Here is a 120,505-nt window from a genome sequence, read left to right on the forward strand (position 1 = left end):
GTGGCCAGCACAGAGAGCCCTTCAGCTTCATGTGCATACATTTTCTTGGTTAGAATGTATTCTTGTAAGAACACGTTTGCAGAGTCAAAAAGCAAACACTTTCAAAGGTTAGAGGCTGGTTAGTCTGTTCAGAGGGATCTCCAACCTTGGTCCTCCAATGCGGACCTGCCTCCGAATCCCCTGAGGAACATGTTGGAACTTCAACGCCCAGACCTCCTGAAGGAGAACGCAGAATACACCTTTCCTAGAATGCCAGTAAGAGGAGCCTGCCCCTGGAAACACGAGTAAATAAAGCAATCTGCACACACTCTGTCAGCCCGCAGGTTTGAGCCAGAGTGTGTGGAAACGGCTCCCAGGAGCAGGGCCTGTCCTGGGGGGGTAGGCAGGAAGCAGAGCTCTCTCCTGATGAATCTGGAAAAGCTTACAGAGAGGGTGGAATGCAAGGAAGTAACTGCTGAAACATCAGGAACCTCCCAGACCACAGGGTGGACCCCGAGTCCCCCAAAGACCTCATTCCTCCGCCTCCCGATGCTCACTCGAGCCCCACTCAAGAGCAAACCCCCGCTCCATGGCAGAGCTGAGCCAAGGGCTGGGGGCTTCTGGCCCCGGGGCACCTCGACCAGGCCCTGCATGCTCTGCGTCTCCCTAGGACCTTCTGAACAGCCCAGTCCTGACACGTCTGCTGTAGGGGCCCAGCCCCGGTGGCTACAGGCTGACTGCAGGGCTGGGCCTAGCTCACTCCCTGCCCCACAGAGGAGGAAGCAACTCCCAGGTTCCTGCAGTAACGGCATTCACAGAGACAGGTCAGAAACCACAAGAGCCACCCTGCCTGCCAGCCTCTCACTCGCTGCTTCTTTTGTCCTGCTGTCGTGCCCCGTCCTGGCGGGAGTCTGAAAATGCCACTTTTAGCACCAGTCTTACATGCCAGCCACTCAATACCCTGGTCAATACCTACCTTCTTCCCAGCTCTGAGTTCATGGTAACTTAATTTACCTACTCGAAGGACCTGCTTCAAAGGCAAGGCTTTCTCCCCAAATAAAATGTCAGAGTCTAGAAAGCAAGGAACAGGTGTCTTGGCATGATCCCTTATGTCCTAAGAGAATAGGGCTCCTGGGTTCCTGTCCCCTGCTTCAACCAGGGTGGTCCCGCTTTGCCCTGTGTTGTTTCTAGCTGTCATTTAAATAAAGGGTTCCTCGCCTTTAAAAAGGCTTGAAAACTGCATATCAGATCCAGTGCTATTACTTGAAAGATAAAGAAAACTGAGCTCCTATTTGGTTCATCATTCATTTAATAATCACTCATTATTTGTTATTTACACATGTGCCAGGCACTGTGTTAGGTGCTGGGGACATTCCAGAAAGACTCAGTGCCTTCCCACAAGGAGACTGAAGCCAAGGAGAAGACAGAAGGAAGCAGGAGCTGGAGAGCAGAGTGAGGGGCACCTGAGAGCAGGTGCTGAGAGACGGGGGTGCAGATACTGGTCAGAGAAGGTCTCAGAAGGAGGCCACCTTCCTGCCCACGTCTGCCTTCAGGACTCTGCCTGTTCTACGACAACTTTCTCAGTCTCAGGACTGGGTGTCTGGTCTGCCCTCTGCCACTCCCCCAAGCTCCCAGGGCATCTCAGGCCGCAGTGACATGTGTGCAGGAGGTGGCACAGGCGCTCCCTGGGCACCAGAACGCCTGGGCTGCCCTACCCGTCAGCTGCGTGACATCGTGCAGCTCATCCCACTCTCCTCTCCCTGTTTCTCCAGAAACATGGACCCCTGACACCAGGCTGCCCTCAGCAGGCAAGGGTGGGCGGCGGCCAGGCTCCGAGGGCCTCCCCTCCCATCTCCGCAGCTCAGGCTTGGTGGCGGCACAGTCTATGAGAGAGGAAAACAGGCCCGTTTGCCATAAGCGAGGTGGCGAGGTGACGGGGCTCAGCTCTGCAAGCCTGGAAGGGAGAGGGCGCCCCAGCCAGGGGTCTGGAGCAGGATCTGCCCCTCTTCCTGATGTGCGGGGGAGAGCGCCGCGTCTGAGGCAGAGCAGAAGTGCTCCCGGGCTCCCCGGGCCCGCAGTGCAGGTAACGAGGCTGGGAGGCACATCCTGCTGCCCTCACAAGGGAAGAAGTGGAATCCAAGAGAGACAGGAGGAGCCCAAAGTCACAGCCCAGCCACCTCACTCGACAGACGGGGAAACAGGTCCGGGAGGGGGAGGCAGGCCGGCCTGGAAGTCAGCTCTCAGCTGGGTGCACCGTCCACTCTGCAGGCCTCCCTTCCGCATCCTCCCCGCCTCCCCTGAGGCCACATCCTCCCCCTCCCCATGGCCTCACAGCATGCTGGACGCCCTGCTGGAAGAGGAACCTTGGCGGCCAGGTGAAGGCAAGTAAGTCATTTGTTCTGGGCCTCAGCCCCCTTAGGAGGGGAGAGTGGACAAAAGCCAGCTGCTTACCTGCTCAAAGCAGTGGGAGAAGCCGGGTGTGCAAGCTGGGACGGAATGGGGGCGGGGTAGCTTCAAAAACTTAGATCTAATTGTGTCTTACACAAGCACGCGTGCTCATGCACACTTATTCTTAATCCACAGCCTGAAGAACTTAATATTCCAGGGCTGAACCTCCTTTTTTGGGCCTGGGGCCCACAAAAAATCCTTCATTCAGGAGTTGTTCTGGAGTACTCACAGTGTGCAGAGTACAGCCCGGTGAGCCCGAGGGCTGCAAATACAGATAACGAGAGGCCCTAGCTCACCAGCAAGTGAGAAGATGCGTGTGTAAGAGCTGCCTCTGGTGCTACCCGAAGGGCAGAACAGTGAGGAGCAGAGGCCAGTTCATATTTAGTCTCCATGAGCCCTCGGGGAAGACAGCTAACCTCCCTGCGTTTCATTTCATAAAACCTAAAAACGAGAATCAAGGATACCTTCTACCTGCCTGAAGACAGAGGGCCAGTCACATTATCTCAAAGTGCTTCCAGCTCTCAGATCCTAGAGGCTCATTTGATTCAGTAAAGGATTTTATTCCAAGGACTTCAGGCTTGGAAGTCACCCGGGCTGGCCCCTTACCCGGGCTCACCTTCACGACGTGCTTGCAGAGCTCCTCTGCCTGTCTCCCAGGCTGCCCCACTCCGACTCTAAGAAGCTCATGGCCCCATCTTCTGCAGTCGCCCACACCTGGAAGTACAGGTCACCTGCGCCACCGTGAGTCACCGGCCATTTCAGAGAACAGCTAAAACCAGCTCCAGTCTCCTCTCTTCTCGCCCCAAACCACAGGGCATCACTGGCCAAACCAGCCAAACCACTGGGCAAATGCAAAAGCATCTCCATCATGTTTACTTCAGATAAAGGGCAGAGGCCAGTGGCTAAAAGGACTCAAGACCAGGGCTCCTAGGTTCTCATCCCCTCTCCTAAGTGCACGCACATGTCCTGTGAGTTCCCCTACTTGAGTCCATGCTCAGAGGTCTTTCTGGAGTAGCAGGCACGCCACTGCTGCACAGCCACGCCCTCCCCAACCAACTCCACGCCACCCGCCACAGCAGACATCTCTGCTGTGTCACACCTTCCTCCTGACGGTTTTCAAGCCCTTTAAAGTCAACTGGTGACTAGCATTAGGCACCAAGAGGTCAGGCTTTGGCAGCCACCGGGCTTCCCTCCACTATGAGTCTGAGGACCCCACTGAGTCCAAGCAGGCCCTCTCCACCCACACCCAATTCCTGTACCTTGCGGGGCTCCCCTTGCTGCCTGTTCCTCAGAGACCCTCCATGTTCTCCAGGCACCTCTGCAGCAGCCCGTGCTCCTGCAGCAGGGCCCCAACTTGCCCTCCAGCTGGTTCTTTATCTCCACAGCCATCTTCTCACAGTTGGCTAGCTTCTTCTCGGCTGTCTCTGTTCACCTCTCCAGGCTCTGAAGTCGGATGGCCCGGCGTTCCACCTTCCCCACAGTCTGAATGGCAGCCAAGATGGCCAGAAGGGAAATCTCTGCAGACTGGATCTGGGCCTCTCGTTGGAGGTCAGTCCCCATGTGCCATTCCTGCAACTAGACACAGGGAGGTGCGTCAGCCACCAGGAAAGGGGCCCAGAGCCATTCCCAGCTACGGAAAGGTCAGGATCCCCTGGAATAGGGGGAAACTTCTTCCAGGTGCTAGAAGGCCTCACTGGTCAGACCTCCAAACAGACCCCACCCGGCAGACTGTCAAAGACAGCAGACACCGACCCCATAGAGCTCCTGTGGGAAGAATCTTGAACCAAAACCCAGGAGTAATGGTAAACGGTATGACAAAGCATTACTATCATAAATGGAAAGTCAGTATAAGGAATTTGAATCCCAGCCCTACCACATAATAGTGGTATAAGCTTAGTCAGTTATTTAACCAACCACTTCTTCACCCAAGAACACAGCCCAGCAGGAGAAAGGAAGTGAGTGAGACCCAGAAAACTTCTCAGGGGACCAATGTACACAGAGATTGCTATTTCAGTTCCTGGGTGTTCTAGAGCAAACCTACTGCCCGCATTCCTGGGCACAGAGGTGAGCGAGGCCCTGTTGTTCTGGCCTTGGTGACTTCTACGGCACTTCCACCCTGACATTTACTAGAACGTGACCTCCTAACCTGCCTGAGATATCAGGTCCCCGTGACCCAGGTGCCCTGTCAACCAGCTTCAGGGTTGTCTCCACACTAGGAGGCCAGGTCCTAGCTGCCAGGAGATGGAGCCAGAGAAAGTCAAAAGCCAGCATTTAAGCGTAGTCAGAAGAAAGAAATACTTCAAAGAATATCCTGCCACGGGAGGTGGAAAATGTACCATGTATTACTAGAAGTAATAAAATAAGAAATTCATGAATGCCTCAGTGGGGACAGCTGACATTTAATGGAAACATTCCTGGAAATGGAACTCTGCTAGAACTTGACTCAACACCTATCCTGCCACTTGAATCCTGTGCATTTTGCGAGGATGAAATGCACTGTAGGTACGGGAAAGCACTCAGGGAGCATTATATTGGCACGTATTACATCACTAAAACAAATATAAAGGCTGTGGACCAAGGATCATAACGTTTATAAACCAAAGACTGTGATTAATCCAATTCTGTGCACCTGAGGTCCCCCCAACACCTCCTCCATAAAAGCACTTAGCCAAGTGTCCCACACGTGCTAGGGACTGGTCACCACACACTTGTCCCTTCCTTCCTTCACAGCATAACTGTGCCACCTCTGAGTCTGGTCTCTGACCGGTATAAGGTGTAGCCTAGAGGAGGCAGACCCCACTTCTACAGATGAGGGACAAAACAGCTTATCTCCCCACAGTGCCCTGTCACAAATCTGGCATCCAGGAATGTATCTAAAACCATCTCAAAGTTATGTCCACCAGGAGATGACTCCTCTGCCTTCAGAGACATAGAAAAATCTCATCTTGATAGTTCTTGTCACACAGGCCAGGGATGGCCTCAAACTTGAGCCTGAGACACTAACCAGAAGTCCTCTATGACGCAGACCCCCTCTTAGCGGCAATAGGAGGGACACCCTGCGGAATTTCAGAAGAGAGTGAGCAGGCACCCAAATACATTCTGATAGGAATCAGAGTTCAGACCTAGAAGAGCTTTACACGACCCTCACAGCCAGAGGCAAGACTGCTGACAGGAGGAAGCCAAGGGTCTAGACTGGAGTGGAAATAAGGTCACGAGACAATAGCACTGATCTTAGCTGGGGAAAGGGATGAGAATGGGGTCATGGTCTCCCTGAGATGATCATTTCAGGGGATGGGGGCTGGAAGACAGGTCCAGGAGGGGGGCCCTGGAGTGTCTCTGGAGTGAGGATGGTCACGGTCCATCCGCCCCACACACCCACCCTGAGCCCCTGAGCCGGGTCACAGAACGTCAGGCTGGCGGAAACCTCGGAAACATTGTGGTTTAGTCTATAGGCGAGCAAACCGGGGCCAAGAAAGGAGAAGGGATTTTATCGTGTGACCTCAGACAGCTCCCCTCAGGCCCTTCGGCCTCAAGCGTCTTTTTTCCTAGACCCTCTACCCAGGTTGAGCCTCCCCAATTCCAGGAGGGGCGGGGTGAGGGCAGGACATCCTCTGTGAGTGTCGCCCTCACCTGAGACGGGCCGCCTCGGCCATGGCCGGGCCGGGGAGTCGCCGCCGCCGCCGCCGGGCGGCCCACGCAGGCCAGCCCCCGGCCTCTCTGCAAGCTCTCCCGTGCTCTCGCGGCCGTCGGGCCGGGTTGCTCCAGACGCGCGGGAACTAAAGGACCCGGACGAGCAGCAGCAACGGAACCACGCGGGCGCGGGGCACGCTGCCTCAGGACACGAGCTGGGCCCCACCCCGCCACCCGGAGGCGGCTCCCCATTGGCCAGACCGGGAAGCTCCGCCCCTGCCCCTTGCGCGGGCGACCCCGGCAGCCCGGAGCCTGCGCCCCATTGGCCGGCCCGGAGACCCCGCCCCCGCGGCGAGCGCCAGGGCTCTGTGGGCGCGGGGCAGGGGTGGGCGCCACTTCCGTGGGAGCGCCCGGCGCGAGGGCCGCTTTCAAGCGCGAATGCGGACTCGAGCTCGTGCCGAGCAGCCCACCCACGTGGTGGGCGGGGACTTTCCGCACCGCCGCGGATTCCCAGACAGCAGGAACCAGGTCACGTGCACGTATAGAGTACAACATATTTATTGAGCACTGATGGGGCCACCAAGGTTCCACCACCCTCACAGTTCTTAAGGGCCTTTAACACCAGAACCCCAACTTTGCTTTACAAATGAGGAACCCGAGACCCAGAGCTGGGAGTGAGTCTGGGGTCAAACCAGGCTCCATCCTCCCAGGTCACGCAGCCTCCATTGACTCATTTTAGTGTAAAGAATGTGCTTTGAACACCTATTGAGTGCCAGGCAAACTCACAGGGCCTAGCCGGGAGCCTGGCACATTGAATGCTTTGGAAGAAGAGGAGCACCACTGCACAGTGATTGCTGCTTCTGTTACAGTTTGTGTATTTACACAGGGCATTAAGCATTAGAAAAGCCTGGAAACTCTGAGCCCTGAGGCCTTCCAAGGAAACACCTGAGACTAGCTCTTGCAGCTGAGGGCTAAGCTCTCAGCAGCTTCACTAGCACCACATCCTGTCTGAGCACTTGCTGACAGCCCAGCCCTGACTGTGGGGCCCTGGCAAGGGCTGGGGGATACCAGAGCAGACAAACACAATCTATGGCAGGGAAGGGTGGCACCTCTCCCAAGCCCAGAGGAGCTTGGCTGAGGGGTCACTGACGTGTATACTCTTGCCCCAGAGATGACAGCAATGTTTCCATCTGCCCCCAACCCTGTTCAGGACTTTAGGAGAGGTACGAGGGTCAGAGGGGGGCAAGATGAAGTGGCACAGCCAGGGACCCAGGCACCTGGAAGCAGGCCTGAACACTGGACACTTCACATAGTGCCAGATAAATAAGACAACAATCAGAAGTGCTGAGGACCCATCACTCCAGCTTCAAAATCACCCAGACCAAGGGCTGGTCTATAGGGAGCACCCAAAGTGGTGTGATTTAAGAGGCACAAGAAGCTAGCTGCCATCAGGACTTCTCCATGGGGCCCAATGCTATTGCCCGAACCTCCACAGTTTGAACCTCATTGCTTTGGTGAGAATTTGTTCCACTGAGGTACAAAAGGCTCCTGGGGGATATAGCCCAAAGGGAAAGTCTTACCTCACTCTGCACCCATGGGACCTTCCACTCACTCCAGAAAATAAAGGTCCTTCTTGAGTGATTCTGACTGGGAAGAGGGCTGGAGATCAACATGAAAGAGAAAGGGGGGCCCTGAACTTGAAAGGAAGGTCGAAATCAGGCTTCCTATTTGTCCGGCTGCCTCTAAATCTATTATGACCCTGACAACTCTAAGGTGAGGTAGGATGCACTGGGGTCATTACCACCTTCGACAGACAAGTAACACGAGGATGGAGGTGGTTAAAAGATTCACCTAGATCTCCTGGCCTAACTCTGCCATGAGCCCCAGGTTCTAGAAGACAACCCCCTCCTTTAATGTGACAAATCAGGCCTGGCAACCCCACAGTCCATGTGGGCTGACCAGCCTCACTCAGACCAGGATCTTCCTCTCCGGAGGCACTTCCTGGGCCCGCTCTGCACCTGACCTCCCCCACGCCCCCAGGTGTCGGGGTGGGGTCCAGTGCATGGAGCGCGCACACCCATGAACACTGAGACCCTGAGGGAAATGTCATCCACTCCAGGCTGCAGTTCCCCGCTCTCCGCTGATTACCAAAGTCAATCATGGATGTGAACACGCACTGCGGAAAGGACCAGGAATACTGGGAATCAGCCTAGGCCAAGGAACACACACCTGGGAAGACACCTGGTTTCCAGGGCAGCAGCCGAGGCATCCCCATCAACAGGCATTCCCAGGCTGGTCTGGACAGTCCCTCTGCCATCCCCACACACAAGGAGGTGGCAGAATAATCCCTGCCCCTCAGGAGTTCTTGGTCCCCTTTACAACCACACACAATACTTACAGAAGCACTTAGAAAATCTCCATAGAAAAAAGTTTCAAAATAACAGTAGAAAACTCAAATTTCCAGTGCCTATTCTTCAGGCTGTCCACTCTGCTGTTTCTCGTGTTGACAGAAGGCCAAGACCTCTGTGTATAAAGTCAAACCCCAGGCTCTCCGTGTCTCGAACACCACCTACTAGAAAGGCCATGGCCTCTGGTCCTGTTGCCTGTCCATGGTACCCGTCAAAGGCCCCCACCAAAGCTTGGCATCCCCTAAGCCTTAGTAGCTCCTGTATAAGTCAGGAATGTAGAAAAGGCAGCAGAGTGACAAACTTAGGAAACTGAGGCATCTGGCACGCATACACTCTGTCATCAAAAAGGCCACTGCTTCCCATTTGAATGAAGGGAAAAAAGATCTCCAAAGCCATCCCAGAAGGAGGAACCAGCATCAGGCACAAGTGGAAAGGCTCCGCCGGTGGAGAGGTGGTCCTGCAGGGGGTGCCCCGCAGGCTGCTGCCCGGTCAGCCCTCCTCGGAGTGGCTGGGCCGTGCCAGCAGCGGGCTGCCCAGGCGGGCGGGGGTGACCGGAACGTGCGGGCCGCCCTGGTCGCGCGCGTGCGTCTGCATGTGGACCGCCAGGTGGTGGTTGCGGTTGAAGGCGCGGCCGCACTCCGGGCACGGGTAGGGCCGCTCGCCCGTGTGGATGCGCTGGTGCCGGAAGAGGTCCGAGGGCCTCCGGAAGGCCTTGCCGCAGTAGGGGCAGGCGGGCCAGCCCTGGCTGTCGCCTGTGTGCAGGCGCTGGTGCAGCAGCAGGCTCTTCCGCTGCTGGAAGAAACGCAGGCACTCGCTGCAGTGGTACACCTTGGCGGTCGCCGGCCTCCGCCCCACGAAGCAGCGGCGGCCCTCGGGCCCCTCTGGGAGCCAGCGGATGACGGGGCCGGGCACCACCACCTCCCCCGGCTCCAGAGCGGGGTGGGCACGTGCCCCGGCCCCGGAGGCCGAGCCGCCCCGGGCCTCGCCGCGCTGCTGCTCCTCCTCCGCGTGGGTCCGCTGGTGAATGGTCAGGTTGATCTTCAAGCGGAAGCTCTGTCCGCAGTCAGGGCAGGGGAAGGCCCGCTCTCGCCGGCGGGGGAGGATGCGAGGCGGCTCGCCCCCCGGCCCCGGTGCCCCCGGTGGCAGCGGGTCCCCTGTCCGCGCCCTGGGCACTGCCCCCGAGTGAGGCCGGCCGGAAGCCCCGGTCCTGCTCCTGGGCCCTTTGGGGAGTCTACACTCTGGCTGGCTCGGGGACTCCCCCAGGTACAGCTGCTCAGGCATCATCTCGTCCTCAGATTGTGCTTCCGTCTTGATGACCATGCCGCCACCACCTGGCAAATGGAGTCTGCGTTGATTTCAAGCGGGCCACACCGGCCCGGCCCCCACCCGGGCCACAGACCCAGTCCGGGCCTCCCGGCGCGGCTCCAGCCACACCAGCCCCGCCCGCCCCCAACTTCCCTGGGCCCCTCCTCCCCCCAGTGCTCCCGGCCAGAGCAGGGAAACACTGCTGCAAAACCAGGACTGGGGTCAGGGGTCAGACCGGGGAGGCAGATGGGGGGGAAATGAAAGGCAGACAAAGGGAGGCCTATGTCCTGGGCCCTGAGGCATGCTGACCATGCGGGAGCCCCGAAGTTCTGACGACTTGAGTTCTGATCTATGGAGGACGATGAGCCCTGCGGGCCATGACTGCCCCCAGACTAGTAAGAGGCTTCGGGCCTGGAGGTGGTGGGTGACTTAGCCCCCCTCAGAGCTACGCAGCCAAGTAACAAATCCACACCGAGCGTCCACCACCTGCCCGGTACCATGCTCGCAGGTGACGCAAAGCAGGCACGAGTCCTGGGCTTCCCGGCTGGGCCTCGGTGTGGGTCACACTTGACTCTGAGGCGGGGCTGAGGCAGCGACAGGTGGTCTCAGCAGCAGCTCCGGGGGTCCCTGTCGCTGAGGAGGCCAGTCCTGGCCTCAGAGCCCTGCCTGGAACCCGGCATTCTCCCACACCCTCCAGCTGCCACTCACCTCTGGTCTCCTCTGGAGCCAGCCCCCCACCATCCCCCAGGATCCGGCAGCCTCACAGTCACACAGTCTGCTAGTCACACAGTCTGCTCAACGGTGACAGAGAACCGTGCCCGCTGCTTATTAGAATGAAAACCTTCAGCCCTCATTAGGCAACCTCCAAGGTCCAAGACAAGAGTGATTTCTATTCTTGCTGAAGCCTGAGCTTAAACCGCAAGCCAGGAGGCCACTGAGGAAGACAGCCCTTAACTGGTGAACCTCCAGGGCAGCACCCGACAGCAAGACCTTGGGTTCTCTGCTCACCGCTCACCCAGTAATCCTCACAAATTAACTCATGGCAGAACTTTATTTCTATGTCAGAAATGACCCACTGTTTTTAATTCAGTCCTCCAGCTACAGAATCGTTAAGAGTCTAAGAATCATGTAAACTTTGAGGTAAAACCTTGTTGCATTGAAGAGGCCCCCATGGTGGTCCTGGCTTAGAAATCAGTGAGGGTCTCAGGCCCTCTCCTCTGTGAAGGTCAAGGCTCCCAGATCTCTCCATCTGCAGCCCATCTGCAGCCACACCACAACCCCAAGGCGGGCCCGGATCTCATGCTTGCCTCCCACCGAAGCAGGTACCAGGATGGAATGGGAGGAGAGCTGGATCCCTTTCTATTGGGCCAAAATAGGCAATAATCGCTTTCTTTTTTCCTGCTTATCAGGATGTAAGCCCGGTTTATAGAAAACACACAGACTCTAAGCAGGAAGAGCTAAATTTAAATCACAGGCCTCCACCCTCCAGCTGCAAGACGTGAGAGGCTGTGAGGCTGGGCCACTTCACAGGGTGGCTGTGAGGAGACCACGCCTGGTGGCACACAGCTTGTTTTAAGCGGCACCTTTCCAGCCAGACCAGACCACGATGGGGGGAGAACAGGACCATAGGTGATCTGGGTCCCCAGAGCCCCAGGGAAGTAATACTTGGGAGTGAGGGAGGGAGCCCTCAGGAGGAAACCCCTCACCAGGTCCATCATGCAACCCCTACCCACTCCCAAAGGGCCCCCGAGTTCCTCTGGGGCTCCGCTGTGGCCACGGGGCCTCTTCCCTTCACTCACCTGGCCCCATGCCGGGCAGGATGTCCCTGGGAGGGGAGGTGGGTGACTCCCTATCTGAAGATTCTTCCTCCCGTTTAACCGAGGACAAAACGCTAGTGCTGGCTGGCGGTCCTGTGAGAGAGAGTCCCATGAGGGCCTTTCCCAACAGCAGGCTCCCACAGGGAGACCCAGCCATTCCCTAGCAGGCCCAGGACACGCTCAAGCGCCTGCGGCCCAGGAAGAGGGAGCGCCGGGTTCTGTCCCAAGGGTGGCAGGTGCCCCACCCCGCAGCCTCTGCTCAGAGGTGGGCGGAGACCAGGGAAGGCCACACCCCCAATTCCCATGCAGGTGGTGCTAACAACTGGCCCCTCTGCATCTGGGGGTCACCCTGATGGGCCTCAAAAGGACAGAGGGTTTGGGCACAGCACCAGGTTTGCCACAGAGCAAGGACAATGAGAAGGTCCTAGTCCTCTCACACACCGGCTGGGAAGGATGGACACAGGGAAGCGGGGATGGGGGTGTCACCTCCAACTGCAGGGGCCCATATTCAGTGGGGAAGATGCACAGAAGTAACTGGATAGAAAGCAACCCAGAGACTGAACAGTCGGGCCGGCAGGAGGGGGACACCACGCCAGCACAGAGCAGTCTGGAGACAGAAAACAAGGCTCTGGGTTACCTGCCAAGTGCTATGCTAAATGCCCCCTGAATATACTCCATTTTTGTGACAGGATGGGCAAGAATTTCCTTTAAACAAAAGCAGAGAACACTGGAAGCGGGGACTGGAGCTTCACCGGTCTTCAGAAGAGGACACTCGCCGAGGAACACACATGCTGGCACTCTGCTAGGCATACGACACGTACTGCCCCATTAACGGGACTGTCTTAAGAACCCTGAAGAGACCCAATGTCCCCCTCCTGTGCCCTTCCCCTCACTCCAGCCCGATCAGTGTGCCTGGCCCCCAACATACCTAAGTAACCCATACCTTTGCTTAGACTGTTTTCTCCTGCTGAAAATACCCTATGTTCCCAGCAAAATCTACCTCTAAGGCCTGTCTCAGGGGCCCCTTTTCCAGGAAGTCTGTCCAGCCTTGCCCGGCCCGGCCCAGCCCCCAGCCATCTCTCCCCGCCTCGAGCTGCAGCACTTATGCTCAGTACCACCTGTCTGGTCCTGTCCACACGGCTGACCAGGGCTCACTCACCGGTGCTCGTTTCAGGTGGGGTTACTCTTGTTTCTGAGTCTTGCTGGTGCTTGGAGGCCTGACCTTCTTTTGGCTCCTTCTGGGCAGGGCTGACTGGGCTGGAGATGTGCTCTGGGTATGGAGGAAGGCCTGGGGAATGCAAATCAGTGACACTACGGACAACGCAGAGGTCACCCAGGAGCCTCTGGGGAGTGGCTAAATGCAGTCACCTGGAGCATCAGGTCAAACACAGGGTATGATAATTAAGTGAACTTTACTGATCCTCTAGTAACTAGATTCTAGACTAAAGCCTCCATGTCTGAGAAAAGGAAATGGTATATGTAGCATGTTAAGTTATCCGATAGTACCACACAGGTCATGACACAGCAGGACCAAAGATCTGGCTTTTTAAGGACTCCTGGCTCAGAACATTTCAACGGTAGTTCCCAATCCCAAGTCCTCCACCAGGCTGGTATATAAAGATCCCCTGGGAAGCACCCCCCAAGATTCTTATCAGTTAGTTCGGGGTGGGCCTAGGAAGTATGCATTTTTAAAAAGCTTCCTAGGGGAGGGGGCTTCCCTGGTGGTGCAGTGGTTGAGAGTCCGCCTACCAATGCAGGGGACGCGGATTCGAGGATTCAAGCCCTGGTCCGGGAGGATCCCACATGCCGCGGAGCAACTGGGCCCGTGCGCCACAACTACTGAGCCTGCACTCCAGAGCCCACATGCCAAGAGCCCGTGCTTGGCAACGAGAGAAGCCACTGCGATGAGAGGCCTGCACACCACAATGAAGAGTAGCCCCACTTGCCGCAACTGGAGAAGGCCCGCATACAGCAATGAAGACCCAACGCAGCCAAAAATAAATAAATAAAATAAATAAATGTATTAAAAAAAAAAGCTTCCTACGGGAAAAGACATGAATATTGTACAGAATAAAAAATTAAAATGGCCATAAACAAAGCTACACTGTTACCATGGCCAGACAGACACTACAAGAAAACTACAGACCAATATCCCAATATGAACAAAATGCTAGCAAACCGAATTCACCAGCATATTAAAAGGATTAAATATCATAACCAAGTGGAGTTTATTCCTGGAATGCAAGGATGGTTCTACATGTGAAACTGGATCAATGGAATACACCACATTAAGAGAATGAAGCGGGGGGAAAAAAAACACATGATCGTCTCAGCTGATGCACAAAAAACATTTGACAAAATTCAACACCTTTTTATGAAAAAACTACTCAGAAAACTAAGAGTAGAAGGAAACTACCTCAATATAATAAAAGCCTTAATAAGAAAGGAAATTCTGACATATGCTACAACATAGATGAACCTTGATGATACTGTGCTAAGTGAAATAAGCCAGTCACAAAAAGACAAACAGTGTATGATTCCACTTATATGAAGTACTTAGAGTACTCAAATTCATAGAGACAGAAAGTAGAACTGTGGTTGCCGGGGACTGAGAAAGGGGGGGAGTGATATTGTTTGATGGGTACAGAATTTCAGTAAAAGAATAAAAGAGGGCTTCCCTGGTGGCGCAGTGGTTGAGAATCTGCCTGCTAATGCGGGGGACACGGGTTCGAGCCCTGGTCTGGGAAGATCCCACATGCCACGGAGCAGCTGGGCCCGTGAGCCACAATTGCTGAGCCTGCGCGTCTGGAGCCTGTACCCCGCGACGGGAGGGGCCGCAGCTGGGCCCGTGAGCCACAATTGCTGAGCCTGCGCGTCTGGAGCCTGTGCCCCGCGACGGGAGGGGCCGCGATAGAGAAAGGCCCGCGCACCGCGATGAAGAGCGGTCCCCGCACCGCGATGAAGAGTGGCCCCCGCTTGCCGCAACTGGAGAAAGCCCTCGCACGAACCGAAGACCCAACACAGCCAAAAATAAATAAATAAATAAATAAATAAATAAATAAATAAATAAATAAGAAAATCCTTTAAAAAAAAAAAAACAGGTTTTAAAATAGAGAAGAAATTCAAAAAAAAAAAAAAAAAAAAAAAAAAAAAAAGAATAAAAGAGATGAATGGTGGTGATGGTTGCACAACATGGTGAATGTATTTAATATCACTGAACTGTATACTTATAAACAGTTAAAATGGTAAATTTTATGTTATATGTATTTGACTAAAATAAGAAAAAAAAAAGTGCTAATACACAGCACAATATAGATGAACCTTGAATACATTATGCTAAGTGAAAGAAGACAGACACAAAAGACCACATACTATATGATTCCGTTTACGTGACATGTCCAGAATAGGCAAATCTACAGAGTCAGAAAGCAGATTTGTTGTTGCTTATGGCTGGGGGGCTGTGAAGGGGTTCAGGGTGATAGCCGAAATATACAGAGCTTGTTTTTGAGGTGACAAAAATGTTATAAAATTGACTGTGGTGTTGGCTGCACTTATCTATGAATATGATAGAAAGCACTGAATTGTATACTTTAAATGAGTGAATTGTATGGTCTGTGAATTATTTCTAATAAATCTATTTTTTTTTAACTACACTGAAGTACTTCTTACCTATTATGCAGACAAAAATCCTACAAGTCTGACCACATTCTCTAGTGGCAAGGCTGTGGGGAAAGAGGCCCTCTTTCACAATGCTGATGGGAATGTAAATGATACAACCCCTATGGAGGGGGATTTGGTGATAAATTCTTTAAAAATTGCATATTTATTTACCTTTGACCCAGCAGTCCAGCTTCTGGGATCCTATCCCAAAGATACACTGACAAAAATATGAACTGATTTATGCACAAGATATTCCCTACAACATTATTTATATCAGCAATATACTGGCTATTCCCCAAATAATCCATCAGTGAAGACTGGTTAAATAAACTATGGTATATCACACCATGGAACATTCCATATTCACACGAAAAATGAGGAAGATCTCTACATACTGCTATGAAGTATTTCGAAGACAAATAGTATGGGGGAATACAAAGGTATCTATGTATTACTGATATTTTCAAGAGGAAACACTGGAGTATAAACAAGAAGTTAATAAAAATGGTTATCTATAGGGAGAAGGAGGGGACAAGGGTGGAAATGAGACCTCCCTGAGTGTATCCTGTTAAATCATTTTGACTTTGCAACCATGTCTTACATGTTCAAAAAGTTAAACTAAATCAAAAGTAAAAAGAGCCATCGCTAAAAATCTAAAATTAAGCAGGGGCTTTCCTGGTGGCGCAGTGGTTAAGAATCTGCCTGCAGGGGACACGGGTTCGAGCCCTGGTCTGGGAAGATCCCACATGCCGCGGAGCAACTAAACCTGTGTGCCACAACTACTGAAGCCCGTGTGCCTAGAGCCCGTGCTCCGCAACAAGAGAAGCCACCGCAATGAGAAGCCCCCTCAATGAGAAGCCCGCGCACCGCAATGAAGAGTAGTCCTTGCTCGTTGCAACTAGAGAAAGCCCGCACGCAGCAACGAAGACCCAACGCAGCCAAAAATAAATAAATTAAATAAATAAATAAATAAAAATAAATAAATAAAATTAAGCAGAAACAAAAAAAACTTAACTGTTTATCAAGTTGCTGGCATAACCACATAGAGAAAATAATTATTTCAAGTGACTTTAAAAGGCATTATTTTGTCTATTAAGTCCTATATGAAATATGCATTCAGATGACAAAAAGAGCTGCAAAGAAATCTCAAATTTCAATTAGAAGTGTAATTGTTAGTAGTAATATTGACTCAATTATTTGAAATTATTTCCAAATTGTTATTATTCCAAATAAGATATTATAGGATAATGAAATGTTAAGATTTGGATATAAGATAATACAAATAAGTAATTATGCTAATATAGTGAGGAATTTAAGATGTCCATGTAAAAGTGACATACAAGTATAAAATCAAAGGACATTAAATTTGAATTAGAAATATCATTACGAACTCATGATTTTTTTCTTCTCAAAAATACATATTTTCTGAGAAGGCTTAGAAGTAATGCCAAAAATTAGCAACTACTGGCACTCATACTGCAGTCTCTGAATACCATTCCTTATTAAAAGAAATAAAACTTCTTGGAGAAACTCTTATTCCAGGTCTGGGGAAGGAAATATACAAGATGAAACTAGAACATCTTATGGTGTCTGAACGCCATCAAAGTTACATCAAAATGACCTATAGGTCAACTTGAAGGGGCTCCCAAGAGCTAAAAATGGGACAACTTAAGCATGAAAATAATGGCTGCAAAGGACTGCATGTATAAAATACTCAACAATCTATGAAGTCATAATAATAACAAAAAAAAAAAAAAAGAAAGAAAAGCCCAAGTATTGGTCACCTTTGGAGGCATCTAAGGAAGCAACTCTTCATTCTAAAAACTGATGAAGGGAAAGAATTAAGCACCTATCCTGCCTTTTCTGTACAGACTATATTTCAAGGTAACTAAAAGAGTTAGTTAGGGAAATTCTTTATAAAAGAATTTCAGCTATTAGGTGCAAAAGTAATGACCAAATTTCACCATTTTGCAACCCCTAATAAAATAATGAATCCAGGCAACAATCTTCAATGGCTAATAAAATCATTAGATGAAAAGTTGATGGGGAACTTTGTAACAGAAGGATAAGGCTCACAATCAGAAAAAGAAAGGCAACTGGGTAAGACCTGAAGCCGTAAGACTCCTAGTAGAAAACATAGGCGCTAAAATAAGCTCTTTGACATCAGTCTTGGCAACAATTTTTTGGATTTGACGCCAAAAGCAAATATAAACAAGAGAGAATACATCAAACTAAAAAGCTTCTGCACAGCAAGGGAAACCATCAACAAAATGAAAATGCAACCTACTGAATGGGAGAAAATATCTGCAAGTCATACATCTGATAAGGGGTTAACATCCAAAATATATAAAGAACTCACACAACTCAACAGCAAAAAAAATCCAATTAAAAAATGGACATTAGATCTGAATGGACATTCTTCCAAAGAAGACATACAGACGGACAACCGGCATATGAAAAGATGCTCAACATCACTAACCATCAGGGAAATGCAAATCAAAACCACAATGAGATATCACCTCACATCTGTTAGAATGGCTATTATCAAAAAGACAAGAAATGACAAGGATGTGGAGAAAAGGGAACCCTTGTACCCTGTTGGTGGGAATGTAATTTGGTGCAGCCACTATGGAAAACAGTATAGGGGTTCCTCAAAAAACTAAAAATAGAACTACCATATGATCCAGCAATCCCACTTCTAGGTATTCTTTCAAAGAAAACAGAAACACTAACTCAGAAAGATATCTGCACCCTGATGCTCACAGCAGCACTATTTATACAATAGCCAAGATATGGAAACAACTGAAGTGTCCACTGATTGATGAATAGATAAAGAAAATATCACATATACATACAATGGAATATTATTCAGCCACAAAAAAGAATGAAATCTTGTCATTGACGACATTATGCTAAGTGAAATAAGTGAGAGAAAGACAAGCATTGTATGATCTCACTCATATGTGGAATCTATTAAAAACGAACAAAGAAACAAAAACGAGGTCATAGCTACAGAGAACAGATTGGCGGTTGCCAGAGGTGAGGGGTGGAGGTAGGTGAAACGGGTGAAGGGGGTTAGGGCGCAGCCCACCCTGGGTTAAGGGCCTGCGCTCCGTCCTGGCCTCACGGCTCGGAAGCGCGAGAGGCTGGGGACACGGATGGACTGTCCCCAGCCACGCCCCCATCTTGCCCCCACTCACCAGCGCCCAGCCTCCTTGGGCATGCGTCCTCTCTGTCACTCGCCTCCTCCTGGCCCCTCGGGCCTTCCGGGCAAGGCTCCTCTCCCCTCTCCATCCGGGTGAGGATGTCTGGTTTGGAGATGGCATAATCTGCACACAGAACAGAGGCAGCTGGGTCAGGACTGCACATCCGCCACTCAGTTGCCCACGGAGATGCAGAGACCCCCAGAGGAACAGAAGCCAAAGCCAAGACCCAGACTGCAGGAGGCCCATCTGTGGACCGAGGCCCAGAGCGCCACCTACACAGCCTTACCCAGGGAGACCAGCGTCTCGTAGTTGCCCCGCATCACGTGCTTATACAGCTCCTTCTGCCACTCATCCAGCTTGCCCCACTCCGGCTCAGAGAAATACACGGCCACATCATCAAAGGTCACGGGCACCTGGAACCACAGTGTCACGCACGCTCACCCGCACGCTGACGGGCACGGGCTGTCCCACCCCCCGCGCCCAGGGCTAACCTTGGGGGCCTCGCCCTTGCTGCCCGGCGGCAGCCGCAGGATCCAGAAGTTCCTGTTCCTCAGCAGGTTCTCCACGTTCTCCAGCCGCCTCTGCAGCAGCCCGTACTCCTGCAGCAGGGTCCCCAGCACGGCCCACTTGCCCTCCAGCTGGTTCCCCAGCTCCACGGCCGTCTTCTCGCAGTCGGCCAGCTTCTTCTCGGCCATCCCCGTCCGGCCCTCCAGAGTCAGCAGGCGGGCCAGGCAGGAATCCACCTTCTTCTCCAAGGCCTGGATGGCGGCCACCACCGTCCACAGCGTGATCTCCGTGGAGTAGAGGTATGAGCTCTTCTCAGCAGCCAGCTGGGGTGATGGAGAAGGCGTCGAAGGCCTTTCATCCCCTGTTTGCTTGTCCCTCTCTGGAGCCTGTCCACAAGAGAAAAGAGAGATGTTATCAGAATTATCCAGTCACAATGTCCATCTCTAAAAGAAACCTCAGAATGGCACCTGCCCAGGTGAAGCCCCATCTGGGATCCTGAGGACCAGTCAGGCAGCCGGGGATGGGGAGGGGGGACATCCGGCCTCTAGGACAGGAAACACTGGCTGGACCAGGGTGTTAGCAAGTGGGAAACAGGAGGAAAGGCATGGCCCAAGCGGGAAAGCAGCTGTGGCCTCACACAGGTGACTTCCTTCCGGGTCTCAGTCTCCTCCTCCGAAACTCAGAAGCTCTGCAGGCAAACAACCCGAGTGCAGCTGGCAGCTCCACTACTCACGAGCTGGCTGACTTTGGCAAGGTTTGTTAAGCATTTCAACTTCAATCCCACATCTATAAAACGGGGGTAATAACAGTGCCTACGTGATAGGATTGTGAGAATTACTGGTACAATCTTTGTAAAAAGCACTTAACAATGTCCAGCACATGGCAAATACTCCATAAATGTGAGCCCTGTGTTGTTGATCATGTGGAAGATGTTGATGACGATGGTGGTTCTGGCTCAGGGATGCAGCAGTTCATATGGCCTTTTTCCTCCACCTCTTTCATTACAATGTCCTTCAGCATCTCGGGAAAGAGCTCCTGCAGTGCCTCAGCTTACCTTGGTGCGTGAAGACAAGGTCTCAGTCCCAGTTCATCTCGCTAAAAGCCTTGTTGGAAAGGTGAATTGACACTTCATCCCTTCACTGCACTCATCCTCATGGTCAAATCACCATCAAGTCCTATCCGTGTAACTGCTGAAACTATCTCAAATCCATCCTCTTTTCTCCTTCTCTGACGTGACTAGTCCAAGTCCCAACCATCTTTCCCCCAAACCACTGCAATCCTGCCCAGCTGGTTTCCCCAGTTCGCCCTTCTCCCCCCACAATACACTTTCCACAGGGTGATCAGTAATCTTTTAAATACACAGACTAGATCATTTTAGTCCCCGATCAACAGCTTCCCAGTGTACCCAGAATAAAACCTAAACTTCTTTTTTTTTTTTAATTTTTTTTTTAAATTTATGTATTTATTTATGTATTTTTGGCTGTGTTGGGTCTTCGTTTCCGTGCGAGGGCTTCCTCTAGTTGCGGCGAGCGGGGGCCACTCTTCATCGCGGTGCGCGGGCCTCTGTCGCGGCCTCTCTTGTTGCAGAGCACGGGCTCCAGACGCACAGGCTCAGTAGTTGTGGCTCACAGGCCCAGTTGCTCTGCGGCATGTGGGATCTTCCCAGACCAGGGCTCGAACCCGTGTCCCCTGCATTGGCAGGCGGATTCTCAACCACTGCGCCACCAGGGAAGCCCAAACCTAAACTTCTTATCGTATCCCAGCCTACCTCCCTGACCTTATATCCTCCTGGGTATCAACTACACTCCAGCTACCCCGGTCTCCTTGGATTCCTGTGATGCACCCAGCTCTCTCCTCCACCTTTGTGTTAGCTCTTCCCACACCTCTCTGTACGCCTGGCTCCCTCTCGTATAAGGCTCCAGCTTAAACACTGCCTCAAAGAGACCTTCACCGACTCACACATCTAACATAGGCCCCCTGCTAGTCCCCTCCTTCACAGCATTAATAATCTATGATCGGGCTTCCCTGGTGGTGCGGTGGTTGAGGGTCCGCCTGCCAATGCAGGGGACACGGGTTCGAGCTCTGGTCTGGGGGGATCCCACATGCCGCGGAGCGGCTGGGCCCGTGAGCCACAACTACTGAGCCTGCGCGTCTGGAGCCTGTGCTCCGCAACAAGGGAGGCCGCGGTGGTGGGAGGTCCGCGCACCGCGATGAGGAGTGGCCCCCGCTCACCGCAACTGGGGAGGGCCCTGGCGCGGAGGCGAGGACCCAACACAGCCAAAAATAAATTAATAAATTAATTAATTTAAAAAAAAAACTATGATCGTGCCATGTGTATGCCTGTGTTATGGTTTGCTTCCCCCATGAGAACATAAGCTCCATGATGACGTAAGCTTCTAAAAGACTGCCTCATTCATAGAAGACGCTCAATAAATACCTACTGAATGAGCGATTGACTAAACAATTAAACAACACATTCATTCAATATCAATTACTGAACATCTGTCATAGTAAAGGTGCAATGGGGATGCAGAAAAAAATATGTGCTTCTTCCTTCTCCTGGAGAAAAGTTTTGTACAAAAATAGTCATAATAAATTAAATAACAGTGTGATACCATGGGTTAACGAAAGTTGAGGGCAAATCTGTCCTGTTTGAGGAGTTTCTTGGGATCTCAGGTGCTACAAGACAGCAGAGGAAAAGGGGCGGGTGGATAAGAATGGTCAGAAAGAGTACTGAGAAAGTGGCCCTGGGCTAAGTGGGAGCTGAAGAGGTCACTTGTCCCCCTACAGAAAGGCCTTCCTGGGGGCCATAAACCCCAAGAACTCCCATCCTCTTCTCCCTTGCACTCAGAGGACCCTTAAAAAAGCACACACCAAACTCACTAGTTAAAGAGGAAAGTTCCTCCTTAAAAATCTTCCACAATAATCAGCATCCAGAAAAATCACGGCTTCAAAAACTTTATTAAGATGTATTAATAATAGTAGATACCATTTACTGAGCTCTTTACAAATGTTTTTGGAGTATGTCAAAAAAGGACAGAAGATTATTTTCTCCGAATTGGACACACTGCAGCCAACATTGTAACATCTGCTAAACTAATCTTTAAAAAAAAACAAACAACAACAAAAGCACCACACCTACAATCCCGCCAGTAAACAGCACTCAACACCTCTTAGGTGTCAGAAGAACACTTGGGCACCTTAAGGGGGGTGTAACTCCGGAGTCCCAGGTGGGCGTCAGGCTCTGGCCTCTACTAGGTGGGCGACTTCGGACCGCTCCCCGCCCAGAGCCCCAGACTTCGGTTATCAGAACCGAATGGGGCCGGCGCCCCTGCCCCCCTGCCTGCCTCCGGGGCCGCCTTACCTCCAGTGAGACAATGGACGGGGCGGGGAAACAGCCATTCGGTTCAAAGACAAGGGCTTGTCATCTTAAGTGTAACTAGAAAGCCCGGCCTGTCCCCCGACGTCGGGGCCGTCCGCCCGCCGCGCCCGGCCTCGCGTTTGGGCCGCCCGGCCGCTCGGCCTCAAAGCCCAGCCCGGACGAGGGCGGCCAGGCGGCACGAGCGGGCCCGAAGCGCGGGCCTGGGCGGAGGCGGCGTGCGGGCCGCTCGGGCCGCCCGGCCGAGACCCTCGCGGGCCCACGCGGCGGCGGAGTCGGCGGCCTGGCCGGACTGGGCGTCCGCGCGGGGGCGCTTACCGGGGCAGGCGCCGCTTCGGCCATGGCTGCCCGCGTCCTTCTCTCGGCGGTTCTCCTCAGGCCCGGCCTGTCGGGCCCGGCGCGGCGCTGCGCGGCGCGGCGGCGGAGGCGGAGCTGAGCCGCCCAGCCTCGGAGCTCCCGCCGGGCGGCCGCGAGCTGCGTCCGAGCCACGTGCCCCGCCGGCCCTTTAAACAAGAGCTGCGCTCGCGGCCCGGCCCGAGGGCGCGCACAGCGCCCCCTGCAGCCGGAAGGACCGCACGCCCGCGGCCCACGGCCTTCCGCGCCCACCCGCCCCGGCGGCCGCGGGGGTGTCCCGGGGGGAGCGGGGTGCCCGCCCTCTCCTGGGCCGCGGGAGTCGACGCCGGGCCTCACGCGCCGCGGGGCCCTCCAGACGGGCTCCCGTCGGGCGGTGGCGACCCTCGGGCCTGGGCCGGGCGGCGCGGGCCACGCGCAGGGCCGGCACGGTGGGACCCTAACCCCTCTCCGGGGTGCTGGGGGAATCCAGCCACAGAGCTAATAAAGGAAACGCGCAGGAAACTTCGAAGCTCTGGGGGAAGGAGGTCAGTCATTGCCGGGTAATCTCAAGTGTATGCACTTGATTTGTCGTTTGAACACCTCTAATGGACCCAAAGTGACTATACATTTTGCCCGGGAAAAGCCAGGGGGGTGGGAGGGATCGATAAGGGTTTTTAAACTTTATTAGTTTTCCAGAACAAATAGAAAGACCTCAGGAAAATTTTATTTCCTTAAAAAAAAAAAAAGCCCCGCCTCCCTCCGCAAACCTCCCTTTGGGGACCCTGGGTCTCCTCCTCCTTCCCTGGGGCCCACCTTCCCAGCAGACACGCGGCTCAAGCATCCTCCGCAGAGTGCTCGGAAGCCCTCTTTGCCACGCCCGGTCTTCACTTGCCCGTCAGCCACCAGCTGGGGATCCTCTGCAGCAAGAGTAAATGCATCACTAATTCAGGCTCTGAGGCATCTTGAATAAACGACTCAATCTAGGACCTATTTTCCTCATCTGCAACCCATGAGCCTTGCTCTGGAAAACCAGTTAATCACTGAATATAAAGTAAAATATGCTGCATGCAATTTAACTTTTATTTTCTGTCTTTTCTGCATTTCCCAATCATCTCACTCTTTGTCCAACAAGCCCGGAAATTCTTCCCACTAGAAATTACTCTGCAGTTTTCTTTGTGTGTATGCTTTGTTTTTGTTTCTTTTCTTAGTATTTTCCTCTTGGGAGGGAGGGAGAAAATGATTTGCCCATGTATTTGATCCAAGCAAAAGTGTGGTCAATCAATATAATAAGAACATAAATAAATTGATACCTTCTCCAAGTAAGGTGCACCTGTAGCATCTGGGGCAAGGTTAGGAAATGTTACTTTAAGGTAACAAGAAGTCAAATCAATATATGGCGTTGTTTATTGTGGAAATCCTTGTTGAAGTAACCTGACCTTAAGACAGTTTGCAAACTTGTGCTGAAGACAGGAAGAGCATCCCTCGGTTCTCAGCAGGCGTTAGTAAGACCAATATATTAAGGATTATAAATTTCTTATAAATTTATAAGTTGTGATCTCCTAAAGTAAGAGTTAATGTCCAAGGCAAACAGAAAGAGTCTGGAAAATGGATTGGAGAGGAAGATGTTAGTATTAAACAAGCTTTGTTCAGGGAAGAGTGCTCTAATTTTTGACAGCTGGTCTGAGTTGTTTAGAAGAGTTTCTGTAAGTCAGTATTCAAACTTTAGTGGGCATAATGCTCTCCTGGAGTGCTTGTTAAAATTCAGACTGCTGGGCACCGGTCTCAGAGTTTCTAGGCCTGAGGCTGGAGTGGGTAGGAGTCCAGAATTTCATTTCTAACTAGTTGCCATGAAATGCTGATTCTACTGGTTGAATGATCACACTGCCCTGTGCATTAGCTCCCAAAGCTGCCTCTCATTCCCATGCTCTGATTTTATAAATATATTGAACAAAAAATACAAAAACTTGACACCATAATGTGGTTTCCACAGCAGACCAGCCTGGGTGTCAGGCCAGGTGTAGCTCTAATATAAATTAAAATTACTTGCATCCTTCGTTATTAATCTGTCTCCTGTGGATTTGCTCTTTTTTGGATCAGGTCTCCAGGGCCTGAATACCTCTGGGTGAGTTGACAACACTGGATTTCCAAAGTAGAGGCACAGACCTTGCAGGGACAAGGGTGACTCCACCCAGGTGCAGCCCACTCTGACACAGTTGGCCATCGGCCTGTGCTGCAGAAGGTAGGCTGGTCAGAAGGTGAGGGCCACTAAAACAACACCTTAGGGTCACGTAGGGTTGGGGGGTGGTCAAGATACTCAAGTGCTAGTGCCCTCAGCCAGGAGATGGGGCAGCTCAGAGAGAGAATTCCTGTGGCCCCTCACCCTACCTTTAGATTAGAAAGTGGACCCACCCAGAATTGTAAAGTGGTAGGAGGGAAAGTATTAGCAGAGGGAGACCAGAAGTATAACCAAGTCCTCCTTCCTCCATGAAGCCCTCCCTAGTTCAGACAGCACTGAGCTCCCTATCCTGTGAATTCCTGTTACACCTGTTCATTCAGTAAACGTGCGGTGACCATCTATGTGGGAAGCCCCCATGCTCAGAGCTGTGGAATCTGGATACAATTAAGACCTGGTCCCTGCCTTCAAAGAGCATCGCCTCCTGTTGACTCTACCTCAGTGATCTTGTCCATCACTCTCTTCCCGCTGAAGCTGCACCCAGTTAGATCCTCATTGGCTCTTGCTGTTCTCACTCAAAAACCTTCTAACATATCCCCCACCCCGGCAACAACAAAAGCATGCTGTACCTCTTCTTAGGTTAATAGTCCCAAATCACAGCTAGATTCAGATCACCCTTTTGCTCAAAACTCTCAGCTCCCCATTACTAACTCAATACAATCCAAACTCCTTAGTCTGACCCCAACCTCTCTTTCCAACCACGTCCTCCACTACTCCCCTCCGCCCACCCCACCCTCCAGCCAAGTCGAATGAATTGGTGTTTATTGGTACATGCCCCATAAGGTCGTTTGGTCATGTCTCTCCTTTTTAGAATGTCCTTCATCTCATCCTTAAAGGTCCAGCTCAAATGTCATCTCTCATAAAGCCTTTCCCAATGTCCTGCAACTTGAAAGTAATTGTTCTCTTACAGAACTTTAGCTTCACTTTCTATCTTCTATTAAAGTCCCTTGGCAGCCTGTGAGCCCAAGAACAAAATCTGATTTAACCTTTTATCCCTCCCTCTGTAGACTCTGCACATGGAGGCTACTCAGATATTCACGAGTGAACAAAATCTAAGGCTATGCAAAGGTACAAAGAAGGGAACAGATTTCCACCCCACTGTTCACAGCAGCATTATTTACAGTTGTCAAGATATGGAAGCAACCTAAGCATCCATCAACAGATGAATGGATAAAGATGTGGTACATATATACAATGGAATACTACTCGGCCATAAAAAAGAATGGAATTTTGCCATTTGCAACAACATGGATGGACGTGGAGAGTATTAGGCAAGTGAAATAAGTCAGACAGAGAAAGACAAATACTGTATGATATCACTTATATGTGGAATCTAAAAAATACAACAAACTAGTGAATATAACAAAAAAGAAATAGACCCACAGATATAGAGAACAAACTAGTGGTTACCAATGGGGACAGGGAAGGGGGCAGGGACAGCATAGGGGTAGGGGATTGAGAGGTACAAACTATTACGCATAAAATAAGCTACAAGGATATATTGTACAGCACAGGGAATATAGCCAGTATTTTATAACTATAAATGGAGTATAACCTTTAAAAATTGTGAATCACCTGTAACTTACTTGTACATCAACTATACTTCAACTAAAAAAAAATTTTTTAAAGGAAATGTTATTTTGATAGAATGTAAACTCAACTAGGGCAAAGACTGTTGTTCTGTACACTGACATACCCCAAATATTTAAAACAGTACCTAAATAATAGGTGCTCAACATATATTTGTTGAATAAAAGAAATAAACAAGGGAAGCTTTCACAAAAGGGGGCCTACGAACTGAGTAGTGAAAAATAAATAGTCCTCGGTTCACAGAGAAGGGCATTCCCCGGAGAGGGAAAGCCTGAGCTGAATTCGGTCGTGGGAAAGTACGGCTTATTGACTAAATGACGGGAATCCCACTGTGGCAGCAGCATAGAGAATTTAGTGTGAAAAGTGAACCAACCCAGAGTAGGTTAGGTTGTCCAAGTCCTGAGCTCTACACTTAAAGCTTGCTGTTTATCAGTAGCCAGTGAGTGCGCAGCAAGGCTCTGAGGAAAGCCCATGTCCAATCTGTGTTCCAGGACAACAACCCTGGTAGCAAAAAGGACGTGATTAAGGGTAGGAGCCTGGTTAGGTTACTGAGTGAAAACCAGGTGGGCGATGATGAGGCCCTTACCTGGCGGAATAGGAAGAAGATTGGACAGATCAGTCTCTGATGTTTGGCATTTCACTCTTCACTGTATGTTGATTTAATCTCACTTGATCATTCCTGTCCTTCAGGCAGCTGCACAGTCTGTTTCCTTCTCATCACCCAGCAGAGCAGACTTTCAATGAAGGACAGTTGAAGCAGGCAAGATTTTTTGTATCACTTGAAACAGTGTATTGCGTGTGCAGAGCATGACCTGGAGATCCTGTTAAAAATGCAGATTCTGATTCAGTGAGTCTCAGAGCCTGCCTTTCTACCAAGCTCCCAGGGGGTGCCAATGCTGCTGGTGCAGAGACCACACTTTGGGTAACAAGGACTTATAATCCAACCCAGACACGAGGTACTTAATCGTGGTCAACCAGAAGCAACAGAGCCCGTGGTGCAGTGTGCGTGAGCACTGAGGCAAGATAGCCTGGTTCACAGCCAGCTCTGCTTCTACGTCACCTCTGCTTCTACATCACCTCTGCTTCTATGTCACCTCTGCTTCTACGTCACCTCTGCTTCTACGTCACCTCTGCTTCTACATCACCTCTCAGGTCTCTTCCCGCACCTCACGTGTTAAACGGGGTAATAATCATACCCACCACATAGGGTCTTGTGAGGATTAAGTTCATTTTTATGTGAAGAACTTAAAAACAGTGACTAGCACATGAGTGCTCAGTAAACATTAGCCATTATGACACTAGTCTGATGGATTAAGACAATCATTTCCCTGCCTCAAGAAGAACCTAACTTTGCTGGAGAAACAGGACCCTATCTTGTACTTTTTCTCCCCATGATGCGAGGCAAAGGCTGGTCACGTTAAAGCACTCACTGGGAGGTAAGAATAGTCAAGGATGGGATAGGGGGTATCTCTAATGCAAAAACTCGCAGGCAGGAGACTGGAGAAGCGATTTAGGAGAGATGCTCCAGACGTTTTCCTCCGTACAATGAAGCTGAGCACCTCTCACGGCGCTGCCCTACGACAGCTTCCCTCCACGTTCCGTTTCTACACCGAGATAATCCCTCACCTTACAGCGACCAAGCTCATTTTTATCTATTTATTTAATTTGTTTCTTCTCAACCCGATATCCCACTCACTCCTCCCATGGGCAACTGTAATGCCTGTATGTAACTCTTCGCTTCTGTGTTCTTACAAAGTGATTTGTTTTGTGTACATGTTTTTAATTTACAGAAATGGTATTGTGTTATAGATCTCATTCAACTTCTTACATTCGCCACTCAGCACCATGTTTAAGATGGACCCATACGGCCACATGTGTAGCTAAGCCAAGACCCCTAACTGCTCCCCAGGACTCCTGGTGCACCCACCGTGTCTCACCTGCCCTCTCTACCTCCCAACGTTCAGAGGCTCAGACTGCCTGCAGCCCTCGACTACCGCAGGTGTTGGTGAGTATTCCCATACACGCCTCTTCTCATCTCCCTAGGTTTAAGGAAGGATGCAGGTCAGGCTACGCCATCAGGCCTCTGGCACTGCTCCAGGTCAGGCACCGCCTCCATCTTGGCCCCAGGAGGGTATTCTTGACAAATGGAGAAAAACATCAAAGAGGAGTTTTGTGGGTTTTTTTTTTTTTTTTTTTTTTGCTAGTAGTAAGTTTTATTCTAGGCAACTGCAAACATCAAAGGGGACATTCACATAGGACCCAGGAGCCCACTCTCATCTCCCCAAACAACAGTGGGGCAGGCATTCAACACTCCTGAGAGATGGGCATCTGTGTGCTTTTTTTCCATCATCTCAGGAATAGTCAATCCCAGAACTACTGTGGAAAGCGTGTGATCTGAACAACCTCAAGAAACAACTGGTATAATAAAAACCAACTCAAGTAACCACTGGTATAAGCTGAACAACCTTAAGTAAAAAGTAGTCTTCTACACTGGGAGGCTGCAGAACCGCAGCAAGGATGGGATGGAAGAGCAGAGAGAAACCCAAACTCAGAGAAGCAGGACCGTATCTCAGCTCCTTTACAGGACCCTTCATTCCCAGCAGGGGCTCTGGGGTCTAACCCTACTACTCTCCTCCTCTCGGTCAGGTAGCCCTATTCCGAGTGCCAAGGACCCACACAAGAGGGAGCCCAGCACTACGGCCCTGATCTCTGGCCTAACTGAAAGCGGGTGGGCTAAACGAGCCCCATAAATGATCCCCTCCCAGAGGGCAGGCCCAGTCCCCATGTTAGGAACAACTTCTACAACTCTGGAAATTTAAAAATTGTCAGACTTTTTTTTTTTAACCAACTAAAATCTAATTCCAAGAAAAAAGGTTCTTCAGAGCAGGGTAAGCAGTTCATTTAAATTATTTCTTCTACTTGTTATTAACAAGGAGATGACAAAAGAAGAGCAACGAGAGGGCTATGCTTCCACACGTCTCCTCGCTCCTTTGGCCCGACTCAACCCTCGGGAAGACCTGAATGCCGGGACGGGCCCTGGAACAGGCCACCAGCCCTGCGGGCTCAGAGAGCCAACCCCAGCCCACGACTATCAGCTCGGATGGGAAAAGCAGAGACTTGACAGTGCCACAGAGATGGCAAGCTCGGCAGCAGGGTAAAGGCAGCAGGAGAGGCCTGGACCCGACTCTTCCTCTTCCGCGGTTTTCAGGACAGCCTTTGGGCTCGGCCTGGCGCCTGGTCAAGGGAAAGCCAATCAAAGTGACTCCCCGCAGAAAGAAGTCAGTCCCTGATGCTACACTGTCTCTTCGGGGGGACAGTGCCAGCCCCCTCCGCCTCCCCCAGTCGGGCGAGGGGCTGGCACCCCTAAAGCAGGCCGTTGGGCCGTCCGGGCTCCAGGGCTGGCCCGCCCCGCTCCCGCTGGTGGATCTTCTGGTGCTGCAGGAGGTGCTGCTTCTGGACAAAGCTCTTCTCACACTCCGGGCAGCTGTAGGGCCGCTCGCCCGTGTGGATGCGCTGGTGCCGCACCAGGTCGGACGGGTGGCTGAAGCTCTTGCCGCAGTAACCACAGATGAGGGCGCTCCGGCTTTTCCTCCAAGGGATGTGGCCGGGCAGGGCGACCAGGCTGTTGGGTGAGAAGCGCTCCTGGACGCGGTGGCCGGCCCCGGGCCCCTCCTGCAGGTGGCAGCGCTGGTGGGTCAGCAGGCTCACCCTGCAGCTGAAGCTCCTCGTGCACACATCACACTGGTGCAGCTTCGCCTTCCGGGGCTGGGGCTTAAGCCGGGGCCGGGGCCGGGGCCGGGGCCGAAGGCTCTCCTCTGGCTCCGAGGCCGTGTAAGGCTCCCATCCTGAGTGGGTCCGCAGATGTGCGGCCAGCTGCTGCTTACAGCGGAAGATGGCCTCGCACTCGGAACATCCGTAGGGGCCAGCAGTGTCCCTTTTCAGCTTCAGGCCCTGCCCACACTGCTGACCCAGCTGCAGCTGCCTGTTAGACTTCTGCTTCGGGGGGCAGCCCAGAGTTCTGCCACCGCTAGGGTCTCTACTGCCCTCCATGGGCTCCTCTGGATTAGTGTCCCCGGGACCTGATTCCAAGAGGACAGAACGTCCCTGACCATCCCAGAGCTCAGGCTGCTCCGGGCTCAGGAAAGCGTGCTCTTCGGCAATGCCCGAGAACTCTCCAGGAAGATCCGCAGAGCCGTCCTGCGTGTACTGTATCTCCTGCTTGATCATAACCCCTTCCACTGCCAAGAGAAAGAAGAGCCACAAAAAAGATCACATTCTAGCACCTTCGGTTTTTTCAGAGCTGAACAAACATCTGTGAATTTCAGAAGGGCTCAAATCAAAGTACCCCAGGATCAAGGGAGTCAGGATAATTTGGAAGAGGATGAGACAGACTGGGCTGCAAGACCTGAAAGAGTAACCTATACTCAGGTAGAGACATACTGATCGGAAATCCGAACATGTCATTCTTACAGAACAGTCTTATAAATTCTCCAAGCTTGTCCACAAATTTGTATTCAACTCTGTGGAAAATGGTAAAATATACATAGGTAACACCTAAACTAATTTAAGTGTTACAGAGTGTTAAAATAATAAATGTGAATAATTTTAAAAAACCAAACAACTAAACCTATAGCTTAAAAATTCATGTATCCAGCTCTGTTCTTCCTGCATATTCCCCCCAAATTACCTGGTTTACAACGGTTTCTCCTGCCCCTTACCCAGTGAGCTTCACTCCTGAAGATCTGACCAACCCTATTCTCAATCTCCAGCGGGTTTTGACTAAGGCCTGTTAGACACTCTACACTGTCTGCAGGGCATACAGAAGTATGACACGGCCGTGAACCTCAGGGGCTCCACACAGCAGTTAAGGAGGTAAGATACACGTATAACAGGTGAACTGATGATAGTCATAAAGGACTTTAGAACAAATAAATGCCAGATGAGGTTACTGACCATCAGCGTTTGGCAGTTTAGCAGTGGGGCAGCTCCCTGCGGGCTGCAGGGAGCGGGCACGGGGTGGAGGATTCTGGAGCCACTCACCTGGGTGGACACCACGAGAGTCCTCCTCCTCCAAGTCACCCAGCATCTCCGTACCCAACTCCGCTTCTCCTTCTGTCTGGCCAAGCACCTCTGGGTTGGAAACGGCACAGTGTGAGCCCAGGAGAGAGTACTGGTCATTTGCCGATGAACAAGGTGACCAATGTCAAGGAGCTGATATTAAAACTTCAAAAGATTCAAAGTCACTTTCCCTTAGCAGTTTGGGACAATTAGAAAATTATGGCCAATTCGAGTGATCCATTCAGCTAACTGCTGCCTTCAACGCCCCTTCTCAGCCGCTTGAGGCGCAGGTGGTCAGGCTTCAGAGCCCACTGCTTTCCTTCCAACACCACCATTGCCACCCACAGACGTGGGCTCCTCTCCGGGTATCTAACTTCATCTGGGCTACAGCACTGCAAGGTAAGGTCAGCACCGCTATCCCCCACTATGACAGACAAGGAAACAGCCACGAGCAGAACACGTGACCCAGTCGAGGTCACAAAGTCCCATCTCTGACCCATTTGCTACTTCCCTCCCCCTCACTTCGCACCAGGCACGCTGGCCTTCTTGACAAGCCTCCACGGACCTAGGTTCTAAAAGATTTTGTCAACCAAACAAAATGCATTTATTATGTAATAGCCTATATTTTACATATAAAGATGTACATCTATCAATCGGCACTTCTCATCAACACAAAATGAACACTGGGACCACAAGGACCGTCTGTAATTCCAGGTAAACGCCAAGAAACAGTGTTTGGTGAGCCCATGCTGTCTGCCCATCCCAGGTAACAAAGGATTTCTTGTCAAGCAGTCCTAAGTATTAAAAGCAGCATGAGGAACCCTAGCCGTGTTATACTCTAAGGCACACGATGACATCTTATCTATTAGTAAATATTATCAAGAACTGACTGGGACTTCCCTGGTGGCGCAGTGGTTAAGACTCCAAGCTCCCAGTGCAGGGGGCCTGGGTTTGATCCCCGGTCAGGGAACTAGATCCCACATGCATGCTGCAACTAAGAGTTCACATGCCACAACTAAGGAGCCCGCCTGCCGCAACTAAGACCCGGTGCAACCAAATTAATTAACTAATTAATTAATTAAAAAAAAAAAAAGAACTGACTGCATGAACACAGAGAAGAAATACAAAATGAACAACACCAAGACCTTTCCAAAAGTCTTCATAAATTGAGGGCCTGGAGACTCCCATTTCTCAACCTGGCTGAGGCCAAGAGAGGATGCACAGCCCACTAGAATCACAGGTGCAGCCTGGCTCACAAGCTACTTGGCCAAGAATTGCAGGATGCCTGAGAGCGAGTTCTAGGGAGAAAACCGCTACTTACTTAGAGAGACCAGAGTCTCATAGTTGCTTTTCATCACGTTCGTGTACAGCTCCTTCTGCCAGTCCTCCAGGTTCTCCCACTCCTGCTCTGAAAAACAGACTCCATCATTTTCAAGTGACCTGGACACCTGAAATCACAAACGTCACACAGTGAGTGTCCCCTATCAAAGCCACGAAGGAAAAGCCAGCCACTGAGAATCTTCACTAACAAAGGGCTGGGCCCACCCCATCTGGTCTGACTCTCAAGCCTCGAGGCTAACCTTGGGGGCCTCGCCCTTGCTGCCCGGGGGGAGCCGCAGGACCCAGAAGTTCCTGTTCCTCAGCAGGTTCTCCACGTTCTCCAGCCGCCTCTGCAGCAGCCCGTACTCCTGCAGCAGGGTCCCCAGCACCGCCCACTTGCCCTCCAGCTGGTTCCCCAACTCCACGGCCGTCTTCTCGCAGTCGGCCAGCTTCTTCTCGGCCGTCCCCGTCCGGCCCTCCAGGCTCTGCAGCCGGGCGGCCTGGGACTCCATCTTCTTCTCCACAGCTTGAATAGCGGCCACCACTGTCCAGAGTGAGATATCTGTGGTCTGCAAATAGGAGCTTTTCTCTGGTGCTTGTGGGGGCAGCGTGGAGGAAGTCAAAGGGGTGGAGCGGCGCTTCCTCCTGTGCTGAAGAACCAGATACGGGGTCAGGCAGTCAGTGTCACTTCCAAACAACAGGTGAAAAAACACAATGGGTCCAGTGGGTCCAGGAGCGCTTACAGCACCTAGTTTCTACTTCTTTCCTTTTTTTTAAATTTAAAAAGCATGTGCAGGGCTTCCCTGGTGGCGCAGTGGTTAAGAATCCTCCTGCCAATGCAAGGGACACGGGTTCGAGCCCTGGCCCGGGAAGATCCCACATGCCGCGGAGCAACTAAGCCCGTGTGCCACAACTACAGAGCCTGCGCTCTAGAGCCCGCAAGCTACAACTACTGAGACCGTGTGCCACAACTACTGAAGCCCACGCGCCTAGAGCCCGTGCTCCGCAACAAGAGAAGCCACAACAGTAAGAAGCCCGCGCACCGCAACAAAGAGTAGCCCCGATCGCTGCAACTAGAGAAAGCCCGCACACAGCAACGAAGACCCAACACAGCCATAAATCAATCAATCAATCAATCAATCAATATATTTAAAAAAAAGATTAAGAGGCATATACCACTTAGTAAACTAATAAAAGCATGAAAAACATAAAAAAATAAAAATTAAAAGCAGGTGCTTTTACATTCTGATACTGCAAACTATACATCTATACTGTAACAAGAAAAAACTGAAAAGAAGAAAGAAAGAAAAATGTATGTAAAATACCACCATCCAGAAATAAGCTGTTGGAATTTTGGTGTATTTCCTATAAGTTTTTTTCATCTTTTAACTTACTTCGTTTTCAACAAAACTGCAATCATATTGTACATGTTTTGTTACCTGTGTTTCACTGTCAGCATATTCCGTAAGACTTTCCTGCATCAGTATTCATTTTTTAAGCCCATTTCTTTCTACTTGATATTTTGGACTATTTCTAATACTTTGCTATGATAAATGATGTAACTTACATCCACACTCAACTTCACATTCCTGCTTGACTTCGTAGTTGATCACGTCAGCCCTGCTAAAAACCTTTCAATGGCTCCCCACAATCAAGACAAAATTCCTTAGCAGGACCTACAAGACTCACCTCATTCATCTTTGCACCCTAGCAACTAGTATAGTGAAAACACCTACTAAATCCTTCATAAACATTTACTTAAATGACTTGACTAAGTCTTCGGACATTGTCCTTAGACTTCACATTTTTATGGTCTGTCCCTGACAGTAGAAAAATCACTGTGGCTGAACCTCAAAATTACTAAAACCAATACTTGGGAAGTCTTCCTGAACTGCCCTCTTGCTCCCACTGTCCCACTGCATGTTCATTTCAGTCCTAAACCCCTGAAACTTCATATTCTCAAGTGTAACAGCATACACTTGATTCAAGGCTGCTTCTCTAACCATAATGAGGACACTGAGAACAAGGCACTGAAAGGAAGTATCTTTGAAAGAACTGCTAGGGCCAGAGCTTATGGTCTGGAGAAAGAGGGGACAAGATGAAACCAACCAGCACAGAACTGAACACTTAAGTTTGGCCATGACCTACTCCAGTTAACCAACTCAGTTCATTATTGAGCATACGAGTCAAAAGCTTAAATATCCCCCTTAAAAAAGATTTAAAGAAAAGTTTAATGTAAAAGAAAAATACAAATGAAACAAAAAAAAATTAGATTGCTGGGTAAATTCATCTCATCACATGTTCTGCTTTTTAATAAAGCTGTTTTTTTGTTTTTTTAAAAAATTTTTATTTATTTATTTATTTATTTATGGCTGTGGTGGGTCTTCGTTTCTGTGCGAGGGCTTTCTCCAGTTGCAGCAAGCGGGGGCCACTCTTCATCGCAGTGTGCGGGCCTCTCACTATCGCGGCCTCTCTTGTTGCGGAGCACAGGCTCCAGATGCGCAGGCTCAGTAGTTGTGGCTCACGGGCTTAGTTGCTCCGCGGCATGTGGGATCTTCCCAGACCAGGGCTCGAACCCATGTCCCCTGCATTGGCAGGCAGATTCTCAACCACTGCGCCACCAGGGAAGCCCACATGTTCTGCTTTTAACTTTAAGGTCTCTAAGTCTCTAGTTTTTTTGGAATCTCCTCTTTCCTTTCTGTGGTCAGCACTGTGTTGCTTTCTAGCACTTTTTCCAAACAGGAAGGTGGGTTGGGATCTGAGCAGAGAAATAACATCCCTCCTCTTCCACATAGTCAAAGGCTAAAAAGAGCATGCAAGCCAAGGTTCCTCTTTTCTCTTGTTTTAAATTATCTATCATGACAGAAACAATTTGAATGTCCATCAACTGGTGAATGGATAAACAAACAAACTGTGTCCATTCATACGTTATGGGTTGAATTGTGTCTCCCCAAAAAGATATGTGGACGTCCTAACCCCTAGTACCTCACAATGTGATTTTACTTGGAGATAGTCTTTACCGAGTAATCAAGTTAAAATGAGGTCATGACGGTGGGCTCTAATCCAGTGTGACTGGTGTCCTAATAAAGAAGGAGAAATGCAGACAAACACATCGAGAGAGAGGAGACACTGTGACGGCACGTACAGGGAGAAGACACCACGGGAAGATGGGAGGCAGAGGTTGGAGTCATGCGGCAACACGTCAAGGAAACACCTGGCACCACCAGAAGCTAGGGGAGACGCATGGAACTGACTCTCCCTCACGGTCCTCGTAAGGAACCAACCCAGTGGACACCCTGATTTCAGACTTCTAGCCTCCGGAACTGTGAGACAATACATTTTTTGGTTAAGCCACCTAGTTGGTGGGATTTTTTTTACAGCAGCCCTAGGAAAGACATATCATATATCAGAATACTCCTCAGCAATAAAAAGGAACAAATTATTGAGACTTGTAACAACATGGATAAATATCAAAATCACTAGGCTGTGTGAAAGAAGCCAGACGCAAAATGCTACATACTGTATTCCATTTACGTAACATTGAGGAAAAGGCAAAACTATAGACACAAAACAGAGATCAGTGGTTGCCAGATGCTGGGACTGGGGGAAATTAATTACTTAGGAGTAATTTCTGGGATGATGACAATATTCTATAACTTGGTAATATGATGGCTACACATTTTTCAAAACTCACTTAACTACAGTTATGCCGAAGGAGTGAATTTTACTGTATGTAAATTATATCTCAGTAAACAGCACTCAGAATGTTAAGGAAGGAGAAAATATTAGCTATCATAAAAGATACCATAAACAAAGTCTAAAAACAAACAGGGAGAGAATATTTGTAAACAGGATATGAAGTGCAAAGAAAAGATAAACAACCCAAAGATACAACTGCAACTATAAATAATTTGTGAAAGTGGAAATGCAGGTGGTCAATAAGCCAATGAAAAGACAGCCACATTAGCAGTCATGAATGCAGATACAACCAAGTGAAACCACTTTTCACCCACGAGTTTGAGAAATATGAAAGAAAGGGACAGGAACATCATTCAGAGCTGACTATGACGTGGTAAAACTGGCACTTTCATAACACTCCTGGAAGGAATGAAAAATACTACAAACTTTGAGGAAAGCAAATATCCAGAAAGTCATTAAAAACCCTTTCACCTAGTAATACCACTATGGGAATCTTCAAAAATAAACGGCATTATTGTTTAGTGACATACATACAAAGATGATTACTGGCAACATTCTCTGGAATAGCCAAAACCTGGAAATAATCTAGATGTCTAATTTTTTTTTTTGGCCACGCCGCGTGGCTTGTGGTATCTTAGTTCCCCAACCAGGGATTAAACCCGGGCCACGGCAGTGAAAGCACCGAGTCCTAACCACTGGACCGCGAGGGAACGCTCTCTAGACGTCTATTAATAAGAGGACGGTTACGTAAATTATGGCACAACCGAAGACGATGTTGTACGACTGCTATAAAGAACGAGTTAGAGCTATATGTACGGTTTGGAAGACTGTTCATCACACATTGATAGGCTGTCAACTTTTAGGGAGATATATTTATTATGACTTCATTTTCCTAAAGAAGAGAAAAGATACGTGCATATGTTTCCACACACAGAAAGGTTTGGGAAGATATTCACCAAACTATACTAACACGAGTCAGCCTCAGGATATGAGAGAGAGGAATTTTAATCTTTGATTATAAACTATTGCTTGTTTGACTTTTTCAATAAACACGTATTCCTCCATAATTTTTTTTCTTAAATTCCATATATAAGAATATTCCTGAAGGTAGTGAGAAATTTTTTAAAAGTATACTTACACTGACTGTATTTCTAGATTTTCTGGGACAGTCCTGCTTGCATATTGTATCATAGTGTCAGATCATGTATCATACATTGGGCCTGCAGCCATGGTCTGAAACCCATTAAGTACAAGACACAGCCCCTGTTGTTAAGACACCTACAATCTGCTTGAGTAAAACACTAAACAATTAAATAATGCTCTAAAGTGATACTTGCTTAAGCTGGACTAGATGATGTTTAAGGTCACTTCTAACTCTGAGATACCATGACATTTTAATATTGAGTAATTAAAAAAAGAATATTTACATAATACATAAAATATATAAAGTAGTCACAACAAATCTCCACGTAACCACCACTCAGTTTAAAAAATTAATTAAAATTAAATATATATGTATATACACACATACACACACATATACACATGCACACAGCATACCTCGGAGATACTGTGGGTTCTTAAAGCAAGTATCACAATAAAGCAAGTCACATGAATTTTTTGGTTTTCTAGTACATAGAAAAAGTTATGGTTTACACTATTCTGTAGTCTAATGCAATGGCATTACGTCTAAAAAAAGTATATACCTTAAATAAAAAATTAAATTTTTTCAGCTAAAAAATGCTGACCATCATCTGAGCCTTCTTTCTGTAATATTAACATCAAAGTTCACAGATCACCATAACAAATATAATAACAATGAAAAAGTTCAAAATATTTTGAGAATTACCAAAATGTGACACAGAGACACGAAGTGAGCAAATATGTTGGGAAAATGGTGGATGACAGACTTGCTCAACACAGCGTTGCCACAAACCTTCAGTTTTTAAGAAACACAGTATCTACCAAGTGCAATAAAGCAAAGCACAATATAATGAGGTATGCCTGTGTGTGTATGTGTGTGTTTTATATATATCACCTTTACAGTCCTTTGTGCAACTCTCTGAAGTAACTACTATCCCAAATTTGGCTTTTACTATTAACTGCCCTTTTTTTTTTTTTTTTAAATGTTAGTTTGTTTTTTTTTTTTAATTTTATAGCTACTTTATTTATTTATTTATTTATTTTTGGCTGTGTTGGGTCTTCGGTTCGTGCGAGGGCTTTCTCTGGTTACGGCAAGTGGGGGCCACTCTTCATCGCGGTGCGCGGGCCTTTCACTATCGCGGCCCCTCCCGTTGCGGGGCACAGGCTCCAGACGCGCAGGCTCAGTAGCTGTGGCTCACGGGCCCAGCTGCTCCGTGGCATGTGGGATCTTCCCAGACCAGGGCTCGAACCCGTGTCCCCTGCATTAGCAGGCAGATTCTCAACCACTGCGCCACCAGGGAAGCCCTTAACTGCCCTTTTTCATGTTTGTTTTTTTTTTAACGTTTGTTTCCCAAAAAAATATATTCTTTTGGGGCTTCCCTGGTGGCGCAGTGGTTGAGAATCTGCCTGCCAGTGCAGAGGACACGGGTTCGAGCCCTGGTCTGGGAAGATCTCACATGCTGCAGAGCAACTGGGCCCGTGAGCCACAATTACTGAGCCTGTGCGTCTGGAGCCTGTGCTCCACAACAAGAGAGGCCGCGATAGTGAGAGGCCCGCGCACCGCGATGAAGAGTGGCCCCCGCTTGCCGCAACTGGAGAAAGCCCTCGCAGAGAAATGAAGACCCAACACAGCCATAAATAAAATAAATAAATAAATTTTTTTAAAAAAGTTAAGGATGTACCTCACATATCTTAAAAAATATATATATATTCTTTTAATTTTGCATGTTTTAGGATTTTATATGAACAAGTCGCTCTTCTACAACTCCTGGGAATAGCCTGTTGTTGCAGGTGGCTTTAATTAATTCATTTTCATTGCTGTATAATATTCCATCATGTGACTATACCACAGTTTATTTTTCTATTCCACTATTGATGTTTCCCCATCTCTGTCATTACAAGCAGTGCTATGATAAATAGAATTGTGTCTGGCTTCTAGTGGACATGGGCAAGTTTCCCAAGGGTATAGTCCTAGGAGGGGAATTGTTGGCTCATAGGGTATATACACATCCTGAACTTAAGCAGATACTGTCAAATGTTTTTCAAAGCAGTCATACCAATTTCATTCCTGTCAGAAGTCTGTAAGTATTCTGGCTGTTCCACAGCTTCATCAACATTTGTTACTGTCAAACTAAAATTTGTGTCCCTCTAGTAGATCTGAAATGATACCTCATCATGGTTTTAACCTGCATTTTCCTTGATTTTTAACAAGGGATAAGCATCTTTTTTATGTTTATTGGCCATTCAAACTTCCCCTTCAGTGCTGAAATCTTTAATCCATTTATCTTTTGGGTTATCTGACTTCTCATAGTATCTATGAGGTTGTCTCATACAATTTCTCTGTAAATTCTGTATACTAATCTTTATCAGTCATATGTGTTACAAATAACTTCCCTTATTTGTGCCTCATTTTAAAATTCTCTTTATTATCACTTGATTAAAAGTCCTTAGTTTTAATGTAGTTGAGTTTTATCAGTATTAATTCTTTTGTGGTTTGAACTTTTGTGTCAGGTGTAAAAAAAAATCTATATCCCACAATACTGTCTTCTAAACACTTGACAGTTTTGACTTTCACATTTAAGTATTTATCTCAACTAGAATTGAGACAGTATTTGTGTACAGTGCAAGCCTCGATTTTCATATGTAAAGTCAACAGATCTAATACTATATAATGAAAAATCCATCATTTACCCACTAATTTTTAATGCTATCTCTGTCATAAATCAAGTTTTCATACATACAGTCAGTCTGTTTCTGGCATCTCTGTTCTGTTCTATGGGTCAATTTTTCTACTGCTTTACCAAAATTACCATCTTAATGACCACAGCTTTTTGATAATTATTGATACAAGTCCCACCTCCTTATTTTACAGGAATATCTTGACTAATTTTGGCCTGTGGATAGTTTACAAGCTCGAAAGTTTTCATAAAAATATCTTTAGAGATTTTGTGTGGCACTGCATCAAATCCATAGATAAATTTGAGAAGTGACATCTTTAGGATAAAATGTTTCAATTCACACACACAGTATATACTCCTTTCGTAAGGTATTTTAAAATACCTTTTGGTATTTAAATATATTCCACAGGTATCTGTTCCAATCATCAATTGCTATATCATAAATAATTCCAAAATTTGTGGCTTAAGACAACAACATCTATTTTGTTCACGAATCTGCAATTAAAGGAGGGTTTGTCAGGGACAGTTTGTGTCTGCCCCACTCCATGTCAAGCAGAGCAAATCATAGGCATGTAGGTGCTGGAATCACCTGAAGAATCCCAAGCTACATGGAGAGGGATGTTGTTGGTGGTGATGGTGATGTTCTGTTCAACAACCCTACCTAAGGTCCCAGTCTACAGTCAGCATCAGCCACCAGAACACACTTTCATTTCTAATGGGGTATTTTTGCCTCCTCTCTTTTTTCATTAATCTCTCTGAACATTGAAATGATATATTGATATGTGGATAAAAAAAATTAGTATTATCCTCTATATCTGTGCTGTCCAATATAACAGCCACTAGAAACATGTGGATGCTTAAATTTAAATTAATTAAAATTAAATTAAAAATTCAGTTCCTCAGCTACTGAGCCACATTGCAAGTGCTCAAATAGCCACATGTACTTTGTAGCTACTATACTGAACAGGACAGAGAGAATATTTCCATCATCTCAGAAAGTACTATTGAATGCACTACACCCTTACTAGTTTTTTTCTGCTTGATAAAATACTAAGGTTGCGTTAAAATTTCTGTGATAATGAATTTTCCTTGTAGTTCTATCAATTTTTGTTTTACATATTTTGAGACAATATAATTAGGTGCACATAAGATTAGAAACGTCCTATCAGCCTGGTAAATTGAGTCTTTTACCATTATAAAAGTAGTAGTAGCCCTCTATCTCTAGCAATATTAATACAGTTAAGCCATTTTTCTTTTGATTAGTATTAGCCTGGTACATGTTTTCATATCCTGTTATATTCAACCAGTTCTATAGCTTTATCTTTCAGTTGTATCTCTTATAAGCCATTTGCTGAACTTTAACCAATCCTATCAATCTTTGCCTTTTAACTAGAACATTTAGTCCATTTACATTTATTGTAATTGTTTATTTATTTTTTTATTATTTTTACCTTTTTTGTGCTATTTATCCCATCTTCTTTCTTGCCTTCTTTTAGATGATTTTTTCTTATTCTATTATCCCCCCTTTTAAATTGTAAGCTATACAGCCAATTTCTAGTCTTTTAGCAACCATCCTAGAAATTACTTACAAAGACCTTTAAATATCTGAATTCTGATCATCTCTTCCTAATGTTTACATCAATGCTGCCATGTATTTTAATTCTGCCTTTGTTTTTAACCCACAAGAGATTATTACTGTTTTATTCAGCCAATAGTTGTTTAGATTTACCCATTTTAACGGATCATCATACTTTCTTACACTTTCACTTTCCACTTAAGATAATTTTCCTTGTATATCCTTTAGAACTTCCTTTAATGAGAGTATATTGGTAACAAATTGTCAGTTTTAGTTTGTCTGAAAATATTTTATTTTACCTTTTTTTTTGAAAGATACTTTTGCACAGCTTTAAAATATGGGATTACATAGTTATTTTCTTTTAGCACTTTGATGAAACCATTCTACTGTTGGCTGGCTTCCACTGTTGCTGAGAAGCTGAACCTCATCAGCCTTACAATGGTTCATTTGAAGTTAATCTTTTTTGTTTGGCTGCTTTTAAGAATTCTCTCTGCCTTGTATTCTGTACTTTCACTATTATGTGTAGGTAGAGATTTCTTTATGTTCATCCTGACTGGGATCTACGGGACTTCTAAGTATTAGTATTTGCATCAGTCCTACAATATCCTCAGCCATTAGCTATTCATCAAATATGTCCTCCAGCGCAGATTGTGTGTGTGTGCGTGTGTGTGTGTGTGTGTGTGTGTGTGTGTTTCCTACTGGAATTCCAATATGTTTTTCTTCTGGAATTGCAATATCTGAAATCTCTGAAGGTCTAATTTTGTTGCCCATTAATTTTACTGGCTTTTTCTCATAGTTTTTCATTGCTTTTTGGATAACTTTTTATTGTGAATTCATTTTTCTTGGAATTTTATCTGAGAATTATCTGAAGTCTGAGTTAAGTGTAGACTCCTCTGGAGAAGATCTGTGTTTATTTCTTATAGACGGCTGGAGGCTCTACTTTAAACTAAATTCTTGGCTTAAGGTTTCCCAGACACCAAGGTCATGTGAATTCAGGCAATAAACCCACTTGAGAGTCAACATGAATTCTCAAGGGGCACCTTGCACCCATCTCCCAGCACCAAGGTTTGACATGATTTTCTCTGCAATCACTCCTTGAGGGTAAGAGCTTACTTCCAGTTCACACTGAATGTTGCCTTTTGAAGTCTCAGTTTTATGAGACTGGAGTAGGAGGCGTCTTAGACTCCCCACCATAGGCTCTGAGTTTTGTCTTCTATTTTCCAGGCCCCTTGAGGTCATAAACACTACAGATGAATGTTCAGCAAATGCCCTCAAAGTTGGCTTCAGAACTCTGCTTACCTCTTAAGCACTCCATCTTTCACTTAGTCTTTGGGCTCCACGTATTCTTTACTAGCTACATTTCAAATATATTTGGTTTTCCCCCTCAGCATTTTTAGTTGTTTTCATCAGGGCACCCACTTGGCCATACTGTCAAATAAGAGGTACAGAATCTTCATCTGAAGATGAGAAAAGGAATATGCTTGAGGACAATTTAAATACGTTCTGCAATGACAGATCCATAAATTACTTAAAGCATAGTTGGGGATTCTGGAGGATCTTTAAGACTTCTTTTTAACAAGGTCTGTTGAAGACATGTAGGTAACCACACTGACCAGTCAAGAAGTACTCTGGAAATTAGTAACTTGTCCTCCTGCCTGACTTTAGCACTACAATTTGATCTTGGGGAAAAGGCAAGTCTTTGACTGGATCACCTTAACTTAAAGGAATCAAATGAGGTAAATATCGTGATATCATGAACATTTGTGTCTTGTTTCCATAACTTGTTGAAAGCAAACACTGTGTTAAGTCTTCCAATCCTTCCCCTCTTAGTTCTTACCCACTTTCTACAAGAACCAAATACAACGCAACCAGCTCATGGTCAGGTTTTCACTACAGGATCTCCTTAGCCCTCTACTCTCACAAAGGTCTCACATGATTTTGAAAGTGTTTCTAGATTGAGAAATGCTGCACTAAAAACCAATTAAACTCCATCTACCCTTCCTATAACAAATCATCTTGTATCATAAAAATAACCACCACTTTGTAATAATATGAGTGTCAGAGCTGCCAGAAACCTTAGAGATCGTCTAGTAACTAGTCCAACACTCTCAACTTACAGCTAAGGAAAAGAAGGCTTCAAGTGAACAAAGTTGCCTAAAATCACTAAAGTGGGCAGCTGAGAGCTGAGTTACGGCTGACACCTAGTTTCCCGACACCGTGCCCAAGCTCCGCGTCTTGCCATTGTCCCCTGAATGGGGACATTTGGGGAAGGGGAAGAGGGAAAGAGATCGACAGCTTCACAGACAAAAGCCAACAACTACACCGTGAGATAACACCTGTCCCAAGGAGAGGAAGCCCAGCCTAACTTCAACCTGCGGCTGCAACCCAGGGCAGAGTCTGTAGCAGGAGAGCACGGCAGATGGAACGAGGAAAACCCATCAGCCCGAGAACGAGCTGGTCACAGAGAGGCAGAGTCCTGGGGTCCCCGAAGCACCAGGCAATTTCACTGGCAGTGACGGGGACCCAGGGTTTCCAATCCGCGCCCCCTCGCCAGCCTGGAAACGGGCTCTCTTAGGTCGCGACGAAAACGTGTAGGGACGGTAGCAAATCCAAGAACATGAAACAAACCTCCGAGAAGTTTCTCGGCGAAGGCGCGTGGCACTGGGGCTGTGGCCCGACGCGGAGGAAACCGACAGGGGGAGGGCAGAGCTCTGGGGTTGCGCGAGGAGGTCGGCGTTGACCCACGCCAGCTGCGGACCACGGCCGCCCAGCCCCGCACCTCGAAGCCCCGCCCCGGCCGGGCTCCGCCGTCCCGAACGCGCCCTCGGGTCCGCGCCAGGAGGACTCTTACCCGAGCAGGCGCCGACTCCGCCATGGCTGCCAGTCGCCCCCCAACACCCGGGCCCCGCCTGATACGCCTCGGGGTGCGTGCGGGTCCGCTGGGCGCCCCGGACCCCTCCTCGAAGCTGCCCCCAGCGCCGTGTTGATACAAGGTGCATTATGGGAGTTCGGCCCTCCCGGGCCAATACCGGCGCCAGCCGCTCGTCCTCACTGCGCGGCATTCCCTTTGCGCCCCCATGCGGCAGGAGGGTGAACAGCACCTCGGCGCTCCGAGCCCGAGAGGGACAAAAGGACTCGGTGTTTCCCAGTCAAGTGCATGTTCGGAATTTAAGGCAAACCCATGGACCTTTTTGTGTCTTCTACGTGCCCAGCAGTAGGTGCTTTGAGGGATTCAAAAAAGTATAAAACTCAGACTTTGCTCTGAGGGAAGAACGTGTAATCTGGTTGGGGAAAAGAGATACGGTCCCAAATGGTAAGCAGTTTTATTCCAAAAGTACACCTGTTATTTCTCTTTTTAGAAACTAGAAATACACTTCTCATATCAGCAGTGGGTTAGGTGCCCAGGCCAACCCCCTGAAGTTTATCAATGATAGTAATCATGCCTTGGAAAATCCAAGATAGCCCTGATTTCATACCCAGCCCACACGCTACACGTTAAACCATGCATTCTGCGTTTTGGATTGAAAAACATGGTTGTCTTACCATTTGAGTACGCAACACACAACACTAATGCAACCGTAATTATGTAATTTGTGCCACATTGTCTCTATAGAGACAGGCGATGAATTTCCACTTCGAATGATAGGCATGAAGCAGTTCCCCTGAGAGCTAAACTCTTAAGATCAACAGGAAAGTATGTTCACCTGACTGGCTCCTTCTTAGTGTGCAGGGCTCAGTTCAGACTTTACCTCCTCCGAGAGACATTCCCTGTCCACCCTGTCTACAGCCCAACACCCTCCTCCATCCCAACACTCAATCCTGTTATCCTACTCGAAATTTTTCATAGCATTTATCACTATCTGAAATAACCTCATTTTTTCCATTAGTTTGCATAGTAAGTATGTTTCACTAAAATATCTCCACTGTTATCCTCCATTTCTTGCACACAGAAATGCTCATGAATATTTTTGGGTGATTGAATGGTGAATCAGAAGGTAAGGATAGGAAAAGTCAGCTCCAAGAGAAGGCATGATGTCCAGGGAAACCAGACTGACAGGGGATTGGTTGAATCATTAATACACCTAAAGAAAAAATGGGACGGGCTGAGAAAATTAGTCAGCCTTGGAGATATGTCTCAGGCCAAATTAGTCAGCCTTGGAGATATGTCTCAGGCCAACAAAAACTTACTGTCAGATACAGAAAAAAAAAAGTATCATGATTGTGGAGGCAGACATATCAGGACAAAGGATACTGAGGTCATTAAACGGTTCAGTTATAGAGCTCACGCTCTCTATTCTGTTTCTATGTCCACCAGGCAAACTTTTGATGATGCAGGTTCCCGTGTAGCTTCTGGGAGACAACATGCAGGTCAGACTGATGCAAATGTCCAGACCACCCCTGGAAATTATTAAACTGATGCTCTGGCTTATCCATCAGGCTCTGAGAGTCAGCATGATTTAGCATCCCTGCCTGGAACTCTGGAAAAATATTTAGGTCAAATTCCCAATGTGCAAGGGAGGTAGCACCAGGTGCTGGTTTACAGTCTCACGGGCTTGCAGAGATGGTGCAGTGATTTAGCAAGTGGGCTGAGGAGTGAGATCATCTGGGTCCTTAGCCCAGCGCTGCCACTTACTAGATGTGGACCTTGGGCAAGTCATGAACTTATCAGCACCTCCATGACCTCATTATTAGTGAGGAATAATAGTAGCACGTATCTCATAGAGTTATTGTGCAGATTACGTGAGTTAGTTCAAATCAAGTGCTTAGAACAGTGCCTGTCACAGGTTAGGAGCTCAAGAAGCACTCCCGATCCCTATTACTCATTGCAAGATAACAGATGTAAGTAAGGTGCTTGTGCAGCTGAATGCCTAACACATAGCAAGCACTCAGTAACAAGCAATTTCTCATTTTGGTTTGTTTTTGCTTTGGCAAGGTCCAAGCCTTGAACTGCAATGAATTCACCCAGATAAATGTCACCTTGTTGCATCTCTTAGATGCCACCCATTTGTCCTTTCCCAATGACACTCAAATCTTGACACATGCCTTTAAATAAACTTAAATGCAGTTCACAATTATTCCCATTGGTGGCAGTGGTATTAGAGGAATGAAGGAACTATACTCTTAGTACTTGTATCCTGTCATCTCCACATCTGTACACTATGGACGTAACATGCAGAGCTGAGAGCAAGCTTAGACATCATCTTACCCAAACCCTCATTTTCAGTGACAGAAAAAAAGTATTCTTTGAATCACAAATCATATAAAGTTTAATAACGCTTTAAAATATTTATCTTGTCCCTTTAATTTTCTATCATATGATTTAGAGCATACATATTAACACATTTATGTACATATATGTATGCCCAAACACTTTTTTTAACTCAAGAAAGTTTATAGACCACAGCTTTGAGATGCTTTCTAGTCTGTTCCCCTTACTATCCTGCAAGTCTCTAGATGGCAGGGACCATGTCTTTTGTGCTCCGCTCCCATCAATAACCCCCTGGGGAGCATGTTCCACTCAGCTTCTGGGTCAGTGAGAACCCCAGAATGAACACTCCTTGGCTCAAGCTGACCCCCGACCCCCACTGTATATATGTATGTAGTAGGTACCTGTTAACCTTGTCAGCCTAGCACTTCTCCCTTCCTCTGGGCATATATATACCTCCTTCCCTTTGGGGATGGCTCCTTCTGGGCTCTAGCCGTGTAATTCAAATGGATGCTGCCATCTTGTTCCATGACAATTCCAGCCTGGTCACAGTGACTGAAAAGCAGGCATCTGACTCAAGCCAGCCCAATCATAGCACCCCAGCCTCCTGGCCACAGTAGTTGAGCCAGTGGTGGGCATAGGACTTAAGCTCTTCCCTTGGATTCTTCTACTGGAGCTGAGGGAACAGGTTAATTTTCTCTCTGGTGAAGCTGTAGCTGTAGATGTGAGTCAGGAATAGTCTTGTCCCGCATTTTTTTTTTGGAGTAAGTTAATTTGAAAGAATGAGCCCAACACACAGAAAGGAGAAGAGATGACACATTTTTGTCTCTGCCCATGATTGGTTATTCAAATGTTCCTTTGAGTCCGTGAATGATGCAGGTTCCTTCCAGAAACTTCCCCTTTCCTCGTGGTTGGCCAGTCAGCCTCAGGTAGGGGAACTGGGTGTCTGGGTGACAAGGAGATTTTTTACTGCACAGCCTTTTACCCATTTTGAATGTATCAGACTTGTGCAGATGGGAATTCCCTGGCGGTCCAGTGGTTAAGACTCGGCGCTTCCACTGCAGGGGGCGCGGGTTCGATCCCTGGACTGTGAACTAGGATCCCGCATGCCGCACAGCGCGGCCAAAAACACCCAAACAAACAAAAAACAGGATTTAAAAACAAAAAACAAAAACTAGTGCAGAGTTCTTTTTAGGGAGAGAAAAGTGTTTTGTTTAGCAAAAGAGTTTTGTTGGCCATTTTAATTGTGGAAAAATAGGCTCCCGGGCAGGGCTTGGAAGGCAGAAGGTGAGCAAAGATAAAACTAAATTGCTCTCCAGAGTAAATTGGGATTTGGGGGTTTCCCTGGGGAGTGAGGGACCGGAGAAGGGGAAGGGGAGCTTCTCTTCAGAGGCTGGCAAGGTCCTGCGCTAGGCTGAGATGAGACCCTCTCTATGAACTTCAAAATATGAAAGTCTACTATGCGTAAGTGTCTTACCTGGGGAAGGCAAAGAAAAGGCGCAGAGCTCCACCGTCTGGGTTAACGCAGACCTGAGAGGCAAGACCAGCAGTGTGAAGGCAGATATATGTGAATTGGGGAGTCCAGAAAGCACGCAGTAACTAAGGAAAATAAACCTCTCCTCATGCCCAGATCCTTGAGATGGGGGGCAGGGACGCTGGTTTTGACACTATATGCTGGGGACTCAAGCCCCTTTACCATTAAAGGATATCGATCCCATTGGGACGAAGGTGTGGGGACACCCGGGTAAACAACGCTGGCTTACACTTCTAAGACTGGATATAGGCTCTCTCCTGACTCTTTAAAAAACAAACAAACAAACACTTTTTAAAAAATATATTTATTTATTTTGGCTGTGTTCAGTCTTTGTTGCTGCGCGTGGGCTTTCTCTAGTTGCAGCGAGCGGGGGCTACTCTTCGTTGCGGTGCGCAGGCTTCTCATTGCAGTGGTTTCTCTTGTTGCAGAGCCCAGGCTCTAGGTGCGCAGGCTTCAGTAGTTGGAGCACGCAGGCTCAGTAGTTGTGGCTCACGGGCTCTAGGACTCAGGCTCAGTAGTTGTGGCGCACAGGCTTAGTTGCTCCGCGGCATGTGGGATCTTCCCAGACCAGGGATTGAACACATGTCCCCTGCATTGGCAGGCGGATTCTTAACCACCGTGCCAACAGGGAAGTCCCTCCCTGTACTCTTAAATGGGAGTCTTCTTTTATAATAGGAGATAGTAAGCCTATAGCGATTATAATGCTGAGGAATGATATGAGTTTAAAATATGTCTAAGGAGGTTTGAGCAGAGGTTCTCAGCCTTTAGCGCACACTGCCAGCATCTCACTAGGAGATTTATAGACCTACGGGAACCTCGCTAGACGGGGTAGGGGGATGTGAGATTCTTATATCCAGGACCCCTCTTCTCGAGAATAACCATTTTAGAGATGTCCCTCCATGATGGCTCCCTAGTGAGTCAGTGTTGGATGGAATGACGGCCATGGCCTCCCCCAAACTATTAGGGTCCCAGGATGATAAAATGCTGTTACATGTTTTTCTAACAGTAACAAACCTATGGGCCAACACTGTAAAGCACAGACACAGGCTGGCTCATCTTGCACCTGGTGTGTTTACTCATTTCTCCTTTACCCTCTGCCATCACCCAATATTCCGGGACCAGAGCTCAGAGAGCCAGTTATAGCGCCCAAATCCTTGATGGTGAGATAACTTTGTCCACCTGTGGCTCTTCATTTTCAGTGGCGTCTAGCTTAAACTTGCTGTCTCAAGACTTTCTCTCTGAGGAAGCTATGCACTGTTTCTAAGGACTTCTAAGAGGGGATGAGGGTGTCTGTGGGACAGCAGATCGCAGGCTAACTGGCAGCCTGTCTGTGGAAGAGTCTTGGCACTAAAGGCCCTCCATGGCCCGGCCACGACTCACCTTGCGTCTACGTCACCTACAACTTTATACATCCCGGCTCTAGCCAGGCCAGTCTCCTGCCTTACTGCCCCAGTTCCTACCTCCCCGACATGTTCCATCCTCATCCCACTTTGCCTCTCCCTCCTTCCCCTGCTCCATTCAATGCATCCTTTAAGCCCCGACTCCTCCAGGTCTAAAGGACATAGAAGCTCTTAGCAGTGGATGCTTCTCAACAGGAATCTGGTAGGAAAGAGTTTTACTCATTATTTTTTTAAACCGATTTTTACTGCATGCATTAATCTTTTAATTAAAATACTTTTAATTAACACATTATCGGAAGGAAAATAAAAATCCACCCCCAAAGTAGGACCGCCATCCTGCTTCGGTAAGCGGACTGCAGGGTCCACACTGAGTGTCACCACCTTTGCTCAGCTCGGGGGGGCCGTCAGAGCTCACTCTAGGTCTCCCCCAGGGGCTGGTGCTGGAGGCTGGGTTGACTTGTGGCATAACCGAGGGGCACTTGGTGCGTGGGGTCCACCAGACTAGGACGCAAGAAACCAGAAACTTGGCCTTGGCTCTCTCACTCATCCGTCACTAAACCTCTTTGGGAATCAGCTCCTCGAAGGTAAAATAAAGGGACAGACTCGAGCTGTGGGCTCAAATGTTTCAAACCCATGTCTCAGTAGGGATTTCTCCCCCTCCTTCATTCTCTTAACAGCCCAAAGAAGCAACAAACAAACAAACAAAAAACCCTGTTGGCCTTACTTCCCATAATTTAGGTTATGAAAATGTTGATTTTCTCCACGTGCTTTTGAAAAGCATAATACTGCTGCCTCCCAACCAGTACAATGGACTAGAGGGTCCCCTTCTGCGCCAACAAAACTCCATTGAGCTTGTCTATATTTAGCTTCTCATTTTCTTAAGATTTGCCTCCTTCAAAAAGCAGAATAAAGGGGGGGAAAAAAATCCCAGTTAGCTGGATTCCAGTTCATTGAGGGTTTACTGTACGAAGCCACGCTGGAGAGCACTCCGGGCCTTGTGAACATGCAGTCTGCAATCTGGACACCTTTTATTTAATTTCAAGAATTCCCTTTGCACGGCAAAAAGGGGTCTGAGGAAAGCAGAGCGGCACAGATGAGGGGAAGGGCAGAAGCAGAGCGCTCACACATGTGCTCCCCAGCTGGGAGAGAAGTGGGATCGATGGCAGGAGCGGAAGTCATTCTTGACACAAACAAGGGTCCTGGGGCGTGCCACCCCACCCCAGTGCCTGGCCATGCAAGATGCAGAACTGGAGGCTGTGGCCCATCAGGACCACAGAGCAGATGTACTGACACGGGGAGTCCTCTGGGCGCCTCCCGAGGCGCCTGCAGGGTCTGGAGCAGAGGAGGGTCTGTGTCCATGTCCACGAGCATGGTCGGTTAACAGACAGCACCAGTTGGGAGGCTCAGGGCAGGAGAGAGACTGAGGCTCTCGGATGCTAGCACCTACTGGCCCCGGCCCTCCTGGGAAGAGACTCACTTCCTCGATGGCTGCTCTCGCAGCAAGAGCCTCTCCCTCACCCCTGTGCCCTGGGAAACGAATAAATCATCAGGATGAGGTCTGAGCCAGGGTGCTAGCTGCCTCTGGAGGGCCGGGTCACTGCTGTGCAGTGGAAGGATGCTGCTGCACCAGGTAGAGGGACTGGAGGCGGGAGGGACAGGCCGGGGGCCCTCCCGCCCGCCCAGCGGTGCCCACACAGGAAGAACCTTCTGGAAGCACAACCCCGGGCATTTTCTAGTCAATCTATTCCCCATTCCCAGTAACCCCACGAGTTGGCCCCTGTTGCTTCTGATTATTTTTGGTGGGTCAGGGGAAAGAGAGACGAGAGAGACCAGGCCGGGGAGGTCTCTCACATGCCAGAGGTAGGCAGTGTGTGTGGTGGGGACACTGCGCTGGGGGAGGGCTCTGGTCCCAGCCCTGCCACTCTCTTCTGTGTGATCTCGGGCATACCATCTCACCTGTGTCTCACTTTCCTCAGCTATCAAGTCAGGAAAATCCTACCCCACATACCTCAGAGGGATAGGCTAAGGGTGAAAATAGATAACGGATAGAAAACGTGTTTAAAAAAGTATAAAGCGCTATTCAAACGCGAGGCAGTGTTGTCATCCCGGAGATCCATCCCTTAGCACGTCCCTCCTCTCACTGGGACACCTTCGCTTCCTTTTTTAGGGTCTCTTAACTTTAGGACCTATTCCTTTATCTCAGAAGGGTTCCGAGACTCCCTGGTGGCTTCCCCTGATCACAATCTGTGACCCTAGAGGCCCAATGGGCACGCTAGGTGTCTGAGGGGGGGTGCCGGAAGAGGGACCTCCCCGCTGTCCTTCCGGCACCTTCCCTGCGCCGGCCCCCTTGGTCCACCCTATGAGAAGGGCTGGGCTGTCCGTTCAGGCCGGACAGGTCTAGGGGACCCCTGCCCCACACTCAGGGGACCCCGTCTGGAGTGCAATTCCTGTTCCCGATTTCCAGCAGGTGGCGGGTAGAGGGAGGGAAGGCGCCCCGAGAACCAAGGGCAGGATCGGGTCGTGGGGCCTCAGGACGCCCCCAGGCTCGCCCCCGCCCCCTGCTCCCGCCGCCGGGCCCTCCCCTCCCCCGGCCCAGCCCTAGTCTCGCTCTGGCGGCGCCTGGAGGGGCCGCTGGGCGCCGAGGCCCGGTCCGCCGCCGCTGTGCACGCGCAGGTGGTCCTTGAGCGACTCCTTGTAGCGGAAGCTCTTGCCGCACTCGCCGCACGTGTAGGGCCGCTCGCCGGTGTGGATGCGCTGGTGCTTGAGCAGGTTCTGCTTGCGGATGAAGCTCTTGCCGCACAGCGCGCACTGGAAGGGCCGCTCGCCCGTGTGCAGCCGCTGGTGGTTCTGCAGATGCTCCTTGCGGCTGTAGGTCTTCTCGCACTCGGAGCACTTGTAGGGCCGCTCGCCGCGGTGCGTCATCTGGTGGCGGATGAGGCCCGAGTGGCAGTTGAAGCTCTTCTCGCACTCGGCGCACTCGTACGGCCGCTCCTTGGTGTGGCTGCGGTGGTGGATGATGAGGCTCTTGCGCACGCCGAAGCTCTTGCCGCACTCCGGGCACGCGTAGGGCTTGCTGCGCGCGCCGTGCAGCAGGAGGCTCCGGCGGAGGCCGCCCGCGCAGCAGCTGCCGCAGCCCCCGCCGCCCCCGCCCGGGCCCCCGCCCGCGCCCCCCCGCCGCCCCGCCGCCGCCCGCCTGGCCGCCGGCCTGCGCCCCGCCCGCGCCCCGCTCCCCGGGCAGCGCGGGGAAGCCGTCGTCCAGCAGCGCGCCCCCGCCGCGGCTCGGGGGGCCGCCCGCGTCCTCGGGGGGCGCCGGCAGCGGGGGCAGGCTCTGCGGGGCGGGCGGGGGCTGCGGCGGGGCCGGGGGCGGGTTCTTCACCATCAGCAGGCTGTCACCTGGGGGGGAGACACGAAGAAGCGACATGCTGACACTGCTCGGTCCAGGACTCACGCCGTCCCTGCAAGGGGGCCCCGGGCCTTAACTAGTTCCTCTGCGGCTTCCTGCGAGTCACAGGCTGGCCGGGCCTCAGCTTCTCTAAAGGATGCGGGGATTGATCAAGGCAAATGATCACGTTCCCTGCGTTCGAGGGTTCCCCAACCCTCGGAGCCGCACAGAGCCACCAGCTGGAGAGCACCTGAAGCGGGTCAGGCAGGTGGCACGCAGCTAGGATAGGAAACACCCCCAGATGCCGGGAGCTGGTGGGCGGAGGAGCGGCGGTCTGCGGAAGTCCCCTTGGAAGGCGGAATCGCCTGGAAATAATAAGACTTAATTGTATTCTGATGTTCAGTGCTAATTTACCTACGGAGAATCTCTCGACTGGAGGGAGAGAGTTTGCCAGAACCTATCCCAGGTGAAAAGCCCGTCTGAAGGCCTACAGGAGGGGAATGCAGGGAGCCGGGCGCATAACCACCCTGCGATTTGCAGTTATGTCTCCACTAAGCAGGCAGCCTTCGGCCTTGTACAGCGGCGGGGTCAGCTGGGTTGATATGAGTCCCACCCTGGCGCCTGACCCCACCTGGCCGCGGACCACATGTGACTGGTGCTCTCCACGTCCTCGTGTGGAAGGGGCTGCCCAGCCAGCCTCCCCAGGAAGCGCCTGTCTCGCTCCTGCGATGATGCCCTTTCCTGCATCCCTGAGTCTCCAGGGTTCATGGTTCCGCACTACCCTGGGGTCAGTGGGGCACAAAGCCCAGGCTCTGAGCATCAGAGCAGCGAGCTTAGGCCCAGGACTCCGACTTCCAAGGCACTACTGGGTTTGCTGACTGTATTTAGGAGTCTTCTCTTTCCTTCACCCTCCATCACCTCCCCGATCCCCAGTTCACAGTGCTTTCTTCCTGCAGGAGCCCCCTCCCCGTGACATGTGTTCCTTACGTGACACTCCTAAACAGACTGGGCCCAGCCTGCCCCCCTCTATCCCAACCAACACTGAGCAGGCAGAGAACCATTTCCACAGGACACTGGCCAGGGGCAGGGGCCACCGTAACTCTCCTAGCCTCAATCCAGGATGTCATGCCGTCAATACTGCAGGTTTGGCTGTGGCCTCTGTCACAGCTGCACTGTGGGCCTTGCTTCTCCCTCTACCCGACTGGCTACTCTCACCCCTTCGTGGGTGTTATTCCCAAGAGGACCCCCAAGGAAACCACGTGCATGTAAACCTCCATCTCAGGGACTGTTTCCCAGGAAACCCAACACCAAACAATCCTAATCCTACTCTGATCATTCTTCAAACTCGGAGTGAGCACCAGACCACTTCTGTCAACTGCCTTCCTGCTCCCCCCGCCCCCCGCCTTTGTTCTCCCTTCCTGACCCAGCTTAGCTCCTGTGGTCCCTCTGCCCGTCTCTCCTCTGTTGGGCTTGCCTGGGGGAACCCCAATGCAGTGACAGCACTCAAGTAGCTGAAGACTGCTGGAGAAGATCACACACCTCAAACCCTGGCATCCTACCCCATGACTCAGCATGCCCCACTTTTCCACTCTCCATGGGGATTACGTCACACCTTCTCCTCCCACCTCTAACATGAGGACTTTAACTCCAGAACTCACTGGCCAGTAATTGATTCAGATACAAGCACGGGACCTTGTTCTGGCCGATGAGATGTGTTTGCTGGGAGGCTGCCAGGAACGCGTCCTCACTCCTTGGAGACAGTGCAGGAAAAAAGACGGCCTTTCCTTTCCCTCTGGGTCTGGAGGTGACGCTTGGAACAGCTGTGGCCAGCTTGCTCCATCCACACCAAGGATGACCGAACAAACAGTTGGAAAGAACCTGGGTCCTTGATAATATAGCTGCATCCTTGAACCAACCAAGGCTAAAACTGGACTACCTCTTAGTTACGTAAGAGAATAAATGTCTTTATTCTTTAAAGCAGTTTGAATATTCACTCAATTGTTCGTATGTAAAGAAACCCCAGTAAAAACTCTGGACACAGAGGCTCCGGTGCGGTTCTCTGGTAGGCAATATTGTCACTCATCACTGTGAGGGGAGCGTGACACTCCCGTCTCCATAGGGAGTAGACAACAGAAGCTTCGTGCTTAGGACCCTCCCAGACCTGGTCCTGCGGACCTCCCCTTTCAGCTGGTTCTGATTTGAATCCTCTAGCTCTAATAAAACTAATTGTAAGTATAGCACTTTCCTGAGTTCTGTGAGTTGTTCTAGGGAATTACTGCACCTGAGGCGTTAATGGAGACCCCTGAATTTGCAGCCAGCTGGTCAGAAGTGTGGGTGGGCTGGGGACCCTGGAACTTGCAGCTGCTGTGTAAGGTGAGAGCAGTCATGTGGAGAATGAGGTGCTTCACCTGTGAAGTCTGGCCTAATTCCAGGTAGTTGGTGTCAGAAGTCCTTGCAACCTGTAACTTCCCAATCAATCTAGCCCCAGGCTCTCCAACTTCAGACTCCTATGTTCATCTGTCTACTTGACATTGCTACCTGGATGTCATCTCAAGTTGAACGGGTCCAGAGGAGAACACCTAATTTACACAGCTAATCTGCTGCTTTTCCAGGACTCACCATTTCAGCAAACAGCACCACCATTCGCCCAGTGTTTCCGGATCAAAACCTAGGAGTCACTCTTGTCTCCTCATCCGCCACAGACAATCCATCAGTTATATTTCCAACCATCACCTCTTGACCTGGTCTCTACCCACTACATTAGCTCCTACATGGTTTCCCTGCTTCTGGCTCTTTCTCCCCACCTGACTCCAGTCAATTCCCAAACTTACGTTTTAAAAATGTAAACCAGATCATGTCACCACTGTGTTTAAAACCCTCTGTTAGTCTCCTTTCATATTAGAATAAAATCCAGATGCTAACCTGGCCCATAGGTCATACATGGTCAGACTCCTCCTTGTCTATTGCTCCAGCCTCATTCCCCAAATGGCCTTCCTTATGGCTTTCCCTCTTGTGGTCTTCCCTTCCCCAGCAGCCCCATGGTTAGCTCCTTCTCATGATCTGGACACACTCAAGTGCTTCTTCCTTTCCTGCCCTGACTCCCATCCTCCTGATTTCCCTGAGTCGTTACCCTCAGAGCATTTACCACCCCGACTTTATCTTGTTTGCTTGCTTATTGCCCATCACCGTCCCACAAAAGGAAAAGCCCCTGGTCCTTCTTCACCACTTATTCCAAGTGCCTGTAGTACTGCATAGCATAGAGCAGGCACGAGGTAAATATGTGTTAGGTAACAGAGACTAAAAAAGGCTGGAATCACTGTTTTAGCCAGTTTTAACTGTTTTAACCCAAGGCAGTAAGTGGGAATTTCAGAAGGGTGCTTTCAAATCGTATCCTGTGATTTGCAAGTGTGTTTTGAGTGCTGGCGTCTGGGTAGGGTGGTCTGGCCTGAGGCTCCCCCCTCTCTCCAGAAGCACCCAGTGGCCACTGAACTCCAAACTCCTATTCATACTTCCTGCTTCAGTGGAGCCCCATGCACATCACCTCTGAGTGGACCAGACTTTTTTCCTGCCTTACACTAACTGTCAGAGAGCAGAGAGTAATACCCACTCATTAATATATAAAGCCAGGAATCCTTTTTACTAAAATGTAATGTCCAGTTAGGCTGACGTCTGACTCTGAGTTAAGCAGGACACCAGGTCTTTCTCTCTTGTTTATGGCAGGGCCAGGGAAGGGGGTTGGCATGAACATGGATATATTTCTGCGTTTTACTCTCTAGCCCTGCCCCCTCTCCCCTTCCCAGCCCCCTCCAGAAGACTGCACATGACGCCATGTGTTACCAAAAGTCCACCTGGTTGTCCTTGGCAACCACAGCACCAGGTGGGGTTCAACCTCAGAGAAATCACAGTGAGATACTAATTTCACATTCCAACATTAATGAGCGGAAGGCAGGTTCATTTTGGGAGAAAGACAAGAGGCTCTGATAAGAGGCTCTAGTGACTGGGCGGGCAGGAGAAGCATTTCCAGATACCCCTCTCTCCCAATTCTGGGCATTTCTTCCCAAATGCAAAGTTTCTAAGGCCTCCCAGAGACAAAACAACACGAGGCAAACTGTTCTATGAGTCGCTCGGCATATTCGAACTGGAGAAGGAAAGCGTTTTGGTAATTTGCAAAGCCTGGCGATTTCTGCACGAGTCTCTCACATTGTTTTCACAACCACAGAGGTCCCAGGAAAAGGCTCCTTGAAGCCCACACGCTCTTAGCCAAGTTGGAGAAATTGGAAGGTAGCGCTGAGGGACAAAGATTGGGGCAGAGTTTCCTGGCACAATGTTTGATGATCTGGTACCCCTGCCTTCAGGGCCAGGGCTAGAAATGGTGGCCTGAGCGCTGCAGAGGATGGGGTAGCATCAACCGCTCTCACCTCTTCCTGCCCTCACAGGCAGTCCCCTGGGTGTCCCTGTCACATCCCACCCCACCAGCAGGTTAGAAAGAGGACAACTGAAATTCTGTTTTAGACAAGGATGGGCACCGTTCCTCCACCATCCCCTGCCCATTCCGCCGGCCCCACTCTGCTCTTCCAGACTGAACTAAGTTTGTCTCACAGAGAGTGAGATCCGCTCACCTGGGTTTTAAATGTCCCTTCAGATTCAGAAATAACCCATGTCCTCAGCTCTGACATGGATTTCGAGCTCTTAGAGGGTGTCAGGAATGTGAGCAAGGAACATATGATTAACTGTCCCTTCACCACCCCAATCACCCAGAGGGCATTAAGCCAGCTGTTTCAGTGGTACTGGCCCTGGCAAGGGACGTGAGCCTGACGCTACGTGTTACCTAATCCACCAACACATGCCAAAGGTCCTCAGCCAGTAGGGGAGCTTCCAAAAAGACCCAAGAGACCCAAGTCAGGGGAGATATTTGGCCTCATACTTGTCGGCAGAAAAAAGTCCCCTCTTCCTATTTGAGCTTCAGGATCTTCCCAGTTACTGTGGGATGTCAGCGGCCTTGGGCGCTCTGGTGAGTGTTTCCTAGTGTGTGGGCCACCTGCTGCCATCACCCGCTGCTCAGACACCACCGCCTCAGCTCGCTCCCAGCCTGCTCGCCTTTCCCTGTTGTTACAGCTTGAATTGTATCCCCCCAAAAGATACATCAAAATCTGGACCCCCCCAAGTACTTCAGAATGTGACCTTATTTGGAAATAGGATCTTTCCAGGTGTAGTTAAAATGAGGTCATACTGGAGGAGGGCAGGCCCCTGATCCAATGTGACTCGTGACCTTATAAGACACAGACCGTGTGAAGATAGAAGATTGGGGTGACACATCCACAGACCAAGGAGCACCAAAGATCGCCAACAAACACAGAAGCTAGGCAGAGGCAAGGCAGGGCTCCCCTACAGCTTTCAGAGGGAGCATGGCCGTGCCGACCCTTTGATTTCAGACTTCAGGCCTCCAGAACTATGAGAGAATGAATTTCTGCTGTTTTAAGCCACCCAGTTGGGTATTTTTGTTAAGACAGCCCTAGGAAACTAACATACCTGCCATCCTCCAGAAGGAAAGGGGACAGTGCTTTGATACAGGCCTTCAAAAGGCTGCCATGACAGAACATCACCCTGTAAGGGGCTAGGCTGGGTGAGCAACCATCCCTGTGGACAAAATGCCCAGGGGCCCCGCTGGGTGCACCACTCACCGGGGCCAGAATCTAATCCGAGCTCTCCTTCCATGGAGTCGCGAGGGCCCCACGGGTACGGCTGCTCCTCCTGCTTTATCCATGACAAGATGTCGTGTGCGGAGATCAGAGACTCTGTTCGGGGAAAGAAGGCAGTCTTAGAGCCTGTTCCCTTCCACCGAGCATCCCACCAAAAGTTCGAACACCGCCACGTGCAGAGGCCGCTGCTCTGCTCAGAGGGCGTGTGGCAGTTTGGGTATCCGTCCCCCCGTCAACAGCCTCCCCAAACGGGACCTCACTGGCGCTGCGGCCAGGGAGGAGGCTGCGTGGCGGCAGAGCCAGGATGGGAACCCAGGTCTTGTGGCTCTGTCCTCGGAGCCCCAGGGCCATCTGCGGGGCCAGGCCGGACGGGAGCCTGGCCTCTGACGGCCCACAGGACCAAGGCAGGAGAGGCCGGCCTTCCAGATCGGCAACGGCAGAAGCGGTGGACAAAGGTCATTAATCGGAACTGCAGTGGACACTGCCGCCTCTCTGTCTGGAGGGCGCTGCTTTCTCTTCCGCCCTGGACCCCTTCAACTTCCCCCCCTTGTGAAGCTGTAGAGTTGACAAACGAAACGGAATCCTAGATTTTACAGCTGCTTCTTTTCCTGGTGTGCGGGGTGGGATGAGACTTTGGGGTCACAGCCAGCAAACAAGATGACACTGGCCTCCTCCAGCTCTGCAAGCATATGTGAACACACAGGCACACGCGCACACACAGCGCACGCGCACACAAATGCACACGCCCGCCCGCACGCACACACACGCCCGCGCGCACACGCACGTGGGGCCTGGGCGGGCAGAGCTTCCCTAGTGTTCTTTTATGCTTCCCTTTATGCCTGGACTCTCCCCAGACGTTTCCTGGGAGACCTCTAACTACTATTCACTCCAGGAAAATTCCAGGAAATGTAAATTACTTTCTTTCTTTCTATCACAGAAATACATACAACTTTTAAAAGGCTTTTTAATTATATTTCAGAAATCAGTGAAGTCATTTTAGTATCCGTTCACTGACAGTACAAATTATCAGTGTAATGACTCCTTTAGAGAACCCCCCACTTTTCTAATAGTTATACGCCAAAACGTGTACCAAGTTGCCACCTGAGGAACACACTGTAGTTTACTCCCTGAGTCCTTCACTGGCCTTTGACCAAAGTGACTCAGTCGGATTGATTTTCTGGCAGTGACAAAAGTCATCCCCCGCGTGCTCCGACGGCTCGCTCACCTGAGTTGGGGTCCGCTGGGATGTCCCTCTCCGCCAACTCGTGCTGATCCCACACGCACGGGGGGTCTTCCTGTTTGATCCGGGACAGGAGGTCATGGGCAGAGGCTGGTGAGTCTGCTTGCGGGAACAGAGCAGCAAAGGTGTCAGGGGACACGGGAACGCCCGCAAGGTGGTGCTTTAAGTCTCTCGAGTCATGCAATTAGTTCTCGTCCCTAAACATCAGCAGTAATTATTCTAATTAAAGCTTTAGGTCAGCTTGGCCTCAGTTGCTGGAGCTTTTGCCGCAAATAAGTGGATACTACAGGGGGGTGACATAACAGTGATGTCATCGAGAGAGCTTTCCTGTCCTTCAGGAACTTAACTCCTTCAACCGAGGTTCACGCCTGAGGCCTGAGCACCACCGTGGAAGGAGGTCTTCCTCCTGCAGGGACCGTCCAGGAAAATGACACCTTCCAGGAAGCCTTTTATCTTAACCATCTTAACGGGATTTTTCTAAGATGTATCCTACACGTTCTTTCCTCTGCAGAGTCTATTAAACCTCATTTACCCTTTATTGCCTTCTTATCTCTTCAAGATCCCTTTGAAGCACCGTGATGCTCTCGGGCTGGATGAATCGGGAAGTGGCTTTCCTCTGCCTGGGGGCTGCTATCACTTACCTATGAGTGTGAGGCTTTGACTAAGGGGGATGAGGTTTGTGGAGCTCTAACTTGTGGATAGGTAAAGAGCTACAGTGAGTTAATATATCTTGTGACGGTTAATTTTATGTGTCAACTTGCCTAGACTACAGTACCCAGATACCGGGCCAAACATTATTCTTGATGTTTCTGTGTTGTTTTTTTGTTTTGAGGAGTTTAACAAGACTTTGAGTAAGGTGGACTGCCTTCCATAATGTGGGTGGGCCCCGTCCCACCCCCTGACGGCCTTCATGGAAAAAGACTGACATCCCGAGGAAAAGGGAATCCTGCCGGCAGACCGCCCCGGCGCTCCAGTTGGCAGAAGCCAGCTCCTTAAATTCAATCACTCAATCAATATCCCTCTACACACATGCGCACACACACACGCACGCACACACTCACCCTGTTGACTGTTTGGAGAACTCTGACTAATAAATACATATCTTCTCTAACAGAGATCTCACGTAAAAAGTCCACCCGGAATGCCATCGAAGAGGAGCTATCCAGACCACTTGAAAGGACGGCGGCCGTGCGGGGCCTGACACAGAGGCAGCAGCCGTAAATACTTGGTTAAAACAACGAAAGCTCTTCCCAGTCGGGAGCCGGTCTTACGGACCCATAGATTTCCCCACCCACGGGACCTGTGAAATGCCTCACACTCAGTACTTCCGCAGATACTGCTTTCCAAGGGAAGAAAGGAATAGTTAAAAACTGATATTACAAAGAAGAGAAAACAGAACGGCTAAGCCCAGACGTGCTGGCAACTTGTCCACGTCATGTGCCGGGTCTGTGTCTCGTGGGAAACCCTGTCTCTCCATCCATCCTGGACCCACAGTCTTCTGTTTTCAGCTCAGGCCTCTGGCCTGGCACACACATCAGACAACGCTGGGCGCCTGCAGACCACGTTGGACCTTTCCTCTGCCACCCGGCTTGGGCGGCCAGTCAGCTCACTCACCGGTAATGGACTCCGTGGGGATGGCTCTTTCCTCCAGGCCCCGCTGACCCCGGGCACACAGGGCCTCCTCCCGCTTCACCTGAGAGGGTGTGTCCTGTGTAGGCACCAGGGGCTCTGCTCCTGGGGACAGAGAATCACATCGTTTGGTGCCGTTTGCGTGAATGATCGTCAGCTGGACGTTCTCGGGGTCAGGAGCACGGCTGACAGCTCTGGCCAGGGAAGAGCACAGGGGTCCTGGGTTTCTATGGGCAACTATGGGGAACCCCGAGGAGCAGGAGGTCCTGGGAGCAGAGAGGCGATCAGCATTCAGGACAAGGGGGTAGGCCAAGCCACAAAATGAGGTGTGATAAGGCTGGGAGAGGGTTTCAGAAACAGCCCACCCTGGGTGGGTGCTAATCAGGACAGGCCACAGGTCTCCCTCTGTGTGGGAGACATTCGTCCTTGTTCTGCACCCCAGTCAGGAAGAGTGGGCCAGACAGACAGACAGACACATACACACACGAAGTTAGACTGGGCAAAGGGAAGCAACCCAGCCCCATTCCTGGATGGATAAAAGACAATAACATATCTTCCATGCAGACCCCATGACGTGACCCCAGGGGCATGTTCCCCTTATGAGGGTCTATGGTGTGATGTATAACACTAGCCCCAGCAGGAGACAGCAGGAAAGAGACTACATGAGGAAGTGGAAGACACGGATCCTGGTTTCACCTCTGCCCCCAGCCCAGAGGATGAGTCACTTGCCCTCTCTGGCTCTCAGTCTGCTCGGTCCCTCCATAAAAAGGCCACAGTGGTCCCTGTTCTATCTGGCACAGGGATGGATAACTCAGTGAAACGGTTGCGGTTACATTGCTCTACTGTGAAAGGTTACCACAGATGCTGCCCTCAAACATTTGTGGTTCCTAAGACAGCGAAGGAGCCATTTAGACGAAATGTCCAGAATAGGCAAATCCATAGCAACCTGGGGCTGGGGGGTACAGAGAACAGGAGTGACTGCTCATGGGCGTGGGGTTCCCTGTGATGAAACTGTTCTGGAATTAGATAGTGATGATGGCTGCACAACTTGGTGAACTGAATGATACACTTCAAAAGTGAATTTACAGCATGTGAATTATATCTCAGTAAAGAGAGCAGAATTGGGGGAGGGGGCTGCCTTTGAGCTACCTTCTAGGGAAGTTTCGGTGAATACACCCTCCACTGAAAAGGGAGGAAGGGCAGAGGGCCCCAACGGGTGAAGGTTCCTGGGATAAGGCAGAGAATACAGTTCAAGGACCAGATTTCACCTGGCCCAACAGTGCTCAGGAGAGCTGAGGTCCCGAGAAGCCTCGCGCCTCCCATCGCCAGGTGTGATGTTCTTGGGGAACTGGATCCTCAGAGCGTAAGATCTTCCCTGAATGAGGAGAAAGCCTTGGAGGGTGAGTCTGCCTGTGATGGGGTGTCTGTGAGAACGGGGTGAGGATACTGAAGAAGACAGCCAGGCCCAAAGCAGTCAGCCACGCACCCCACGTGTACCACGCACCACGCAGAGCCCCCTCTGCCCACCTCCCTAGGCTGGAGCTGCACTCAGGTCTAGGGCCCCCATCAGGCCTGGGAGGCTGCAAGGCCCACCCCCCCTTCCTCTTTTCTCCAGCTTACTTGGGCATCTCGAGCTACACGGTTCTGACCCAAAAGACAAACATCTGTGGTGCGCTTTCTGGCCCTGAAACTCTTCCTGTAGGTGACCGCCAAATTTCAAGGGCAGCAGAACTGGCCCCGTGAACAACTCAGGAGAAGCCCGCCTGGAATTCATGCAGGGATGGCGGTGCTTCTCTCCCACCCTGCCCTGGACCTAGGGCTGTCTTCGGCTGCCATCACCTGTGTCTGGATCCATCAGGATCTCTCTCTCTTCTGGGTCACGCTGCTCCCACACGCAAGGCTCTTCCCGGGGCTCGGCCTGGGGTGGAGCATCTGGCTTGGACACTGGACCTTCCGAGTCTGGAACGAGGTGGAAGGGAAGGAAGGGCTGAGTGAAGCTGATCAATGGGCCCCGATCAAGGGCGATGTGGAGCTCTCCCCTCCCCCACCCCACCCCAGCAGTCCTCTAGGTGGCGGCCGTTATGTGAGTATGTCAAGTAATCTCTCACGAGGAACTATGAAAACAAGTCAATAGATTCTCCAGTTTCTGGTGTGGAAACAGCTGGTCTCTGAAAGCCAGCAGCAGAGTGACTGTGGCTTATCCAAGGCTGTGGGGAGGTAGCGTGTAGTGATGCTATTTGGCTGTAATTCCAGAATGGTAGCAGCACAGTGTTCAGGCCTGCAGCGATAGGCCCTGTTTTTACTTTCCATTCTGTTATAAATCATTCTAACTTCCTAGCAGGCAAGCAAATCGTTTCTTGAGTTTCCGTGAGGTATAAACATGAAACACCTTGCCCGGGGGTGGTGCACCGTGGGTCCGTGGGTCGAGAAGCATCTCACTCCCCACTCCCAAGGTGCTCGCCACAGGGGAGGGAAGGCGCCCTTACCCAGGGACATCAGGGTCTTGTAGTTCTCCTTAACCAGGTTGTTGTAAAGCTCCTTCTGCCATTCATCCAGGTTCTTCCACTCGTCCTCAGAGAAGTAAACGGCAATGTCTACAAAAGTCACCGGAACCTGGGCCAACAAGAGTTTTAGTCTGGAACCTCCTGCTGGCTCCTCCCCACCCCCCACCAACTCCTCATCAGGGGCACCGGGTCCGCTCCACCCATGGCCCCCGTCCTCCCCATCCTGCCCGGCCCGTTTCAGCAGAGTCAGTCCACTCCGTTCCTGATCCTCCTGTGCCTCCAGTAACAATGATGGTCACCACTACCTTTTAAAAATTAAGCATTTAAGCACATCCTTTGTAATTTCACTTTTAGGTAAACTGGGTACCTGAAGGTAAAGCTTTTGGCATTCAGGGTGACAGAGATGCAGTAGGTTCCTGGAGTGCGTATCAGCGAGCCAAGTACAATAAAACCCTGTTATAGAACCTGTACTTCAGTCAGGTCACCCCTAGGTACACAGTCGTGTTTTTGTCACTAAAACTTGCCCATGCTAAGGCTCCGGAATCTTGATCTGTTTCGTGCACCGCTATATCCCAAGCATCTAGAAGCATGTAGTTTGGAGTCAATAAATATTTGTTGAATGTGTTGAATAGCTGTTGCCAACACTAGGAAGGTCCCACTGTGGCCTGAGTCATCCAGCATCCAATGTCAGTCACGTGGTGTTCAAGGTCATCTAATCTGCTCCATAAAGCTGTTATTTCAGTTCGACAAGGATTCTTGTCTGTACTCACTTCAGTCACTCACCATCATGGCCTCATCTCGGACAGAATTGTTCAAGATGGTTTCACTTCCAAGACTTCAATATCTGAGCTTCACTTCTCTGACCACATAGCCTTACCTCCTACCACTCCCATCCGTGCTGGACCAGCCTTTCCCTCACTCTGAAATCCAAGCCCTCAGTTCTCCCCAAGGCCCTAACCCTAGTCCATCGGTCTTTGTACCTGACACATGGCACCTTTGTGTGAATAAAAAAAGCAGCGCTCTTGGTGTCAGGCCTGCTGGTGCACTGCTTGGTAAGTGGGCAGTGCCCGTACACAAATGATAAATGCCAGCCCTGGCATCAGGTGCTCATCACCCTAAGGGCGACTGGGCAGGTGCCATGTGCATACCTGTATGTCACCCACTGACTGATAGCTCACTCCCATCTTTAGAAGCGGAACTAGAACTCCTAATTCCCTGGACCTTCCACCAGACTTCGGCAAATCCCCAACCTGGGAAAACGGATACAGACCACTTTCTTCATTTTAATTCTCTGTTCTAGATAAAAGTCACAAAATTCTGCAGGTGACAACCGCCACACACTCAGGCCTCTTGGCTCCAGGCTGCTTCGGAAGCCTCTTGGTGATCTTGCTGACATCTCCCTGTGTTCCCCAGGAGGCTTCTTTCGCACTCTTCCCTCTCCCCAATGCTCCCCGGGCCTTCCGCCATCTCCTCTGGTCTCCCCTTGATGGCAGGTTGCTGTTGGCAAACTCCCATCTCTGCCCTTCTTCTTGCCAAGCCAGCCCCCCTGCCCCCCGCATGTGCCCTTCATTTCTCCTCCTCCTGCCTGTGAAACTCAACCCAAACCACCTTTTCCCTTTGGCATTTTCTGTCCCTCTGTCTCCCCCGGTTCCCCCTTCAGGACCCCCAACCCGAGAGGAGCCCCACTCAACTCTGCCACCACAAATGAGTCTACTCTTCCCCTTCACTTGAAACATCCCGAGACACACGTTCTGTGCTTTCTTCCCAATCCAGGCATCCTTAACCCCCCAAATCTGTCTATGAGCATCCCCTACTCTCTGAAACCACATCCTGGGAGGTCATCAGGCTCCTGCTGTTAGGTTTCACCCTTTCAGACCTCTCTGAAAGGTCAGACCACCTTCCTGGAATTTCCTCCTGCTTCGTTTCCACGACCACGCTGCCTTCTGCCCACCCGGTTCACGTCTTCTGTACTGCTCCCTCTTCCTCCACCCGGGACCATGCTTCTGCCCTCACCCTGCCCTGTTTCCTCACTTTCCCCTTGGCCGTTTCATTCTTTTCACAGGTTCAGGGGTTACCTCTTTGCAGATGACACTCTTCAGCTTTCCTTCCTCCCTTCAAAGTTCACATTTCAATAGCCTTCTGAGTGGCTTCATTTATTCATCTTTTTTCTCTTTTTAAGATTTTTTTTTTATATGGACCATTTAAGTCTTTATTAAATTTGTTACAATATTGCTTCTGTTTTATGTTTTGTTTTCTTGGTTGCAAGGCATGTGGGATCTTAGCTCCCCGACCAGGGATCGAACCCGCACCCCCTGCATTGGAAGGCGAAGTCTTAACCACTGGACCGCCAGGGAAGTCCCTATTCATCTTTTAAGTACCTCAAACTAAATGTATCCAAAACCAAGTTTTTTATCTTTTCCAACACACCAACTCCTCTGCCCCCCCTTCACCAGTCAAAACTCCACAATCATAGTCCCACAACTGGAAATAGACATCACTCTGCAAAAACCTCACGCTGCTAGGATACAGCAGAACTCTGAGACATGGGCCAAGATTGCAGGGAACCTACAGCCTAGCCAGACAGGACAGAATATCCATGAATTATCCATGAACAATTCACCAATTAATAGAACCCACGAGGCACAGAGAAGCTGAGAGGCAGCAGCCTTAAATTTGAATCTGATAAAGAGAATGCATCTAGCAAGGCCAAGAGTCTACAATGAATTAAAACTATTGCCAGCGACATTAATTAACATTCTCATGGTGCTTTATGGTTATGGAGGTTTTAAAGTATGTCTGCAAATTCTGACAATCCCTTCAAAAAATAAAGCCTAATTTTCCTCCTCTTGAGTGCAGGATTGAGTGACTTGCTCCTAACAAATAAATAAAGAAGTGACGGTGTACAATTTCTAAGACTGGGTCATAAAAGACATTGCAGCTTCCATCCTGGTCTCTCTGGATCACTCACTCTAGGGGAAGCCAGCTGCCATGTTGTGAGAATGCTCAAGCAGCCTCGTGGGGCAGGTCCAAGCGGTGAGGAACTAGCTAAGGCTTCCTGCCAACACAGGCGAGTGAGCATACTGGAAGCCAATCCTCCAGCCTCAGTCAAGCCTTCAGATGACTGTAGCCCCAGTCATCAGCTTGACTATAACTTCATGACACTCTGAGCCAGAACCACTCAGCTAAGCGGCTCCTGAATTCTTAACCCATGAAAACTGTAAAATGATAAATAATAATTTTTTTAGGCTGCTAAGGGTTGGGGTAATTTGTTACAAGCCAATAGATAACTACTACAATGAGCTACATAGTGTTGTCCCATCAACGAAATCAGTTAATCCTCACAACTCCACAAAGTAGGCATATTATCATCTTCATGCTACAGATGAGAACACTGAAGCTCAGAGAGACCACCTGGGAGTTTACTTACTAAATTACTTATTTATACTTCACTTCTTTCCAAAGAGGAATTGAGGAGGCTCAGAGACAACACAAAACATGGCTGACTTGCGGTAGGAAAACTGGCACGTGGCAAAGCCAAGATTCAAACCCAAGCCTTCTAATTCTGGACCCCACAACCATTCCATTGTTCCATGAGGGCACGTGTCAACTCAAGACCCCCAACGCCTGGCCCAACACACAGGATGCACAGCAGGGCCGGGACGCAGCACCGAGTTAAAATGCAGAGTGCAGACAAGGGCAAAGGGCAGCGTGGGAGGAGATGCCACCTATGCCGCACGGCAATATGTTATATAAGCCAAACTCTACAAAAACGAGCCCCTGGGGGCTGCAGTGCTGGGGGTGGCTTAGGGAGGAACCAAAGCCACTGTGAGAACTCGGCTCTGCGTGGCCTCAACGGATCCCTGTCCAGCACCTCCTCCAGCAAAGCCACTGGGTCGGCTGCCAGACACAAAGACTAAGAAGACCCAGTCCCTTACGTGGAAGCGTGAGCCCTCCAGCTGGAGAGTCATTCGGCAAACACTTTTTGCTATAAGCCAGGTACTGTTGTAGGCACGGAGACACTGCAGTGAACCAAGCAGAGGAAAACCAACCAAGAGACAAAAAAAAGAAGTAAGTATTTAAGATGCCTGATGTCATAAGTGCTTTGGAGGAAATGAGAGCAGGGACCGAGGAGAGTGTGCTGGGATTGGGTGGCCAGGAAGGGACAGCGATCCAGTGACAGCTGAGCAGAGCCCCTGATGGGAGCGACGGGGCGGGGGCCCTTCAGTGGAGGAAAGTCCTTGCCATGGGACCGTGGGGAGCAAGGAGTGGGCAAGAGGGGGTGAGGGGGAAATGAGGTCGGATGGGTGGGCCAGAGGGAGGGGGCCATTGACAAAATGGGGGCTTTTATGCTGAATAAGATGGGGAGCCATCTGGGGGGTTTTAAGCAGAGGTGTAATATGACTGATTTGTATTTTTTCTTCCTCCTTATTGGGGGAACGGGGGCAGGGAAGAAAGCTATGAATATTTATTTTTTAGTCTCGCCGTGCAGCATGCGGGATTTTAGTTCCCCGACCAGGGATTAAACCCATGGTCCCTGAAGTGGAAGTGCGGAGTCTTAACCAATGGACTGGACTGGACTGACAGGGAAGTCATGACTGACTGATATTTCTAAAGGATCACTCTGGCTGCTCTGCTGAGAATAGACTGTATTGGCGGGGGGGGGGGGGGGGCCCAAGATGGAGACAAGAGGACCAGGGAGGAGGCCATGGCAATAATCAGACGGGAGGCGATGATGGCTTCAACAGACGAAGGCGGGAGCCGTGGAGGCGGGGAGGAGTGGCCGGGCTGTGCGTATGTTTTGAAGAAAAATCAGATGGTATTTACTAATATGGCAGAAGTTGGGTGTGAGAAAGAAAGGAGAGAAGGACGGGCCTAAGGCTTGTGGCTTGAGCAGCTGGAAGGATGCTCTTGTCTCCGACGGAGAGGAGGGCGACTTTGAGTAGAACAGGGTTCAGGCAGAAATCGGGGGTTCAGTTTGGTCGAGTTAAATCTAAGATATTTACTGACATCCTGATGGAGATGCTGAATTAACAGGCAGGAACGTGACTCTGCATTCAAGGAGGAAGTCTGGGCAGGATACAGAGACAGAGCGGGAGGGGAAGACTGCCTTTGAGAGCTGACAGCATCTAAAACGCTGAGCCTGGATGAAATCACGAGGGAGGGAGTGTAGGGAGCGAGCAGAAGGTCAGGACGGAGCCCTGGACCACTCCAAACACTAGAAGTCAGGAAAAGGAGGGGAAAGCAGCAAAGAAGACTGAGAAGGAGCAGGTAGTGACGCAGGAAAAGAACCAAGGGGCTGAGGGGATCCTGGAAGGCAGGTGAACAGGTGTTTCAAGGAGGGAGGGGTCTCCTGCATGAAATGCTGCCGACAGGGCAGGGAGGTGAAGACTGAGGCTTTAATACCATGGCTTTAACAACCCTTGGCTTTAATACCATGGATGTCATTAGAGCCTTGGCAAGAGCACTAGGATGGAGAAGTGGCAGCAAAAGCCTCAACCACGTGGGTTCCAGGGAGAATAATCCAGTCACCAATTTACTGGAATACTGAGAATAGAGGAACATGTTAAATGAGACCACAGAGGATGCAACAGCAGAATCCAGAGACTGAGAAATTCCACAGGACAGATGGCCTAGTTTCTTCCACAGATAAACTACAAGGAAAAATGAGAGAGATGAAGGAGGAACTTACAGATTGAAAAGACTTAAGAGACGCAGGAATCACAGTATGTGGGCTTATTCAAGTTCTGATTCAGGCAAACTAACAGAAAAAATATATAACATTTTTGGAAGAACTGAAAATCTGAACACTGACTGGATATTTGAGTAGGTTGAGATCTTTGTTATGGTAGTGCTAATCTTGAGATTATTACTTTAAAAAAAGAGTCCTTACCTTTTAGAGCTACCTACTGAAATATTTACAGTTAAAACGACTGCTGTCTGAGATGTGCTTCAAAATAAAATGGGAGGGGGATGTGAGTAGGGAGTCACAGGAAACAAGATTGTCCAAGAGCTGATAAACGCAGAAGCTGGACGATGGATTCATGAGGGTTCATCACACAATTCGATCTACTTTTGTCTAGGTTTGAATTTTCTATAATAAAAAGGTTAAAAAAGGGAGAGAGAGAAAATGAAGAAGGAATCGGAGACAGCAAGGAAAGACCGCTCTGAAGAGGAGCAGAGAAATAAGGCACGACTGGAGGGAAGTTTCTTTATTACAGAGACGGGCGACGCTGCAGAATGTCTACGAGCTGGTGGGGATGAGCTAGTGGAGAGGGAGGCGGTGACGATGCACGGGACAAAGGGGAGATGCTGCATGACTTCCCGGAGCAAGTGAAGGGGTGGGGTGGCGAGCCCACAGTAACAGGAAGGCAGAGTACACGTGGCTGCACGTGGAGTCTCCGGAGGGTGACACCATCTTCTCAGGGGCGTGCTGACTGAGCCCGCAGGGTTGATGAGCCGGGGACGGCAGGAGAGAAAACGGAACAGGAAATGGAGCGTGAATTCTGAGCTGTGAGGAGGGCCTGCCGGAGGGCGGTGGTCATGACTCAGGTGACTCTGGTTGGCGCTGTTTGGGTCAGTCCCCAACCATTCAGAGGAGCAGACACAAAGATATCCAATGACAAAGGGTCATTTGCAGGCGCCAAGGGGAAAACCCAAGCATGAGGCGCTGTCGGAATCTGCGGACGCCCAGACACCTGGGGAGGGACTGGGAACCGTGAGGGCAAAGGCTCACAGGCAGGGCCTGCGGGCTCCGTGGGGAACGGCTGGAGGCCAGCCTCGCTGCGGTGGAACATTCCAGACGAAGTGGTTAGAGTGGAGGCAGGCTTTGGGAAGGAGACACTGAAGTCAGGCAACAGGGAGCCAGAGACGCTTGTGAGAAGGCCTGACAAAAAGAGCATTGTCCACGTGGGCTGGTCCTCTCCGCCATCCCTGCCCCTGGGGACCGCCACTTACCTTGGGGACCTCGCCCTTGCTGCCCGGGGGCAGCCGCAGGACCCAGAAGTTCCTGTTCCTCAGAAGGTTCTCCATGTTCTCCAGCCGCCTCTGCAGCAGCCCGTACTCCTGCAGCAGGGTCCCCAGCACGGCCCACTTGCCCTCCATGTGGTTCCCGAACTCCACGGCCGTCTTCTCGCAGTCGGCCAGCTTCTTCTCGGCCGTCCCCGTCCGGCCCTCCAGGTTTAGCAGCTGGCTGGCCTGGGCATCCACCTTCCTCTCCACGGCCTGGATGGCGGCCACCACGGTCCAGAGAGAGATCTCTGCCGTGGGCAGCTGGGGCTCTCTCATCATGCGGTCGGGGAAGACGGGTGCCCTATCTGGGAAGGGTGGGAACTGAAAAGGCATTGGTCGTCGGGCGTCCATGTCCCATTCCTGAGCCTGTGCGAGGAGGGAGAAAGTGACAGCGGGGATGAGACCCTGTGTGAGGAGGCAGGGTGGCCTGAGAGCAGGGGACAACTCATCAAATGCCGCAGAGTCTCGCTCTCCTGCCAAGCCCCTGCCTCTCAGGCTACGGTGTTCCTTAACATGCCAGCAAGAGCTCCGGCAGCCACCCACCCAATCTTCCCACTTCCCACCTGCAGGAGTCAAGCTGGCCACTAGTTTACCGCCCCACCTTGACCCTTGACAGGTCAAGGCTGTGGACCCCAGCCTAAAATGTCACGAACCACTTTCCTTGGCGAGCCCATCTGTTTTCTTCATGGGCTAGACTTAATGATGAACGCTAGAGCTGCCCACTGTTTGCTGTTTCAAAGTAAAAATTTTCATGTCAGTCATCTGCCCCTAATCTTCCCAGCGATCTCTAAGCAGGTTAGGGCAAGAATGATTATCTATCTCTGCTTTAAAGATGATGAAACAGAGCCACAGAGAAGTGGCCGGTCATTCCACAGCACCTCGCTGCACTGTCAACTGGAGTAGTTCTAGGCGCTGCGGGTGACAAAAAACACAGTTCAGATAACTGGGCCGCCACCCTTCCCAGCAGGGCTCTGGCCAAGGGAGACACCGGGAGCCCAGAGCAGGAGAGCAGACGAGCAGCTCTGTCTCCTTACGTAAGTACGTATTCATATTTTCCAAAACAAAAGTGCGTTTGCCAAAAAATGTCATTCACTGAGGAGAGGAGGAGGCGACATCTCTAAGAGGAAGAGAAGCCCTCCCAGCCCCCTCTGCTTCCCAGGGGGGAGGGGTACCTGATGGTCCCGGCCCTCTGGTACTCCCCCAGCTCTGGGTCCTTACCCTGGAGGGCGAGGTCCCCTGGGTGCAAGTTAGGAGCCGAGCCCTATGACCAAGAGCGGGGTGGTCACTGTGCACTGGTGACCTGGGAACTGGCCCCATACCATACCAGCACCCAGGGCTTACTGGACAGCAGGGCTGAAATGGCCTCTCCTTGCCACATGGGACAGGAGGAGGTGTCATTTTCTGTTCTCTCCGTTGCTGCTGAAGAGGCCCTCAGGCTGGGCGAAGTGGAGACCTGTTACTTAGAGGTGAGCTGGGCAGGCAGGGACAGGCATGCTCACTGCCCTCTCTAACTCCGAGCAGCTGTGACAGCCACGGAGGAGCATCACCCAGCTTCCAGGGAATCACTCCTGACACGGGAGAAAGGGCAGCAGGGCCTGGGCCCCAGACCCTGCTCCATAAGAGGCAGTAATATTTCCAGCAAAGCCGTGTACTGGGGCTCATTCAGGCATCATCCAGCCTGGCCTACAGAAGGGGGCAAGGGCTGATGGTGGAAGTTCAGAGAGTCACCGGGCCCGGTTTACTTTTTGCAGGTGTTGGGGAACAAAAATTTTCCTTCTACCCTTCTAGGTTCTTCGGCTGGTCTAACAGGCGAATTGACATAAGACAGACTAACATGAGAAAAACGAAGTTTAAAAACATGTATACTGGGGCTTCCCCGGTGGCGCGGTGGATAAGAATCTGCCTGCCAAAGCAGGGGAAATGGGTTCGAGCCCTGGTCTGGGAAGATCCCACATGCTGCGGAGCAACTAAGCCCGTGTGCCACAACTACTGAGCCTGCGCTCTAGAGCCTGCGAGCCACAACTACTGAGTCCGTGCGCCACAACTACTGAGCCTGTGCTCTAGAGCCCGCGAGTCACAACTACTGAGTCCGTGCGTCACAACTACTGAGCCTGCGCTCTAGAGCCCGTGAGCCACAACTACTGAAGCCCGCCCGCCTAGAGCCCGTGCTCCGCAACAAGAGAAGCCACCGCAATGAGAAGCCTGCACACTTCAACGAAGAGTAGCCCCCGCTCGCCACAACTAGAGAAAGCCTGCATGCAGCAACGAAGACCCAACGCAGCCAAAATAAATAAAATAAAACAAACAAACAAACAAAAACACGTATACCTCCTGTATACCTGGGAGAGACCCAGAAAACTGTTACTCGCCAGAATGGCCCAGGCCACTACCTTAAATACCATCTTCAGCTAAAGACAGAAGATGATGTTGGGGGGTGGAGGAGTCAGTCACAGGAGGTGACCAGGAGAAGAAGAGGACACAAGGGTGTACGGGTTTATGCAGGTGTAAGTCCCTGCCTTCTCCATTGGTAAGAGTTCTTAGAGACATTGAGTCATGCTCTTCTTCCTGGTAGAGCGATGGAGATTTCTCTTTTACAGAGGGAACTCCTACTTGGTTTTCAGAGCTTCTCCTGTGCCTGCAGCTTCTCTAAAATAACCATCTTAAAATAATCCTTATGCCAAAGAGGCATATTTTGGGGCGGCAAATTCTGCTCCCCTACACAGGTTTGGAGACCTAAAGCTGAAAAATGATTAAACAGGACACAGCAACTCCTGGCCGACTTGTCAGAACCCGGCTGGCTGAGAACAAGGCCAGGGACAGAGGAGGCTCCGCGGGGTCCAGCCCAGGGTCAGCTCCCACACTCTCCTCCGGGCAAAGCTATCCAGGCCTCTCTCAGCATCAGGTCCTCGTGTTTTACACACCGCTCTGGAGCTCTGACTCCGGAACTGAGATCCTCATGGACCTTTACGAAATGACTGGTGCCTATTCTCAACCCCAGAGGCGCTGATTTAACCGGTCTGGACGAGGCTTGGGCGTCAGTAGTCTTAAGCTGCTCAGGTGCTTCTAATGTGCAACCAAGTTTGCCCACCGCTGGAAGGAGGGCAGAATCACCTCTCAGCGGCCCCTTCCCTCCGTCCCAGCCGGTGCCGGGGAAGGGTGCATCGCTCGTTATGCTCGGTGAAAGATGGCCATACAACGCTTAAAACATCTTTTCGTCAGAGTGGCCGCAGTGTGACCTGACGAGGTACCCTGCGCGCCCACGTCGCCGGCCCGGCGCGAGTGCGGCCGGCAAGCCCCTCGGCGAGCCCGGGCCGGGGTGGGTGACGCGGTCACGGCCCCGCCAGGGCCCGGGGACCGCGCGTTCCGGGCCCCCCGCCCCGCGGGGCCTCCCCGGGCGCCGGCTCTGGGCCCTGCCGGCACGCGGCCTCGGGCGCCCTCCGCTCCGGGGCGCGGGCGGGGCCTGCGAGAGCACCGGGCCGGGCCTGCCGCGCGAGCCCCCGGCGCCCCGGCCCACCCGGCCTCCGTCCCCGCCCCGCGCGGCCCGGGCCCCCGGCCGCCCGGCGCCCACTGCCCGGCGCCCCGCCCCGCCCCCACGGCAGGCGGGCGGCCATGGCGCCGGCGGGGGTGCACCCACCTGCATGGGCGGCATTCCCTCGGCCATTTCCCCGCGCAGCGCCGGCTCCTGGTGGCAGACCTCCTCCGGGGGCAGAGCCTGCGCCCAGCTCCAGCTCCCGCCGTCCAGCCCCAGGCCCTGGATGCCCAGCTGCTGAGGCTGCGGCCGTGTTGACACAAACTGCATCCTGGGAGCGCTGTTCCCCGCTCGGGCCGGCCAGGGAGAAGAAGAACGTTTTCCAAGCGCCTTCCCCCTCGCCGGGGCCGGACAGCTCCATCTACAGCCCGTAGGAGCAAACAGTCCCCTTCGGCGGCGCTCCCCGCCCTCCGCCGCCCGCGCGCCAGCCAATGGCCTCCGAGCTCCTGCCCGCCTGCGGGGACCAACGGGGCCGCTCCGAGGCCAGGGGGCCACCGCCGCCCCCAAAGTGGCCCTGCGCGGCTATGCCTCTCAGTGTGGGATGGCCTGCCCTAGAGTCCCCAACAAGGCAGGGGAGCCCTGGGGCTGGATTTCTGTTAATTCGTCTAATATTTATTGGGCATCCCATCCCAAAGGACCTGACCCTTTTGAAAAATTGGCAATTGTCTCCAGACTCTTTGTTCCGGCCTTTCCTCTTGCCTCACTCCTTTGCAGCCTTCACCTCCCCACTCTCCCTCTTCTCAATCCAAATTTACCTGGATCAACTCCAGGCCTTCGCATTGGCCTGGATGACAGAGAAGTGACCTGGGCTGTGTCAGAAGAGGGCCAAACTCTTCCTCCCAGGTAAGGTGCGCTCACTGCATTTTAACAGCAGCCTCTTCCAGAACGTTTAAATGTAAGTCAACGTCACTTTGAAACGTCAGGCCAAGTCAGAGGAGGAGCGGGGGAGAGGACAAGATAAGCTGATGGAGAAGAAATGGGAAGGGGAAAACTCATTCACTCATTCCACAAATATTTACTGAGCACCTACTATGTGCCAGGTGCTGCTTGGGCAGCGGGTGGGCTTTGCAGTTTGATATACCTGAGTTTAAATTCCTGAATCACCGCTCATTAGCTGTAACTGTGAGCAATTTCACTTCTCTGAGCTTCACTTGGTCTCTTCATATATAAATGAAGAAAATAATGTCTATTCCACAGTTATAAATCAAATGAGAACAGTGCTTATAGGCACTCAACAAAGGTAATTACCTCCAAAACGTAAGTCTTTGTAATTATCCTCAAAATAGTGTCTACTCTGTCTTCCTAAATGACTAGTCCCTATCTTGTTAAGACAGAGATCTCCGGGCTTCCCTGGTGGCGCAGTGGTTGAGAATCTGCCTGCTAATGCAGGGGACACGGGTTCGAGCCCTGGCCTGGGAAGATCCCACGTGCCGCAGAGCGGCTGGGCCCGTGAGCCACAACTGCTGAGCCTGCGCGTCTGGAGCCTGTGCTCCGCAACGAGAGAGGCCCGCGCATCGCGATGAAGAGTGGCCCCCGCTTGCCACAACTGGAGAAAGCCCTCGCACAGAAACGAAGACCCAACACAGCCAAAATCAATCAATCAATCAATCAATCAAACATACGCATCTGATTCAAGATCCTCATTAAAAAAAAAAAAAAAAAAGACAGAGATCTCCAAGGCTGATTATCGCCCTGTGTAGAGGCAGACCTTCCAGAGAGCCACCCCAGACTAGTACTCTTTTGTTCCACTGCATTTAGTATATGAAAGGGCATTATTGGTCCAAGTGAGACATGTGCTTAGAGCACCGTACTCAGAAGGACAGTTATCAAGTACTTTCTCTGCTAGGCATACTTCCAGGATAAAGAATGAGTATCTCACAGACTTAATACTATTCTCAAGGAGCTTACAGGTTAGCAAAGGTTATGTTCCCAGAAGTCAGTGATTTTCTTCCCTCTGTTCCCTGGCCATAGGCTGCCCCCTGATTGTAAATATCATGTCACTATTGTTACAGGAAACTGGCAAGTAGAGTCTGAAAAGCTCCAAGTAAACTCATTTCCACCAGTGAGACACATTTCAGAGCACACATTCTGACCTATACATCATCAACATCTTCCCTCGTTCCTAGAGGTGGAAGAGAAGCTAGGTTAGTCCCAAGGGTTTAAGCTGTCTTTTCAATATAAAGTAGTTAAAACTACTTCCCTTCCTAAGCATTAAACTACTTATAACTACTTGTCTTTTTACACAATAAGATACCACATAGTATATCCACTTTACGTTTCTCCTTCACAGAGGGTGAATTTCGCACACACAGAGCCATCGTACTTTCACCCCTGGCAGCCAGAGTGCAGTTCACTGTCATGAGATATGAGCAAAGCTACTCAACTCAAACAGAATTTAAATGCACAGGCTTCGTGGTACTAGGATTATCTTACAACTGCCAACCCTAGCAACCACAGGTCACAAAAACCAGTAGTGGATACAGCAGATGCGTGGTGAATGGGGGGATTGGAGGACACTTCCCAGAAGGAAAACAAGAAGGGCACGAGGAGGGGGCTGCTGTCCATGGACCATGGACTCCAGTGACCAACGGGCTGATGGGGCTGAGAGATGCGAGGGTGGGAGAGACCCTCACTGGGAGAGGTGTCCGGTCCTCAGACTTGTTTCTGTGAGTCACTGAGTCACTATGAGGCAGTTATCTAACTTTCTGAGGAGCGGAATGAGAAACTGGATGAAGTGGATTATAGATGTCAAGTATCATTGTTAATAAACATTTCTTGTAGGGGAAGGACCCGGGGCTGGGCCCTCAGTCTCTCAGGTGGGAATGGGCTGCTTCTCATCTCCTCGAATCAGATAGCTTCTGCTCAGGACAGGGTATTGAACTAAAGGATATAGGAGAGGCCAAAGGAGAGGGCATTCAAAAATGCCAGAACATTTATGTGTTGTGATGGTTGATTTTATGCATCAACTTGACTGAGCCAAGGGATGCCCAGAGAGCTGGTAAAATGTTATTTCTGAGTGTCTGTGAGGGCGTTTCCAGAAGAAATTAGCATTTAATCCCAGACTGATTAGAGAAGATGCCCTCACCAGTGTGCATGGGCATCATCCAATCCGTTGAGGGCCTGAGTGGAGCAAAAAGGCAGAGGGAGAGCAGATTTGCTTTCTTTGAGCTGTCACAGCCATCTCCTTCTGCCCTGGGACATCGGTGCTCCTGGTTCTTGGGGCTTTGGACTCGGAATGAATTACACCACTGCTCTCCTGGTTTTCCAGCCTGCAGCTGGCAGATCACAGGACTTGTTGGCCTCCATAATTGCATGAGTTAATTCCTCTGATAAATCCCCTCTTATATATCTCTATATATCCTTTTGGTTCTGTTTCTCTGGGGAACCCTAACACACGTGTCTACCACTCCCTAATTCCTGGTGCTGTGCACTCCGTGTCCTTTCAACAACTACAAGCTTTATTTGAGGAAGAAACCCTCTAGATTCACTCTTCGCTAAGTGAAGAGGGTAACCAGATCTGCACTTCTATCTCAGTGTCGCTCCTTGCTTAGTTTAAAGAGCAGGCTTAAGGACTGCAATGTAATCCTCAAGCTCTCCTCACCCACTGACGTGTCCATGGTTACAACTTCCTATCTTCACTTGAGGACACTTTATGCCAACCTCCAAGGAAGGATAACACCTTAGGTTTCATAGTCATTGAAATCCTAAGTATAACTAAAAATCAGAGGCAAGACTATGTGAAGGCGAGGGTCGCTGGGGGTAAGGTGATAAAGCTCCAAGACTACTTAGAAGAGGCAGAAAGTGTTAATGTGGGGAACACAGTCAAATATTTTGTATTATACAGTTTTAAGGTCAATTTGCTCTTGCTAATGAGTTTTCAATATCCTTGCCTTTTTCAGATCCACCTTCTGCCAACATTTTAATTCAAACTTAAATGCCCAAACACACACACACACACACACACACACACACATACACACGTTTTTTTTTTCCCCCTCTCTCCCTCTCCCTCTCTCAGTGACTTCTGAAAATTTCTGCTTTATACCTATGCAAAGTTTGGAGAAAATACTACTTTTTCCCTCTTGAATTTATTCTCAGCCTACTTCAAATAGGCATTCCATCACTTTCTTTGCAAGTCTCGACACAGTAGATGAGTGAAGTTCTCTTCAGTTCTTAATGACTCTGTGGCACTTTCCTCGATATGTGACGGCTTGGTGACTGAGTAAGCTACTCGACAGTCCTAAACACAGGCGCCAGGGCTCAGAAACCCTTCATGCAGAAGACACGTTTTATGTTGGTGATAAGTGCAGTACATCCTCTTGAATCTTCTCAGTGGGCAACCCTTCAACATTTAAGTGTGGGGTGACTTTTTTTTGTTTTCCGTTTGTTTGTTTTTGGGGTTTCTTTCGTTTGTTTGTTTGATGTGGACCATTTTTAAAGTCTTTATTGAATTTGTTACAATATTGTTTCTGCTTTATGTTTCGGTTTTTTGGCCGCGAGGAACGTGGGATCTTAGCTCCCTGACCAGGGATCGAACCTGCACCCCCTGCATTGGAAGGCGAAGTCTTAACCACTGGACCGCCAGGGAAGTCCCTAGGCTGATTATTAAAAATGGTCAAAATTCATTCAAAATAGTCTAGTGCTCATGCAGAATAATACTGGTTTTTCTAAAAGCAACCAATAAGGTATTAAAACCGTGTATTATTGTTAAATCTGAGCTGGTAATGACATCACCACAGTCCCTTTCGGTTCTCCAGCAAGCTGCTCTTACACAGAGGTGCTGGCCTCACCACGACGGAGGTTAGGGAGGACGGCGGCGCAGGCGCTGGTGCTGTTCCCACCTATGCTCGCGCAGCGGCCTGTCCATACCAGGTCTCTGCACAGAGCCTGCCGTGGGCACAGCTAAAATGGATGCTGCCTCTGGAGCTCCTAACTTAACTGCTGAGGTCACTCAGAACTTTTTCAACAGCCATTCCCATAGCCTTATTTCCTTCCGAGTCCTGCCTCTAGAATCAAATTAGGACTTCCCATTGTGGATTCAAAAATCCTTTTATTCATCTTCAGTCCACAGCTCCCTGTTCTGGGAAAGCAGGCTAACTGGTCATTTCCAGTCCAAGAATTCACTTTCTCTTTCTATGATCTTCTAAACTTGCAGGCACTTTAGAATCACTTGGGGGAACTTTAAAAAACAAAACATCTAGGCCCCATCCCAGATGAATCAAATCATGCCAGGGTGAGCCGCGACATAAATATTTTTTTTAGCTCCCCAGGTTATTCTAATGACCGGCCAAGAACAAAGCAGCATAAGAAGGGCTCCCTGCTGTTTCTCAGGTCCTTGTCTCAGCCCCACAAGATCTCCCTGGGGGCATAAACATCCCAAATTATTACTTACTGACTAATACTAAAAAATGATTGACTTAACTTTTCTTGTTCATTGTTTTATTCTGCTGTTTACTCATTGAGGTTGGCTTGCAGATATTGTTTTTCTTATATAATTTTTTTAAACTACAACCTCAAAGCCAAGAACTGATTTGATGTACATAGCTTTACGTACATCCTTAATTTTGAATTCTGTTTAAACCAATCTCTCCAGGAATATGCCTGCCTTTCCAATTTGTTATAATTCCTCATATACATAAAACTGGTTATCTCGCCTGAGTTGCTGGTAGAAGTCAACACATTATATAGGTCACATTATATATGTCACCCTGATATTTTCTGCATCAAACTTTTTTTCAGTCTCTGCCCACACGTACTTCTGTTCTCTCACTGCTTCCCAAATTGCAATCTCAGGCTAGCTTCCCCCCAGCACAGGCAAGCAAACTGGAAGTGAAGAAACAACCACTGCCCAGTCTTGACTGAAGAGAAGCATCATTTAAGTAACATCCAGGAAACTGTGTAACTGATCAACAAGTAATTCTCCTGCACCTACTATATCAACACTTTCTTCTTAGGCTTGCAGTATGTTTCAAAGCACTTTTTAAGACCTTCCCTCATTTGAGCCTCACAACACCTTAGGTAAACTTGGTAAAGTGTGTACTAGCCTCACACTGCGAGTGAGAAGACCAAAGCAAGAGGCTCCCTGACTTCCTTTCCAGGACCTCTTTCATTATGATAATCCTTATTCTTATAAAAGCATTAGAAGTGCTATATACAAAATGTTTTACATTACACAAAATATACAGGAAAAAGTAACCACTGAATGACCCCAGCACCCTAGAACAACTATTATTTTGGTGTGTCTTCCTATGCTTAAAAGTGCAGTCAAATACATACTGTGTATTCAAACGAAATTTTAGTTTTGCTAGAATTTTGTCAGTTTGTGTGGTTTTGGAGTAATCATAATATGGTTAGAATGAGACTCTTGAATCTGTAATAATGTGTACCTCTCCAAGGTGTTGATTCTGCTGTGTCAAAGGAATCACTCAATAAGGCAGAATCTGGGGAGAAACCAGACAAGGAAAACAGGACCAGGAAGTAAAATCTTAAATTCTATGATTTTAGAGTTGGAAGGGACCTTCTACTACCACCTTGTTCAATCTGCCCATTAGAATTAGGAAAATGAGATGTACACAATTTAAGTGGCTTGCTCTGAACCAAGCAGGTAGAGAATGTTAAGCTACAACCAGAATCGTTTGTAATCCCTACTCAGGTGGTCCTCCCACTGCACGATCACTCATCGAGCATCCACGTCCCTGACAGCATGTGGCACCAGGAGGAATACAAAATAAGACATGGCCCCAGTTCTTGGGTAGCTTAATTTTTAGACCAGCTTCAAGATTTTACAGTAAATACTGGCTTTGCTAATAGCAGACACAAAGCCACGTAGCCCAATGAGGTTTTACCAAATATTTTATTTGAAATGTAACCTGGCAATTTTAAGAGCATTGCAGCGCAGTACTTTTGAGGCCTCTCTGATTTGACTGTATCTCTCTGCATTCTTCAGTGGGCGGTTGGTCTTAAGGGGTGGAATTATGTTTCGTTTTGAAGAGGCAGTTTGACCAAGCTGACAGAAGTCATTGTGTATGTGTGTATAAATAGAATTATGGCCAGAGTTACATATTTAAAAAGAAAGTGGAGCTGGGACAGAGAGGAGGAATAACACCCTAGAAAGTAACAAATTACTTCTTTTGCAAGATACAGAAACAGCACCTTCCAGGTCCTTTACGCAGGGGCCATGAGCTCTGGTCTCGGATGTGCTGATGAAGTAGAAGCCTTTCAAGGAAGCCTGATACAGGTGAAACAGAGTCTTTCCTCTCCTCGCAGTACTAGAAATGCCCCACTGTGCCACGGTTGGCCCATTCCCAAGTCAGTCTACCAGGCCCACAGATCCTGGGATCTGGGACCTTCCCTCCTGACTACAGCTGACTGAACCAAGATGAGCATGTAACCCAAGGGCAGCCAGTCCAAGGGCTGGATGGAGACTTCTGCGGCCTGGTATAGAAAGAGGAGCTGGGCCAGACCCCACGTGTTAGAATGTGAACTAAGAAAAGTCAAGAGAACCAGAACCACCTGGTGTCAGGGCACACACAGACTTTTGGGAGCCAGGAGATACAGAAAAGACAGAGTGAACGAACAGGCTAGATGGAAGCAAAAGATGGAAGGCAAAAGCTACGTCATCAAGCAATCACGTGCTTTTGCAGAGCGACCTCAGTCCTCTGCACCTTCCCCTCTCTGGTTGGGCCTGCACCTTTCCTGACGGCTGCCCCGACACCTGTGTGTGCCAGGCTCTGTGCTAAGCACTTTCACAGGTTGCCCCCAAACCCTGACACCTCCGAGACACAGCACCATTCTATTTTACAGATAAGGAAACTAGGCTCAGGATGGCTAAATAATATGTTATGTTACTTCTTATGATGTCAGGACTTGAATCTAGGTCTGAATCTAGTCCCTGCTTTAAGCCATTAAGCTGTACTAACCCACATGACGTGTCCTTACAAGACCCAAGCACTCCCTACTCCCATCTCCCACCAATTTGCCCTAACTTGAGGATCTTTTGCTTGTAAGAGCCTGACACTTGCCAAGTCAAAGAATGTCCTCTGTGTAAAACCCTGCGAGAAGACTGCTTCCTTTGTCGAGTGAAGGGAACAGGGTCAAAGGTGTCCACCGAGCACACAGAAAGAACATATCTCTGATGATAACAGAGTCCCCGGTCTGTGAGAACCTTTTGGGGAGACTTGCTTTTCCTCATCGCTCCTCAGCAGCCCCCAGACAGCCGAGGAGGATGCTTTTTATTGTCTAAGAAGCTACAGTGTGGGATGTGGCTGTGGGACAGCATGCCCTGCCCCTCCTCAAGAGGAAATCTGAGCAGAAGTTTGGGTTCTCCATCCCATTCAGAAAGAACAGATAAAGGAACTCGGGCCCTCTTTTATCAACAAGACTGTTGCCGACTGAGACAGTGAACATTTGTTACTCCCTAGTAAGCCATAAGGTCTGGTCCTGGTTGAGATAGGCATGGACACCCAAATATTTAAAAATGCTCCAAAAAGAAGCCCAGCAGAGTCCCCCAACAGAAAGTCCGCAGACTATTACTAATGATGAGGGAAGTTATGTAAAGCACTGCTGGGAAGTTATGTAAAGTAGCTAGAGCCCAGCCATGGTGTTCCAGTAACAAATATCCAGCAGAAAAGATCAGAGTCTTCTTTCACTTTCTGGACAATCAACTCCATTTATGTTCACATCTGTGGCTGAGCCAGAGGTTCATCTTACGGTGATAATGAAAAATCTAGTAAGCAAAGAGTGACTCTGGTTACAGTCAACAGCTGGATCCACTCCAAGGAGATGGTGCCTATTTATGTGATAGTACAGACTTCCCAGCCCAGCGGGCAGACTGATGAAGAGCACGTTTCTAGGTTTTCCTCTTTCCCACTGTGTCTGGTCAGGAAGACCAATCCTCAGTTACTGTTAAGTGTATGGTTTGTCTCAGGAGCCCTTGATGGACCACGTTTCTCCACACACTGGAACCTCTCTGTTGGACTTATCTTTTCCACTGGTCTATTTTACTTATCCACTTTTGAACCTTAAGCAAACAAACTCGAATTTAGAGCTGGCCTGGAGTTCTACCTGGTAGAGGACTGGTGGAGGGAAAGGAGACCAGAAAGTACAGTAGCTGAACCCCTAGTTTGTTCAAGGGCTGAGGATTGGATAACATCTACTTCCATCTTTCTGGCGTGATGCTGCCCATTCCCTTTCATTCAGCTTCACGGCTCTTGCCTCACTGGTATTTGAACTCTGTTCACTTCTTGCCAAAGTGTGGGTCCCTGCTGGCTACAGTTCCTTGCAAAAGGGACTGTGGGACCTATCTGCAGCATTTGAATCCACAGGTCTCTCTCATTAATAAGCTCTGTGTCCTCAGTAAACCTTTGAGTAAAAAAGAATTTCCATGTTATCTCATCCATCATCACACCTAGTGTAGGAGTGCCTTCTCCAGCAAACCCTGGCGAATGCTCAAATCCATCTGTTCAGAAAAGGGACCTCACCACATAAAGATCTGACTCTTCTTCCTTTTCATTAGGAAGATCAGGATGCAAACCAGAGCTGGATCTCACACTCAAGTTCCTAGTGGGTCACCAGTAAAGCTGGAACCCTGGTTTTGGGATCCCCAGAACCCCCCAATTTTCCATGGTATGGGTCCAGATTCTAGCTAGAAAACTCTTAATCCCATATGCCAGGGTTCTGTTTATCATCCCTCTTGGTTTGTCCCATACCCTTGCCTTTAGACTGTAAGTTATGACCGTGGAATAGGTCTCATACACATTTCTTAGGCCTCCCATGATGCTTGGTGTTAAGAATGTCACAGATGTTGTATACATGTGATTATCCTAAAGAGCAGCATGTTCAGACAGAGCATTCCCAGGAGCAAAGCTAGCTGGGGTGACACTTTTTTCCTAGTGTAGTTACACATAACTAGGAAGGGTGAGGTTTGGGCTGGGTGATAAGGGAAAAAATGGGTCCTTCCCTTATCATTTCATCAAGAAAGTGTCTTGTCTAAATACTCGCAGACCCTGTCACAGCCGTCTCAGGAAGATTCAGGGGAAACAGGAGAGTACAGGTACAGACAACTTTTCTGCCCAAGACTTAGGACTTCTGCATTCTCTGTCTTCTACCTCAGTCTCCAAGCAAGAGTAAAACAACAAATCAAACTGATTTCAGTCAAGTTTCAGCAAGAATGTCGCTGCTTTGATTTTGCTGTCTTATTTTGCTTTGCCTGGATAAAAGCCAGAGATAGAGACAGGATTTTGGCAGGAGAAGGAATGTACAAAATTTTTTTTTTTTTAATTCTAAAGGTTCACTTTTTTTCCTTTCACCAGCCTCATTTTGCAGATGAAAATCTGAGATCTGTAAAGGGAAACTGGCCCAACTGCAAAGCCACTTGGGAATGGGACCAGGCTCAGATGCTCCCAGGTGACTGACTGACCGACCCTGACAAAAGAACACACGGTAGCCAAGGTCCCCAGAAGCAAAGCCAGCAGGAAGAGGCTGTCCTCATCCACACCTGGTGCTTAGCTCTCAGGGGCCTACGAAGTCCCTCAATCTGCCCATCGCCGGGGGAGGGGGTGAACAGACACCCTGCTGGCTCAAGAAAGCGGCATTGTAACTATCATCTCAGTACTGAGGAAGTGAAAGGTGAGAGTCCACTGGCACCTTCCAAAACTCTGTAATGCTTCTGGAAAGTGCTGTGACCTTTTCTGCTGATGATTGTCAGAATATCAGACACCGGGAATGGAAAAGCCAGCTTACTTGCTTGGAAACAATAAGGAAGAATATGACATAAGTGACTCTAAGAAACAGGGTTCAGGCACAAACTCTAGGCTGTTCTGTCACTTCTCGGGGATCTCTAGCTTTTAAAGCTGGGGCTGAGAATCCTGCTCCCAAATTTTTAACCAGGACCCCGGCAAAAGTTTCTAGCAGTTTAAATGGCAGTAAAAGCCTGAATGCTTCAAATTAAGCTAGTGAAAGAACTGTTCTCCTTAAGAAGCTTTTAAAGTCAGACTTTCTGCTCATCCAGTATTAAAATATATTAGAAGAATTAATCTAGCAGACCTAGGAAGGCAGTCTTGAGTCATCACTTCAGGAGAGACGGCACCCAAGCACGTGAGCCAACTGGAGCCACTGTCTGGGAGGAACAGGAGTGGGGCCCAGGCTTGGGCACTTTCTTCTAGCAACCGTCCTACCATCAAGGAGGTGATGAAAGGCTCAGTTAAACATTCTCTGCCGCAGAATGGGCTTCAAGCCTTGGAGGCTCTTCCACGCACCTGACTCTGCCTAGTGATGGACCACCAGAGGCCGAATTACCCTGTGATGGATCACCAGAGGCCGAATCTTGCTTTCCAACCTCTCTGCAACGTTCTTATAACTTCTGCTTAGGTAATGTTTTTGAAAAGATGGGGAAGCTGGGCTCTCTTCCGGGTCTTCCTGGGTTTCACAATGTGCTGCTCTTGTGAAGTTCCGAAACTCAAGCACGGCTCTGGTCAAGTGCACAGGACCCCAGATTCACTGACGTGCCAGGCGGGCATTACCACCGGGTTAGCGGGGTGCAGGGGCTTCTGGGCTTGCCTCTTGCCCCGCTGCCAGCACGGCTAACCCTGAAAGGAGAGACATTTACTGAACCCCGCCTCCAGTCCCTTCCCCATACCACTGATTGGCCTCTAGACCTTCGGTGTTAACGCCCAGGCCAGCGGTTTCGAGCCCAGTTAGGAGGGGGCCCGGGGGGTCCGGCGGCTGTCCAGAGGGGTCACTATGCCCACCACAGCCGCCACCGTGGCCCGAGCGCAGGTGGTCCTTGAGCGTCTGCTTGTAGCGGAAGCTCCTGCCGCACTCGGCGCAGGGGTAGGGCCGCTCGCCCGTGTGGATGCGCTGGTGCTTCATGAGGTGGTGCTTGCGGATGAAGCTCTTGCCGCAGTGTGCGCAGCTGAAGGGCCGCTCGCCCGTGTGCAGCCGCCGGTGGTTGAGCAGGTGCTCCTTGCGCATGAAGCTCTTGCTGCAGTCAGGGCAGGGGTACGGCCGCTCGCCCGTGTGGATCATCTGGTGGCGGATCAGGGCCGAGTGGCCGTTGAAGTCGATGCCACACTGAGGGCAGGAGAAGGGCCGCTCCTGCGCGTGGCCCCGCTGGTGCAGCAGCAGGCTGATCTTCAGGCTGAAGCTCCGGCCGCACTGCGCGCAGCGGAAGGGCCGCTCGCTGGCGTGGGCTCGCCGGTGGCTGGCCAGGCGCGCCTGGTCGGCGAAGCGCTTGGGGCAGTCGGGGCAGGGGAAGGGGCGCTCGGTGCTGTTGTGGACCCGAAGGTGGTAGGTGAGTCTGGACGGGTGAGTGAAAGTCCTGGCGCAGTGTGGGCAGGTGGGTGGCGTCTCGCCGGCGGGCGGCTGGGGGCCGCGGTCGGCGTGCGGGGGGAAGTGCCTGGGGCACTGGGCGCAGGGGGCCGGGCGCTCCCCTGCAGGGCCGCACCGGTGGGTCAGCAGCATGTCTTGGCTGAGGCTCTTGCCGCAGTGGTGGCACGAGAACAGCTGCTCCCCGGCCGGAGGCGGGAGGGGGTAGCTGCCCAGCTGAGTGAAAGTCACTTGTCCCTCAGAGGCTTCGGCCAGGTCGGTGGCTGGACGTCCAAACGGCGCCATGGGCGCAGACTGCGGGCTTTTGAAGGCCACGTCCGGAAACGTATCCTTAGCTGCTGCTGCCGGCGGAGAAGAGAAGGTGACGGGCACCTCGGGGCACAGGGAGGCTCTGGCGAGGCCTTCAGCTTTGATGACAAGCTCTTCGTCTGAAAGAAAGGACTCAGAGTCACACCTGTCAACAACAGGTGTCCCAGCAACTCTCCTGTGTCCCTGCCCAGTTCTGACAGGCTGCTCTGAGCTCCTCATTGGCCCAGATAAGGAAGGCAGTGGAGGGCTGAGATAATAACCAGGGTGTCTGTAGTCCCTGAGGCCAATCGTCGGAGAATTTATTACTGAACCTCTCCAGCGCTCCCCGTTTGGACAGGAAGAACCCTGGCATCAATCTCCCCAGCATTACTTTCATTATGTTTCACCTCTGCTCACAAGCTCTGAAATGTTCTCTGCTGCCTATTGTGATTAGGCCTAAAATCATGTATTTATCTAATCCTGTTCCTTTGTATTCTGCCAGGTTAAGTCCTTCACTATAGTTAGCTGTCTCTTTACTTTCCTGGAAAATAAAGTACACATTTCTGCTCATACGTCTTTGATCATTCTGCCCTCCCTTTTGTAGAATGCATCTCCTCTCTTCCCATCTTCCCAGATTATACCCAACCACATAGGACCAATTTTCTAAGGCCAATTCTAGCTTCACATCCTGGCTTGCGGGGATCTTAGTTCCCCAACCAGGGATGGAACCCAAGCCCCCTGCAGTGGAAGCACAGAGTCCTCATCACTGGACCGCCAGGGAAGTCCCTTCGCCTCCTTCTTTAGGCCTTATCTAAATACCTAAACTAAAACTGATGTGATGTTCTCTGAACTTCTTATTTCTTGTATATAAGTCATCCATCCCACTCACCCTTGACATTTAATAATAGGCATGTAGTACTATATGTGCTAATAGGCTAGTACTAATAGGCTAGTACTGATATGTGTGGCCCCAATATAAACTTCTTGAAGAGCAGAAACTGTCTTTTTTTTTTTTTTTTCCCCAGGGTCTAAGCACAGAGCATAGAAGATAAACAGGTTGCATTAAGTTGCATAAACGATCATGTCTCTTCTGACCTTGAGATTCTCTTCTGGTTCAGATGGCAAAATACAGATGGTGCTAAATGTCTTAGAAGACGCGTGTTTCTTCTCATGTCACTGTTCTTCCTGAGGGAGAGCTCTTCATTAACATTCCCATTTGCGCCTCTCCCAAGACCCTGCTGTCTGCACTGTTTGCCTCTCCCACCCCCTAGCTCTGTTCTGTCCCTTCTGCGTGCTCTTCACATGTCCTGTCCTTCCCCATCCTCATCCTTCTGGTCCATCTGTATGCACTTCTTTTTCTTCTAATCTGTCTTTACACTTAAGAGTATGTTTTCTCACTTAAAATGTATCTTGGTTTGATTTCCGTTTCATTTCTAACTTACTTGAACATGCTTTTTTTTCCCTTTTCCTCATTCCTCACCCACTTCCTTGCGTCCACAACCCCACTTCCTCTGCCGTTTCTTCTCAGTGGCCCTGGCATAAGCCGGGTCTGGGCGGCTCAGTACTCACCGGCATAGGTGCTTTTGCACATGTCACTCTCCTTGGGCTCCTGTGGGGTGCCGACCTGGGTCTCTTCCTCTTGTTTAATCCAAGACAGAATATCCGATGTTGAAATGCCAGGCTCTGTTTGTGGGGGAAGAGAATGGCCTTCAGGGCTTGACTCAGAAAGTGGAAATAATCATGTTGGTTTGCTGAATATTACATTTTGCCCAAATATTTATCTCTAATTAACTATAACAACAAAATGAAACTAGCCTTTTAAAAAATGCATATAACATCTACAGAACCAGTTCAAAATGAAACCAAATTTATGAATCTTTACATGATAGACTCACGTTGATTCACTATTTTCAGTGAGCCCATTTCAAAACAAATCAAAATTTTTATATTAGAGATGACACTCTGAAATAATCTAGATTCAATAGTACCTTTCATTTCATTAGCACACTTACTTTCAAAGTATTTTCACCTTTTTCTCACACAGCTTTTTTATGAAATAATGAAGCAGGGAATATTTTCTCCATTTAAGTAGGGGGGGCCCTCAGAGGTTAAGTAAATTGCCTGTAAGGAAGTGTTTACAGTGAAAAGCTATATTATCAAAGATTTGCTTTAAAATATGCCAAAAAAAAAAAAGATGAACCGAAAACTTTAAAAAAAATGTTAATTTGAAAACAAATACAGGGACTTCTCTGGTGGTGCAGTGGTTAAGAATCCACCTGCCAATGCAGGGGACATGGGTTCCATCCCTGGTCCGGGAAGATCCCACATGCCGCGCAGCAACTAAGCCCGTGCGCCACAACTACTGAGCCTGCGCTCTAGAGCCCACGAACCACAACTACTGAGCCCATGTGCCACAACTACTGAAGCCCGCGCACCTACAGCCCGTGCTCCACAACAAGAAAAGCCATCACGATGAGAAGCCTGCGCGCCGCAACGAAGAGTAGCCCCCGCTCGATGCAACTAGAGAAAGCCCATGCACAGCAACGAAGACCCAACACAACCAAAAATAAATAAATAAAATTGATCCTTTAGAAAAAAAAATACATTTCCAGAATTACAAAGTTAGGTTTAAGCACAGATCTGACTGCTCAGGAACATTTCTCAGGTTCCCAATTCTGGGTTCTTTCCAAGAGATCATATTACTTCTGCTTATTAATGATATAGGTTATTGTTTCCTGAACACTGGGAGAGGGGAGAATAGTATTTGCAAGTCCCTCAGGCCTTGGGGATTCTTTTTTTTTTTTTTTTTTTTTAATTTTATAGCTACTTTATTTATTTCTTTATTTTTGGCTGTGTTGGGTCTTCGGTTCGTGCGAGGGCTTTCTCTAGTTACGGCAAGTGGGGGCCACTCTTCATCGCGGTGCAGGGACCGCTCTTCATCGCGGTGCGCGGGCCTCTCACCATCGCGGCCCCTCCCGTTGCGGGGCACAGGCTCCAGACGCGCAGGCTCAGTAGTTGTGGCTCACGGGCCCAGCCGCTCCGCGGCATGTGGGATCCTCCCAGACCAGGGCTCGAACCCGTGTCCCCTGCATTAGCAGGCAGACTCTCAACCACTGCGCCACCAGGGAAGCCCGGGATTCTTTTGGAAAGAAAAAAAGAACAGCCTCTAAAGGCTTTGCACATAACATGCCTCATTTGGTCAGTACAGAAACAGCTGTGCTTGCTATTCCAGCCGAGGTCTATATAGCCTTTTTTGGCCTAAAAGGACAAGCTGGCACGCTGACAGGGTCCAGAGAGTAAATTCAAGCTCTCTATATTATTTATGAAAAAAGCCTTGTACGAAGGTTATGGTTTTATTCCCAGCAAATGAACAGAACTCAGTGTTTTGTTTTTTGTTTTTTTTTATAACTCAGTGTTTTGCTCAATGCCTTTCAAATCAGTTAGAGACCACTGAAATCTAAAGTCACACCCAAAGGAGAAATAAGAGGTTGGACAAGACTAAGGCCCAAAATACTGTCAGGTTGTGCAGACAAACAGAAAAATACAGGTTTTTGCACATGTGGCAGTTTGTCTTTCCAACTTCCTACTTTGAGCTACAAGGCTGAAGTGTATTAACCATAATCCAACCTTATCTTTTTTTCTCCAAGACTTTATAAACACACACATATATAAACAGGCAGTGAGAGACTGAGTGTAAGGAAGTGGATCTTTTAACAGACATCCAAAGGATGAACTGTCTATTCATCAAAAATATGAGACTTTTAAAATGCTTAATTGCTTCATTAGTCAATTTTCTGAATAATGAGTTAGTGCTCTAGAACCTCCAAATGTGATTCAAGTGGTTTTGACTTTTTTCTTTAGTTTATCATTATGAACTCATAGAATACTATACACTGGATGAGTTTCAATCCATTGCAGTCATTATTTTTTTTAACCATTTTTTAAATTGAAGTATTAATTTACAATGTTGTGTTCGTTTCAGGTGTACAGCAAAGTGATTCAGTTATACATATATATGTATATATTTTCAGATTGTTTTCCATTATAGTTATTACTGAATATAGTTCCCTGTGCTATACAGTAGGTCCTTGTTGTTTATCTATTTTATATATAGTAGTGTGTATATGTTAATCCCAAACTCCTAATTTATCTCCTCCTCCTCTCCCCCCGCTATCCCCTTTGGTAACCTTAAGTTTGTCCGTGAGTCTATTTCCATTTTGTAAATAAGTTCAAGTCATTATTCTTTTTAACGCTCAAATTGTCCCTTTATTGGCCAGCGGGAGCCCCTTCAGGTCAGTTCTATATCTTTTCACATCATCAAACATCTAGTTTCCTTTATTTCTGGTATGACAAACTAGACCAGGTTCATCTTGTACATTTCCGGCTCCAAGCACACAATCAATAATCTCTCCGAGAAACGGAATTTAGAGACAACAATCTGGATGATCAGGACGCTAACTGCTAATAGGTGGTCACTGCTTCTAGGTCTTTCCAATGGACAAAGCATAAAATACATACCTTTTAGAAAAAGGAAAGTGTCATGAGTTTATATTAATACTTATGATTCATATTTAAGATTACAGGGTTTTAGTTAAATCCTTTGATTTTATGCTTGTATCTTTTCTCTCTTATCCTGAGAATCTTGGTTCCTAATGACACTACATAATCTTTGCTTTATCTGAATGTACATTTCAAAATAATACCAATATTATTAACAAAAATATGGACTCAATTTAAGATTTTTTTGTGGTATACAGTTTAGTTATTTCAGTATGTGTTTGATTTTTATTTTATATTTTTATGTAAAATATTTACAAAGCTCCAAAATCAAAACTATAAAATAAGGTACATTCAGAGAGGTCTAGCTTCCATCTCTAATCTCTCCCTCCCTGTATAGGCAGCCATTCTCATTGGTTTTTGTTTTAATCTTCCATTGTTTCTTGGAAAAATATAAGCAAACATATATACATCTTTGTATTTTCCCTCTTTATGAGGTATACTACACGAACTGTTCTGTACCTTCATTTTTTACTTAACAATATATTCTGGACATCTGTAGCAGTATACAGAGATCCTTCTCATTCCTTTTTGTAGCTGTACCATTGTTTATTCAAGAGTCTCCTACTGATAGGCATTTGGATTCTTTCCAATCTTTTGTTACAATATTAGTCAGCAGCCAACCATAAAAGCTATGGAGGACTAAAAGAACAAGCCAGTTCTACAGAAATGCGAGTGGCTATTGTTATTACACACTGGCTCAGTATGTCTTCACTGAACTTGGGGAACCCCAGGAAGGTAACCCTTCTTTTTGAATAATGATGCTAAAGTTCCTCTGGTCATTTAACTAACTAGATCAGTAAAACTAAGTAAATATTTATTTTATCAATAATTGGGTCTTAGCACTGTTGTCACTGAATGCATGTAATATGGTTGTGTCTACTACATTTGGTGGGAGTGGTGGGAGTGTATAACTGAGGACCTTTTGGAAGTGAAATAAAAGGAGCAGGAGTACTGGAATACTAAGGTGGCCTCATGCAGTCACCTGCCTGGTGACAGTAGGGCAACTACTGGCCCAGTCACCACAATAGCACTCAGAGTACATCTGCACAGGCCTGAGGAATCCCAACAGTGGATACTTAAAGAGACACAGATGAAAGTAAAATCATTGGTTCCTGCAAGCAGCAGGCTTTGGAGAAAGCCAGAGAAGACAGAAAAACTGAAAATGGTGATCAGGTAAGAGGAAGTCGATAAATGCTGAGGTTTTAGGTTTGACGGGTAGTTCAAATAGAAAGGCTGATCCCAAGAAAGTATAAAATTTTAATATCTACACTGGTTGAATGTTATTTTAACTATGAGGAAATCTTATTGTATGTGTGTGTGTGTGCGTATGTTTTAAACAGGTAAGGCCCCAGGCTGTCTGAAAAGGAGCTGGAACCTTGAGGTTCTGGGATGTATACAAAGGTATTATGAACTAAGTGAATTAAAACAAGTGCTGAGGGACTTCCCTGGTGGCGCAGTGGTTAAGAATCCACCTGCCAACGCAGGGAACACGGGTTCGAGCCCTGGTCCGGGAAGATCCCACATGCCGCGGAGCAACTAAGCCTGTGCGCCACAACTACTGAGCCTGTGCCCTAGAGCACGCGAGCCACAACTACTGAAGCCCACGTGCCACAACTACTGAAGCCCGTACGTCTAGAGTCCATGCTCCACAACAAGAGAAGCCACCGCAATGAACAGTAGCCCCCACTCACTGCAACTAGAGAAAAGCCCACGCGCAGCAACGAAGACTCAATGCAGCCAATAAATAAACAAATAAATAAAATTAAAAGAACAAAAAAAAACTGGTGCTGAGATTTGCAGCAACATGTATGCAACCAGAAATTATCATGCTAAGTAAAATAAGTCAGAAAGAGAAAGATAAATACCATATGATATCACTTATATGTGGAATCTAAAATATGGCACAAATGAACCTACCTAGAAAACAGAAACAGACTCAGACGTAGAGAACAGACTTGTGGTTGACAAGGGGGGGGGTGGGGAGGAGGGAGGGGGGAGGAGGGAGGGGGAGGAGGGAGGGAGGGGGAGGGGAAGGGGAGGGGGAGTGGGAGGGGTGGGGGGAGAGGGAGAGGGAGGGGTGGGGGGAGGGGGATAGTGGGAGTTTGGGGTTGGTAGATGCAAACTATTACATTTAGAATGGATAAACAACAAGGTCCTACTGTATAGCACAGGGAACTATATTCAATATCCTGTGATAAACCTAATGGAAAAGAATATATAAAAAGAATGTCTGTATGTGTATAACTGAGTCACTTTGCTGTGCAGCAGAGACTGGCACAACATTGTAAATCAACTATACTTCAGTTAAAACAAAAACTGGTGCTGAGATTTGAATTCTTAAGCAGACAATAAAAATACTTGACACATGAAACTACCATTGGTAAAGATATAAAAACTTTTTTTGCACCTTTTGTGAAATAGGTATGGAACTGTAACATAGCAGGTGAATATATTGAGTATTTGTGTAATAAGTTAAAACCTCTAAGTTTTATTTCCAGGATAATTCTTGTTTGCAAATAGGCTAAAATAAAATAAAAGGATTATCATATTTGGATGTGCCTTAGTCGCTGATTTTGTTTAGGAAAAGGTGGCCTTGCTGGATTGGAGTGAACAGTGATCAAGGAGATAAGGGTGATGCACCCAAAACAATGATGATCAAAGAAGTCTCCTCAGGACTACAAGGTTTGAGAATGAATTTATTTTACTTATGGGTCATTCTAGAATCTTGGCTCTAGTCCATGGCTTCCAAACTAGAAGAAGGGCTAGATAATGGGCTTTTGGTAATTATTCCATCTGAACTTCCTAGTTAAGGCTTTTCTCCAAAGAATTCTAAAATATTGGAGTTCAATATTAAAACTATCAGCAACCAAATAATGGCCACACACACACAGAGCTGGTCTGTATTTTGGCCCTAGTAATAGAGTTAAAGAAGAATTTCAGAAATCTCAGGTTTATATTTTTCTGTATTCTCCCATTCACTACTATTTTGTACTCATTGTAAGCAGTTTTATCTAAGATACTAGACATCAATGTCTGTTCCCTAGGAGGAATAATAATTTCTCTTTTCCTTCATCAGATTCAGATGATGGTGATGGAGACAGAGCATAAAATTAATTCTAAGATATCTGGACATAAAAAGGAGGGGGTGCCACATGGCACTATTGCTATCCCCAAATCTAGTCTACCTATGCATATTTTTACTTAATTACAATGCATAGTTCTTCCTAAAGCTCTAAAATGGAATACAATAATAAATTATGGGTGTTATTTTATAAGAAATATGGATAAATCCAAACATAATTTTAGAAAATTGTTTCTAAAAGTACATCAAAATTTTAATGTAAACACACTGGTCTAATAAAAATTACAAGGTGTATTAAAATTAAACAAAGATGGGAAATTCCCTGGGGGTCCAGTGGTTAGGACTCCAAGCTTCCACTGCTGGGGGCCCAGGATCAATCCCTGGTCAGGGAACTAAGATCCTGCATGCCCCACAGCACAGCCAAAAAAAAAAAAAAAAATTAAACAAACGTGATGATGTTAAAGAAAAGAGAAGCTGCTTGCTCAAAAATGAAAAGTTTTGATTCCTTTTTTTAATAATAACAAGATGTTAAAAATGATATAAATGGTTAAAGTGAAGAATAATCTACGAAAAAAATACTTTATTAGTTCTGTCACTAAAGTGGCCCAGCATTAGTATCTACCTGGCATCCGTGTGGACAGTCTGTTATGCACCTTGATGACCAGACAGTTAATACTATTCTCTACCGAAAGGAAACAGGACTTTTTTAATGTGTTAGGAGAAGGAAAATCTAAAATAGGCTCCTGTTAACACAGCAGGCCTGAGACTGCCTATCCTTAGAAGGCCTGCTTGCAAGGTTGGTGCTTGGCTGGCAAACAGCCCTCTATGCTGGTATCAAACTTTCCTATATGTTGAGTGCCTCACTGGGCCTAAGCTGTTTGTACAAACAGTGTGGTTTATGTTGAACATCCACTTTCCTTCTGGGAGTCTGGAATCTTGGTACATGCCAGACAGAGGGTGCCTACGTGACCAGCCTTGGGTGCTGAGTCCCCAGAGAGCTTCTCTGGGAGACAACACACTGCACATGTTGTCACAACTCATCGCTGGAGGAATTAAGTGTGTCCTATGAGACTCTACTGAAAGGGGACTCTGGAAGCTGGCCCCTGGTTCCCTCCAGACTTTGCCCTGAGTGCCTTTAACCTTTGCTGATTTTGCTTTGTGTCCTTTCACTGTAATAAATCTCAGCCCTGAGCGTGACTATATGCCGGGTCCTGTGTGTCCTCCCAGCAAATTACTGGGCCTAGGAGAAGTCTTGGAAATCCCAACACAGCCTGGAACATATTTTTTTAAGAAAACGAGTACTGAGGCAGTACTAGAAGGACACAGGAGACACAGGAGATAGTTTAAAAGTCCTCTCACTTGTTGACAATTTGAGCAACCAAAAGAAAACAATTGAATTAAATGAATAAAAAGGCATTAAAATATAATTAAACCTAAAAGGAGGAAAATATTATGGGTTCTAAAGGTTAGAAACATATGAATTTTTTAAAGGCTATATATTGATCAGTCCAAATTATATGACTTCTATCCTCAAGTTCTGGTAAATATCTAGGTTGGTAATCACCAATGCAAGCTAAAACTCTAAAGAATAAAACCAGAGTACTAAATAAATGCAGTGCTTACACTGTTAATTCTAAATAAAAATGTAGGGCTTCCCTGGTGGCGCAGTGGTTGAGAATCTGCCTGCCAATGCAGGGGACACGGGTTCGAGCCCTGGTCTGGGAAGATCCCACATGCCACGGAGCAACTGGGCCCGTGAGCCACAATTACTGAGCCTGCGCGTCTGGAGCCTGTGCTCCGCACCAAGAGAGGCCGCGACGGTGAGAGGCCCGCGCACCGCGATGAAGAGTGGTCCCCACTTGCCACAACTAGAGAAAGCCCTCGCACAGAAACGAAGACTCAACACAGTCATAAATAAATAAATAAATAAAAGAACGTGAATTTCTTTAAAAAAAAAATGTATTAAAGTATAAAGGGTAACTACCCACAAATAGAGTCTTTTCTTTTTAAGATTTTTTTTTTTTGATGTGGACCACTTTTAAAGTCTTTATTGAAATTGTTACAATATTGCTTCTGTTTTATGTTTTGGTTTTTTGGCCCTGAGGCATGTGGGATCTCAGCTCCTCAACCAGGGATCTAACCCACACCCCTGCACTGGAAGGCAAAGTCTCAACCACTGGACCTCCAGGGAAGTCCCCCACAAATAGAGTCTTAAAAACCAAGGTAAAAATAAATTGACAAGATGGAAGCTAAATCAAACTTTCATATATAATCTCAAAACCAAATTATTTATACCTTTTCCATTCATCCCTAAACAATAAAATGATACACTCATTTTTGCTCACTGAGGACTATGTCATGTAACTAACAAAGGTGACCAAGGAGCCATTTCCAATAATGAATTTTTCTGCAATCAAATAACCCATCTTTATTTGTGATATGATTTTAGACTCATTATTTATATCCATGATATAGAGATAAATAAAATTCAACCTGTTACACTGCCTAAATACAATCACCTACACATTCTTAAAAATAGTGGGTAGCAGATATATACGTTCCTCAAAACTCAGAGAATGGGACTTTCCTGGTGGCACAGTGGTTAAAAATCTGCCTGCCAATGCAGGGGACACGGGTTCGAGCCCTGGTCCGGGAAGATCCCACATGCCGCGAAGCAACTAAGCCCGTGTGCCACAACTACTGAGCCTGTGCTCTAGAGTCTGCGAGCCACAACTACTGAACCCCACGTACCTAGAGCCCGTGCTCCACAACAAGAGAAGCCACCGCAATGAGAAGCCCGCGCACCATGATGTAGAGTAGCCCCCACTCGCCGCAACTAGAGGAAGCCCGCACACAGCAACGAAGACCCAACACAGCCATAAATAAATAAATAAAATTAAAAAGAAAAATTTACATCAAAAGAAAAAATATAAACAGATATTGAACTCTAGGTAAATGATATTCATGCTGAACTAATTAGGGGGAAATGTATTGATATCTGTACTGATTTTGAAATACATGAAAAATAAGATGTATTGATGCAGGGATAGAGGGATGCAGGGATGGATATATATGTAATAGGGAAGTACAGTAAAATGTTAGTGATAGAATCTAGGTGATAGGTATCTAGGTGTTCATTGTAAAATTATTTCAACTGTTCTGATTGTTTGAAAATTTTCATAATAAAATGTTAGAAAAAATAACAGTGTATGGGGCGGGGGTGGGTTGTCAGAGAAGTTCATCTAATAGAGATGTCTGGAGGATGAATTTTCTGTGAGCTTTCTATCTATCAAGGAACAAAAATTGCATGAGATTTTTCTGATAACAGAGGTGGGACTTGAGAGAAATAATACTGGACTTTGACTAGCAGTCTTTCCCACACAATATCAAGGAGCTGCCAACCAAAAAAACCAGGGAGAGTTAACTAATGATAGCTGGCTACCAAACTGGGCAAAATCCACTTTGCCCAGGTGGATGCCATCAGGGTCTGCCAGTTAAGTGCGTCCCCGAGGGACCAGGCAGACTCCCAGCCCCTTAGCACTTCTGAACAGCTGGGCACACATTCCCTCAATAGCCCTTAGGTGTGTGGTACGGATGAGCGAAGGCCCTGGACAAGGTTATCTCTAAGCTCTATTTAAATGCCTGATGACCCATTTGCAGTCTACTTGCTTTAGGACTGAGAGGCTCTAGAAGCCCCAAGCCCTGCTTACCTTAGTTCTGAGCCATCATCTCTGACCAGGAAAGGGAGACAAGGAGTGGATACTCTCTTCTCTCACTCACCTTCACTGGGATCTGTGGGAATCTCACTTCCCTCTGGCCCTGCCTGGTCCTCTGTATTATGGTCCCCTTCTGGCTGAATCTGAGATAAGACATCAGGTTGATTCATGGCATAATCTAGGAGAGGAAAATGGGAAAGAGGGTATGACAAAGTGATAAATGAGGATGACAACTAATGGCATAAAAGCTGAACTGAAGGCTGTGAGGTCCACAGGCCCAGGGAATTTCTTTTAGAGTCTAGATCACCTCCCCCCATCCATTCACCTCCAACTATGGACGGTATCTATTAGGAAACAGGTAAGAGGAGAGGTGAGGTGTGGGAAAGGCACATGTGCTACTTGGGCACGGCCTGCTACTTCCATGGAGTAAGAGTGAGTGTGCCTCGAGGAGGAGAGGCAAGGCCCTTTCAAAGTGAAGGATACCATGGAAACCACTGCAGCTGGCACACCCATAACCCATAACCTTGAACTTCATTCTCTGTCCCATGATTTGGCAGAAGGAGAGATCATGATTTCCTATTTAGCAAGGGTGAACTGGAAATCTTTCGCTTGGAACCAGAAGTGTGAGGACAGAGTGAAAATGAGGACACCGGAGGAAAAGGGACCATTCTGAGACTTCTTGGAGCTGCTGTCACCTCATTCAAAAGGTGCCAACTTAGCCTCACCCATGGAAATGAGAGACTCGTAGTTGCCCTTCATGATATTCTTGTAAAGTTCCTTTTGCCATTCTTCTAATTTTTCCCACTCTGGAGTGGAAAAGTAGATGGAGATGTCATCAAATGTCACAGGCACCTGAAATTACAACACTGGGGTTAGTTTCTCTCACTGCAATTTAACCATTCAATAAATCTCTACTAAATGCCTACTAGTTACAAAAAACCTATGTGAGATGCTGAAAGGATACAGGCAATATTTAAGACACAGATCTAACCTCCAAGAGTTGACAGTGTTTACACTGTGATAAACTTTAGGGCTATGAGTTCTAGGAGAGTGTAAACAGTCACTCATAGAGGTAGGTACAAATGCAAAGCAGGATTTAATTCACAGAACTCTACATATTGTGAATATCCATCAAGTACAGGGCTTATCCTAAGCACCAAGATTATAAATATATCGTTTCTGCCTAAAAGGAGCATATGACTATATTCAAATTAATGACATGGACAAGAAATTTTGGAAACAGAGCTATAATGGGGTTGGGATGAGTCTAGAAAAGATGGAACTTTGGCCAGTCCTAAAAGACAGGTAGGTTATAAACAGGCCTAATGTGAATGGGAAAAACATTTAAGCATGGGACATTGGAGAGTGCATTCAGAGAACAATTATGGATTCTGCCTTGTTGGAGTCAAGGTTTCATGAAGGAAATGGTCATATACAGAACAGAATCCTCCCACCTTCCAGCACAATTCTGTCTAAAGCTAGGAGCTTATCCACAGGCAAATGGATATGCTTCTCTGGAAAGAAATACAAGAGTTGCCTGGGGAATTAAGGCACCAAGTATGGGCACTATTCCCTAGTGTAAAGCTCTTCTCCTTCTGCCATCATCATAATGGCTAGCTCTTCCTTTTCCTGCCTGAGAGCTTTCAACAGTTTTATTCTTAAATATGAGCTTATTTCTAAGTATCAGTGACCATTTAGAGAAATCCTGCCACATGATCAAGAAAGACTAAAATAAAAGGAGGGAAAAAAATAACTGTGGAAAAAATAGAAATACCTAGGCAACAGAATTTTTTTTAAAAACCTTAGTTAGTAATCCCATAAAGATTCAAGAGATATTAAACCCATAAAATAAAAACAGGATGCTATGGGAAAAGAAATATCCAAGAGCAAGAAAGACTCCGGGTAACTAATATATATACATATACTTTTTTCCCCAAATTAAAAAATTCAATAAAAAGATACTCATCTTCATAAACTTAACATATCCTTTAAAATACAAAGGTCTATACAATTCTATGAGGCAATTAATTTCTCTCTAATTGCTTCATTTGTGTCATCTTTTTTTCCCCAACCATAAATTTTGTTCCTTAGGAGCTAGAACCATAAATTACTCATTTTACATCCTGCTCAGCATCTAAAACCAACTGAGGCAAATGTAGATGCCCAATAGTTAATTTTTTATCTAATCTCACTACAGAAAAGATTTGTGATAGCTTACAACAGAAACACATGTGATAAAATAATGACAAAAATAAAGGATTGAGATGGGCTTCTGGTTCAAGATTGTGAACTAAACACACATGTACTTCCCTTTCCACCCAGAGTTCCATTGAAATGACAGTAAATAAGATCAGGAGGGATTAAATAACAGTACCAAGAATGAGAAGGAGAGGCCGTCAGTAGATCAGAATTTCTGATGAGTTTCTCACTGAGACCTAGAGGATGTGCCTGTGCTGGGGCCTAAGGTACGAGGAAGCTGCATCTCTGACAACACACAGGAAAGGACTGCAGTGACGAATCCAGAGAATTCCAAGCTCAAAGCTGGCAGAGATGCTGAGTAGGGGTTACTGGTTATAAACTGCAGTCTGGAGGTCTATCTTTGGAATAGCGGGGCCCCCCTGCCTTGTCCTCATCAGCCCTGGTAAAGCAGCATTTACCCCAAAGCTGAAACCCAGACCTCAACTCTAAAGAAATTAAAAAACCCACCTGGAGGGCTTCCGTGGTGGCACAGTGGTTAGGAATCCGCCTGCCAATGCAGGGAATACGGGTTCGAGCCCTGGTCCGGGAAGATCCCACATGCCGCAGAGCAACTAAGCCCGTGCGCCACAACTACTGAGCCTGCGCTCTAGAGCCCACGAGCCACAACTACTGAGCCCGAGAGCCACAACTACTGAAGCCCGCACGCCTAGAACCCATGCTCCGCAACAAGAGAAGCCACCGCAATGAGAAGCCTGCACACCGCAACGAAGAGTTGCCCCCACTCGCCACAACTAGAGAAAGCCCCGCACGCAGCAATGAAGACCCAACGCAGCCAAAAATAAATAAATATTTTTAAAAACCAAAAAAACCTGCCTGGAGACAGCACCCGGTCCCAGTGCGGTGCTGACAACTTAGAGTACCACCTTACTCCTGGCCTCTGGGTGGCCCCCGCACTGCCTGTTTGCTCCTCGCACAGCACCTTAAAGTGAAGCCCACCTATATCGGGCACCTATGGAGAGAGCCTCTCCTGCAAAGGAAAGATCCTTTGGTTAAACAGACTTACATGGTGGCAGAGAACATACACCAGCTTCCTCAAATTAACCTCTTAATTAACCTACAAACAACCAAGGATTATTCGATATTGAAAACGTAAAACTAACAGCATCAAGATGAACACACACTACAAACAATCCTAGAGAATTAAAAAAAAAAAAAAGCTCTAATACATATTCTCAGAGACACTCAAGTAGATACTGCATCCATTAAAAAAAAATTCAGGCTGCTTTAAAAAAGGAGAAAATAAATATTCTGGAAAATTAAATATATACTTGTTAAGATAAAAGAAAGGCTGGAAGGAAACGTCACAGAACTCTAGTTTAAAAGGTGAAAAATATGAAGGAAAAGTTAAAGACACAAAGACAATAATCCATCATCTGTCAAACAGTAATTCCAGAAAGAGAACAGAAAAAAATGTGAAAGGGGGAAATGAAAAATTATAAAAATAGAATCACAGAAGAAAATTTTCCAGAGTGGAAAACATATCAGTCTTCTGACTGAAAGGTCACACCGAGTGCCCAACAAAAATTTTAAAAGACCTACACCCAGACACATCCTCAACAAATTTTAGAAAAACAAAGTACAAATAGAAGATAAAATCTTCCAGAGAGGAAAAAAAAAAAAAAGATTTCTTACAAACAAACAAGAATTGATTTGTTATTAAACTTTTCATCAATGGCATTTGATGTTATGAGACAAAGGACCAATGCCTTTAAAATTGTGAGAGAAATGGAATATTATTCAGTCTTAAAAAGGAAATTCTGACACCTGCTCCAACATGGATGAACCTGGGAGAGGTCATGCTCAGTGAAATAAGCCAGTCATACGGGGACAGATGTCATACTGTATGACACTACCTAGATGAGGACCTAGAGCAGACAGATTCACAGAGACAGAAAGCAGAAGCGGGGTTGCCAGGGGCTGGGGGAGGGGGGAATGGGGGGGTTATATAGGTGCAGCATTAAAGTTTTGCAAAATGAAGAAGTTCTGAAGATGGTTGGTGGTGACAGTTGCATAACAATGTGAATGTACTTAATGCCACTGAACTGTACACTTAAAATGGTTAAAATGGTAAATATTTTTTCTTTTTTCCCCTCCCCCCCAAAATGGTAAATTTTATGTCATATATATTTTACCACAATTTAAAAAATTAAAATTAAGAAAAAAATTCTGAGGGAAAATTATTTTGAATTTGGTATTCAAAAGTAAGGGCAGAATAAGAGCATTTTCAACAAATCAAGGACACAAAATTTCTTTGTGGCCCATGTTTCAATCTAGTAAATCTTCAATTCATGAAGAAATTCAATTTCATGAAGAAATCTTTGAGAGAAAACACATTATTTTATACATGACTTTGGAGTTTAAGATGGACAGTTTAAATGTTATCCATTCATCCAGGTAAGACAGTAAGTAACTTTATGGCAAATACTAAGTTTAAATTACCCGAAAAAACTTCTGGAGGTGCTCCAGATACACAAACAAAACACACTGTGGGGAAGGTTCTCTCTAAGATGCTGACTCTGACCCCTCCGGCCTCCTGCTCACCTCTGCTCTCGTCCCCTGCAGGCCTTAAAGGAGCCCCCATCGCCTCTCTTCCCGTTCACTCTTCAGCCTGCTGCACCCAGCCTGCTATCCCCGCCACTGCACTAAGACAACTCTTGCGAGGTCCCCAGCGAGGCTGTGTTGCCAAGTTGTATTCACCATCCTCATCTTTCTAGCCCTCTCAGTAACATATTAACCCACACGACCACTGTCCCTTGACCCTGTGACCCACACACTCACTGGCCACCACTCCCACCCATGGCGCTTGGTCCTTGGAATCTTTCTGCTGCTTCTCCACATTCTCTCCCGAAGTAATCACCTCCAGCCTCATGACTTACAATACAATCTGTACGTCAATGATTTCCAAATATTTCTCACCTTTGAGCTTCAAAGATCACTTAACATCTCTCCTGAACGTATCCCAGCCATCTCAAACCAATGCTGCCAAAGGAGAACTAATTCCTTCCCACCCTGAAGCATCCCCACCTCTGTAAATGCCAACACCATCCATCCGGTCCTTCAAGTCAAAAGCCTAAGAGCCGGTGGTTAAGAGCATACGCTCTGGAGCCAACTGGGTCACAGTACAACTCCATTATTTATATTTACTGACTGCATGATCTTGGGCAAGTTAGGAGTCTTATGAAAGTAATTAAGGCACTTACAATAGTAAGTGCTCAGTAAATTATCACAGTTAATTTACAGCTATTTTTCTTAATTCCTCTTTCCCTAATTCCCATTAGTAAGTCCTACCGTCAATTTTACCATCAAAACAGCCTGAATCTGTCCACTTGTCTCCATCTCCACTGCTGCCACCCTCACTCAAGCCACTCTCGGCCCTCCTACTATTACAGCTGCCTTATTGTTTTCTCCCTGCTTCTGTTCTTACCCCCATGACCCATTCGGCCCAGAGCGGCCAAAGAGATTCTTTCAAAATACAGACCAGATATAACTCCTCCGCTATAAAATCCCCCAATCTTCCCATTACACCCAAGATAAAGTCCACATTCCTTACCTCAGTTTCCAATGCCCTATGTCCGTGGTTCACAACCGTAGTTGCATATTAGAATTATCTATGGAGTTTTTTTTTTTAACATCTTTATTGGAGTATAATTGCTTTACAATGGTGTGTTAGTTTCTGCTTTATAACAAAGTGAATCAGTTATACATATACATATGTTCCCATATCTCTTCCCTCTTGTATCTCCCTCCCTCCCACCCTTGCTATCCCACCCCTCTAGGTGGTCACAAAGCACCGAGCTGATCTCCCTGTGCTATGCAGTTGCTTCCCACTAGCTATCTATTTTACGTTTGGTAGTGGATATATGTCCATGCCACTCTCTCACTTTGTCACAGCTTACCCTTCCCCCTCCCCATATCCTGAAGTCCATTCTCTAGTAGGTCTGTATCTTTATTCCCATCTTACCACTATGTTCTTCATGACCTTTTTTTTTTTCTTAGATTCCATATATATGTGTTAGCATACTGTATTTGTTTTTCTCTTTCTGACTTACTTCACTCTGTATGACAGACTCTAACTCCATCCACCTCACTACAAATAACTCAATTTCGTTCTTTTTATGGCTGAGTAATATTCCAGTGTATATATGTGCCACATCTTTATCCATTCATCCGATGATGGACACTTAGGTTGCTTCCATGTCCTGGCTGTTGTAAATAGAGCTGCAATGAACATTTTGGTACATGACTCTTTTTGAACTATGGAGTTTTAAGATTAATGATTAGGCCCCATCCTGAACCTGTTAAGTCCGAACCTCTAGATGTGATGCCCATCAAAATTTTAAAAGCCCCCCCCAGGTGATTCCTGTACAGCTAGGGCTGAAAAACACTGCCCTAAATGAGCTGCCCCCCTGCTTCTCTAGCTCCACTTATTCACTGCACACCAGCCAACTGGTCTTTTTCTTTCCCCTCAGTGTTTCAAGTTTGTTTGTGCCTTTGGGACATTGCACCAGGTATTCTTTACACCTGGAAAGCTCTTCCTCAGATCCTCTCCCACTAGGTTCCTTCCTGTCATTTAGTCTCAGCCTAAAAATTAGCTACTTTATGAGACCTTCTGTGACATCCAATCTAAAAAATAAATCACCAGATAGCACTTTTATTTTTATCAAAGTACTTAAATGGATTTATTTTGTTTGTTTATTTTATCTTTCCCCCTAAAATTTAAGCTCCAGGGGAGCTTACAAGAATTGTTCACTGCTGTGCCTTCAGGAAGTAGATATCAAGCAAATAGTAAGTGTTCAAGAAGTATTTGTTGAATAAACGAATAAATAAATGGGCATGTTTGGAAACTAGCTGCCTCGAGGCTGTCTTCCATAGCTCAAGAATGATGTTTATTTCCTGTTGTTTTAGGGACTATTCCCTTCAGAAGGGCCGGGCCCTAGCACTGTGGCGCACTCTGGAAAGGATGCTGCAGGACAGGACCCATGTGGACCCTAGACCCACAGACAGCCCCAAACCTTATATTAACCACTTAACTCCACATCCCTTCCTCTGTCCTCCTCTAACTTTTTTTTTTACCAGAATTTCCAACAAATTCAAATTGACTGATTTAAATAATATTTACTTTTGTTTCCAACCAAGACTGTAGCAGACAGGTTAATAAAGAAATAAGTGACTTGGGGATAATGGGCAGGAGAAAGCAAAAGAGAAAAAAATCCATCTGCCAGATAGCCAACTTTGGATTGGGAAGACTTTTCCAATCTGAAGTTTGACACTTCACATGATCACTAAATTGAACATGGAATGCTTCCAAAATAGATAAAACACAAAACAACTTCTTGGTTCCTTCAGCCAAACTGATTGACCAAGACTACCCCTTGCTAATAGTCTAAGGTCTAGTGGTAGCACTCTGCACGCAGAAGTGGAGGTATTACCTTTGGGATATCTCCTTTAATACCGGGGGGCAGCCGCAGGATCCAGAAGTTCCTGTTCCTCAGCAGATTCTCCAAGTTCTCCAGACGCCTCTGCAGCAGCCCGTACTCCTGCAGCAGGGTCCCCAGCACCGCCCACTTGCCCTCCAGCTGGTTCCCGAGATCAGCCACTGTCTTTTCGCAGCTGGCCAGCTTCTTCTCGGCCGTCCCTGTCCGTCCTTCCAGGTGCAGGAGTCGCCGGCTGTGGACCTCCACCTTTCTCTCGATAGCCTGCACGGCCGCCACTACTGTCCACAAGGAGATGGCCGCAGTCTGCAGGTGTGCTTCATTTGCTGCTGGGGGTGTGGGAAGAGGAAGCGCCTGCAGGGATGTAAGGCATTCGGAGTCCCATTCAGAAGTCTGTGTGCAGTGGAGAGAGGAGACGAGGCATTGAGTGTTAGAAGGAGCCCTAATCCGAACTAAAATGAGATAAGTGCTGCTTAAGTGGCCAGCGGAGATTAATCTAAATATAGTTTTAGTAGTGCCTGCATAAGCCTCATCTTTATGGAGCTCATTGACATAAAAAGCCAAGAGAATTGCTTTGGTGGTTGAAGGATGGAGTAGGTAAGACAGTGAACAGGTGAAACTGGATCAAGAAGCAGCCTGGCACAGAGCCAATCACCCAGAGGCCAGGTTGCTGCTGCATCCTCTGTCTCTGGAAAAGCTCTAAGTGCATCAGGATCTTTCCAGGTTTCAGTGAGCTCAGTGCCCTTCTGATAAACCCCTTATTTATTGACTTAGGCTCTGGCCCCATCCATCACCCTGCTGACAAGCCACAACCATATCATTCAGTAGTAGTTGAATAAGCTGAGAATGTTGAGTGTGGAGAAAGCATGACAGCTATTTTCAAATATTTGAGGGTTATAAAACAGAAGGCAGGACAGACTTGTTTACTCCTATACTGTGACTCCAGAGGGCAGAACTAGAACCAACATGAAATTTTCTGGAACGTAAACTCTGGCCTATATAAATAAGTTTTGAACTAGATCTTTCCAAGAACATAACAGGCTGCCCCCTCACTGAACATACCTTGGAACAAAGAGTGTATAGAAAATGAAACTCCTACAACAAATGGGAGGTTGGATGAGGATGACCTCTGCAAAGCCTTCTAACTCTACGAGTTCGATAACCGGCTCTTTGGCCACAACCTCCGGTCTCTGCAGCTCTCCCACTACCTTTTTCTCCTTTCACCTGCTCTGCAATCCCACTGAACCCTTGACCGTTCCATTTGCTCCCGGTTTACCGGCCTGCTCCGGGCTTTGCTTTCTTCCTTGGCTGATCATTTCAGCTAACTTCAACCCCCTCACTTGTCTGCCTTTCTGCCTCACCTGCTCGGCTAACCTCCAGCTTTGAATCAGTTCAGTTGTTCTCATTCTCTGTTCCTGGAAGCAGGCCGGTAAGCCCTACGAAATGAAGTCACACAACCGGGTAAACTGGTGTCACCACACACCCGTGGTCTCTAAGCTCGGCAGGGACTCAGCACTGCCCTGTGCCCCCATGCTCCTCTTCCCATGCCACAGAGTGGCCACTACAAGCCCCTGGCCCTGTTCAGCTTTTAGTACAGCGCCTCTCAAACTAATGGGCGTCGGCGTCATCTGGAGGTCCTGCTAAAATGCAAGACTCTGATTCAGTAGGTCTGGGAGGAAAACCGGGAGTTTGCACTGAAAACAAGGTGATGCTGCTGTTGCTGCTTCAGGGGGCGCAGGCTGGGCAGGAAGACCCCTGTCCGCTGGGGGCCCCTCACTCTCAGGCGATGACGCGGCCTCCTACTTGAGAAGAGGGTTCGAACTATTAGACCTCAACTCTCTCAACGTTCTCCTCTTTCTCTTCGTTTTCTTCACGCTCCTTCCCACTTCAAACGCATCAGTAGCTTAGTCCATGCTTTCTTCTTTCCTTCCCTCAGGAAAAAGGTTCATCCTGTTTAAAACTAATCTCTCCACTTTATGCTCTGAATGCCACCTCCTTCCACAGTTTTAGGTACACGGATCTTTTCTCTTGTTTATGGTCAATGTTTCAATCTCTCCTGGGTCTTCTCCATGGGACAGACCTGCACTGTTCAATATGGTAGCCACATGTGGCTACTGAACACTTGAGATGCATTTATTTCCATTGAGATGCGCCGTGAGTAAAAAATACACACCAGAGTTTGAAGACTGAGTATGGGGAGAAAATGTACAACTTCATCGATCATTTCTTAATACTAATTACACACTGAAATATTTTGTAAGCCTTGGGTTAAACAGAACATATCATTAAAGTACATTTCAGCTATTTCTCTATACTTCTAAAATGTGACTACTGGGAATTCCCTAACATCCAGTGGTTAGGACTCCGCGCTTTCACTGCCAAGGGCTCAGCAGGCCACTGGGCAAAAATAAGTAAGTAAATAAAATAAAATAAAATAAAATAAAATAAAATAAAACGTGACTGCTAGAAAATTTAAGGTTATATATGTGGCTTCTATTATGTTTCTATTGGACAGGGCTGGCATATAGACACATGATCATCTCTACCATATTGAAAAACAAGATCCAAAAGGAAAAAATAGGTCTGAGGGCACAGATGACAGTCCCTCTGCTCGATCCCCCACCCCAATGCTGCTGCTTCTTCCTTTTTCCTCCTCTTCCCCCCCCCCCTCACTTTCGGGTCACTACTCTGTAGGCCAGTCTGGCTCCTGATCCACTACAATGACTCTCCTTGGCGTGAGCAGAGGCTTCTTAGCTGGCAAATCCAAGGCATCGTTTCCGGTCCTGTTACTTGACTAGTCCCTGCTGGTTCTGCACGGCTCTTGTGTGCAGCGACTGTCTCGGTCAGCTCTGCAGGCTTAGCAACTGCCGGAGCGGGCTTGGCACGCGGCAGACCTGCAGTAAACATCCGCGTAATGAGTAAAACACGCAGAAAGTAATCCCGCCCTCGGAACCTGCACCAGTCGTTCACTCTGCAATCCCGACGGAGGGCCTCCTGCGTGTCCGGCATCGTCACGGGCTGGGCACTGGGGATCCCTGTCCTCCGGCGGTCCTTCAACACACCTAAGTGTTGCCGTCACCGCGGCATCTGTGGCTGCGCGAGGCTCACGGAGGCGGCAGCGAGGGTGACTGTGGGGTCGGCTCCCAGGGCTGGAGAATGGCTGATGAAAACCCCAAACCAAGCCAACCCCACTGCCCCGCGTCCGGCAGGCAGGAGCGGGGCTGGCACCAGGCGAGGATCGCTTCACTCATTCCTCTTTCATTGGTGTAAGAGGCTTTCTCCGCTGGAAACCTCCAAACGGGATGGGCGAGCCGGGGCCTCACACCCAGGCGCAGGGACCCAACGATGGGGGAGAGCGAGCTGTCCCAGACCCGCTCTCGGCGTCGGGGTCCCCCCCAGGCCCCTCTCCTGCCGGCGGGACCCCGGGGGGTGTCTGTGCTCGGCCGTCCGGGCTGCGCCCCGCTCCGGGGCCCCGCGCCTGACAGGCCGGGCTCCCCGCCCTCCTCCCTTCCCTCGAGTCCGATCGCAGAGCCCGAGGCGCCCCGACCCTCCCAGGCTCACTGCACTCGGCCCGCGGGCCGCCCTTACCGGAGCCGGGGCTGCCTCGGCCATGGTCCTGCGCTGTCCGGCCCCGCCGGAGTCGCCGCCGCCGCCTCCGCGCTGCCCCACGCAGGCCGGCCCCCGGCCTCTCCGCAGGCGGCGCCCGCCCGGCCCTGCCTTCCCGACCCCGCTCTCGCACTGCCGTCGGGCCCGGCTGCTCGGGGCGCGGGGACGCGGCAGAGGCGCGGGGCGGCCGGCCGGTGGAGCTCGGGTGGCGGGCAGGCTCAGCCGCGCTCAGCCCGCAACGGCCCCTCAGCTGGCGCTTTGTGGGCACCGAGCGCACCCCCGGGACCGCTCGGGCCTAGACGCGCCGCCCGCCCGCCGCGGCAGCGCGCCCCCTGCCGGCCCCGGCGGCCACTTGCGCCCCACCGGCTGGCTGGGCTTCGCTCGGCTCCGCTCGCGGATGGTTTGTTCTAGGGAAGTAAGTGGGTCTTGTTTTCTCACACACCCCGAGAGTGCTCAGCAGATTGGTGCTTAGAGCCCAGCCGCAAACCAGGGCTCATTCTGGGAAGTGTTTTTCTTCCTGGAGGCCCAATCAGCAGGCCCCGTCTGAAGGGAGGCGCCAGGGGGAGGGCAGCCCGATGCAGGAAGGTGGAAATGGGCGGAGTGCGAGGGCCAGGTGCCGGACAGGGCGTAGGGAGACAGTGGATTTGAATCAGAAACCATGAGGCACAGATCTGTGATGAAGACGACGTCCATCACTTGCAGAAATTGCAAATGTGGCTCCCAAGGGGAAGCGGTTCACATCCCACGTGGCCGGTGTTAGGACCAAAACTACAGTCGTCCTTACATCTCGGATTATTGAAGTTGGGGTTTGCTGGGTCTGCGCTAAGGGACAGCAAAGAACCAAGTGCTATCTACGGAGGTTGTGTATCTAAGGCTGACAGAGCGTATGTTACGGTAAGACAACCACATAACCCTGAGTTTCCAGCAAGGCCCTCCTTTCAAACAGGCTGAACGTGACTCAAAGTCCTCCCGAACCTGTATTTCAGCAAATGAATCAAGTCAATGCCCATAACAGTTAAAGAAGCTATAAATCACAAAAGTATGAGAACCGTCCTGTTGGGCCTGCTCTTGAGCCTACTAAGCTATTTTTAGACTGTAGCTACACCTGCAGTATGTAATTTGAGGTCTACCTGAAATTAATATATATTTTGGTCAAATGGTGAATGATGGTTAAAAATTGTCATTGTAAAGCAATTATACTCCAATAAAGATGTTTTAAAAAAAATTGCTATTCTCAGAATCAGAATATCACCATAACCAAATGAACTTCCAGAAAAGAGGGGGGAAATCTGAATTTTCTTGGAAAGGAAATTCATTTTTGTAATTTTATTATTAAAAATGTAGTAATTAAAATTTAAAAAAATTTAAAGTTTGAACTTCTAAGGCAAGAACAGCAACTGCTGGACACTCCTATGACCATTAAATAGAAACAATTGTATTACTAAATAAGATACTTTCAACTGAGCTTCTTGGGGCATAGATCTAGTTCTGCCAGTATAATATGGTAACATTGCCATTAAATATTCTTTCTTCTAATAGGAGCTTATTAAGGTAAAGATTTTCCCTTTTTTAATTCTTAGCCTTGAAAATTTGGGGGGATGGTGATAGCATTTCATCGAAGCAATTTCACTGACGTTTTGTGCACTGTTTCAAGAAAATACATATTTTCAGAAGCAGATTTAAGATGGCCATCCTCATATTTTTAATTTCTAATTTCTTTTCTTAATATCTTTACTTTATTTTATTTTCTATTTTTGTCTGCGTTGGGTCTTCGTTGCTGTGCATGGGCTTTCTCTAGTTGCTGCGAGAGGGGGCTACTCTTCCTTGCCGTGCGCGGGCTTCTCATTGCGGTGGCTTCTCTTGTTGAGGAGCACGGGGCTCCAGTAGCTGTGGCGCACGGGCTTAGTTGCTCCGCGGCATGTGGGATCTTCCCGGACCAGAGCGCGAACCGTGTCGCCTGCATTGGCAGGCGGATTCTTAACCACTGCGCCACCAGGGAAGACCCTAATTTCTAATTTCTAGTATTTTAGCCTGTTCTTGCGGCTATACATACTCACTGGAGAAAAATTTGTTCTTAAACTTTGGATCTAGAAATGGGACAATGGAGCAATTTAACTGGTTTTCAAGTTAAGAAAATAATTGAAGTTTCCATCTGCATCTTGGCTTTCCTTGTATGCACGTCAATTTCACCATCTTCCTTGGAGTAGAATCAAAAGGACATTTTTTTTCAGCAGCAATCATGTAGGAAATACTTGCATTCTCAAGGCACATCAATTTATTCAGCAAGTTCCAGCAAACAAACTGCTTTCCATGCAAATCACCATTGGTTATTAGTAAGTCTTGCTACGTTGGTAGCGTTCTCTGGAAAATACAAAATTAAATCCTTCTTTATTCTATAAGCCTTTGACGGATGTAATAGCTGTTGTTCTATCTTGTTTAAATATTTTGCATATGTACACGACAAGACAATTTCAAAGGTTCTTGTTTAACAAAATTTGTTATTGGTTGAAGAAAAATTGTGGAAGTGGTCTACAATCTTTCTGCTTGAAGCCACTCATTTTCTATTACATCTTTTTAAGCTATAACCATTTTCTGAATATAGAACTGAAGGGAGTAAACAAATTATATGCTTGTACCCATAGCCTTTACCATATTTGTTCCGTAGTCAATAATATTGTGCATTTCTCTTTACAGATTTTACATTCCATAAATGTTTCTCAAAGTCAAATTCACTATGTGTGTGGGACCTGGGAATCTTTCATCAAGTAAGGAAAGAGGAAACGCAGTTGAATTAATCATTAATCCTCTATGTTGTCAAACCTAAAAAATTAAGGTTGATTCTTCATGTCCAAATGTCACACATACCATATACATACTGTGGTAGCATATTTCATAATTTCAATAACCTTTTTGTGTACAACAAAATATAAATCAGGAAAAAGTTTTTAGGAATGTTTTCTAAAATAAATCAATATTTAGAATTCATAGCTTGGGCAAATCTAAAAAAATCCTTTCTCTTTAACAGCTTAAAATGGTTATCAGTCTACAGTAATTATTTCTACAAGCTTTAAAAAATATTACCCTTCACAGATCCCAAACCACAAGGCATTGTCTAATTAAAAGCATTCTTATAAAGTCCGTTGTTTAGAGAGAAGAAATGTATTTTGGGTGTCTCATTTTATCTCCTTTCTCCTTTTTTTTCCAGGCTCTCTCTATATTTTTAATCATGTCTCAATCAAAGATGATTAATCATATATGTCTTGTACATGACTTTTTTTGTCCTTGTGAAATTTTGAGGTAGCCATGTTGACATTCTGCATTAAATTTTACCCTCCTAATATGTGAAAAATTACCAAATAGGGCTTTTTCTTTTTTAGGATTAACAGACCAAATGGAATTTAATTAAACATTAGTTTCTAAAGATTACTTAGTGTTATGAATGCAGTTGCACCAAATAATTCTACAGTAATTAGAATTGTGATACAATCTAATCTTTGTTATTTTTGCCCTGTGATCATATTTATATTTTTATGAACATCTGTAGGTTCAAAAAGTATATAACGTTTTTTTTTTAAGTTATCTGGATGACATTCTCTCAGTATTCACATTAACTGTTAATATTTAACTATCTGAAAGTTCTCATTTATTACATAAAATCAGCACCTTTCATAATCCTCAATAATTATTGTAGCATTTTACTTTTGCAATATTAAAAATACATTCAGGGCTTCCCTGGTGGCGCAGTGGTTGAGAATCTGCCTGCCAATGCAGGGGACACGGGTTCGAGCCCTGGTCTGGGAAGATCCCACATGCCGCGGAGCGACTGAGCCCGTGAGCCACAATTACTGAGCCTGCGCGTCTGGAGCCTGTGCTCCGCAACAAGAGAGGCCGCGAAAGTGAGAGGCCCGCGCACCGCGATGAAGAGTGGTCTCCACTTGCCGCAACTGGAGAAAGCCCTCGCAGAGAAACGAAGGCCCAACACAGCCATAAATAAATAAATAAATAAATAAAATATTAAAAAAAAAAAAAAATACATTCATATATACCTCAACTGTTAGCATTTCAACATATAAAGCACATCATCGGATTTTGCACTTCTAGTTACATCTAGAATTTCAAATATTTAAATTTGAAAGCAGATATTCATATACTAACAATGACTGATATGCCATGTTCTTTTTAAATTACTTTTTATTGTAGTATAGTTGCTTTACAATGTTGTATTAGTTTCTGCTGTACAGCAAAGTGAATCAGTTATACCTATACACATATCCACTTTTTTTAGGTTTCCTTCCCATTTAGGTCACCACAGAGCAATGAGTAGAGTTCCCTGTGTTATACAGTAGGTTCTCATTAGTTATCTATTTTATACATAGTAGTGTATATATGTCAATCCCAATCTCTCAGTTGGTCCCATCTCCCCCTTCCCGCCTTGGTAACTGTAAGCTTTTTCTCTACATCTGTGACTCTATTTCTGCTTTGCAAGTAAGTTCATCTGTACCATTTTTCTAGATTCCACATATAAGCGATAGTATACAATATTTGTTTTTCTCCTTCTGACTTACTTCACTCTGTATGACAGTCTCTAGGTCCATGACATGCCATGTTTATGTTACTGAAGATTGATGCACTGATGGGCTATGATGGAAATCTACCCAACAGCACAGTCTTACTCATGTACAAGTTTAAGGATGCCAGAAATGGCATTGAGTAAGCATTCAACTATTCCACTTTGCAGTGGCCAAGGCTGAACACCACAGCTGAACAGCAGAATTTGGCCAAACTCTGAACTTGAAGCCAAATAGAAAATAGTGCACCCCCAGTACATGTGCATGTAGTTCTCATCTGGGCATATGTGAAAGGCCTGGCAGTTGTGCAGTGACCAGATTACTGTGATTGTAGATGGAAATTTCCAAGTCTATTATCCATCGCGGTTGAAAGTATGGATGTTATTTTTTATTTAAATATTTTTATATTTATATGATGTAAATAGGTTGAAAATATTTTCTATTTTTACTACCAATGGGCACCAGAATTCTGAGGCTGACGCCTTTACTTTTTCTTTTTGTCGTTCTCCATTCACGTTTATTATTCTTTTTCTGTGCTTTGCAGAATATTTGAAGTATACAGCGATGTATAAAGAAGACAAAAGCCACATATAACTGCACTATTCAGAGATAATCACTCAGCATTTTGGTGTCTATCCTTCCAGGCCTCTTTCTTCTATGTATATTTGTTTATTTGTTTAACATAGTTGGAACCATAAGTACTGTTTTGCAAGCTGCCTTTATTACTTAATACACTTGAATATCTTCCCTAGCGTTAAATATTCTTCTAAAACATAAATGAAATGTTTACATATTACTTCACTGTACAAGTGTTTAATAATTTATTTATACATTTAGGTTCTAATTTTTACCACAACATAAATTTAAGATGATTCTGCTTATCCATAATTTTTATAAGCTTTTTTGATTGTTTTCTTAGATGCAGTTGCCAGGAGTGAGAGATTACCGGGCAAGGGCATGATTATTTTAGACTCTTGAGATATGTAGCTATCCAGAGAAGTTATGCCAATTTACATTCCCACCAGCAATACATAACTCTCACTTTTGTTTTTGTTGCTGTTGTTGTGTCTTTTAATGTTCCAAAGTTTAGCTTTTATTTATTTATTATTTTAAATTTTTTATTTTAATTTTTATCTTTTGGCCACACCATGCAGCTTGTGGGATCTTAATTCCCCAAGCAGGGATTGAACCTGGCCCCTCGGCAGTGACAGCGTGAAGTCCTAACCACTGGACCACCAGGAAATTCCCCAAGTTTATTTTTTTTATTTTTTTTTTCCTTTTTTTTTTTTTAATTTTATTTATTTATTTATTTATTTTTGGCTGTGTTGGGTCTTCGTTTCTGTGCGAGGGCTTTCTCCAGTTGCGGAAAGTGGGGGCCACTCTTCATCGCGGTGCGCGGGCCTCTCACCATCGCGGCCTCTCTTTTTGCGGAGCACAGGCTCCAGACGCGCAGGCTCAGCAATTGTGGCTCACGGGCCCAGTTGCTCTGCGGCATGTGGGATCTTCCCAGACCAGGGCTCGAACCCGTGTCCCCTGCATCGGCAGGCAGACTCTCAACCACTGCGCCACCAAGGAAGCCCCCCCAAGTTTATTTTTATGTAGTCAAATCTGTCAGTGTGTTTCCCTTTATGCCTTCTAAATTTGTGTTTTGCCATGTTACTCCAAAACTACAAAAATAGTTTTACATTTTCTTCTAGTTGTGGGAAAAAATATATTAAAGTCTTTCCCCTTCATGGTCTCTTTATAGCAATAACAACTAACATTTATTGAGTACCAAATGTCAGGGGCCATGCTACACTCTTTACATGTATTATATGATGTAATCTTCTCAACTATTCTATAATAGAGATAACATGCCTTAAAAGTCAAATAATTTGCCCAAGGTCACAGGACTAAAGTGGACAAGTAGGGTTTCACATACAAGTTCCTTTGACTTCCCAGTCCAAGTTGTTTTTTTCTTTTAATTTTATTGAAGTATAGTTGATTTACAATGTTGTGTTTAATTTCTGCTGTACAGCAAAGTGACTCAGTTATACATATATATTCTTTTTCATATTCTTTTCCATTATGGTTTATAAAAGTATAGTGAATACAGTTCCCTGTACTATACAGTAGGGCCTTGTTGTTTATCCACAGCCCAAGTTCTTGACTACTCTACTGCACTACTTCCCCGCTTTTTTTTTTTTTTAATATTTACTTATTTGTTTATTTGGCTGTGCAGGGTCTTAGTTGCGGCATGTGGGATCTAGTTCCCTGACCAGGGATCGAACCCAGGTCCCCTGCATTGGGAGCGTGGAGTCTTAGCCACTGGACCACCAGGGAACTCCCCATATTGCCTTTAAACCAAATATTAATGTGAAATTGTTACCTGAATGAGGTAAGAAGAGAGAGCCCGCCAATCAGAGATGGCTGAAGATGGTTATAGATTTTTCACTGAGAAGACATTACAATTTGAAACATTCAATGATATGCAAAATTGTCTTTTCACTGCTAAGTGTAAACTGATTAAGAACTTTTGGGTTTTGGAAAAGTCAACAATGATCATTGACACTATAATGTTTCTTTTACATTTTACAATCATTTATGAGTGCCTCCATGTGCCAGATATTGTACAGGGGATAAAGAGTGGAATAAGATAAACTTTCCTCCTGGGGCTGTAGCTTTACTTAGCAGTGAGAGGTGGCAAGAAAGCAAATAATTTCAACTCAATGCATATTGTGTAATTATGTGACATTGTATTCATTTCCTAGGGCTGCCATAACAAAGTACCACAAGCTGGGTGGCTTAAAACAACAGAAATTTAGTTTCTCACAGTTCTGGAGGCTATAATTCTGAAATCAAGGTGTCGGCAGGGCCATGTTCCCTCTGAGGCTCTAGGGAGAGTCCTTCCTTGCTTCTACCTAGCTTCTGGGATTTGCTGGCAATCCTTGTGTTTCCTGACTTGTAGAGACATCACTATCACTCCAATCTCTGCCCCCGTCAACTCACAGTGTCCTCCCTGTGCCTCTGTGTTTCTGCTTCTCTTCTCTTCTTATACGGACACCAGTCATATTGGATTAAGGGCCCACCCTACTCCCATATGACCTCATCTTAACTAACATCTTAATCACATCTGCAAAGACCCTATTTCCAAATAAGGTCACGTTCACAGATACCAGGGGTTAGGACTTCAACATATCTTTTGTGGTGGGGGAAGGGGGGATATAGTCCAAGCCACAACAGATATAAACATGAAATAAAAACAGCTATAGTAAGTAGCATATAGGAAAGAAACTTTTTCTGTGTCCTGGGAGTTTCAGGGAAGGTTTCCTGGAGAAGTTGACATGATAGCTGAGTCTTGAAGGAAAATAGAAGTTGTCAGCTGTCCCGGGAATGGGAGATGGTCATTCCAATCAGAGTGAAGAGCCCTGCAAAGTCCCAGAGGTGTGCTCAGCGTGGGATATTCAGAAAAGTACATGAGGGGCAGTGCTGTTGGATCTTAAAATGTGGTGACGTGGGGAGCAGAGCGCAGATGCAGAAAGTTAGAGAGGTTGGCAAGCTAAATGAAATCATAAAAGAAGCTTGCAAAAAATTTAAAACAGCAATTAGGTAAGGAAACTGAAAATGAACTAGTGATTATTATTTGTTTGCACAACCATCCAGTTTAATCCTTACATCAACCATATGACATACATGTTTTTTACTCCATAGTTTATGTGAATTTTTGGTGGGCAATTCTCCATGGTGTTTCTACATGTCTTGCAACAGTTTTTATCCTGGACTGGCATTTCAAGGGAAATGCAAACAACCTCGGAGGACAGAGACCATGTCTCCCCCTGGGAGAGAAGGCAGAGTTTTTTCTTGACAAAGATAGTAAAGATATTGTCTTCCTCCAGGTCAGAGGTTGGACAAGTCGACTAACATCCCCCTTACAAGATTAACATAGGATTGCTAGATTAAATATAAGAGGTCCAGTTAAATTTGAATTTCAAATAAACCACACGTAATTTTTAGTGTCAATGTACCCTGTGCAACATTTATATTAAAAATTATTTGGGGGGGACTTCCCTGGTGGCTCAGTGGTTAAGAATCTGCCTGCCAATGCGGGGGACACTGGTTCGAGCCCTGGTCCGGGAAGATCCCACATGCCACGGAGCAACTAAGCCCGTGTGCCACCACTACAAAGCCTGAGCTCTAGAGCCCATGAGCCACAACTACTGAGCTCGTGTGCCTAGAGACTGTGCTCTGCAACAAGCGAAGCCACTGCAGTGAGAAGCCCTCACACCGCAACTAGAGAAAGCCCCTGCGCAGCAACGAAGACCCAACACAACCAAAAATAAATTTAAAAAAAAATTATTTGTTGTTTATTTGAAACTCAAATTTAACTGGACATCTGTGTTTTTACTTGCTAAATCTGGCAGCCCCAGCTGGGGGCTCCTAGGCTCGCTGTTCCTTGGCACAGGTCCATTGTGTGTGCCTTAGCTACCTGGGCCATATTGTGTCACCCCCAGGAGTGAATTGACCGGAACACGAAGCTCACGCTGCCCCCTGCTCTGTGAGTAACAAAGTCCTTTGTCTCTGACCCAGGAATCTCCTGTCTTGTCCAGCATCCATGGAAACTATGGCAGGCTAACTTGGGAACTTGCAAATAGGGTAAAACCCTGTGTAGTTCCTTACTTGACACCAATCCCCTATTGAGGCACACAGATTATTTCTAGTCTAAATAGATAATATTGCTTTTCTAAGCAATATAGTAACAGATATCCTGGAACATAATTCTCTGTGCATAGGTACAAAACCATCTGTTGGAAAAATTCCTAGAAGTGGAATTGCTGGGTTAAAAGGTGTGTACATTTAAAATGTTGAAGTAGGGACTTCCCTGGCAGTCCAGTGGTTAAGACTCTGCACTTCCAATGCAGGGGGCACTGGTTCGATCCCTGGTTGGGGAACTAAGAGCCCAAATGCTGCACGGTGCAGCCAAAAAAAATTAAAAAATAAAATAAAATGTTGAAGTCTATCAATAAATTGTCCTTCATAGAGGTCATGTTCCCAAACTCTCACCAAGATGTATGAGAGTGCTTTTTTTCTTCCATATTTGCAGCCCAATGTATTATGAACTTTTTTGATCTTTGCCAACCTAAGTAAAAAGTGGAATCTCATTTAATTTAACTTTGTATTTCTCTTATTATGAGTAAAGTTGAACATCTTAAGCTTAAAAGCCTTGTGAATTTCCTTTTCTGTGAACTGTTCACATTTAAAATATCATTTTTCTGTTGAGTTGCTGATGTTTTCTTGTTGAGTTGCACAAACTCTTTATATAACACAGAAATTTTTTATATGTTATATATACTTTCCCTAGTTTGACATCTGCCATTTGGCATCTTGCAAAACAGAAATTTTTTATTTTTATGTAATTGACATTTTCAGTCTTTTATGATTTTGGGGTTTGGTACCTTGCTTAGGAAGGCCCTCCCCCCTCTTGAGTTTTTTCTTTCTTTTTTTTTTTTTAATCCCTCACATTTTTGGAAGAAGTCTTCATGAAAGAAACAATAACTCAGGAACTTCCCTGGTGGTCCATTGGGTAAGACTCC

The 120,505-nt window shown here is 47.8% G+C and overlaps 4 protein-coding genes across 7 annotated transcripts; all 4 read right to left on the reverse strand.

Moving 5' to 3' along the window:
- Nucleotides 1-6,588: 6,588 nt before the first annotated feature.
- Nucleotides 6,589-28,665, reverse strand: ZNF783 (zinc finger protein 783). 3 transcript variants are annotated; one of them, XM_057550132.1, is made up of 7 exons: nt 27,082-28,665; nt 18,945-19,346; nt 18,740-18,866; nt 18,448-18,576; nt 12,747-12,875; nt 11,570-11,680; nt 6,589-9,796 (listed from the first exon to the last, which is right to left on the reverse strand). In XM_057550132.1, the coding sequence occupies exons 2-7, from the start codon at nt 19,146-19,148 to the stop codon at nt 8,955-8,957; spliced, it is 1,542 nt and encodes a 513-aa protein (XP_057406115.1). In that variant the 5' UTR covers nt 19,149-19,346; nt 27,082-28,665; the 3' UTR covers nt 6,589-8,954. The 3 variants fall into 3 exon arrangements, with proteins under 3 accessions (XP_057406115.1, XP_057406114.1, XP_057406116.1); XM_057550131.1 differs by lacking the exon at nt 27,082-28,665 and adding an exon at nt 22,658-23,222; XM_057550133.1 differs by lacking the exon at nt 27,082-28,665 and adding an exon at nt 22,325-22,631.
- A 32-nt stretch (nt 28,666-28,697) lies between these two features.
- ZNF212 (zinc finger protein 212) lies at nt 28,698-44,956 on the reverse strand. The gene is made up of 5 exons (XM_007184656.2): nt 44,821-44,956; nt 33,134-33,523; nt 32,875-33,001; nt 31,536-31,625; nt 28,698-30,733 (listed from the first exon to the last, which is right to left on the reverse strand). The coding sequence occupies exons 1-5, from the start codon at nt 44,842-44,844 to the stop codon at nt 29,859-29,861; spliced, it is 1,506 nt and encodes a 501-aa protein (XP_007184718.2). The 5' UTR covers nt 44,845-44,956; the 3' UTR covers nt 28,698-29,858.
- A 7,608-nt stretch (nt 44,957-52,564) lies between these two features.
- On the reverse strand, nt 52,565-75,493 carry ZNF282 (zinc finger protein 282). Its single transcript, XM_057549922.1, is given in 9 exon segments — nt 52,565-53,280; nt 53,282-53,502; nt 59,173-59,286; nt 60,416-60,529; nt 62,045-62,164; nt 63,899-64,018; nt 64,546-64,672; nt 71,518-71,937; nt 75,206-75,493. Coding segments are annotated over 9 exon segments (1,974 nt in total). The 5' UTR covers nt 75,371-75,493; the 3' UTR covers nt 52,565-52,707.
- A 3,776-nt stretch (nt 75,494-79,269) lies between these two features.
- Nucleotides 79,270-110,750, reverse strand: ZNF398 (zinc finger protein 398). 2 transcript variants are annotated; one of them, XM_057550281.1, is made up of 6 exons: nt 110,350-110,750; nt 106,759-107,115; nt 99,796-99,922; nt 99,135-99,248; nt 89,282-89,395; nt 79,270-87,852 (listed from the first exon to the last, which is right to left on the reverse strand). In XM_057550281.1, exons 1-6 carry the CDS (start codon nt 110,371-110,373, stop codon nt 86,702-86,704), a joined length of 1,887 nt encoding a protein of 628 aa, XP_057406264.1. In that variant the 5' UTR covers nt 110,374-110,750; the 3' UTR covers nt 79,270-86,701. The 2 variants fall into 2 exon arrangements, with proteins under 2 accessions (XP_057406264.1, XP_057406263.1); XM_057550280.1 differs by having other exon boundaries at nt 106,759-107,154; nt 110,350-110,749.
- Between the last annotated feature and the right edge of the window lie 9,755 nt (nt 110,751-120,505).

Source organism: Balaenoptera acutorostrata, chromosome 7 (genome assembly GCF_949987535.1).
Source record: "Balaenoptera acutorostrata chromosome 7, mBalAcu1.1, whole genome shotgun sequence".
Classification (NCBI taxonomy): domain Eukaryota; kingdom Metazoa; phylum Chordata; class Mammalia; order Artiodactyla; family Balaenopteridae; genus Balaenoptera; species Balaenoptera acutorostrata.

Bases quoted from the DNA above. Each gene is read 5' to 3' on its own strand.
- ZNF212 (XM_007184656.2), bottom strand. From the start codon at position 44,844: ATGGCGGAGTCGGCGCCTGCTCGG. The intron at 33,002-33,133 runs GTTAGCCTCGAG...TTGTGATTTCAG, and splicing joins GCAAGGGCGAGGCCCCCAAG to GTGTCCAGGTCACTTGAAAA. The intron at 30,734-31,535 runs GTGAGTGGCTCC...TTCTCTTGGCAG, and splicing joins CTCTCGTGGTGTCCACCCAG to TGGAAGGGGTTATGATCAAG.
- ZNF783 (XM_057550131.1), bottom strand. From the start codon at position 22,681: ATGGCCGAAGCGGCGCCTGCCCCG. The intron at 19,347-22,657 runs GTAAGCGCCCCC...TCTTGTGGACAG, and splicing joins CCGAAGCGGCGCCTGCCCCG to GCTCCAGAGAGGGACAAGCA. The intron at 18,867-18,944 runs GTTAGCCCTGGG...CTGTGGTTCCAG, and splicing joins GCAAGGGCGAGGCCCCCAAG to GTGCCCGTGACCTTTGATGA.
- ZNF398 (XM_057550280.1), bottom strand. From the start codon at position 110,373: ATGGCCGAGGCAGCCCCGGCTCCG. The intron at 107,155-110,349 runs GTAAGGGCGGCC...CACTGCACACAG, and splicing joins CCGAGGCAGCCCCGGCTCCG to ACTTCTGAATGGGACTCCGA. The intron at 87,853-89,281 runs GTGAGTACTGAG...CCTTTCTTTCAG, and splicing joins GTGCAAAAGCACCTATGCCG to ACGAAGAGCTTGTCATCAAA.